This window comes from Oncorhynchus clarkii, chromosome 29, assembly GCF_045791955.1.
Source record: "Oncorhynchus clarkii lewisi isolate Uvic-CL-2024 chromosome 29, UVic_Ocla_1.0, whole genome shotgun sequence".
NCBI lineage: Eukaryota > Metazoa > Chordata > Actinopteri > Salmoniformes > Salmonidae > Oncorhynchus > Oncorhynchus clarkii.
The window spans coordinates 36226241-36346981 of NC_092175.1; the positions used below are offsets into that span (position 1 = coordinate 36226241).

A 120741-nucleotide genomic window follows, 5' to 3' on the forward strand; every position below is an offset into this window, starting at 1 on the left:
ATGTTCGGTAGATGGTTAGGTACATGTTCAGTAGATGTTCAATAGATGTTCAGTAGATGTTCAGTAAATGCTCAGTAGATGTTCAATACTGTTTCTGTTATGACATCTTTATCATAAGGAAACTATGGCAACTATGGGTGCTAAGGGAGGTGTTCTTCTGATTTGACTTAATGTAAACAGTTATGTGGAATAATAACATTTCACAACTGTGGCTCAGTTGGTAGTTGCTCTGGATCAGAGCATCTGCTAAATGACTGTAATGTTGTTCCTACATGGAGTAGGAGAACAGTAGAATAGGGATGAGCCCATTAACCTCTCCTCCTCACAATATCTCTCCTCTCCTCCTCATGATATCTCTCCTCCTCATGATATCTCTTCTCCTCTCCTCCTCACAATATCTATCCTCCTCACGATATCTCTCCTCCTCGTGATGTCTCTCCTCCTCTCTAAATGTAGCCTCTTTCCTCCTCTTCCTCTCTTGTCTAACCTCCTCTTCTTCTCTCTATTCCTCTCCCCCCACTCCTTGTTTCTCCTACACTGTACATTCATAAAATCAATTTTGCACATGATTATGCTCAGCCACAGAATGGGATGGAGGTGCTATTTTTAGTCGGCCAAGGGAGGAGAGGGAGAGCAGGGAAGCAAGAGAGAAAAGGGGGTGGGGACAAGTCATTATTTTCGTGATGTAGCTGTAGCTGGGGAGAGATTGGAGATCACCAGTTGGTTGGAGGCAGCTTGTCTAGAGGCAGCTTGGTTGGAGATCACCAGTTGGTTGGAGGCAGCTTGGCTAGAGGCAGCTTGGTTGGAGATCACCAATTGGTTGGAGGAAGCTTGTCTAGAGGCAGCTTGGTTGGAGATCACCAGTTGGTTGGAGGCAGCTTGGCTAGAGGCAGCTTGGTTGGAGATCACCAGTTGGGTGGAGGCAGCTTGGCTAGAGGCGGAGAGAGGAGTGAGAGCAGGCAACGGAGACAAACAAACGACACCACCTGAAAGACAGATAAGACACAGGTAAGAAGCTCTGCTATATTCTACATAGAACAGGCAAAGCCAGCCCCCTGGACTAATAGCTATACAAATCGATGGTACGTGCATCGAGGAAATTAAATGGTTATATCAGAGCATGCATGGCCAAGCAATAACTACACTGGCATGTTCTGTTGAAATAGACACACTGATGCTCTATGGATTTTTGTTATATATATATACACGTTTAAAATGTAATTAATTCAAGTATGTGGGATCTGTAAAGCAGATGTACGTCATTGGAGATGAGGTTATGTAATAGTGATTTGGTTTGTTATGCACTCAGTCCCCTGCCTAATGTAGGTTAGTAACACTGGCTGGCTGTTCATTTTCCAGTCTGTCTTCTTGACCACTGTTCCTGAGACATAATGAGTTGTCTCCTAATGAGACAACATTAGGAGGATAGGGAGGGAGTGGCATAATGGGTCCTAAAATGGAGAGCTGTGTCATGTTGCCCTGAAGAAAAGGAAAGGTGGTAGTGTCAGCCCACCCAGAGTTCATTTTTGAATTTTTGTTCTTACGTATTTATTTGTGTGTGGGAATATATTTTTGTTGTTAGGTGGGTGGACTATGTGTTCGTTTGTATGTGTGTGCCCAACTTTGCTCTCCTATTGCATTGTAATACGAGCACACCCTGAGATGTGGTGAGGGGAGAGGTTACCATGGAGACAGGCTCAGCACATCTTCCTGTAAACGATTGCACATACGCACTTTCAAAACGCATGTTACACTTTGCCTGTATTTTAATTTTGCCTCTATTCAATTAACTAGATGATAATTGATCATTCATGCCATAATTATCATGGCATGGCTTACATTTGACCAAATCCAAGCTTTACAAAAACAAAATATATCAAACATTCCGAGGCTCTTCCCAGAGACTGATCTGACCAGCCTCTCTCTCCCTCCTGTTCCCAGGCATGCGTCCCCGCTCCAGACTCCTGGCTAAGAGGGGCCTACCCACTATCAGGGAGGGATATGAGGAGCTGGTCCAGGACATGAACCAGGCCAACAGCCTCCACCTCCCTCCCCATGGCCAGGTCCACTCCTCTCTGTCTACCCAGGACTACTTCCTGTCCATCTGTCAGCTCGCCTGCCCAACCTTCCCCCTGGCCCAACCTGACTGTGACATCCTCACTGTAGGCTCGATGGCCTCTCTGAGGCCCTGCCTGAGGCTGCACAGACTGAGGGACCCTGTGCCACTCTGTCAGCCTCTGATTTCCAACGTCAGCCACCACACACAGTTAGAGCAGGAGGAGAGTCAAAGTGAGTGTAGTGGCCCAGAGAGAGTGGTGAATGTCAGCTCAGGTCAGACCTCCAGTAGGGTTCTCCCCAGTGTCTCTGACCCCCTAGAGTTCATCTACGGTCCTGGGGAGGCACTCCTCTTAGCTGCCTGTCGCGCCCCTGACTCACAGGGCTGTAAGGGTGAGGGGAGAGAGAGTGTGACCCAGCTTCGACCACAACCCCCGCTACGCGCCGACAGTTTCCCACGCATGTGTTCCGTGCCTCTGACACAGCACAAAGGCAGCTGCCCTGAGCTCTGCCTGATGGACCCCTCTGACCAAGAGAAGCAAAACCCTGACCCTGCTCCACCACAGACATCTTCATCAGACCAGCAGAAACCTGATGCCTCCAGCCCACTCTCCTGGAGGTTCCAGAACGACTCAGATAGGGCCCCTGCTGGTGGGAGGGGGAAGTGCACTCGCTACATGGACAAACACACAATGGTGTCACACTGGATCGCTGACTGTCGCTCGGCCTGGAGAGAAGCCAGAGTCAGGGTGTGCATGCTTCCTGCCATTGCAGAGATGTAGACACATAGATCAGGTACAACCCTGTTAAGCCCTGCTGAGTATTGTACATAATGGATCCTTGATGTACTATATGTCCCACTTGATTGGTATGTTTGGACAATGCAGGCCCATATTGCAACATCTTCTCCTCAATGACTTTTCAGGCCTGACCTTTTTGTTTTACAGTTTGTAATTTAAGACATATTGTAAACTAGCGTATGCCTCACAAAATATCACAGTCGGTGGAAAGTTGATCATGCCTATAGAAGACATCAGGCTTCTTACAGTAGTTGAACGAGACAGGATTTTGGAAGACTAGTATTTGGGTGAATAAAGATATGTGGAAAAGATGCTGAATTTTCTATGATTATGTACAAAGGCCTATCATTAAAAAACATGACGGATCCTAATCTTTCCGGTGTAGCGAGTGACTGATTCCATAACTATCGCACTCCGTTCTTTGCTAATGATAACTCTGGTCAAATCCAGTTGGCAGCTAAAACAGGAAAACCATTCTACTTTGAGAGTTTCATAACAAGTGAAATGGTACAGTGTTAGAAACGGAACTGAAGAAAATGTGATCCTATAGCTAGTTCAGGCTCCCTATAGCAGAGTATTTCAACTCAGATTATTCCCAGTGGTTCTGAAAATGCTTCTTGTGATTTCCTCTTCCCTGTATGATATATGAGTTATGTAATGACGATGTAGGTGTGTGCAAAACTGAGCAGTCTAATTTCAATCTTCCACTTACTAAAGCCATGATGAAATAGTACAGATATTTTCAATCATATCATGTAATTCCCACTGAGTGAAACAGCATGTGAGATTGTTGTATTTGACTTTTTGATTGTGTGTTCTAATGGTCCTCCATGTTGTACAATGTCTGTCAAAATATATCAATTGAAAGACAACAATATTATCATTGACTTGTAAATGGTTGAGAGTTCAATCATGCACCCGAGTGGTGCAGCTGTCTAAGGCACTGTATTGCAGTGCTAGAGGTGTCACTACAGACCTGGGTTTGTTTCCAGGCTATGTCACAACCGGCCCGTGATCGGGAGTCCCATAGGGAGGAGCACAATTGGCCCAGCATTGTTCGGGTTAGGGGAGGGTTTGGCCGGGGGTGGTAGGCCGTCATTGTAAATAAGAATTTGTTCTTAACTGACTTGTCTGGTTAAAAAACATATTTTATCATTTATAGTACGGCTTTTGTACCTCTTTCCATTGTTGACCAGTAATCTAATAAATTATGTGTTTCACCCTGCCTGTGATTGTCAGTCAATATGCTCCAAAACAGACCTTTGCACTTCTCTTAAATAATTCTCAATCTTTCCTTAAAATAAGTTGAGGGGGTGACCTAAAGTTTACAATGTTAATTAAGAACATGAAAACAAATGGCAAGGACAAAGTGATTGGCACCAAGGAGCTAATACCTGATTAAACAGTCTTTGGCGAAGATTAACTTCTACTGCCAATTTGGCCCACTCTTCAGCTGCAAACTGTTACATTTCTTCAGTGTTGAGTGGGGTCATCCACTAACTGCTGTTTTCAGATCTTGCCATAGGTTTATGATTCAGATCTGGACTCATCGCTGGCCACTCCAGTGTTTATTCTCGAACCATTCCTGGGTGCTTTCAGATGTGTGTCTGGGTTGTTGTCCTGCTGGAAGACACACACGAACTTCAACACAGACCCATTTGTTGGTCTCCAAAACATCTTGATAATCTGCTGATTTCATAATGTCTTGCACACATTTAAGGCCCCCAGTACCAGAAGCAGCAAAGCAACCCCACATCATTATCGAACCTCCCCCATGTTTGATTGTAGGGAGGGTGTTATTTTCTATGAATGCTTATAGTGCTTCTAGCATTATACTGCAAGATAAACAATATGGGTGGCAGTTCAGTCCAGTATCTTCAGTGAGATTTATAGCATGGTAAATAACAGATTAGAAATTCCTAGAATTAACCAGGGATGTTATTTATATATAAAAAGAAAGGGAATTAGATTACAATGTATATAAAACGTAGTTTCAAGACCTCTATGTGCAAGCCTTGTTATGGACATTGCTATCTGAATATCAACGGTATCCGTCCAATGGTAGATTTGTGCAAACAAGTCACACAGTGCCCCCAGTGACAGGAGTCAGGACATAACAATCAAATCAAATGAAATAAAATGGTATTGCATTTGTCACATGCGTCGAATACAACAGACTTCGATTTTACCGTCCACTTGGGTTGTTATATTCTCGCGAGACTACACAAAACCACGTACCATCACTGTGCGGAATTTCCTTTATTCTTCACATAGGAAACTGGATATCATGGCCGAGATGTGTCTTTGGTGTTCTGTAACCTTTCCCATTGACATTGTAAGGTTACGACTGTCTTCAACTTTAACGTGTCTGTTGTAAGCGGTGTAGGGCCTTTTTATCTGGTAAGTTTAAACTAAATTGTACGTATTAGATCGTGTTTTTCATTCTATCGTCACCATTGTTGCGGTTACCCAAGCATCATGATCGCTCGCTAGCAACTGACAATTCTCAATTACTCTCTAGCTTGCTATGGCTGGTCATCTGCTTCGTATAATGCAATTGAAAGTTTATTGTTGTAGTTAGGCATTATATTTTATTTGACCAACAAACAGTTTTGATCGCTCAGATCTGCTATTCTACTCGATGTGTCAAGTATCACTGTCTAACGTTCCACCGTCTGACACGTAACGTAAAATCGATAAGAAATTATTAGATGATCCGATTAATGTAATTGTGTGCCATATTCACGGATATTAACTAGTGTTTACAAGGGGAAACGTAGTCATTTGCACAACTGAATGCTTTCATCCGAAATGTGTCTTCCGCATTTAACCCAACCCCTCTGAACCAGAGAGGCTGCATTGATCGACGCCCAGGGAGCAATTGTTGTGGGGATTAAATGCCTTGCTCAAGGGCAGAACTTCAGAACCTTGCCTGCTCGGGGATTCGAGCAAGCAGCTTTTCAGTTACTGTCCCAACGCTCTAACTGCTAGACTACCAGTCACACATAACTATATAGCCGTATACTGTGCTGTTCTGACGATGTAGGCTATGATCTGCTCTAGTTTAGAGCTGTTGTTTTGAACATGGCCTCAGCCACAGACCACCTGTCTAACATGTCCTCTTCTCATTGCTGTATTTGGTTCCTTTCCAGCTTTCAAGGTCTGTACTCCTCCTCCTGTCCCACAATGCTTTATCAGCAGGCCTTAATGTCTGAGAGTGAGCCTGATAAACCCAGCCTATTGTAGCGGTCATTAATTCCATTCAGCACTACACACATGGTTAGCATGGGCCTATATATCAGGGATGGTGGGGGGCCCCAAAAAAATCAGTACGTACACCCATACACACACACAACCGTATTAGGGCCCGGGGCCCTAAGCAAAATTTAGTTGCCCCCCCCCCACCTTGCGAGAAAAACATTTTAACAGACCTGCAATTCTACACATTTTTTGCCATGAGTTGTAGAGAAAAGATTGCAGATTTAAAGCAAGTTTGCTGCAATTCTACACATGTTGCCATCTGGTAGTGAGAAGATTTTGCAATTTCATGCAATTCTATTCATTTTGCCATTGGGCAGAGAGAAAAATGGGACATTTTACAGCTAATATCTTGCAATTCTACACATTTTGCAATTGGGGGGGTTGATCAGTGGGCCTAGAGGAGGTCGGATCACCAGTTGCCCATCTCAGCTCTATAGCATTGAACTAGCCTACATTTCAGGTTGTGTTCTGTAGTGAAGACTTCGACCTCCGTGGCACATTTGTCCAGACTGCTTTCTCAAATAGCATGCGAGAATAGAACACTAAAACAGAACACAACACCATATCATCTGCCAAGTAGTGAAACATTGACTCTCCCCAGCGGCGCAATGCTGTCAATAAACAAGCTGTTACCCTTGTTTTGACTAAGGCTGTCAATAAACAAGCTGTTACCCTTGTTTTGACTAAGGCTGTCAATAAACAAGCTGTTACCCTTGTTTTGACTAAGGCTGTCAATAAACAAGCTGTTACCCTTGTTTTGACTAAGGCTGTCAATAAACAAGCTGTTACCCTTGTTTTGACTAAGGCTGTCAATAAACAAGCTGTTACCCTTGTTTTGACTAAGGCTGTCAATAAACAAGCTGTTACCCTTGTTTTGACTAAGGCTGTCAATAAACAAGCTGTTACCCTTGTTTTGACTAAGGCTGTCAATAAACAAGCTGTTACCCTTGTTTTGACTAAGGCTGTCAATAAACAAGCTGTTACCCTTGTTTTGACTAAGGCTGTCAATAAACAAGCTGTTACCCTTGTTTTGACTAAGGTTGCTTGCTGTCATTGGCCACTGACTCAAGCATGCACCTGGAAGTTTTCCCATGATTATCTGATATTGTTTCTTTGCAATGAGCATGTACACTGTACTTTTAATTACAAATAAAATATTGTTTAAAAAAAAGTTTTTCTGGGTTGTTGAAATTTGATATTCTCTGCCTCCCCTTAAGGTCCAGTCCAATCTTTTGTCAGGTTGGATTCATCTGAACACTACCTCATTGTCAACAATAAGAGTCGGCCTTCTGAAACAATGTCTAGATCAGGCGATATACCAGGTAGGGCTGGGGGGCATTACAGTGTTGTGTACTTGTTTTTAAATGGTGATGTTATATGTAAACATATGCTTCCAACACATATAGCTCATCATTTCGTGTATTTTGAGACCATTTTGAGTGATTTTTATAGTTTTAATCCTTCAACATTCCCCCCTCAGCCCTGGAGTCTGGGACCTCAGAGGGGCAACTGGGAGGCCTGTCCCTACCTGTTGGCATGACCCGCCGTGCCATGAGCTATGATGACAACATGGAGGCGCCCATGTCGCCGCCTCCCTCTGATATCAACATCAACAACCTGTGGGCGAAGAGGCCCGTCGTCCCACCCAGGAGGTTCCGTCATCAGGCTGAGGTAGATGCCACACTTCCACTTCTCTCCAGCCTCACAGTTCAGATGGTGCTGTGTCTGTCCGTCAGTGGAGGCTGCTGAGCAGGTTGATGACTCATAATGGGTGGAACAAAGCAAATGGAATGGCATCAAACACATGGAAACCATTCGTTTTCTGTATTTGCTACCATTCCACTGATTCCGCTCCAGCCATTACCGTGAGCCCGTTCTCCCCAATTAAGGTGCCACCAAACTCCTGTGCCGTCAGTATTCATAAAGCGTCTCGGGGTAGGAGTGTTGATCTAGAATCAGGTCCCCTGTCTATGTAAACGTATTCATTAGATCTAAAAGGTAAAACTGATACTACATCAGCCCTCGTACTCTGACACACTGATGTGTGTATGTGATGCCATTCTACTAGGCAATGTACAGATCCTGTTGTATTGCTACATTACTATAGTTAATATGTACTGTATATACAGTGCATTCGGCAAGTATTCAGACCCCTTGACTTTTTCCACATTTTGTTATGTTACAGCCTTATTCTGAAATGAATTAAATCGTCCCCCCCCCCCTCAAACTACACCCAAAACCCCGTAATGATAAAGCAAAAACAGGTTTTTAGATATGTTTGCAAATGTATAAAATAAAACTGATAACATTTACATAAGTATTCAGATCCTTTACTCAGTACTTTGTTGAAGCACATTTGGCAGCGATTACAGCCTCAAGTCGTCTTGGGTATTACGCTAAAATCTTGGCACACCTTTATTCGGGGAGTTTCTCTGCAGATCCTCTCAAGCTCCTTTAGGTTAGATGGGGACCGTCGCTGCAAAGCTGTTTTCATGTCTCTCCAGGGATGTTCGATCGTGTTCAAGTCTGGGCTCTGGCTGAGCCACTCAAGGACATTCAGAGTCTTTTCCCAAAGCCACTCATGCATTGTCTTGGCTGTGTGCTTAGGGTTGTTGTCCTGTTTGAAGTTGGACCTTCACCCCAGTCTGACGTCCTGAGAGCTCTGGAGATGGTTTTAATCAAGGATCTCTGTACTTTTCTACGATTTCCCTCGATCCTGACTAGTCTCCCAGTCCCTGCTGAAGAACAACCCCACAGCATGATGCTGCCACCACCATGCTCACTGTAGGGATGGTGCCAGGTTTCCTCCAGATGTGACGCTTGGCATTCAGGGCCAAGGAGTTCAATCTTGGTTTCATCAGACCGGAGAATCTTGTTTCTCATGGTCTGAGAGTCCTTTAGGTGCCTTTTGGCAAACTCCAAGCGGGCTGTCATGTGCCTTTTTACTGAGGAGTGGCTTCCATCTGGCCACTCTATGCTCTCACATGCAGTGTCAACTGTGGGACCTTATATAAACAACTGTGTGCCTTGTCTAAATCATGTCCAATCAATTGAATTCACCACAAGTGGACTCAAATCAAGTTGTAGAAACATCACAAGGATGATCAATGGAAACAGGATGCACCTGAGCTCAATTTCGAGTCTCATAGCAAAGGGTCTGAATACTTATGTAAATAAGGTATTTCTGTTTTATTTTTAATACATTTCAAAAATGTCTAAACCTGTGTGCACTTTGTCATTATGGGGTATTGTGTGTAGATGAGGAGAAAATATTAGGAAGGTGTTCATTTTTTATTTTTTTTACTCTGTGTCTGTGACCCCAGGTGACCTATTCATGCAAATGCTCCTCTAATCTGATCCATTGGTGTGTTTTTTTCTTTTCTTTTCTTCTCATTTTTAAAGGAGGATGAATCTGGAATGACCCTAACCCACGCTGCGCCTTTTGACCCTGGCCACAGGCCAAATATGCCTGTCGTGGTGAAGGCCAAAGCATCCTCCGTCATCATCAACTCTCTCATGACCAGTAAGACTTTACCATGATCGTGAACGAGGGTTACTGTATTGGTAGTGTATTAACCTCAGCATGACCTATTCCAATCCTGCTGCTCGTTAATGGAACACTGATTAGCTTTTATTTGGATTGTAATCAAGCTCGTATTGGATAACGTTAGGCTGTCTTGTCTCCTCAGCGGAGAAACACGTCCTCCTTTAATACAGTATGTTGTCTGTTTTTTCCAGAGCAAACCCAGAACAGCATGTACAGGTTTGAGCAGCAGGCCGGGCTGAGAGACACTGGGTACACCCCCCATAAGGGCCTCACTGCTGAGGAGACCCGCCACCACCACCGCATGCCTGAGTCATTCCAAGTGGGTCTTTATTTTATTGCTTAGCGGGGCACAACTTTATTTTCCGGGAGTCAGATAATTATTAACAGAAATATACATCCATATTTTTATTAGATGTATTTTCCTTCATGATAGGTTTGATAAAGCATCAACAAAGTGAAATCAGTGAATCCTCAAAATCTCAGTTAGCAATCTATGTCAAGGAGGAGTGATTCATAAGGTTTTTACTGTTAATAATATTCTTCACACCATGTTATTTTTTCCTTGATGTATTTCCTGTAGAAAATGAACATTCAAACTGTGGATATGGGAGCGGGACATAAGGGAGGACATGAGGACAAGCAAACATCATCTGCTCAGTCCACCCCGAATAGCACTCCTCAGAGCTCACCTAAACAGAACCGCAGGTAAGTGCAACCATGTCCTCGTTACCATTTATTCATGGAAATATGCTGTACTTGACCCATGCTGTACTTGACCCAGGACACCAAATAAACTCAGCGAAAAACGAAACGTCACTTTTTCAGGACCCTGTCTTTCAAAGATAATTTGTAAAAATCCAAATAACTTGACAGATCTTCATTGTAAAGGGTTTAAACATAGTTTCTCATGCTTGTTCAATGAACCATAAACAATTAATGAACATGCACCTGTGGAACGGTCATTAAGACACTAACAGCATGCAGACGGTAGGCAATTAAGGTCACAGTTATGAAAACATAGGACGCTAAAGAGGCCTTTCCACTGACTCTAAAAACACAAAAAGAAAGATGCCCAGGGTCCCTGTGTTAATGTGCCTTAGGCATGCTGCTAGGAGGCATGAGGACTGCAGATGTGGCCAGGGCAATAAATTGCAATGTCCGTACTGTGAGATGCCTAAGACAGTGCTACAGGGAGACAGGACGGACAGCTGATCATCCTCGCAGTGGCAGACCATGTGTAACAACACCTGCACAGGATCGGTACACCCGAACATCACACCTGTGGGACAGGTACAGGATGGCAACAACAACTACCCGAGTTACACCAGGAACGCACAATCCCTCCATCAGTGCTCAGACTGTCCGCAATAGGCTGAGAGAGGCTGGACTGAGGGCTTGTAGGCCTGTTGTAATGCAGGTCCTCACCAGACATCACCGGCAACAACGTCGCCTATGGGCACAAACCCACCATCGCTGGACCAGACAGAACTGGCAAAAAGTTCTCTTCACTGACAGTTGCGGTTTTGTCTCACCAGGGGTGGTGGTCGGAGTCACATTTATCGTCGAAGGAATGAGCGTTACACTTAGGCCTGTACTCTAAAGTGGGATCGTTTTGGAGGTGAAGGGTCCGTCATGGTCTGGGGCGGTGTGTCACAGCATCATCGGACTAAGCTTGTTGTCATTGCAGGCAATCTCAACGCTGTGTGTTACAGGGAAGACATCCTCCTCCCTCATGTGGTACCCTTCCTACAGGCTCATCCTGAAATGACCCTCCAGCATGACAATTCCACCAGCCATACTGCTTGTTCTGTACGTGATTTCCTGCAAGACAGGAATGTCAGTGTTCTGCCATGGCCAGCGACGAGCCCGGATCTCAATCCCATTGAGCACCTCTGGGACCTTTTGGATTGGAGGGTGAGGGCTAAGGCCATTCCCCCAGAAATGTCCAGGAACTTGCAGGTGCCTTGGTGGAAGAGTGGGGTAACAACTCACAGCAAGAACTGGCAAATCTGGTGCAGTTCATGAGGAGGAGATGCACAGCAGTACTTAATGCAGCTGGTGGCCACACCAGATACTGACTGTTACTTTTGATTTTGACCCCCCCCCCCTTGTTCAGTTTGTCTGTTGAATCTTATGTTCATACACATATTTACACATGTTAAGTTTGCTGAAAATAAACACGGTTCACAGTGAGAGGATGTTTCTTTTTTTGCTGAGTTTACATTACCCACCTTATCTAAATGAGCATGAGTATGAAGCCTATTCAGCGGCCACTAAAGTGGTTGACCATCTGGTAATTCTCTGTGTTCCTGGCAGGGGCTGGTTGTCCAGCCAGAGCTCGACAGCATCTGTCAGTAGCTCAGACCTCAGTACCAGCTCTAACACCAGTGTGGACATGGGTGCCGGTGAGGGGGGAGGAGCAGTCGAACGCTGGGGTATCTTTGGACCACGTCCGGTTGTTCAGAAATCCACTACCGACCCAGGTACTGACCACACCATTAATGGGATTTGGGGAGGATGATATTTGACATGTTTTCATTTAGCTTCCTCTGAACTGTAATCCTGTTGGTAGATTGGCTCAATGTTCTTTGATGTGAATTACACATTAATAAGATTGTTTTTACATGGTCGTGTACTAAATCGGTACACTTGATTTTCATTGTGTATCAGACATCCTTATTTATGGTGAATTTGTGCATTTAACAAATTATTACTTTTTGAGATGTTCATAGTCTAGGCTGAGTTTGTCATGTTGTCATTGTTCTCCTGTGTAAGATCAGTCCTGTGTATTCTCTCCAGGGGGTTTTGCTCTCCAGTCGTACCGCGGGGCCCAGAAGCCCACCCCCATGGAGGTGATGAAGGCTCAGGCCACTCGGCTGGCTCATGACCCTGCTGTTAACCAACAGGCCCCTCCCAAGATGGAGATCCCCACCACGGAGAGCAGTAGACTGTCGGCACGGCCACACAAGCTCAAACCTCGAGACATAAATATCCTCACGCCCTCAGGTTTCTGAGACATACCATGTTGTCACTACTCCTTCATTTTGTAGCTGGTCTACCATCTAGTCCAAGGCTCTCCAACTCTGCTCCTGGAGAGCTACCGTCCTGTAGGTTTTCACTCCAACCTGATTCAGCTTAACAACCAGCTAATTATTGGAATCAGGACAGTGGCGCGCCTGGAACAGGGTTGGAGAGCCCTCTGGTCTAGACTATTCTCTCCCCACTTCTATTATTTAACACCCTTGTTTTGCCTCAGCCTTTTGCCTTGTAATAGAACCGTGTATATTTACTTTGTATGTATGGTCCGACTGTGAAGATGTTCTGATGCATGGTGTTGCAAAGTGTAACTCTCACTGTTTTGACAAAGACTGTAAAAGTCCAAATGTGTTCATGGTTTGGTCATTCAGTTGGCTTGTGAATCTCATTCAGAAGTACACTATCACGAGCTTTTCATTGTCTGTAGATTTCTGTACGATGTAATGATTCACATTTGTCATGTCTTCAAGAACATTATGGTGATTATTGTTCACCCTCAAGGAAGTGTTTTTTTTTTCTGTGTATCCGCATTCCTGCTGTCAAGTCGACCATTTTGAAGTTGAAACACTGTCAGTAAAACCCTGCAACAGAATGTTAATAACGTTGCATATTAATCAGAGAACTGTTACTATTTGACTGACCCTATTCAGGTATTTTCACTTTTTTTATATATAGAAAAAGATCCATATATATATATACCTCACCTGTGGTCTTTGTTGTAAATATCTGATTAAATAACAATGCTAACAACAGTAAAAAAAGTATGGTTCCATCTTCCAGAATTTGACTGAACCATCAACCTTCCAGAAACAGTGGAAAGATGGTCAGCACTGCAGAGGTCAAAGAACCTGCCGGTGAAGGATGGATTTTAATTGGGATTTGGAAATGTATCTTTTGGTCAATTTCATAACCGTTTATAGGTCAAGATTAGTTACTGATTGACAGGAATAGAAACCTGCAGCTGTTGCACTGTGATGGTCATGTCTTCAGCAGATACTAGCTATCACCAGTAGGTGGAATCCCACTCTTTGTGACACCATCTGCACTGTGGCTGGACAACTCACAGGCTGCAGTGCTCAGATTTAATTTAACCCTGTACAGTATTGCTATGTCAGCCTATATCTGTGCCCCTGACTGATATACTGCCCTGTGAGATTCCCTCGTGTTTACTAATTGTTAATGAAGCCGGTGAATATCAATAGCTCAGTTGTTCATGTAAAACAAATAGGCACAAACAGCCAGTCAGCTGATATTCCCTCTATGCTTTAACATACTGGGTTTCCTCAGCCCCCCATGGCTTCATTCAAAGCCACCCTTCTTATTGCCACAGGCACAACCCATGCCTTCCAGTAATCATTCCCCTGCCCCCACCAAAATCTCTCCCAGAGTGACTGCATAGCATGTCATTTCCTACACCTACGCGGTGAGCCCTATGGGATGTCTGGTGTTGATCTGGAGACAGCGGCCCACCCTCGCCTCGGCCTGCTGCCCAGCCAGTGACTGAGCATTCTGCTCTCTGACTTGCTGTTTGTTATGGAGCAAAAACTCTGTGGGCCACACCAATATATCTGGGGGAGAAGGCGATCATAGTAAAATCTACACAAAGGAACTCTCGCCCTCAATCTTGATGCAACAAGTTCATTTTTTCTATTGGCTGTCACTTGGATTCAAAGGCTTTTATGACGCAGTGGCTCTTACCTTTATCGTCAAGAATCTCTTCTAGATCACCCACACAAAGTTAAGCAATAGTTGGAATTGTCAGTTTTGATGGGTACGTCAGCTCACCATGACATCACCATGGGAACGTTCATGGGAAGGCTTTCCCTTTCATAATAAAAATATATGTTCTTTAGCAGCTTTGATCCAAAGTGACTTACAGTCATGTTTCATTCCTATATTTATTGTCAGTGATGAAATTACTTTATCAACTACATTATAAATACACACAAGTCAACACACTCACACAACACACTCACCAACACATTCACCAACACGCTCACACAACACACTCACCAACACACTCACCAACACGCTCACACAACACACTCACCAACACGCGCACACAACACACTCACCAACACGCTCACACAACACACTCACCAACACGCTCACACAACACACTCACCAACACATTCACCAACACACGCACACAACACACTCACCAACACATTCACCAACACGCTCACACAACACATTCACCAACACACTCACACAACACATGCACACAACACACCAACACGCTCACACAACACACGCACACAACACACTCACACAACACACTCACCAATACATTCACCAACACACGCACACAACACACTCAACAACAGATTGACACATCCAGATGAACACATGTACAGGATCTACTCACAGACACAGCATCCATTCGTCTAGCTGGCCACACCATCCCACACAGACGTGTCCACAAGAGGCAGAGGTGCTCGCTCTTCTGCATGACTACTGATGACGGGGTTGTCCCCTGGTCTACACTGGACTAGGGTGGGGAGTGTAAAATCAGACAATGACAATGCTATATCCTCCTGGACTACATTAAAATGTTATTGAACACACTGACGACTATGCATTACCATGAAACTCATGAAACATTTAAAACGATTAGAATAATGTCTGCCATAGGGAATATAGCCATTAAAAACAAATGGTCCATCTTTGAAAGTAAATGAGTAAGAAACAAAATATACATATTGCATTATTGTTGTGCTTTGATGTCTTAAAATCTGACACTCCCATCATCCCGTCATTTGTCTAATATCACATATATTCTCTTGAGGAGTACTTTACCTTGATGAGAATAAACTCTTTGGTGAAATTATGACACTCCAGGTCCGGCTATTAGAAAAAGTATCCTGTATCATGTGTGTGTGGTTTGGTTTTACTATTCTTGTGGGGACCAGAAGTCCTCACAAGGATAATAAAACAAGGAAAATGTCGTTCTGGGTTAGATTTAGTTTCAGGGTTAGTGTTAGGGGCTAAGATTAAAGTTAGGTTAGGGGTTATGGAAAATAGGATTTTGAATGAGAATACATTTTTCAGTCCCCACAAGGATAGTAAAACCAATGTGTGTGTGTGTACTTGTTTTCCTACCTTATCAGGACCCCAATGTCCTCACATTTCAACCGAATGTAGTGAAAATGTAGGAAAACAATAGCTTTTTTGAAGTCAGGACTTTTTTCAGGTCCTGAATTTGTTCAAATGCTATTTTAAGCTTAAGTTTTGGGGGTTAGGTTAAGGGTTAGGTATTTAGGGAAAATAGGAATGTTAATGGTCAAACATGTTTACACTCCAGATAGTCCATAAATATGTCCAATTTGATGTTTTGGTGCCTATAGGGCAATGCAGACCTTATTACTGATAAATGAGTTTGTTTCCTATGATCATGTTTTGTATTTCTGTTTTGTATTTGATGTGTATATTTTTGTAATTGCAAGGCTCATCTGTAAAAGAGAGCTTGGTCTCAGCATGACTCCCTGTCAAAATAAAGGTTAAAGTGCCAATATGTCATTTGTTCGTCGACCCAAATTCACATAGAATTAATTGTTTGTTATAGATCTATCATTCTACTTGAAAGCAAGTCTAAGAAACGGTAGATATGTTCTATGTGTACTATTTATGTGCTTCCAGTTATTACATTTTTGTGTCTATTACTTTTGGTTTTGTAAACCAGCTTCAAACAGCTGAAAATACAATATTTTTGTTTATGGAAAATATATTTCACAGCGGATTAGAGGGTACAATGATCCCCCCCAAAACAAATTGTCAAGGAAACAGGGGGCGGGGTACTGGGTTCCTACACGCCTTCACTTTAAAAGTTGTAGCCCGACATCTCTGAATATCTTCCACAACATCCCAGATACTTTTCACTTGAAAGACTACGATATTCTGTTGGACCATGTGTGGTAAGGCAAATATGTACAATTTCGTGACTATTATGATTATTAGCTAGATAACTTCGTAGCAAATAGCAGTAACTAGCACAGCTGGCTAGCTCGCGGATGGGATACAGTTTATGTCAAATTGACGTCTAAAGTAATTTTTTGTTGTTGTATTTTAGCTAACGCTAACTTTTTTCCTAACCTTAACCTGTTTCTTATAACCTTCTACGTTAATTATCCTAACCTCCTGCGTAAGTTCTCCTAACCTGCTATGAAAAGTCCATTGTTTTTAATGATCAATTCTGCCGTAAGAGAGTATCAGCTCGACGTTCTCCTCGGGAGAGACCGTGGTCACATTAACAGTTACTTCAACGACCTCCTAATGTATATAATACATCTTTAAAATTGTACTGCCATTAAAATGCATTATTCATTGGTATTTGTGTACGTTTCTGCACGCATTTGCATTACTGACCTATGTAGTTTTGTGTCATACTAAACTTGACTAACATTACTAACCTTTACATTACTAACCTCAACATTACTAAAACAATAATTCGATAATTCACTAATGTTTGACTATTGAAAGTTAGAACAGTTTGTCATCCCGTATGTAAAACTCGACAGACCACATCTGGACTGCTCTGTTAAACACAGAGCTTTGCATATGGCTGTTAGACCTGGGTCTCTGACAGGAGCTAATTTTCACGGATGAAACAGCTGCTGTCAAACTGCGACAGGCGTTGGAAATACAGTGAGCTCCAAAGGTATTGGAACACTGACACATTTTCGTGTTGTTTTGGCTCTGTACTCCAGTACTTTGGATTTGAAATGATACAATGACGATGAGGTTAAAGTGCAGACTGTCAGCATTAATATGAGGGTATAATCATCCATGTCGGGTGAATCGTTTAGAAATTACAGCACTTTTTGTATATAGTCCTCCCATTTTAAGAGACCAAAAGTTTTGGGACAAATTCACTCACACTGTATGTGTATTAAAGTAGCCAAAAGATTAGTATTTGGTCACATATTCCTAGCACATAATGATAACATCAAGCTTGACACCCTTCAAACTTGTTGGATGCATTTGTTGTTTGTTTTGGTTGTGTTTTCAGGTTATTTTGTGCCCAATGGTAAGTAATGTGGATGCTACCATGATTACAGAAAGTCCTGAATGAATGGTGAATAATGATGAGTGAGAAAGTTAGATGCACAAATATCATACACCCACGACATGCTAACCTCTCACCATTACAATAACAGTTGAGGTTAGCATCTTTGTGGGGGGGGATTATATTTGTGTTTCTAACTTTCTCACTCATCATTATTCACAATTTATTCAGGATTATTCATAATCATGGTAGCATCCACATTGATTTAGAAGTGTTTACAAACATTTTATTCTTATTCACAATAAAAGTGACTACAAATGACACAATACATTATTTACCATTCATTTCTATTAGGCAACAAATTCATCTGAAACAACCAAAACCTGATATGGATGAAAATACCCTCAAATTAAAGCTGACAGTCTGCACTTTAGTCGTTGTATCGTTTCAAATCATCCAAAGTGCTGGAGTACAGAGCCAAAACAACACAAAATGTGTCACTGTCCCAATATTTTTGGAGCTCACTGTAGATCCAGCCCACTGACTCTTCATACCAACCCATTCAATGTAGCAAAGATGCAACCCCATGTATAATATAATGGTTTGAGTCTAAGACATGTAATGTGGGATACTGGCTTTTGTGAATCATGTTAGTTTGTTATTTCTTGAATACAACACTTTTGTTCTTGTTGAAAAATAAAGCAACTTGTACCTTTTATTTCTTGCAGGGATTTTTGCCTATCTGAACTACAGAGTGCCACGGACAAGGAAGGAGATCTTTGACACACTGGTGAAGGGACTGCAGAGACTTGAGTACAGGGGATATGACTCTGCAGGTAATTTAAAAAAAAACAATGTTGTGGTCTTAGGTCTTATTTGATCACAATCATAGACGAGAGACAGTCTCCTTGAGGCCAAGGAAGATATCTTGTCTCCACATAGCCTCTTGATAAAGTCCAACAGGACACTATGGTTCAGGGTTGTAAATAATCTCAGTTAACCCAGAACTAAATTCTTGTGTAATTTGATGAGATGCTCATGTTTACATAGTCTGTCCACCAGTGTTGAGTTCGAGACCACCTAAAGCGAAATTCTGACAAGAGAGACAAAGTTTGAAAAATATCTTCTATGAAAGTATAGGACATTAATGTTACTAATGAAGTAGGAAGCCCAGGTTTCAATAGGCAATACGTTATGAATGGGTCATGAGGGAGTGTGGATATTTGGCCTGTCGAAGTGGTTTTAGGAGCTGAATGAATGGGAGCTGATAATCATTATAATTTTTTTGCTCAGCTGGTCTCGGGAAGAAATTATGAGTTCTCATTGTTCGAGACAAGAGTCAAGATCGAGTAAAAATGTATCTGACACAGAGTCAAGACAGAGTAAAAATGTATCTGACACAGAGTCAAGACAGGGTAAAAATGTATCTGACACAGAGTCAAGACAGAGTAAAAATGTATCTGACACAGAGTCAAGACAGAGTAAAAATGTATCTGACACAGAGACAAGACAGAGTAAAAATGTATCTGACAGAGACAAGGCTGAGACACTCACTATGTGGTCTATATTACAACACTGCCATCCACAAGAGATTATGGTTGTAATAGATTCATGTTTTTTCTGCGTTTGGCTTTCAGGTGTCGGAGTGGATGGCCCTAGGAAAAATGACAATGGTGACAACGTCAACATTTGCCTGATCAAGAAGAGGGGGAAGGTCAAGGCTCTGGATGAGGAGCTCTACAGTAGGCTGAACTCTCTACTCTCCTACATTAAGCTGAACTCTCTACTCTCCCTCGCTACTCTCCTACATTCAGCTGAACTCTACTCTCCCCCGCTACTCTCCTACATTCAGCTGAACTCTACTCTCCCTCGCTACTCTCCTACATTAAGCTGAACTCTACTCTCCCTCGCTACTCTCCTACATTAAGCTGAACTCTCTACTCTCCCTCGCTACTCTCCTACATTAAGCTGAACTCTACTCTCCTACATTTTGCTGAACTCTCTACTCTCCCTTGCTACTCTCCAACATTTAGCTGAACTCGCTACTCTATTCTCCCTCGCTACTCTCCTGCATTAAGCTGAACTCTCTACTCTCCCTCGTTACTCTCCTACATTAAGCTGAACTCTACTCTCTCGCTACACATCTACATTAAGCTGAACTCTCTACTCTCCCTCGCTACTCTCCTACATTAAGCTGAACTCTACTCTCTCGCTACTCTACTACATTAAGCTGAACTCTACTCTCTCGCTACACATCTACATTAAGCTGAACTCTCTACTCTCCCTCGCTACTCTCCTACGTTAAGCTGAACTCTCTACTCTCCCTCGCTACTCTCCTGCATTAAGCTGAACTCTCTACTCTCCCTCGCTCCTCTCCTGCATTAAGCTGAACTCTCTACTCTCCCTCGCTACTCTCCTGCATTAAGCTGAACTCTCTACTCTCCCTCGCTACTCTCCTACATTAAGCTGAACTCTCTACTCTCCCTCGCTACTCTCCTGCATTAAGCTGAACTCTCTACTCTCCCTCGCTACTCTCCTACGTTAAGCTGAACTCTCTACTCTCCCTCTCTTGCTCCATACCACTCTACTTGAGTCAACTCCACGATCTTCTCCTATACTAGTTTCTACTAGTTCACAGTCTAGTACTACGTATTAGCCTATGCTTAGTATGTTTCTCACTGCTTCGTGCTTTAACATGTTGATGTTTTAGTCTGATCGTTGATTGTGTGTGTGATCAGAGAACGACTCCATTGACCTGGACACTGAGCTGGACACACACTTTGGCATTGCTCACACCCGCTGGGCGACACATGGAGAGCCCAACGCTGTCAACTGCCATCCACACCGCTCCGACAAGAACAACGGTAAGAACACACTCGTACTGTAGGATCACACAGTAGATGGTAAGAATTGCTGAAGCAATGTTAGTACAGTATTAAGCGGTTTGTAAACACACTATAATGCAGCCATTCACTCAACACAAGAGAACGGGGGTACAATATAATGTGTCCCCATTGGCTTTACATTGCAGCCCCTAAAAGAGCATCTTAGTCATCTGGTTTACCATATAGAGGTCGTTAACTTACCCCTGTTGTTGCCTTCATTTAATGGGCCCTGCTTTCCTTAAGGAAGAGAAACACCGGAAAGCAGATGAAAACTTTAAAGAGAAAGGGGTCAGGGGTCATTTTTGCTAGATAATGAGATGGCTTAACTCCATGCTGTCTGATGTATTGCCTGGTGTCCTAGCCTGCCTGAGCTTTCTCCCGAGGCCTATGCAGATGTGCTTGAGTTCACCTTAGAGAGTAGCTCCATCATGATAGTAATTCATAAAGAAACCAGGATGTTCTCCTATGTCAGGGACCATCAACTAGATTCAGCCGCGGACTGATCTTTTTAAATTCTTTATTTGTGTTTTTTTTTATTGAGTGGATGGTCGGGTGGCCAGAACATAATCATTTGTAGACCGTATATTGACCGCAATAAGCTGAAACAGATATAATATTTGAATAAAACATAATAATTTGAATCCTTGCTTACATTTGTATAGGATAACATGTCTCTCTATAATGGGTGAGAATACTTAGATTTCCAAAATTACAAGGAGCTGATTTCCTGGTCCAATATTGGGAAATAATAATAATATATTGGCTCAGAAAACTATTGGCCAAATAAAACCACCCGTGGGCCACCAGTTGTGGAACCCTGGCCTAGGACGTAAAACAAGAGAGACTGTGACCTTAAATACAAGCACGTGTGTGCTTCTGCATGTACATTTCTTGCTCTTTGAGGTTTTAGCCTGGGTATCTGGAAAGCACTTTGTGACAAGTGCTGACGTAAAAAGCTTTATGAAATAAAATGGATTGATTTGTTTGGAAGACTTAATTAGAGCAGAGTAGATATTTACTTACAATAATTACACTGTAGCTATTAACCCATGTTTGACACAAGATAATGTTATGCTGTCACAGAGGAATAGGTATTCTGTGAATGCCAAATATTTGACATGTGATCTCTGTTCTTCACCTTAGAATTTGTTGTGATCCACAATGGAATCATCACTAACTACAAGGAGCTCAGGAAATACCTGGTAAGTTGTGAGAACACACAAGGCATTCCAATCCGGACATTTATTTACACACCTTGAACACATCATTGCTACTAGACCTTTGTGCACGGGTATACAGGTCTGTACAGACATCATAAACCAGAAGAAGTGTAGTTTTACAAGTGTAAAGACCACACAGACACGCCCTTAGGCCGTTGGTCAGTAGGCCCAATAGAAATCATATATGTGGGATTTGTTTGTAGACATTAGCAAATGTTATTGAATGAAAGGACATTACAGTATTATATTTCTGTAGCGTGGATGTATAAAGGTGTTGACGCAGAAATGGAATCGATAGAACTGGCCTCCCCATTCAAGTCAATGGTGGCATAATGGGTGGACTGGCAGCCATTGCGAGTGTACCCATTAGTTTACCAGTGAAATTACCAGGGTCAGAGTTACCAAGCCCTTTCTATGGATTCTATTTCTGTTGTTGTTGATGGGTCAGACCGTAGATTCCTGTACAGATTGTCAGTTGTTTGTTATCTACTTCACTTGCTTTGGCAATGTTAACATATGTTTCCCATGCTAATAAATCCACTTGAATTGTCCTGACTTTGCCCTTCATGGTTGCGGTATGTCAGGGTCTGCGGTGCTGTTTCATTAGCCAGACTGAGCTAATAACTGAGACTGACAGTTAGGCTACATCTCTTATTTTTGTTGAGAGAAACATTGTCTGTTTTGAAGGTTGTTGTGTCTGTAACTAACAGCAGTGTTTTTTTGTATACTGCCGTCAGAAATCCAAGGGGTACAAGTTTGAGTCGGAGACGGACACCGAGGTCATCCCCAAGCTGATTAAATATGTCTATGACAACAGCGAGAACGATTATGTGTCCTTCTCCACCCTGGTGGAGCGCGTCATCCAGCAGCTGGTAAGCGTCATGGAGGGGTGTGGATTCTTCTGGGAAAATCTCTGTATATGACCACACACAATTAACAGTCCTGTCTGCATGTGGTAGGGTAGTTGATTATGTTGTGACAAACAAACAATTCATTTAGGACATGTCAGCTGGGGTTTTGTGTTGCAATGTCGTCGCCCCCCCCCCCCCCTTGTCTGGCCTGTTTACTGTTTCCCTTTAACCACATCACATAATCAACAGCAGTTGTCCGTATGTAGCAGCTAACCTAATGCCCTCCGCAACCTGAAAGGAAAAGGTTTTTAGGGTCTAAAAGTCCTGCTGTGTTCTGTGTGCTGGGATCTGGTTGAGTCTGGTTTTAGAAGTGGCTCTGAAAGATGACCTAATATCCTGTATATCAGCCCACCCCACCCAACTACCCCAGAAGAAAACGAAGACCTCACTCTGTAGCTTCAATAAAAGAAGGGGAAAGTTGAACAACGAGATTAGTTCTTGGCATAATTGAAAACAGACTGAATCATAAGCTGTGTGTGTGTGTGTGTGTGTGTGTGTGTGTGTGTGTGTGTGTGTGTGTGTGTGTGTGTGTGTGTGTGTGTGTGTTTATTTGTTTTATATTTCTCCTCCCCTCTCAGTTTGGCCAATGAGAGAGCTCAGGGCTAGGGAGCAGAGTAGTGCTTCCACAGAGGGGCCTCTTATTCCTTCTACAGCCTGAGTGTGTGGAGCTTAGTTTCTCTGCCTCCCAGCGTACTCCATCTATCTCACAGCATACCCCATCTCCTCACCTTACTGGGCCCCTGGGCTGGGGTTTAGGCAGGGGATAGAGGGAGGAGGGAGCAGAGTGGCTGGGCTGGGGTTTAGGCAGGGGATAGAGGGAGGAGGGAGCAGAGTGGCTGGGCTGGGGTTTAGGCAGGGATAAAGGGTTCAGCTGATTTGCCATAGTTTCCTATCTTTTTGTCTTCTATCGCTTTCCTTTGACTGATGTCTATTGGGTTTAGCCTGTCTAGGGACTGATGTCGGACATGAGTGCAGGCTATGAAGTTTAAACATTATAGTGCATCTGACTGTTGTTGATGACTCATTGTGTCAATATCATCCTGTCCTAAATGAGATCATATTGGATGTGAATTCACTGAGGTCTACAGGATGTCATTTCTGACACCGCTAACTTGCTGTACTCCTTTTGTCTCTTCTCTCCAAGGAAGGGGCTTTTGCTCTGGTTTTCAAAAGCATCCACTTCCCGGGGGAAGCTGTAGCCACCAGGTCAGTATGATCCCTCTGACATTTCTCTACTCGACCCCATCACTTCTACCTCACACGTTCGCCCGGCCTACCAGAACACTTTACCTTCCATTATAGATTGACCCCCTTTCTGACCTCTAACCCTGTCGCTGATCTCAAGTGTTGCATAATATCCTGTAGAACTCTCACGAAGCACAAGGTTCCATGGAAGCCCATGAATCAGGGAATCTGATCCTGTTTCAAAGAGTTGTGTTACCACATGCCCACTATGATGCAATGTTCTGGTTTAGGTGAAACGATAAAGTCAGGTATGAACAAGGCATGATGTTTGTGTAAGAAACCTATACAAGTTTTGTCATCCCTTTTTATCAGCATAATGTTAACTGTATACCTGTAAAAGTGGCACATTATGCACAGTAAGCAACACTGTTCACTGTGTGTCTGTATGTGTGCAAACTAGTGGTTGTGTGTGTTTTGTGTCAGTTAAGATTTCTCCTCCACTCTCAGTTTTCAAATGAGAGAGCTCAATGGGCTAAGGACCAGAGTGGAGCTTCTCCAGAGAGGGCTCTTATCCACTGAGTGTAGTTTACTGTCTCTTGTCAGAGTTGCTTTCCAGGGGAAAGAATGGTTGCAATTAAGTCATTATACAAGTGTTTGTAGTTCCTCACCTCCTCCATTAAACAATGCCCTCCTTCATGGTATTGTTGCTTGATATTGGCCGCCTTTCCTTCCAGTTCTCTGCTGCCAATGACTGGAATGAACTGCAAAAATCACTGAAGCTGCTCTTATATCTCCCTCTCTAACTTTAAGCATCATCATTTCTGCAGACCCACGCCACTGGTCTAACCATAAAGATTTCAGGGTATTATAATGAACAAAACCAGTGATTGTACAAGACCAAGTTGAGTGATGTGTGTGGGATGCTGTTGGCCTGTCTTTATAGCTGAGTGAACGGATGTGGTCTACTCTGTGGGAGAAAGTGGAGGGTGTGTTATGACTGCCTTTGTCTATTCTAAGAGAGCGTGTCTCAGACAGCGGTTTGATTTGGCCCAAAAAATGTAGGTCTAGTTCATACCAGTTTCTCACATTGGCTCACTCTCTCATTCCAGCCTCAGCCTCTCTCTCATTCCAGCCTCAGCTTCTAATGGCCTCTGTCACTGTCATCATCTCTCACTCTCTCATTCCAGCCTCTAACGTTCTCTGTCACTGTCTTCCTCTCTCACTCTCTCATTCCAGCCTCAGCCACAAACGGATCTCTGTCACTGTCTTCCTCTCTCACTCTCTCATTCCAGCCTCAGCCACAAACGGATCTCTGTCACTGTCATCCTCTCTCATTCTGTCTCATGCCAGCCTCAGCCTCTCTAATGGACTCTGTCACTATCATCCTCTCTCACTCTCTCATTCCAGCCTCAGCCACAAACGGATCTCTGTCACTGTCATCCTCTCTCATTCTGTCTCATGCCAGCCTCAGCCTCTCTAATGGACTCTGTCACTATCATCCTCTCTCACTCTCTCATTCCAGCCTCAGCCTCTAATGTCCTCTGTTACTGTCATCCTGCCTTAGGAGAGGAAGTCCTCTGCTGATAGGCGTGAGGAGCAAGTATGAGCTGTCAATGGAACAGATTCCTATTCAGTACAACAGTACTGGTGAGTCCCTCTCTCTGGGTGCCTCTGGACACTAGGCCAGCTGTTGGCAGACAACTCTTGATGGCGCCAACTGAAACTTTTAGTCCTGGTGTTTTTAAGTATTCTCCTTTATAATTTGTAATACCCCTGTTGTGTACTGTAGCTGTAATGAGCAGGTTGGGATTTGTGACCGAAGTTGCTTGTGCAATCTCGTCTGTATAGGTAAAGTGCTGTTTGTCATCAAGCAGAGCACTTAGCTTGACATTTTTATGAATTTATATCAACTTTAGCTCTCAACTTTCTTGTGCTCGGAACCATGATTTTGATAAATCTGTTTTCATTTAGCTGAAAATAAACATGACTAATTTGAAATGAAGTGAAAAGGGAAACTTACCAAAGACAAAATGTTAAGAGCACCCTTTCACCTTTTGGGTGAGCCTAAATAATATCTGTCTGTAATGTTTAGTGTCAATTACATTTCAAACGGTTTAGTAATTAGTTATGTTATATGCTGTTATACAACTGAAGTTCCTTCTGGAAAAATCCATTCTGTTCTATTATGTTCCGTCTGTGTGACCCCGTCTACTTTTCAGGTCACTTTATAGAAGGCATCCAGCAGAGGAACTTCAGGAACAGAGTGGACAGCACCGTAGCCTTGCACTCAGTCAGTGACAGGAAGGCAGTGGAGTTCTTCTTTGCTTCTGATGCCAGGTGAGAGCCACGAGAACATGAATCTCCCCTCAACTGGATAACTAACCCCAGATGTAATTAATGTAGCTCTTCCAGTTCAATACTGATTGTGTTCTACACTCCTATCTACTGGCCGTCAACTGTCATTACATGTACTTATTCATGTACTGTATATTACTGCCATGTTCCTTACACACTCTTATGGGGGGGAAAAAAACATATCTCTGTCCTTCCTGCTTCACCCCTAGTGCTATCATTGAACACACCAACAAGGTGATCTACCTGCGGGATGATGACATAGCAGCGGTGGCCCAGGGCAAGCTGTCCCTGCACCGTATGAGCCGCTGTGCCGGGGAGGACCCTAACCGGGCCATCCAGACCCTACAGATGGAGCTGCAGCAGATCATGAAAGGTCAGGGGTCATCACAACACACAGTCACACACTGATAACGAGAGCCCTGTATTTAGAGAGTTGGAACTTTGAGGTTTCTGATGCATTGACATGATACTACAACATTCTATGGCAGCCATTTTAGTGGTCCGTTAACATGACATGGGGAATAGTTAAACTATGTTATGGATTGTCTAGAATTAGAACAAAATTAGACATTCTGAGAGTTAGCGCCACCCCTCTAAATACATGGCTCTGCTAATAACCAATCAGTGTAAAGTAGATACGGCCAGGGTTATGCAGAGGTGTTGGGACAGTTAGAATTATTAAGCACTTATTAGCTATGTGCAGTTTTCAGAAATGAGTGAGAGCCTGATGCAGTCTTCTTTCACTTGGAGTCTGTCTGTATTCCTGGGTGATCTGTTCTTGGGGTTGGTATTGATGCATAACATGGATGTTTATATTTACATATTCTTATTCATCCCTTTACATTTGTGTGTATTTGTGTGTATTTGTGTGTGTGTGTGTATAAGCTAGTTATTGTGAATTTGTTAGATTTTACTGCATAGTCAGAACTAGAAGCACAAGCATTTCGCTACACTTGCATTGGCATCTGCTAACCATGTGTATGTGACCAATAGAATTTGATTTGATTTGGATGTTGACTCACAGGGAACTTCAAAGCCTTCATGCAGAAGGAGATTTTTGAGCAGCCAGAGTCTGTCTTCAACACCATGAGAGGAAGGATCTGTTTTGAAACCAACACAGGTATGGCATAGTCTGAAATCCACTCAATGTACTCCGTGTGATGCTAAACATGACGACGAGTAGCAAGGAGTAGAATGTTAACTCAAACAGACTGGTACCCAGGCTAGGTATGGCACACACAGTACCCCAAACAGATAACTTTAGAAATAGATCCGTAGCTGAAGATCAGAAATGCGTCTTGTTTTGTGTCAGAGATGTGCTTTTGATCACCAGTGGTCCTGGGGGGGCTGAAAGACCATCTGAAGGAGATCAGGCGCTGCAGACGCCTCATCCTGATTGGCTGTGGGACCAGTTTCCATGCTGGAGTGGCGGTGAGTGCTAGACGGTTTATGGACATTTTGCTGTAGACTGAGTAGGAGATTCACTAATTGACACTTGTGTGGGTGTAACGAGAAAGATCCTGTATGGGTCCTGGTCCTGTATTGCTCAGTCGGAGTGGGACACTAATTCGGATGCATATAAGAAATCCCGCTATGACCTTCGACGAGTCATCAAATAGGCAAAGCGTCAATACAGGACTAAGATCAAATCTAATTTCTTGCAATAATGTGTTATCATTTACATACTGTGTCACATTTATTTTGTCTAAGTATGCCTCTTTCAGACAACAACAAAAAACTTTGACTTGACATAATTATTCTCCTTTTTGGCAGTTCTTACTTTCACTACTAGAGGGGGATTGGACAATTTCTTGGGGATCTGCACTCCCAAAGTTGTTGACTGTTTTTGTGCTTGCCAGTTAGCTAGCAGTTCTCAGCTGTTAGCAGCCAATGGCTAGCAATTCTCAGCTGTTAGCAGCCAATGGCTAGCAGTTCTCAGCTGTTAGCAGCCAATGGCTAGCAGTTTGTTACTGGCGATTTAAAAACGGATGATTGCCGTCATTTCTTCAAGTCATTATTGAATGTACCAAATCAAGCCGTTGCCCGACTATTAAAAGGGACAGGCGGCTATTTGAGACTCAGCGTTTTCATTGAAGTTTTACGGTGTGCGGCTGCTCGGCCATGGAAACCCATTTCATGACGCTCCAGACGAACAGTTCCAATGTTGACGTTGCTTCCAGAGTCAGTTTGTACAAACATTGGCAGAGTCAATTTTATACATTGGTCAGCGATGGGTGTGGCTGAAATAGCTGAATCTACTCATTTTGAAGGAGTGTCCACATACACTATATATACTCAAAAGTATTTACCTGGTACCCGTGTATATAGCCAACTTATCATTCATTACTCATTGTGTATTTATTCCTTGTGTTACTATTTTTCTCTCTGAATTGTTTGGAATGTCCCGTATGTAAGCATTTCACTGTTAGTCTACACCTGTTGTTTTATGAAGCATGTGACATAAAATGTGTATTTTATTTGGTAGAGCATGGCGCTTGCAACGTCAGGATTGTGTCTTCGATTCCCGAGACCACCCACACATAAAAAATGTACGCACACTTCACTGTGGGTCGTTTTGGATAAAAGCATCTGCTAAATGGCTTATATTAAGAAAAAGGACTCAAATAGTCCAGACTCCAGGCTGAACAGTCGGTTGTTCATAGATGAAAAATAGAGTGATTGATGATACCCTTCCTTGATGCCTCTAGACCAGACAGATTCTGGAGGAGTTGACTGAACTGCCTGTGATGGTGGAACTGGCCTCTGATTTCCTGGACCGCATCACTCCTGTCTTTAGAGATGACGTCTGCTTTTTCATCAGCCAGTCTGGTACGTGAGACTGCACATTATCTGGTCAGATATGGTGATCGATTGTGCTTTGTTTCACAAGACGCTATGACTCCACCTCCTTCCAGGTGAGACAGCAGACACCCTGATGACGCTGCGTTACTGTCAGGGCCGCGGAGCTCTGACGGTGGGCATCACCAACACAGTGGGCAGCTCCATCTCCAGGGAGACAGACTGTGGCGTTCACATCAACGCTGGCCCTGAAATCGGCGTGGCCAGCACCAAGGTACACTACCACCACCACCACCACACTGCCGTCTGTTCACAGGGAAGCCTCAGTTAATGTGAGCTCAGTGGTGTTGTACTGAGCACGGCGACTATATTGATGTCAGGATTCACATGTGTACCTAGGTTGAGATTTGGAGGAGATGGTGTACTGTGTTTATGCAAGTGCCTCATATACAAGTGTTTGTGCATGACTGCTCACAGTGCCCCCTACTTTCTCCAGGCGTACACCAGCCAGTTTGTGGCCCTCACCATGTTTGGTTTGATGATGAGTGAGGACAGAATCTCCCTGCAGAAGAGGAGACTGGAGATCATCAACGGATTGAGGATGCTGCCAGGTCAGCCTGACTCTCTGTGCCTCTCGTTACGCCCCCCCCCCCCCCCCCCCTTATAACCTCCACCCTCTCATAGCCCCTGTCAACTACTTATCTATAACCTCTAGCCACCCCTGTCATTTTACACTCCTTATCTGTCTACCTCCAATGCATTCCCTCACTGTGACCTCCTTGTGAGCTAATGCAGAATATGTCTGGTGTTCCTCTCCTCAGGGTTGATTAAGGAGGTTCTGACTCTGGACGACCAGATCAAAAACATTGCAAGCGAGCTGTACCAGCAGAGGTCCCTGCTGGTTATGGGCCGTGGATACAACTACGCCACTTGTATGGAGGGGGCACTGGTGAGCACTGAAACTACTCTTCATGCAGGGCTCTCCAACCCTGTTCCTGGAGAGCTACCCTTCTTTAGGTTTTTGCTCCAACCCTGTTCCTGGAGAGATACCCTCCTGTAGGTTTTAACTCTAACCCTGTTCCTGAAGAGAAACCCTCCTGTAGGTTTTAACTCCAACCCTGTTCCTGGAGAGATGCCCTCCTATGTGGTCTAGTGGATCTTTGTGGTGGGCTGGGTGCCTGCAGGCTGACTTGGTCGTCAGTTGAACTATGTTTCCTCCGACACATTGGTGCAGCAGGCTTCCGGGTTAAGCGAGCAGGTGTTAAGAAGCGCGGTTTGGCGGGTAATGTTTTGGAGGACACACGACTCAACCTTCGACTCTCCCGAGCACGTTGGGGAGTTGCAGCGATGAGACGAGATCGAAAAAGGGGGTAAAAAAAAGAACCACAAAAAAAATAGAGAACGGTAAGCTCTCCAAGAACAGGGTTGGAGTTTAAACCAACAGGAGGGTAGCTCTCCAAGAACAGGGTTGGAGTTTAAACCAACAGGAGGGTAGCTCTCCAAGAACAGGGTTGGAGTTAAAACCAACAGGAGGGTAGCTCTCCAAGAACAGGGTTGGAGTTTAAACCAACAGGAGGGTAGCTCTCCAAGAACAGGGTTGGAGTTAAAACCAACAGGAGGGTAGCTCTCCAGGAACAGAGTTGGAGAGCCTCGGGGTAGAGAGCTCCCGAGTGGTGCAGTGGTCTAAGGCACTGCATCCAGGCTGTATCACAACCGGCTGTGATTAGGAGTCCCATAGGGCGGTGCACAATTGGCCCAGCGTTGTCCGGGTTTGGCTGGTATAGGCCGTTGTTGTAAATAAGAATGTGCTCTTAACTGACTTGCCTAGTTAAATACAAAAATGTCAAATAACTCTGAGGAGGACTAGATGGCTTATTGACTTTCATTTGATTATTTTCCTGTTACAGAAAATCAAAGAGATCACGTACATGCACTCAGAGGGCATCCTGGCTGGGGAGCTGAAGCACGGTCCCCTGGCTCTCATCGACAAACACATGCCTGTCATTATGATCATCATGAAAGACGCCTGCTACACCAAGTGTCACAACGCTCTGCAGCAGGTCACAGCACGCCAGGTGAGACACACACACACACACACACACAGAGGAAGGGGGACTCTCTCCCTCTCTCTGACTTTGACATTCAGTAGCTTTTGTACACCCTGGTATTCAAAAATAATTCACCTGAGGGAATATCACAATGGACAGAATAGTTTAATGATTATATCATTATTGATCCTGTTTTCCCCCTTCCTGTCAGGGGCGGCCCATTATCCTGTGTTGCCAGGACGACCCTGAGATCACTAAGAATGCTTACAAGACCATTGAGTTGCCACAGACAGTGGACTGCCTTCAGGGCGTCCTCAGTGTCATTCCTCTCCAGCTCATGTCCTTCCACTTGGCTGTGCTCCGAGGATACGATGTAAGTCACCAGGCCCCAATGGTCCTCTGTTACAGCCGACAGCAGTCATAATATGTGTTGTGTCTGAGGGTGTTTTTAAAAAGCTGTGTGCGTGCTCTGTGTGCGTGCTCTGTGTGCGTGCTCTGTGTGCGTGCTCTGTGTCTGTGCTCTGTCTGCGTGCTCTGTGTCTGCGTGCTCTGTGTCTGCGTGCTCTGTGTGCATGCTCTGTCTGTGTCTGTGTGCGTGCTCTGTCTGCATGCTCTGTGTGTGTGCTCTGTGTCTGTGTGCGTGCTCTGTCTGCGTGCTCTGTGTCTGTGTGCGAGACCTTAACACTAATGTTGATTTTCTTTCCATCTTCTCAGGTGGACTGCCCCAGGAACCTAGCCAAGTCTGTGACAGTGGAGTAACTACTAGTTTCAAACCAGTCAAAATACCATAATGCAGTCAGGCGTGTCTTTCTCTGTACTTTGTGTACTGTGTGTGTTGGCAGGTACTGAATGTGTCATTTTAACTGGGTATTTATCAGGGTTTGGGTCAATTTGAATTGAAGGCAGTCCATTCAGGAATTAAACTGAAATTCCAATTAAATTATTGAGAAAATGTATTTTCAATGACTTCAATCAACTTAAAAGGAAAACCTATTTAAAAATGTTGGGATTTTCAATTAAAATCCTGAATTTACTGACTTCAATTTGAATTGACCCCAACCCTGGTATTTATGGTAGACGTTAAACTCTGAAGAGTTGTCATGACTCAAGTGGTGTGCTGGAGTTCTATCAGTGAGTTAAATTCAATGACGTTTACTCAATAAGTGCCTTGTGAATGTTTTAATTTTAATTTTATTTTTTTATATATACATAAGGAAGGGACATATATATTCTATTCTGTTTACTGCTCGGCACTGAAGCAAAGGAACAATGTCATAGCCTATTGTTTACATTTAGTCTCAAAATGTTTACGGTTGTGCAATACGTAGACTGACAAGGACTAAAGTGTCTTGGTGTTTGTTTGTAATAGCTCGCACATCATTTAATTTGCATGATGCCTACTATACCTTTTTAAACAGTGAAGGAACAGTTAAATCTTACCGTTACAGAAGGTAGAGAGATAATATGACAATTATGTATTCCAACTCTCTATTCCTCTGTATTTGTTTGAGCCAAAGAGAAAACAAGCAAAGGACTGTTGGCTATATGGACAATTTCTCGTTTGATGTCCTCTTTACAACGGGAAAATATATGAGTACTTTGAGGCTGTTACTGTATAACGCCCTTATCATATGCAAATGATTTTAGACCAAACGCGTGTACATGTACATTGCGATATATGTTTAAAATTGTAGATATTTATTGTATTTTATATCTGATTATTAGTCCTATGTGTCTAATTTTGAATAGGCCAGATTCTGTCCCCTAATCTTTGACTATGTATATTACTTGTTTTTTCTTTTTTTAATACAATTATTTTTTACCCTTTTATGTTTGTGTGTGTGGTTTCCAGATCACATAGTGCTAGCTGAATGAAGACCAATATTCTCTTGATTTGATTTAAGCTATATAAATAGAGTACCAGTCAAAAGTTTGGGGACACCTATTCATTCCCAGAGTTTCTCTAATTTGAACTATTTTCTACATTGTAGAATAATAGTGAAGACATCAAAACTATAAAGTAACACATATGGAATCATGTGTTAACTCCGTGTTAAACAAATCAAAATATATTTTAGATTCTTCAAAGTAGCCACCCTTTGCCTTGATGACAGCTTTGCACACTCTTGGCATTCTCTCAACCAGCTTCACCTGGAATGCTTTTCCAACAGTCTTGAAGGAGTTCCCACATATGCTAAGCACTTGTTGGCTGCTTTTCCTTCACTCTGCGGTCCAACTCATCCCAAACCATATCAATTGGTTTGAGGTTGGGTGATTGTGGAGGTCAGGTCATCTGATGTAGCACTCCATCACTCTCTTTCTTGGTCAAATAGCCCTTACACAGCCTGGAGGTGTTCTAGTCATTGTCCTGTTGAAAAACAAATGATAGTCCCACTAAGCGTAAACCAGATGAGATGGCGTATCGCTGCAGAATACTGTGGTTGCCATGCTGGTTAAGTGTGCCTTGAATTCTAAATAAATCACTGACAGTGTCACCAGCAAAGCACCCCACACCATCACACCTCCTTCTCCATGCTTCACGGTGGGAACCACACAAGCTGAGATCATCCGTTCACCTACTCTGCGTCTTGCAAAGACATGGTGGTTGTAACCAAAAATCTCAAATTTGGACTCAACAGACCAAAGGACAGATGTTCACCGGTCTAATGTCCATTGCTTGTGTTTATTGGCCCAAGCAAGTCTCTTAGTAATGTCCTTTAGTAGCAATTCGACCATGAAGGCCTGATTTACGCAGTCTCCTCTGAACAGTTGTTGAGATGTGTCTGTTACTTGAACTCTGTGAAGTATTTATTTGGGCTGCAAACTTAGGTGTCAATGTGTTTTATTTTAAAATCTTTAGTGTGCAACTTGAAGTGTTTACAGGAATGATGGATGTTAACCCTGGATTGCAAATGCTATATATTGGCCACCGAGAGGATTTGAAGCCACCTGTTGGCCATAATGACACCCCCCAGTAGGAGCAGTCCACCATAGGAATGAATGGAATTCTACAGTATTTCAATTAATTGTTTTAAGGACAAAATTACATGTATTGAGGTATTTTTGTTGTAGTGAGGACAGTAACATTAGTAATCTTCAGAAATGATATATTAAGGAAAACGTTAATCTTTTAATTTTGTATGTTTAGCTCTCATAATATAATTTAAAAGTATGCATTAGTGTCTGTAATAGAACAAAGGTGGCAAAAATGAATGTAGACATTAATATATGCATTTCTAGAGCTTCCAAAATATTTTTTACAACGGCGAGTGAGTGCCAAGATGGACACGCGGTGAATATTTATGCATTTTTATTTAACCTTTATTTAACTAGGCAAGTCAAGTATATATAACTCATTGGTTCGCAATCGCAGACAGCATCATATATTTTGGCACTGTTGTTTGTGTGAGTTTGTGAACTGTCTGTCGGGATGTGTAGTTACAATATAACAAACTACTGTAGCTACATTGTATCAATTAACGGTGCCAACTATTACTGCTACGCGATTACGTCATGCACGCACGCTCGTGGCCGCTCGTGGTACTGTGAGGAATTGTCCCAGCAGCACCCCTTCGCCTGCCTCCGCCCCACCAGTCATGCTACGGACAGGACCGCAACATTTTCAGCCAAACTACAAGGAAACATAAACACAAAGTCTCCAATTTCACTGAACATACCAAGTGGAACGATTCTTCTTCTAGACACATCTGGTGCCGCGACATTTCATTTGGTTAGCGGGTGTACGCATGGGAGTGATCCGGCAAAAGAAAAGGCAGGAGGTAAATCAGGCTATCGTTTTCATCCAGATTGTTCTTCGGTGCACTGTCTGCTGTGACTGGTACATTTACTGTCACTAAAGCTTTGCTATCGATCAAATAAATTACAGTACAAATACAAAATGATAATACTGATAGCATTGAATATGTGAATAAGATACGAAACATGTTCGTCTAACTCTTTAATAGTGTACATCTGAATAGGTTTGGCCTTTGTAGCTGGCAACCTGGGTTGAACGTGTCATGATGTCGGTATAGCACGCATACTGAGTCATTCATGCAGTCTGTGCGATGCATCCAGGTAGCCTATTGAGGACGGAACGCAAATTCAATGTACATTGACTGTGTGCCTGAGGTATAGAATGTTTGGCAACACTCACATATTTTGTTCCATGGTAATTATTAGTAGGGAGTAGAATACTTTGTTTAAAAAAACAAACATGCAGCCTACAATTTCAGGTAGAACCATAGTTATAGGCCACAGTTGGCTAAATCGTAGCTACGGAGTTATTACATAGGTTATTATTATTACATAGTTATTACATAGGTTATTATTGGTCTGGTGTAAAGTCATATGTGCTCAAATGTTTTGTAGCTAATTAGCAAAATATACAAATTGAAAAAATGTGTATCATGTAAATGTAAATGCGAGAAATGAAAACATTTTGACAGTCAGCCTCAAATAATATTTGGTTATTTGGCCTACTGAAAAGCCTGACTATGTCCCAGCTAGGCCCACAGTTGTTTAACTCACCCATGTCATCTTGCACAACACAAATGCCCTATAATCAGTTCTGACCACTAGATCATATTATTTAAATGACATGTTGGCAACTGTGGGGTCATATCTAACCCGTGGGATGAACCAGTGGTTTACAGTTGGCAGCTGCCCATTGCGCCATTGCTGAGGGACCATGAGGCTTTTCTAGGTCACCATCTATCTACTAACTAGCCACAAGACTCTCGACATACCAGTGTATCTGTCTGCCCTTACCAACGTGTGTGTGAGAGAGAGTGTGTGCATGCGTTTGAGTGTCTAACATAGGGTTGACTGCAATATTTTTTCCTGATTGTACGCGTCTCAGGTCTGCATGCTGTTAGTTGCTGCCGATCTGAGCTCTACCTGACAAGGATCAGGTGAAACACAGCCTTGTCCTCCAGGCATTTAATTGTGAACGTTCCAAGGGGAGATGAATCATGCTATTTTTCTCAGCTTTATAACTTTGAGTTCAGGATTTGTATGTAGATGTGGTGTTGTATGCCACTCAAGCACTACATCTGCTGCTCCGGGTAGAGTTCTGCTGCAGCCCACTAAGAGGGTACTGCTCACTCTGAGTCAGATTCAGCATGCCCTCCACTCTGTCCATGTTATGGCTGACCGGCTCTGGGAACCATGGAATAAAGGGAGAAAGCAGGACAGAGTCATATCGCCCAAGGTTCCTCTATGTCATCCAGCATCACGCAGATTACTGTTATGGCCTAGAGAGATTGTGTGGGCGTTGGAACAGCGTTGTGTTTGCTGTGTGTGTGTGTGTGTGTGTGTGTGTGTGTGTGTGTGTGTGTGTGTGTGTGTTTGCCAGCTAACAACGTCCACTTTGTCCCATAACTACATCATTAATTTTGTTTATTACATGCTATCATGCAACTATAATGAAATAATGGTTCCACATGAATTGGTCTGTTATTTGTGAATCTTTCCTAAGGTATAGTTATTTCCCTCTCTACTCTAGAACTAGTTGTAATAGCAGTAGTGCTATAACATGCTCTAAGAACATAATCTGATATGATATTATCATAATATTCAAATTCCTCTGTTCTCTCTCCTCAGGTTGTATCCTATTCGTTAGTGGCAGCACCGGAGGAGGAGCCATGAGTGAAGGGGAGGGGCTCTTCCACAGCGTGCAGGTGGGTGACTCCACCTTCACTGTGCTGACCCGCTATCAGCAGCTCCGCGCTATCGGGTCTGGTGCCCAGGGCATTGTCTGGTGAGTGGGCATGGCACTGCCACACTGTTATTTAAACTCCTCACAATCATCCTGCTGTTGCGTTGACTGTGAACATGATGAGTCATTCCTTCAATAGACGATGGAATACTTTGTTCCACAGTAATCAAGGTGTGGTGTCCTATTTTCATGGAAAACAGTGATAAATCAGATGGCGTCTCCATTCCTCCCACTCCTCTGTGTGTCTGTCTATGTAGCTCGGCCCTGGACAGTGTCCTTGGGGTCCCTGTGGCGGTGAAGAAACTGAGCCGGCCCTTCCAGAACCAGACCCACGCCAAGCGGGCCTATAGGGAGCTGGTGCTGCTCAAGTGCGTCAATCACAAAAATGTACGTCACTGTGGACATGCTCAGCTGTCCACGTATGTGGGTCTTTTAGACATCATCATTATGGCAAATTCCTTTGTGTGTGACATCATCGGCTAACTATACTGTATGTGTGTATGAAATTATTGATTTAGTCTTATATCACCAAATGAGTGTCATATTTCTGTCTCCTGATATATTGTCTCTTCTCCTCCAGATTATTAGGCTCCTGAATGTCTTCACACCACAGAATTCACTGGAGGAGTTCCAGGATCTGTAAGTTGGCTGCAGGCTCATATTTTTTGCTTATCCTTCTATGGTAAGCATTATTCTCCTCATCTCTGCTGCAGGGCTGCACTGCCTCCTTCCTATGAGGGGTCTGTTGCTTGAGAGAGAGAGGATGCTATGTAATCACAAGCTTAGTAGTGACCTTCAAAGCGCATACACATTTTAACACATTATTATACATAAAAAAAGATCTACATGACCGTATTGCAGGAGACAGAGGAAATAACTGAGAAATAACCTCAATGACCGTATTGCAGGAGACAGAGGAAATAACTGAGAAATAACCTCAGAGTAATAGATAGAGGGATACCTTAAAATGAAAGTTTAAATAGTTTTCAGGAATAAAATAGATCATATTACGACTTTCATTATGTATATGTTAATAAACTCTAGATTTCAGTGTGCGGGGCTACATAATAGAGGAGTCGTGGTTGGCTGGACCAGATGTAAGTACTGGGATTTCATGAGTGGTTGTCCCATGAAGTTAGATAGAGGACTCTAGATGGATATAAGCAGGTTTAGCATGGACATTGATGGGGAGTAGGGCTGACCCCATTTAGTCGACTGGTCGATTTATTTGGTCGATAGGCTGTATGTCGACCAATATCTTTTTTTGTTGAGCACACGAGAAACCTGTCTGATTTGCTCCTGTCTCAGTGTTCTAATCCAGGGATGCAACGGTCCAAGAATAAGGGGAGTGTGGCTCAGATGCACAAGGCACATCTCTCTCCAGCCATTTTGTGTGTATTTGTTGTTTCATTATGAGCATTATTTGCTGTGTCTATCAATTCCCCATTACATATATCACCAGTAGTGGCCTACATTTACTGTTAATTCCCATCATTTCTAATCTGCAATGTTTATTTGGTTATGGTAATTTCTGTTAGGCTAATGCATTCAACATGTTAAATTCAGCAGAAAAAGAAACGTCCCTTTTTCAGGACCCTGTCTTTCAAAGATAAATCGTAAAAATCCAAATAACTTCACAGATCTTCATTGTAAAGGGTTTAAACACTGTTTCCCATGCTTGTTCAATGAACCATAAACAATTAATGAACATGCACCTGTGGAACGGTCATTAAGACACTAACAGCTTATAGACGGTAGGCAAATAAGGTCCCAGTTATGAAAACATAGGACACTAAAGAGGCCTTTCTACTGACTCTGAAAAACACCAAAAGAAAGATGCCCAGAGTCCCTGCTCATCGCTTGAACGTGCCTTAGGCATGCTGCAAGTAGGCATGAGGACTGCAGATGTGGCCAGGGCAATAAATTGCAATGTCCGTACTGTGAGACGCCTAAGACAGCGCTACAGGGAGACAGGATGGACAGCTGATCGTCCTCGCAGTGGCAGACCACGTGTAACAACACCTGCACAGGATCGGTACATCCGAACATCACACCTGCGGGACAGGTACAGGATGGCAACAACAACTGCCAACATTCCTCCATCAGTGTCAGACTGTCCGCAATAGGCTGAGAGAGGCTGGACTGAGGGCTTGTAGGCCTGTTGTAAGGCAGGTCCTCACACCAGACATCACCGGCAACAACTTCACCTATGGGCACAAACCCACCGTCGCTGGACCAGACAAGTCTGGCAAAAAGCGCTCTTCACTAATGAGTCGCTGTTTTGTCTCACCAGGGGTGATGGTCGGATTCGCGTTTATTGCCGAAGGAATGAGCGTTACACCGAGTCCTGTACTCTGGAGCGGGATCGATTTGGGGGTGGACGGTCCGTCATGGTCTGGGGCGGTGTGTCACAGCATCATCAGACTGAGCTTGTTGTCATTGCAGGCAATCTCAATGCTGTGCATTACAGGGAAGACATCCTCCTCCCTCATGTGGTACCCTTCCTGGAGGCTCATCCTGGCATGACCCTCCATCATGACAATGCCACCAGCCATCGTTCTGTGCATGATTTCCTGCAAGACAGGAATGTCAGTGTTCTGCCATGGCCAGCGAAGAGCCCGGATCTCAATCCCATTGAGCACGTCTGGGACCTGTTGGATTGGAGGGTGAGGGCTAAGGACATTCCCCCCTAGAAATGTCCAGGAACTTGCAGGTGCCTTGGTGGAAGGGTGGGGTAACAACTTACAGCAATAACTGGCAAATCTGGTGCAGTTCATGAGGAGGAGATGCACTGCAGTACTTAATGCAGCTGGTGGCCACACCAGATACTGACTGTTACTTCTGATTTTGACCCCCCCTTTGTTCAGGGACACATTATTCCATTTCTGTTAGTCACATGTCTGTGGAACTTGTTCAGTTTATGTCTCAGTTGCTGAATCTTGTTATGTTCATACAAATATTTACACATGTTAAGTTTGCTGAAAAGAAATGCAGTTGACAGTGAGAGGACATTTCTTTTTTTGCTGAGTTTATTATTACAGTCATTTACCGTTCTCGTTGCAAAGCTCACAACCTATAATGCGCTTGTGAGAAACACATTTTTGTTAATTACATCCCATTTAGGAGTTCTGTAAATGTATCCATTGTCTTTTGTTTGAAACGCTCCTGTCAATGTTGAGTAAGACACGCACCTGATTATGCATATGGAAGTAGGCCTAGACTACCTGGCCTGATTGGTCTGATTAGTATAATTCCAGCTTTCTCCAATTCGATAACCACTCGGCATGAAAGGGAAAAATGTAATGCTCTTATCCAGTGGAAACGTCATAAAAAACTTGTGTACTTCTTATTCCTTGCACAAATAGCCTACAGCTGTGTCTGGCCTGAGCTCACTGGTTCGAGCTGACCAAGTTGATAGTTGATACATTGTTGTAAGTTTGTTGCAAACAGGCCATGCGTAGCCAATGTGATTTGTATTTTTATCAGGATATTTTCTACCTGCAGGCTTCAATGTTTTATTTGTTGGTTTTTTTGTAGGCAATTTTTTTTACATGGTTGGCTATGGCAATAAAAATTACTTTTAGATTTGTATAATTTTAATTTAGATTGAAATAGAATGTAGATTAACCACAGACAATGATTTTGAGATACAAAGACTATTAAAAATTAAATGAAACTGTTCCACAAAAATGTGCATATGAAAATCATAACTGGCACGCGGATCGGTAGAAATGGTAAGATAAATTGGCTCTCCAAATGGAAAAAGTTGCCGACCGCTGGTGTAGCCTGTTACTGGCAACTTCAGGAGCATAACGGCAGAATCTGCGAAGGCCAGCAGCTGCAGGAGGAGGCCCGGGAACAGGTTTATTTTACATTTTTAGACTATCTTGATCTCTGGCTCCCTCTTGAGTCATTTGTGTATCTTAATTATTTAATCAAGCAGCGTGCTTGAAGCAAGTTCAGTAGATATACATAGGGTTGCACATTTTGGGGAATATTCAGAGGTGGAAACTGGGAATTAACCAAAATATATGGGAATTAACAGAAATATATGCAAATTAATATTGATACCATTTAAATGTAGATGTTTGTTGCATTGGATATATTTATCATATCATATGGAGACGGAAACATAAACCTTTTACCTGATCATACGTAGACATAATTGCCAATGCTTCCAATATAAATTTTTAAAATGATTTAGTTACGAATTTAACTTTAATTAAATGAGTTGACCCTTCACATGGGATGATTTCACTGAACAACAAATGAAAGGGAATATTGAATGACCACCAATGATCCATTGCATCTCCCAAAAACATTATCAACATACATCTGTAAAATGATAGTCTAGAAACTCAAGCTTTTGTTGTCTTCCTCTCAGGCTCCCATGTCTTCTCCCTGGACCTCCTCAATGTCCACACCACTTGAACATCAGACTCTGAGGCCTCATCTTCACTGTCACTTTCCAACCTTGTTGAGGATGGCTCGTTGTCAGGCTCAAAAAGCCTCAAATTTGCCCGGATGGCCACACATTTTTTAACCCTGTTGCATGTTTTGGTGTGTGTTCCCAAACAAGGACCAGTTGCGCTCTGAGGTGGCTGAGGTTGGTGGGATTTGGAGGGAAACAGGGGGAAGAGCCTCAGATCCACAAAGTCCCTTCCACCAGGTGGCTGATAATATATGTTCGCACAACTGCCATATTGCATCTCCATCCCAAAGCTCTTGCTTGGAAGTGTACTTCGCCATACTGCCAGGAACCTTGCCCTCATCCAGGCCAAGGTGGCGAGACACGGTAGTGATGACACCATAGGCCTTGTTGATCTCTGCTCCAGACAGGATGCTCTTGCCAACATACTTGGGGTCCAACATGTACGCTGTGGCATGTATGGGCTTCAGGCAGAAGTCTTCACGCTTTTCGAGGTATTTCTGAAATGCAGTTGCCTTTGCTTTGAGCAACAGTGAAGTGGGCAGGGCAGTACAGATATATTCTCTTACATCTGCAAGCAGAGTCTGAACATCAGACAGGATGGCATTGTCTCCCTCAATCTGTGCAATGGCTACTGCTATGGGTTTCAGGCTGCTTACCACTCTCTCCCAAAATACATTGATGGGGCTATCCATATCGGCAGACTGTGATATGGCCATTTATTGGAGAGACTCCTTCCCCTCCATGAGACTGTCGAACATGATGACAACACCACCCCATTGGGTGTTGCTGGGCAGCTTCAATGTGGTACTCTTATTCTGTTCACTTTGCTTGGTGAGGTAGATTTCTGCAATAACTTGATGACCCTTCACATATCTAACCATTTCCGTGGCTCTCTTGTAGCATTTATCCATTGATTTCAGTGCCATGATGTCCTTGAGGAGCAGATTCAATGCATGAGCAGCACAGCCAATGGGTGTGATGTGAGGGTAGGTCTCTTCCACTTTAGACCAAGCAGCCTTCATGTTCGCAGCATTGTCTGCCACCAGTGCTAATACATTCTGTGGTCCAAGTTCATTGATAACTGCCTTCAGCTCATTTGCAATGTAGAGACCAGTGTGTCTGTTGTCCCTTGTCTGTGCTCTTGTAGAATACTGGTTGAGGAGTGGATATTGATGTAGTTAATTATTCCTTGCCCACGAACATTCAACCACCCATCAGAGATGATTGCAATACAGTCTGCTTTCTCTATGATTTGCTTGACCTTCACTTGAAACCTGTTGAACTCTGCATCCAGCAAATTAATAGATAAAGCATGTCTGGTTGGAGGGGTGTATGTTGGGCAAAGAACATTCAGAGATCTCTTCCAATACACATTGCCTGTGAGCATCAGAGGTGAACCAGTTGCATACATAGCTCAAGCAAGACATTCATCAGCATTTCTCTGACTACGTTCCTCCATTGAATCCAAAAAACTTCTGATTCCAGGAGGACCATGAGCTGTTGCTATCGATAAGGTGTCTGATTCATAATTTTCACCTCGAATAGAAGTAGACAGACTTTTATCAGAGGTTGCATGTTGTGAGTGCTTATGCACTTGGCCAGATGATTCTGCATTTTTGTTGCATTCTTCACATATGGTTTGGCACAGTATTTGTAAATGTACACAGCTTTTCCTTCTACATTAGCTGCAGTGTAATGTCTCCACACATCAGATAGTGCCCGTGGCTATCTAAAATAGTAATAAAAAAATATATAGAATTCAATTCCATGTACAGATAAATATTTAAGCAGTTAGATTAAACAACTCCTTTGTAAGATAAATGTTTTAAAATGAAACATGTATGGGAAACAGGTGAATTAACACTCCTCAGTTAGCAGGCTCAAGCAAGCTAAAACCCACATGGTAGCAAAAACTAACTAGCAGAAATTGTTAACAAGTTAGAATTGATTTAATCACACTTTGCTGTAGGCTACTATTTACTAGTTAACAAAAAATAATGTATGTCATATAAAATAAATTCACCCCACCCAGTATTGTAATCAAAACTTACCAGAAAGCATATAGTCCTTGGCCCAGACAGTGTAGTAGTGTGGGCTCAAAAGCATCTCATTAGTGTGCAAGATCTTGAGAATCAGCTGCACATGTGATGGAAGAATGCACTGTGCATGCAGAAGGTTTCAATTCCATTGAATGGGGGTAGTTTAACCAAAATATGCCACAAGACCGAAAATTGCCTTATGTGTATCCCACAAAAAAAGGTTCACTGTTATAAGCTAACTTTTTTAAACAAATTTAAGCAAAATTCCCCATATTCCAAGGCTTAACTTCCCTTGGAAAATTTCCGGAAAGTTACCGACCATTTGCAACCCTGCATATAGAGAAGTTTATTTTATTAAAACACATATGGTGTTTCTATATATGGACAAATGCACGTTTTACAATTTCGTTTAAATGATTGGTCGGGGAAAAAAGATGATTCTCGGTCGACCATTAGGCACAGCCCTAATGGGGTGGTCTATCTAACTCTATGGGTGGTCCCCTCTGTCTGTTTGCCAGCTACCTGGTGATGGAGCTGATGGATGCCAGTCTGTGCCAGGTCATCCACATGGATCTGGACCATGAGAGAATGTCCTACCTGCTCTACCAGATCCTCTGTGGCATCAGACACCTGCACTCCGCTGGTATCATCCACAGGGTCAGTCATTGGCTGGTCATAAATGGTTGTGAATATGTGTTGTATGCAGATAATAACATAAGCCATGTAGACGACATCTACTGTACTTGCCTAATCATCATCGCTATCATCACTACCATTATCCCCACCATCATAACCATTATCTACCATTATCCCCACCATCATAACCATTATCATCATAACCATTATCATCACCACCATCGTAACCAGCATCATCACCACCACCATCATAAGCATCATCATCATCACCACCACCATCATAACCATCACCACCATCGTCATCACTACCATCATAATCACCATCATCACCACCACCATTATAACACCATCACCACCATCATAACCATCATCACCACCACCATCATAACCATTATCATCATCACCACTACCATCTTAACCATCATCATCACCATCATTCACCACCATCATAACCATCATCACCACCACCATCATAACCATCATCATCATCATCACCGCCATCATCATAACCATCATCATCACCACCATTATAACCATCATAACCATCACCACCATAATTATCACCACCACCATCATCATCATAACCATCATTCACCACCATCATGACCATCATCACCACCATACTAACCATCATCACTACCATCATCACCACCATCATTATCACCATCATCATCATAACCATCATGACCATCATCACTACTATCATCACCACTATCATCACCCACCATCATAACCATCATCATCACCATCATAACCATCATCACCACCATCATAACCATCAGCATCCTAACCATCATCACTACCATCATCACCACCATCATTATCACCATCATCATCATAACCATCATTCACCACCATCATGACCATCATCACTACTATCATCACCACTATCATCACCCACCATCATAACCATCATCATCACCATCAACACAACCGTCACCACCACCATCATAACCATCACAACCAACACCACTGTCATCACCACCACCACCATCATCACCATCATAACATCACCATCATAACCATCATCATCATGACCATCATAACCATCATCTTCACCACCACCATCATAACCATCATCACCACCATCATAACCATCAGCATCCTAACCATCATCACTACCATCATCACCACCATCATTATCACCATCATCATCATAACCATCATTCACCACCATCATGACCATTATCACTACCATCATCACCACCACTATCATCACCACTATCATCACCACCATCATAACCATCATCATCACCATCAACACAACCGTCACCACCACCATCATAACCATCACAATCAACACCACTGTCATCACCACCACCACCATCATAACATCACCATTATAACCATCACCATCATGACCATCACCATCATAACCATCATCATCATGACCATCATAACCATCATCTTCACCACCACCATCATAATCATCATCACCACCATAACCTTCACCATCATCATAACATCACCACCATCATCATCACCACCATCGTCATCACTACCATCATAACCACCATCATCACCTCCACAATCATAACCATCACCATCAACACCACCGTTATCACCACTATCATCACCACCATCATAACATCATCATCGCCATTGTGACCAACATCATCACCACCATCATCATCACCATCCTTACCTTCACCATCAACACCACCGTCATCACCACCACCTCCATCATAACCATCACCACCACCATCATAACCATCACCATCGTAACCATCACCATCATAACCACCACCATCATCACCACCAACATCATCACCACTACCATAATATCCATCATCATCATCTCCATCATCACCATCACAACCATCACCATCATCATCATAACCATCACTACCATCATAATCACCATCATCACCTCCACCATCATAACCACCATCATAACCATCATCACCACCACCATTATAACATCACCACCATCATCACCACCACCATCATAACCATCATCACCACCACCATTATAACATCACCATCATCAGCAGAACTACCACCATAACCATCACCATCATCACCACCATCATCAGCAGAACTACCATCATAACCATCACCATCATCATAACCATCATTATCACCACCATTGTAACCATCATCATCATCGTCATCACTACCACCATCATAACCATCATCACCACCACCATTATAACATCACCACCACCATCATAACCATCATCACCACCACCATTATAATATCACCATCATCAGCAGAACTACCACCATAACCATCACCATCATCACCACCATTGTAACCATCATCATCATCACCACCACCATTGTAACCATCATCATCATCACCTCCATTGTAACCATCATCATCACCACCACCATTGTAACCATCATCATCACCACCACCATTGTAACCATCATCATCATCATCACCACCATTGTAACCATCATCATCATCACCACCATTGTAACCATCATCATCATCACCACCATTGTAACCATCATCATCACCACCAGCATCATCATCACCACCACCATCATAATTATCATTAGCATCATAACCATTATCATCCCCACCGCCATCATAACATCATCATCATGACCATCATCACCACCACCATCATAACCATCATCATCATGACCATCATCATCACCACCATCATCATAACCATCATCATCGTGACCATCATCACCACCATCATCATCATCACCACAAGCATCATAACCATCATCATCACCATCATCATCACCATCAATTTATTAACTTTGTTTGTATCTCCTCTAGGACCTGAAGCCCAGTAACATAGTGGTGAAGTCTGACTGTACTCTGAAGATCCTGGACTTTGGGCTGGCCAGAACAGCCTGTACTAACTTCATGATGACCCCTTACGTTGTTACCCGATACTACAGAGCACCAGAGGTCATCCTGGGCATGAAGTATAAAGAGAATGGTAAGAAATGCTCAAGGATATTACCTTATATTCTTAATTCCCACCAACAGAATAAAACACTATTAGTTACTTGATTATAAATGTCTATCTTGCACTGTTGACCATCTATGGCTGTTCTCCTTTTACCAGCAGCAAGGGTTCACATATGACTGGTTATGGTGCTGTGTGAGATGAATGTGTGTGATGTGTGTGTAACCTCTATGTTTGTTTTCCTCAAAGTGGACATCTGGTCAGTGGGATGCATCATGGGAGAGATGGTGAAGGGCAGCGTTATATTCCAGGGCACGGATCGTATCCTTACCCAGTTGATCTATGACTCACTATATGCTGTCTTTACATCTATAATATTACCATTGTGTCTGTGTGTTTAAACTCTATTTGGTTCACTTTTAGAGACATTGTATAATGTGTTTGCCAGGTTGACTTCTGCATGGCAAGGTCAGGCATGTCAGGACGTTCTTTCCCACATTCAATTGAAACAACAACATCAGCTAGCTACTTCCTTAGCATACAGGCATTTCATTCACATTGATGAATTGATGGTCCGTACTAACTCGAAAAGTCTGGATCCTAATTGCTAAAGCCTCTTGCTACTGCTGTGTATGGTGCAATAATCAATATCCCATTTCCTATGTTCCTGAACCTCCCCCTGAGGTATAACTAGGTGTTTTGCATTAGTTTGTATATGTGTCCTGAACCAGCTCCGTATCAGACATTGACCAGTGGAACAAGGTGATTGAGGTTCTGGGCACGCCCCCCATGGAGTTTATGAACCGTTTGATGGAGACTGTGAGGAACTATGTGATGAACAAGCCCCAGTACCCAGGGGTCAGCTTCTCTCAACTCTTCCCTGACTGGGCCTTCCCGGCAGAGACAGAGCAGGATCAACTCAAGAGTAAGACTTATACCACCTACAGATGTCTACACACATTCTCTCTCTCTCTCACTCTCTCTCTCGTTCGCTCTCTCGCTCTCGCTCTCTCTCACACTCTCCCTCTCTCTCACACTCTCGCTCTCTCTCACACTCTCTCACACTCTCCCTCTCTCTCTCGCTCTCTCACACTCTCCTTCTCTCTCTCGCTCTCTCACACTCTCCCTCTCTTTCTCGCTCTCTCACACTCTCTCACACTCTCGCTCTCTCTCACACTCTCTCGCTCTCTCTCACACTCTCTCTCTCTCTCTCTCTTTTTATTGTTTAGCACCTTCCTATCTGATATGCTTCTGACTGAAATATGTTGACAGACATTGGCATATTTTCTGCCTTGTTATCGCTGCAGCTAGTCAAGCACGGGACCTGCTTTCCAAGATGCTGGTGATTGACCCAGAGAGCCGTATTTCCGTGGAGGATGCCCTGGATCACCCCTACATCCACATGTGGTACGACCCAGGAGAGGCTGATGCAGTGAGTCTGGCTGTAATATAATAATAAGATCACCCCTACATCCACATGTGGTACGACCCAGGAGAGGATGATGCAGTGAGTCTGGCTGTAATATAATAATAAGATAAGCCATTTAACTAATTATCAGGCAGTCATTCATTTGTTATGGGTGGTTCCGGGAATCAAACCCACTATCCCTGCTTGGCAAGAGCCTTGCTTTACCAACTGAGCTACAGCTAGGAAGGTGAAAGGTGTTCATCAATGAAAAGTTTAAATATTGAGAGAGTGAGAGACTATCCTAGCAACGTCATCTGAATAACTGTAATACACTAGCAACATGATCTGAAGAACTGTAATACCCTAGCAACGTGATCTGAAGAACTGTAATACCCTAGCAACGTGATCTGAAGAACTGTAATACCCTAGCAACGTGATCTGAAGAACTGTAATACCCTAGCAACGTGATCTGAAGAACTGTAATACCCTAGCAACGTGATCTGAAGAACTGTAATACCCTAGCAACGTGATCTGAAGAACTGTAATACCCTAGCAACGTGATCTGAAGAACTGTAATATCCTATGTTTCCCCGAGTAGTGGCTGAACAAGGACATATTAATTATAAATCTAGCTGTTTTTCTATACATCTGCAGGACAGAAAGCTCAAGGGAGGTGGTGTGTGTATCTTTGTTAACAACAGCTGGTGTGCCATATCTAATATTGAGGAAGTCTCAAGATTCTGCTTGCCTGAGTTAGAATACCTAATGATAAGCTGTAGAACATACTATTTACCAAGAGAGTTTTCATCTACAGTTGAAATCGGAAGTTTACATACACCTTAGCCAAGTACATTTCAACTCAGATTTTCACAATTCCTGACATTTAATCCTAGTAAAATTCCCCGTCTTAGGTCAGTTAGGAAAACCACTTTATTTTAAGAATGTGAAATGTCAGAATAATAGTAGAGAATGATTTATGTCAGATTTGATTTCTTTCATCACATTCCCAGTGTGTAAAAAGTTTACACACACACAATTAGTATTTGGTAGTATTGCCTTTAAAAATTGTTTAACTTTGGTCAAACGTTTCGGGTAGCGTTCCACAAGCTTCCCACAATAAGTTGGGTGAATTTTGGCCCATTCCTCCTGACAGAGCTGGTGTAACTGAGTCAGGTTTGTAGTAAGGCCTCCTTGCTCGCACACGCTTTTTCAGTTCTGCCCACAAATTTTCTATGGGATTGAGGTCAGGGCTTTGTGATGGCCCCTCCAATACCTTGACTTTGTTGTCATTAAGCCATTTTGCCACAACTTTGGAAGTATGCTTGGGGTCATTGTCCATTTGGAAGACCCATTTGTGACCAAGCTTTAACTTCCTGACTGATGTCTTGACATGTTGCTTCAATATATCCACATCATTTCCTTCCCTCATGATGCCATCAATTTTGTGAAGTGCACCAGCCCCTCCTGCAGCAAAGCACCCCAGCACATGATGCTGCCACCCCCGTGCTTCACTGTTGGGATGGTGTTCTTCGGCTTGCAAGTCTCCCCGTTTTTCCTCCAAACATAACGATGGTTATTATGGCCAAACAGTTCTATTTTTGTTTCATCAGACCAGAGGACATTTCTCCAAAAAGTACGATCTTTATCCCCATGTGCAGTTGCAAACCGTAGTCTGTCTTTTTTATGGCGGGTTTTGGAGCAATGGCTTCTTCCTTGCTGAGCAGTTTATCAGGTTATGTTGATATAGGACTTGTTTTACTGTGGATATAGATACTTTTGTCCCTGTTTCCTCCAGCATCTTCACAAGGTCCTTTGCTGTTATTCTGGGATTGATTTGCACTTTTCGCACCAAAGTACATTCATTTCTAGGAGACAGAACGCACCTCCTTCCTGAGCGGTATGACGGCTGCGTGGTCCCATGGTGTTTATACTTGCGTACTATTGTTTGTACAGATGAACGTGGTACCTTCAGGCATTTGGAAATTGCCAAGGATGAACCAGACTTGTGGAGGTCTACAATTTTTTCTGAGGTCTTGGCTGATTTCTTTTGATTTTCCCATGATGTCAAGCAAAGAGTCACTGAGTTTGAACGTAGGCCTTGAAATACATCCACAGGTACACCTCCAATTGACTCAAATTCTGTAAATTAGCCTACCAGCAGCTTCTAAAGCCATGACATCATTTTCTGGAATTTTCCAAGCTGTTCAAAGTCACAGTCAACATAGTGTATGTGATCTTCTTACCCACTGGGATTGTGATGCAGTGAATTATAAGTGAAATAATCTGTCTGTAAACAATTGTTAGAAAAATTACTTGTGTCATGCACAAACCAGATGTCCTAACCGACTTGCCAAAACTGTAGTTTGTTAACAAGAAATTTGTGGAGTGGTTGAAAAACAAGTTTTAATGACTCCAACCTAAGTGTATGTAAACTTCCGACTTCAGCTGTATATTTTTCCTGGCTGTCTATTTACGACCACAAACCGATGCTGGCAGTAAGACCGCACTCAACAAGCTGTATAGAGCCATAAGCAAACAATAAAAGGCTCACCCAGAGGCGGCACTCCTAGTGTCCTCTTTAATGCTGTGCAATTAGAGGCAAAAAAACCTCTAGATGACCTCCATAAATGAAGCGGATGCTAAGCTACAGGAGTGTTTCGCTACAACAGACTGGTGAAGGTTCCGGGATTCATCTAATGGCATCGACGACATTGTGTCCGTACGTACATGTCCCAACCAGAAGCCATGGATTACAGGCGACATCCTGACTGAGCTAAAGGCTAGAGCTGCCACTTTCAAGGAGCAGGACACTAATCTGGACGCTTATAAGAAATCCCGCTATGCCCTCCAACAAACCATCAAACAAGTAAAGCGTCAGTACAGGACCAAGATCGAATCCTACTACCACGGCTCTGATGCCCATCGGATAGGGCATGGCTTGCAAACTATCACAGATTACAAAGGGAAACCCAGTCGCTGTCCAGTGACGAGCTAAATACCTTATATGCTTGCTACGAGGCTAGCAACACTAAACCATGCATGAGAGCACCAGCTGACTTTGTGATCAGCTGACTTTTGTGATCTCCGTAGCCGATGTGAGGCAGTGTGGTGTCAGGACAACAACTCCTCCCTCAATGTCAGCAAGACAAAAGAGCTGATTGTGGACTACAGGGAATGGATGGACGAGCAGTGGAGCAGGTCGAGAGCTTCAAGTTTCTCGGTGTCCACATAACTAAGGATATTATCATGGTCCACTCACACCAACATAGTCATGGGCACGACAATGCCTCTTCCCCTTCAGGAGGCTGAAAAGATTCGGCATGGGCCCTCCGATCCTCAAAATGTTATACAGCTGTACCATTGAGAGAATCTATGACTGCATCATAGCTTGGTATGGCAACAGCTTGACATCCGACCACAAGGCGCAACAGAGGGTAGTGCATAGAGTTACCTGCCATCTAAGACTTCTATACCAGGCGGTGTCAGAGGAAGGCCATAAAAATGGTAAAAGACTCCAGCCACCCAAGTCATAGACTGTTCCCTCTGCTACCACACAGCAAGTGGTGCCAATTGACCAAGTCGGGAATCAACAGGACCCTAAACAGCTTTTACCCCCAAGCCATAAGACTGATAAATAGTTAGTCCGGGTAGCTATTAGTTAACTATTTAACTATCTGTATTGACCCACTTTGCACTAACACTTTTGACTCATCACATACGCTGCTGTTACTCTTTATTATCTATCCTGTTGCCTAGTCTCTTTAGCCCTACCTATATGTACATATCTACCTAAATTACCTTGTACCCCTGCACATGAACTCTGTACTGGTACCCCGTGTATAAGTTATCGTTACTCATTGTGTATTTATTCCTTGTGTTATTATTTGATATTTTTCTATTATTTTACAAATGAAAAAGTTCTCTGCTTTGTTGGGAAGCATTTCACTGTTAGTCTACACCTGTTGTTTATGAAGCATGTGACAAGTACGATTTGATTTTCTATTCCTCTGTTTGTGTCAAATCCTTGTAACATTCATTTGGGCTCACACGGTCCAACTGTCTATAACTGTCTGTGTATGCTGTGATTATGTCTGTAGCCACCACCACAGATATCTGATAAACAGCTGGAGGAGCGAGAACACAGCATTGAACAGTGGAAAGGTATGGCAACTGTTTTGTTTGTATTTTACCTTACTGTCCCTTCCCCCACAGCTATTATAGAGCATCTGCTACCTCTATGTACAAGGATGGTTTATGTGTTTATGTTTTGGCAGCCCATAGCCTGCCTTCCATCAGCCCATAGCCTGCCTTCCTTCAGCCCATAGCCTGCCTTCCTTCAGCCCATAGTCTGCCTTCATTCAGCGCATAGTCTGCCTTCCTTCAGCCCATAGCCTGCCTTCCTTCAGCCCATAGCCAGCCTTCCTTCAGCCCATAGCCTGCCTTCCATCAGCCCATAGCCTGCCTTCCTTCAGCCCATAGCCTGCCTTCAGTCAGCCCATAGTCTGCCTTCCTTCAGCCCATATCCTGCCTTCAGTCAGCCCATAGTCTGCCTTCCTTCAGCCCATAGCCTGCCTTCCTTCAGCCCATAGCCTGCCTTCAGTCAGCCCATAGCCTGCCTTCAGTCAGCCATAGCTTGCCTTCTGTCAGCCCATAGCCTGCCTTCAGTCAGCCCGTAGCCTTTCGTCAGCCCATAGCCTGCCTTCCGTCAGCCCATAGCCTTCCGTCAGTCCATAGCCTGCCTTCCGTCAGTCCATAGCCTGCCTTCAGTCAGCCCATAGCCTTCCTTCCGTCAGCCCATAGCCTGCCTTCCTTCAGCCCATAGCCTGCCTTCAGTCAGCCCATAGTCTGCCTTCCGTCAGCCCATAGCCTGCCTTCCGTCAGCCCATAGCCTTCCATCAGTCCATAGCCTGCCTTCAGTCAGCCCATAGCCTTCCTTCCATCAGCCCATAGCCTTCCTTCCATCAGCCCATAGCCTTCCTTCCGTCAGCCCATAGCCTTCCGTCAGCCCATAGCCTGCCTTCCGTCTGCCCATAGCCTTCCATCAGTCCATAGCCTGCCTTCTGTCAGCCCATAGCCTGCCTTCAGTCAGCCCATAGCCTTCCTTCCGTCAGCCCATAGCCTGCCTTCAGTCAGCCCATAGCCTTCCGTCAGCCCATAGGCTTCCGTCAGCCCATAGCCTGCCTTCCGTCAGCCCATAGCCTTCCGTGAGTCCATAGCCTGCCTTCCATCAGCCCATAGCCTTCCATCAGTCCATAGCCTGCCTTCTGTCAGCCCATAGCCTTCAGTCAGCCAATAGCCTGCCTTCCATCAGCCCATAGCCTTCCGTCAGCCCATAGCCTGCCTTCCGTCAGCACATAGCCTTCTGTCAGTCCATAGCCTGCCTTCAGTCAGCCCGGAGCCTGTCTTCCTTCAGCCCATAGCCTTCCGTCAGCCCATAGTCTGCCTTCCGTCAGCCCATAGTCTGCCTTCCTTCAGGCCATAGCCTTCCTTCAGTCAGCCCATAGCCTTCCTTCCGTCAGCCCATAGCCTGCCTTTCTTAAGCCCATAGCCTTCCTTCAGTCAGCCCATAGCCTTCCTTCCGTCAGCCCATAGCCTTCCTTCAGCCCATAGCCTTCCTTCAGTCAGCCCATAGCCTTCCTTCCGTCAGCCCATAGCCTTCCTTCCGTCAGCCCATAGCCTTCCTTCCTTCAGCCCATAACCTGCCTTCCTTCAGCCCATAGCCTTCCGTCAGCCCATAGTCTGCCTTCCGTCAGCCCATAGCCTGCCTTCCTTCAGGCCATAGCCTTCCTTCAGTCAGCCCATAGCCTTCCTTCCGTCAGCCCATAGCCTGCCTTCCTTCAGCCCATAGCCTTCCTTCCGTCAGCCCATAGCCTTCCTTCCTTCAGCCCATAACCTGCCTTCCTTCAGCCCATAGCCTGCCTTCCATCAGCCCATAGCCTGCCTTCCTTCAGCCCATAGCCTGCCTTCAGTCAGCCCATAGTCTGCCTTCCTTCAGCCCATAGCCTGCCTTCAGTCAGCCCATAGCCTGCCTTCCATCAGCCCATAGCCTGCCTTCCTTCAGCCCATAGTCTGCCTTCCTTCAGCCCATAGTCTGCCTTCCTTCAGCCCATAGCCTGCCTTCCTTCAGCCCATAGCCTGCCTTCCTTCAGCCCATAGCCTGCCTTCCTTCAGCCCATAGCCTGCCTTCAGTCAGCCCATAGCCTGCCTTCAGTCAGCCCATAGCTTGCCTTCTGTCAGCCCATAGCCTGCCTTCACTCAGCACGTAGCCTTCTGTCAGTCAGCCCATAGCCTTCCTTCCGTCAGCCCATAGCCTTCCTTCCGTCAGCCCATAGCCTGCCTTCCTTCAGCTCATAGCCTGCCTTCCGTCAGCCCATAGCCTTCCATCAGTCCATAGCCTGCCTTCAGTCAGCCCATAGCCTTCCTTCCATCAGCCCATAGCCTTCCTTCAGTCAGCCCATAGCCTTCCGTCAGCCCATAGCCTGCCTTCCGTCAGCCCATAGCCTTCCATCAGTCCATAGCCTGCCTTCCGTCAGCCCATAGCCTGCCTTCAGTCAGCCCATAGCCTTCCTTCCGTCAGCCCATAGCCTGCCTTCAGTCAGCCCATAGCCTTCCGTCAGCCCATAGGCTTCCGTCAGCCCATAGCCTGCCTTCCGTCAGCCCATAGCCTTCCGTCATTCCATAGCCTGCCTTCCATCAGCCCATAGCCTTCCGTCAGCCCATAGCCTGCCTTCCGTCAGCACATAGCCTTCTGTCAGTCCATAGCCTGCCTTCAGTCAGCCCGGAGCCTGTCTTCCTTCAGCCCATAGCCTTCCGTCAGCCCATAGTCTGCCTTCCGTCAGCCCATAGCCTGCCTTCCTTCAGGCCATAGCCTTCCTTCAGTCAGCCCATAGCCTTCCTTCCGTCAGCCCATAGCCTGCCTTCCTTAAGCCCATAGCCTTCCTTCAGTCAGCCCATAGCCTTCCTTCCGTCAGCCCATAGCCTTCCTTCAGCCCATAGCCTTCCTTCAGTCAGCCCATAGCCTTCCTTCCGTCAGCCCATAGCCTTCCTTCCGTCAGCCCATAGCCTTCCTTCCTTCAGCCCATAACCTGCCTTCCTTCAGCCCATAGCCTTCCGTCAGCCCATAGTCTGCCTTCCGTCAGCCCATAGCCTGCCTTCCTTCAGGCCATAGCCTTCCTTCAGTCAGCCCATAGCCTTCCTTCCGTCAGCCCATAGCCTGCCTTCCTTCAGCCCATAGCCTTCCTTCCGTCAGCCCATAGCCTTCCTTCCTTCAGCCCATAACCTGCCTTCCTTCAGCCCATAGCCTGCCTTCCATCAGCCCATAGCCTGCCTTCCTTCAGCCCATAGCCTGCCTTCAGTCAGCCCATAGTCTGCCTTCCTTCAGCCCATAGCCTGCCTTCAGTCAGCCCATAGCCTGCCTTCCATCAGCCCATAGCCTGCCTTCCTTCAGCCCATAGTCTGCCTTCCTTCAGCCCATAGTCTGCCTTCCTTCAGCCCATAGCCTGCCTTCCTTCAGCCCATAGCCTGCCTTCCTTCAGCCCATAGCCTGCCTTCCTTCAGCCCATAGCCTGCCTTCAGTCAGCCCATAGCCTGCCTTCAGTCAGCCCATAGCTTGCCTTCTGTCAGCCCATAGCCTGCCTTCACTCAGCACGTAGCCTTCTGTCAGTCAGCCCATAGCCTTCCTTCCGTCAGCCCATAGCCTTCCTTCCGTCAGCCCATAGCCTGCCTTCCTTCAGCTCATAGCCTGCCTTCCGTCAGCCCATAGCCTTCCATCAGTCCATAGCCTGCCTTCAGTCAGCCCATAGCCTTCCTTCCATCAGCCCATAGCCTTCCTTCAGTCAGCCCATAGCCTTCCGTCAGCCCATAGCCTGCCTTCCGTCAGCCCATAGCCTTCCATCAGTCCATAGCCTGCCTTCCGTCAGCCCATAGCCTGCCTTCAGTCAGCCCATAGCCTTCCTTCCGTCAGCCCATAGCCTGCCTTCAGTCAGCCCATAGCCTTCCGTCAGCCCATAGGCTTCCGTCAGCCCATAGCCTGCCTTCCGTCAGCCCATAGCCTTCCGTCATTCCATAGCCTGCCTTCCATCAGCCCATAGCCTTCCATCAGCCCATAGCCTGCCTTCTTTCAGCCCATAGCCTGCCTTCCGTCAGCCCATAGCCTTCCATCAGTCCATAGCCTGCCTTCAGTCAGCCCATAGCCTTCCTTCCATCAGCCCATAGCCTTCCTTCAGTCAGCCCATAGCCTTCCATCAGTCCATAGCCTGCCATCCGTCAGCCCATAGCCTGCCTTCAGTCAGCCCATAGCCTTCCTTCCGTCAGCCCATAGCCTGCCTTCCGTCAGCCCATAGCCTTCCGTCAGTCCATAGCCTGCCTTCAGTCAGCCCGGAGCCTGTCTTCCTTCAGCCCATAGCCTTCCGTCAGCCCATAGTCTGCCTTCCGTCAGCCCATAACCTGCCTTCCTTCAGCCCTTCGCCTTCCTTCAGTCAGCCCATAGCCTTCCTTCAGCCCATATCCTTCCTTCCGTCAGCCCATAGCCTTCCTTCCTTCAGCCCATAACCTGCCTTCCTTCAGTCCATAGCCTGCCTTCCTTCAGCCCATAGCCTTCCTTCAGTCAGCCCATAGCCTGCCTTCCTTCAGCCAATAGTCTGCCTTCAGTCAGCCCATAGCCTGCCTTCCTTCAGCCCATAGCCTTCCTTCAGTCAGTCCATAGCCTGCCTTCCTTCAGCCCATAGTCTGCCTTCAGTCAGCCCATAGCCTGCCTTCCTTCAGCCCATAGCCTTCCTTCAGCCCATAGCCTTCCTTCAGTCAGTCCATAGCCTGCCTTCCATCAGCCCATAGCCTTCCTTCCGTCAGCCCATAGCCTGCCTTCCTTCAGCCCATAGTCTTCCTTCAGTCAGCCCATAGCCTGCCTTCAGTCAGCCCGTAGTCTTCCTTCAGTCAGCCCATAGTCTGCCTTCCGTCAGCCCATAGCCTGCCTTCCTTCAGCCCATAGCCTTCCTTCAGTCAGCCCATAACCTGCCTTCCTTCAGCCCATAGCCTGCCTTCCTTCAGCCCATAGCCTGCCTTCCGTCAGCCCATAGCCTTCTGTCAGTCCATAGCCTGCCTTCCGTCAGTCCATAGCCTGCCTTCAGTCAGCCCATAGCCTTCCTTCTGTCAGTCCATAGCCTGCCTTCAGTCAGCCCATAGCCTTCCTTCCGTCAGTCCATAGCCTGCCTTCCGTCAGTCCATAGCCTGCCTTCAGTCAGCCCATAGCCTTCCTTCCGTCAGTCCATAGCCTGCCTTCCGTCAGTCCATAGCCTGCCTTCAGTCAGCCCATAGCCTTCCTTCTGTCAGTCCATAGCCTGCCTTCAGTCAGCCCATAGCCTTCCTTCCGTCAGTCCATAGCCTGCCTTGCGTCAGTCCATAGCCTGCCTTCAGTCAGCCCATAGCCTTCCTTCTGTCAGTCCATAGCCTGCCTTCCGTCAGCCCATAGCCTGCCTTCCATCAGTCCATAGCCTTCCGTCAGCCCATAGCCTGCCTTCCGTCAGCCCATAGCCTTCCTTCCGTCAGCCCATAGCCTGCCTTCCTTCAGCCCATAGCCTTCCTTCAGTCAGCCCATAGCCTTCCTTCAGTCAGCCCATAGCCTTCCTTCAGTCAGCCCATAGCCTTCCTTCCGTCAGCCCATAGCCTGCCTTCCGTTAGCCCATAGCCTTCCTTCCGTCAGCCCATAGCCTGCCTTCAGTCGGCTCATAACCTGCCTTCAGTCAGCCCATAGCCTTCCTTCCGTCAGCCCATAGCCTTCCATCAGTCCATAGCCTGCCTTCCGTCAGCCCATAGCCTGCCTTCAGTCAGCCCATAGCCTTCCTTCCGTCAGCCCATAGACTGCCTTCAGTCAGCCCATAGCCTTCCGTCAGCCCATAGCCTTCCGTCAGTCCATAGCCTGCCTTCCATCAGTCCATAGCCTGCCTGCCTTCCATCAGCCCATAGCCTTCCGTCAGCCCATAGCCTTCCGTCAGCCCATAGCCTTCCGTCAGTCCATAGCCTGCCTTCAGTCAGCCCATAGCCTGCCTTCAGTCAGCCCATAGCCTGTCTTCCTTCAGCCCATAGCCTGCCTTCAGTCAGCCCATAGCCTGTCTTCCTTCTGCCCATAGCCTTCCGTCAGCCCATAGTCTGCCTTCCTTCAGCCCATAGCCTGCCTTCAGTCAGCCCATAGCCTGTCTTCCTTCAGCCCATAGCCTTCCGTCAGCCCATAGTCTGCCTTCAGTCAGCCCATAGCCTTCCTTCAGTCAGCCCATAGCCTGCCTTCCTTCAGCCAATAGTCTGCCTTCAGTCAGCCCATAGCCTGCCTTCCTTCAGCCCATAGCCTTCCTTCAGTCAGTCCATAGCCTGCCTTCCTTCAGCCCATAGTCTGCCTTCAGTCAGCCCATAGCCTGCCTTCCTTCAGCCCATAGCCTGCCTTCAGTCAGCCCATAGTCTTCCTTCAGTCAGCCCATAGTCTGCCTTCCGTCAGCCCATAGCCTGCCTTCCTTCAGCCCATAGCCTTCCTTCAGTCAGCCCAAAGCCTGCCTTCCTTCAGCCCATAGCCTGCCTTCCTTCAGCCCATAGCCTGCCTTCCTTCAGCCCATAGCCTGCCTTCCTTCAGCCCATAGCCTGCCTTCAGTCAGCCCATAGTCTGCCTTCCTTCAGCCCATAGCCTGCCTTCCTTCAGCCCATAGCCTGCCTTCTTTCAGCCCATAGCCTGCCTTCAGTCAGCCCATAGCCTGCCTTCAGTCAGCCAATAGCTTGCCTTCTGTCAGCCCATAGCCTGCCTTCCGTCAGCCCATAGCCTTCCGTCAGTCCATAGCCTGCCTTCCGTCAGTCCATAGCCTGCCTTCAGTCAGCCCATAGCCTTCCTTCTGTCAGTCCATAGCCTGCCTTCAGTCAGCCCATAGCCTTCCTTCCGTCAGTCCATAGCCTGCCTTCCGTCAGTCCATAGCCTTCCTTCTGTCAGTCCATAGCCTTCCGTCAGCCCATAGCCTGCCTTCCATCAGTCCATAGCCTTCCGTCAGCCCATAGCCTGCCTTCCATCAGTCCATAGCCTTCCGTCAGCCCATAGACTGCCTTCCGTCAGCCCATAGCCTTCCTTCCGTCAGCCCATAGCCTGCCTTCCTTCAGCCCATAGCCTTCCTTCAGTCAGCCCATAGCCTTCCTTCCGTCAGCCCATAGCCTTCCTTCCGTCAGCCCATAGCCTTCCTTCCGTCAGCCCATAGCCTCCCTTCAGTCAGCCCATAGCCTTCCTTCCGTCAGCCCATAGCCTTCCATCAGTCCATAGCCTGCCTTCCGTCAGCCCATAGCCTGCCTTCAGTCAGCCCATAGCCTTCCTTCCGTCAGCCCATAGCCTGCCTTCAGTCAGCCCATAGCCTTCCGTCAGCCCATAGCCTTCCGTCAGTCCATAGCCTGCCTTCCATCAGTCCATAGCCTGCCTGCCTTCCATCAGCCCATAGCCTTCCGTCAGCCCATAGCCTTCCGTCAGTCCATAGCCTGCCTTCAGTCAGCCCATAGCCTGCCTTCAGTCAGCCCATAGCCTGTCTTCCTTCAGCCCATAGCCTGCCTTCAGTCAGCCCATAGCCTGTCTTCCTTCAGCCCATAGCCTTCCGTCAGCCCATAGTCTGCCTTCCTTCAGCCCATAGCCTGCCTTCAGTCAGCCCATAGCCTGTCTTCCTTCAGCCCATAACCTTCCGTCAGCCCATAGTCTGCCTTCAGTCAGCCCATAGCCTGCCTTCCGTCAGCCCATAGCCTGCCTTCCTTCAGCCCATAGCCTTCCTTCAGTCAGCCCATAGCCTGCCTTCCTTCAGCCAATAGTCTGCCTTCAGTCAGCCCATAGCCTGCCTTCCTTCAGCCCATAGCCTTCCTTCAGTCAGTCCATAGCCTGCCTTCCTTCAGCCCATAGTCTGCCTTCAGTCAGCCCATAGCCTGCCTTCCTTCAGCCCATAGCCTTCCTTCAGCCCATAGCCTTCCTTCAGTCAGCCCATAGCCTGCCTTCCATCAGCCCATAGCCTTCCTTCCGTCAGCCCATAGCCTTCCTTCCGTCAGCCCATAGCCTTCCTTCATTCAGCCCATAACCTGCCTTCCTTCAGCCCATAGCCTGCCTTCCATCAGCCCATAGCCTGCCTTCCTTCAGCCCATAGCCTGCCTTCAGTCAGCCCATAGTCTGCCTTCCTTCAGCCCATAGCCTGCCTTCAGTCAGCCCATAGCCTGCCTTCCATCAGCCCATAGCCTGCCTTCCTTCAGCCCATAGTCTGCCTTCCTTCAGCCCATAGTCTGCCTTCCTTCAGCCCATAGCCTGCCTTCCTTCAGCCCATAGCCTGCCTTCCTTCAGCCCATAGCCTGCCTTCCTTCAGCCCATAGCCTGCCTTCAGTCAGCCCATAGCCTGCCTTCAGTCAGCCCATAGCTTGCCTTCTGTCAGCCCATAGCCTGCCTTCACTCAGCACGTAGCCTTCCGTCAGCCCATAGCTTGCCTTCCGTCAGCCCATAGCCTGCCTTCCGTCAGTCAGCCCATAGCCTTCCTTCCGTCAGCCCCTAGCCTTCCTTCTGTCAGCCCATAGCCTGCCTTCCTTCAGCTCATAGCCTGCCTTCCGTCAGCCCATAGCCTTCCATCAGTCCATAGCCTGCCTTCAGTCAGCCCATAGCCTTCCTTCCATCAGCCCATAGTCTTCCTTCAGTCAGCTCATAGCCTTCCGTCAGCCCATAGCCTGCCTTCCGTCAGCCCATAGCCTTCCATCAGTCCATAGCCTGCCTTCCGTCAGCCCATAGCCTGCCTTCAGTCAGCCCATAGCCTTCCGTCAGCCCATAGGCTTCCGTCAGTCTATAGCCTGCCTTCCATCAGCCCATAGCCTTCCATCAGCCCATAGCCTGCCTTCTTTCAGCCCATAGCCTGCCTTCCGTCAGCCCATAGCCTTCCATCAGTCCATAGCCTGCCTTCAGTCAGCCCATAGCCTTCCTTCCATCAGCCCATAGCCTTCCTTCAGTCAGCCCATAGCCTTCCATCAGTCCATAGCCTGCCTTCCGTCAGCCCATAGCCTGCCTTCAGTCAGCCCATAGCCTTCCTTCCGTCAGCCCATAGCCTGCCTTCAGTCAGCCTATAGCCTTCCGTCAGCCCATAGGCTTCCGTCAGCCCATAGCCTTCCGTCAGTCCATAGCCTGCCTTCCATCAGCTCATAGCCTTCCATCAGTCCATAGCCTGCCTTCCGTCAGCCCATAGCCTTCCGTCAGCCCATAGCCTTCCTTCAGCCCATAGCCTGCCTTCAGTCAGCCCGGAGCCTGTCTTCCTTCAGCCCATAGCCTTCCGTCAGCCCATAGTCTGCCTTCCGTCAGCCCATAACCTGCCTTCCTTCAGTCCATAGCCTGCCTTCCTTCAGCCCATAGCCTTCCTTCAGTCAGTCCATAGCCTGCCTTCCTTCAGCCCATAGTCTGCCTTCAGTCAGCCCATAGCCTGCCTTCCTTCAGCCCATAGCCTTCCTTCAGCCCATAGCCTTCCTTCAGTCAGTCCATAGCCTGCCTTCCATCAGCCCATAGCCTTCCTTCCGTCAGCCCATAGCCTGCCTTCCTTCAGCCCATAGTCTGCCTTCAGTCAGCCCATAGCCTGCCTTCAGTCAGCACATAGTCTTCCTTCAGTCAGCCCATAGTCTGCCTTCCGTCAGCCCATAGCCTGCCTTCCTTCAGCCCATAGCCTTCCTTCAGTCAGCCCATAACCTGCCTTCCTTCAGCCCATAGCCTGCCTTCCTTCAGCCCATAGCCTGCCTTCCGTCAGCCCATAGCCTTCCGTCAGTCCATAGCCTGCCTTCCGTCAGTCCATAGCCTGCCTTCAGTCAGCCCATAGCCTTCCTTCTGTCAGTCCATAGCCTGCCTTCAGTCAGCCCATAGCCTTCCTTCCGTCAGTCCATAGCCTGCCTTCCGTCAGTCCATAGCCTGCCTTCAGTCAGCCCATAGCCTTCCTTCCGTCAGTCCATAGCCTGCCTTCCGTCAGTCCATAGCCTGCCTTCAGTCAGCCCATAGCCTTCCTTCTGTCAGTCCATAGCCTGCCTTCAGTCAGCCCATAGCCTTCCTTCCGTCAGTCCATAGCCTGCCTTGCGTCAGTCCATAGCCTGCCTTCAATCAGCCCATAGCCTTCCTTCAGTCAGCCCATAGCCTTCCTTCAGTCAGCCCATAGCCTTCCTTCTGTCAGTCCATAGCCTTCCGTCAGCCCATAGCCTTCCGTCAGCCCATAGCCTGCCTTCCATCAGTCCATAGCCTTCCGTCAGCCCATAGCCTTCCTTCCGTCAGCCCATAGCCTTCCTTCCGTCAGCCCATAGCCTGCCTTCCTTCAGCCCATAGCCTTCCATCAGTCAGCCCATAGCCTTCCTTCCGTCAGCCCATAGCCTTCCTTCCGTCAGCCCATAGCCTTCCTTCCGTCAGCCCATAGCCTGCCTTCCGTTAGCCCATAGCCTTCCTTCCGTCAGCCCATAGCCTGCCTTCAGTCGGCTCATAACCTGCCTTCAGTCAGCCCATAGCCTTCCTTCCGTCAGCCCATAGCCTTCCATCAGTCCATAGCCTGCCTTCCGTCAGCCCATAGCCTGCCTTCAGTCAGCCCATAGCCTTCCTTCCGTCAGCCCATAGACTGCCTTCAGTCAGCCCATAGCCTTCTGTCAGCCCATAGCCTTCCGTCAGTCCATAGCCTGCCTTCCATCAGTCCATAGCCTGCCTGCCTTCCATCAGCCCATAGCCTTCCGTCAGCCCATAGCCTTCCTTCAGTCAGCCCATAGCCTTCCTTCAGTCAGCCCATAGCCTTCCTTCCGTCAGCCCATAGCCTGCCTTCCGTTAGCCCATAGCCTTCCTTCCGTCAGCCCATAGCCTGCCTTCAGTCGGCTCGTAACCTGCCTTCAGTCAGCCCATAGCCTTCCTTCCGTCAGCCCATAGCCTTCCATCAGTCCATAGCCTGCCTTCCGTCAGTCCATAGCCTGCCTTCAGTCAGCCCATAGCCTTCCTTCCGTCAGCCCATAGCCATCCGTCAGTCCATAGCCTGCCTTCCATCAGTCCATAGCCTGCCCGCCTTCCATCAGCCCATAGCCTTCCGTCAGCCCATAGCCTTCCGTCAGCCCATAGCCTTCCGTCAGTCCATAGCCTGCCTTCAGTCAGCCCATAGCCTGCCTTCAGTCAGCCCATAGCCTGTCTTCCTTCAGCCCATAGCCTGCCTTCAGTCAGCCCATAGCCTGTCTTCCTTCTGCCCATAGCCTTCCGTCAGCCCATAGTCTGCCTTCCATCAGCCCATAGCCTGCCTTCAGTCAGCCCATAGCCTGTCTTCCTTCAGCCCATAGCCTTCCGTCAGCCCATAGTCTGCCTTCAGTCAGCCCATAGCCTGCCTTCCGTCAGGCCATAGCCTGCCTTCAGTCAGCCCATAGCCTTCCTTCAGTCAGCCCATAGCCTTCCTTCTGTCAGTCCATAGCCTTCCGTCAGCCCATAGCCTGCCTTCCATCAGTCCATAGCCTTCCGTCAGCCCATAGACTGCCTTCCGTCAGCCCATAGCCTTCCTTCCGTCAGCCCATAGCCTGCCTTCCTTCAGCCCATAGCCTTCCTTCAGTCAGCCCATAGCCTTCCTTCCGTCAGCCCATAGCCTTCCTTCCGTCAGCCCATAGACTTCCTTCCGTCAGCCCATAGCCTCCCTTCAGTCAGCCCATAGCCTTCCTTCCGTCAGCCCATAGCCTGTCTTCCTTCAGCCCATAGCCTGCCTTCAGTCAGCCCATAGCCTGTCTTCCTTCTGCCCATAGCCTTCCGTCAGCCCATAGTCTGCCTTCCTTCAGCCCATAGCCTGCCTTCAGTCAGCCCATAGCCTGTCTTCCTTCAGCCCATAGCCTTCCGTCAGCCCATAGTCTGCCTTCAGTCAGCCCATAGCCTGCCTTCCGTCAGCCCATAGCCTGCCTTCCTTCAGCCCATAGCCTTCCTTCAGTCAGCCCATAGCCTGCCTTCCTTCAGCCAATAGTCTGCCTTCAGTCAGCCCATAGCCTGCCTTCCTTCAGCCCATAGCCTTCCGTCAGCCCATAGCCTTCCGTCAGTCCATAGCCTGCCTTCAGTCAGCCCATAGCCTGCCTTCAGTCAGCCCATAGCCTGTCTTCCTTCAGCCCATAGCCTGCCTTCAGTCAGCCCATAGCCTGTCTTCCTTCTGCCCATAGCCTTCCGTCAGCCCATAGTCTGCCTTCCTTCAGCCCATAGCCTGCCTTCAGTCAGCCCATAGCCTGTCTTCCTTCAGCCCATAGCCTTCCGTCAGCCCATAGTCTGCCTTCAGTCAGCCCATAGCCTGCCTTCCGTCAGCCCATAGCCTGCCTTCCTTCAGCCCATAGCCTTCCTTCAGTCAGCCCATAGCCTGCCTTCCTTCAGCCAATAGTCTGCCTTCAGTCAGCCCATAGCCTGCCTTCCTTCAGCCCATAGCCTTCCTTCAGTCAGTCCATAGCCTGCCTTCCTTCAGCCCATAGTCTGCCTCCAGTCAGCCCATAGCCTGCCTTCCTTCAGCCCATAGCCTGCCTTCAGTCAGCCCATAGTCTTCCTTCAGTCAGCCCATTTTCTGCCTTCCGTCAGCCCATAGCCTGCCTTCCTTCAGCCCATAGCCTTCCTTCAGTCAGCCCAAAGCCTGCCTTCCTTCAGCCCATAGCCTGCCTTCCTTCAGCCCATAGCCTGCCTTCCTTCAGCCCATAGCCTGCCTTCAGTCAGCCCATAGTCTGCCTTCCTTCAGCCCATAGCCTGCCTTCCTTCAGCCTATAGCCTGCCTTCCTTCAGCCCATAGCCTGCCTTCAGTCAGCCCATAGCCTGCCTTCAGTCAGCCAATAGCTTGCCTTCTGTCAGCCCATAGCCTGCCTTCCGTCAGCCCATAGCCTTCCGTCAGTCCATAGCCTGCCTTCCGTCAGTCCATAGCCTGCCTTCAGTCAGCCCATAGCCTTCCTTCCGTCAGTCCATAGCCTGCCTTCCGTCAGTCCATAGCCTGCCTTCAGTCAGCCCATAGCCTTCCTTCCGTCAGTCCATAGCCTGCCTTCAGTCAGCCCATAGCCTTCCTTCAGTCAGCCCATAGCCTTCCTTCTGTCAGTCCATAGCCTTCCGTCAGCCCATAGCCTGCCTTCCATCAGTCCATAGCCTTCTGTCAGCCCATAGACTGCCTTCCGTCAGCCCATAGCCTTCCTTCCGTCAGCCCATAGCCTGCCTTCCTTCAGCCCATAGCCTTCCTTCAGTCAGCCCATAGCCTTCCTTCCGTCAGCCCATAGCCTTCCTTCCGTCAGCCCATAGCCTTCCTTCCGTCAGCCCATAGCCTCCCTTCAGTCAGCCCATAGCCTTCCTTCCGTCAGCCCATAGCCTGCCTTCCGTTAGCCCATAGCCTTCCTTCCGTCAGCCCATAGCCTGCCTTCAGTCGGCTCATAGCCTGCCGTCAGTCAGCCCATAGCCTTCCTTCCGTCAGCCCATAGCCTTCCATCAGTCCATAGCCTGCCTTCCGTCAGCCCATAGCCTGCCTTCAGTCAGCCCATAGCCTTCCTTCCGTCAGCCAATAGCCTGCCTTCAGTCAGCCCATAGCCTTCCGTCAGCCCATAGCCTTCCGTCAGTCCATAGCCTGCCTTCCATCAGTCCATAGCCTGCCTGCCTTCCATCAGCCCATAGCCTTCCGTCAGCCCATAGCCTTCCGTCAGTCCATAGCCTGCATTCAGTCAGCCCATAGCCTGCCTTCAGTCAGCCCATAGCCTGTCTTCCTTCAGCCCATAGCCTTCCGTCAGCCCATAGTCTGCCTTCCTTCAGCCCATAGCCTGCCTTCAGTCAGCCCATAGCCTGTCTTCCTTCAGCCCATAGCCTTCCGTCAGCCCATAGTCTGCCTTCAGTCAGCCCATAGCCTGCCTTCCGTCAGCCCATAGCCTGCCTTCCTTCAGCCCATAGCCTTCCTTCAGTCAGCCCATAGCCTGCCTTCCTTCAGCCAATAGTCTGCCTTCAGTCAGCCCATAGCCTGCCTTCCTTCAGCCCATAGCCTTCCTTCAGTCAGTCCATAGCCTGCCTTCCTTCAGCCCATAGTCTGCCTTCAGTCAGCCCATAGCCTGCCTTCCTTCAGCCCATAGCCTTCCTTCAGCCCATAGCCTTCCTTCAGTCAGCCCATAGCCTGCCTTCCATCAGCCGATAGCCTTCCTTCCGTCAGCCCATAGCCTGCCTTCCTTCAGCCCATAGTCTGCCTTCAGTCAGCCCATAGCCTGCCTTCAGTCAGCCCATAGTCTTCCTTCAGTCAGCCCATAGTCTGCCTTCCGTCAGCCCATAGCCTGCCTTCCTTCAGCCCATAGCCTTCCTTCAGTCAGCCCATAGCCTTCCTTCCGTCAGCCCATAGCCTGCCTTCCTTCAGCCCATAGCCTTCCTTCTGTCAGCCCATAGCCTTCTTTCCGTCAGCCCATAGCCTGCCTTCCTTCAGCCCATAGTCTGCCTTCCTTCAGCCCATAGTTTGCCTTCAGTCAGCCCATAGCCTGCCTTCCTTCAGCCCATAGCCTTCCTTCAGTCAGCCCATAGCCTTCCATCCGTCAGCCCATAGCCTTCCTTCCTTCAGCCCATAGCCTGCCTTCCTTCAGTCCATAGCCTGCCTTCCTTCAGCCCATAGCCTGCCTTCCTTCAGCCCATAGCCTTCCTTCTGTCAGTCCATAGCCTGCCTTCAGTCAGCCCATAGCCTTCCTTCCGTCAGTCCATAGCCTGCCTTCCGTCAGTCCATAGCCTGCCTTCAGTCAGCCCATAGCCTTCCTTCCGTCAGTCCATAGCCTGCCTTCAGTCAGCCCATAGCCTTCCTTCAGTCAGCCCATAGCCTTCCTTCTGTCAGTCCATAGCCTTCCGTCAGCCCATAGTCTGCCTTCCATCAGTCCATAGCCTTCCGTCAGCCCATAGACTGCCTTCCTTCAGCCCATAGCCTTCCTTCAGTCAGCCCATAGCCTTCCTTCCGTCAGCCCATAGCCTTCCTTCCGTCAGCCCATAGCCTCCCTTCAGTCAGCCCATAGCCTTCCTTCAGTCAGCCCATAGCCTTCCTTCCGTCAGCCCATAGCCTGCCTTCCGTTAGCCCATAGCCTTCCTTCCGTCAGCCCATAGCCTGCCTTCAGTCGGCTCATAGCCTGCCTTCAGTCAGCCCATAGCCTTCCTTCCGTCAGCCCATAGCCTTCCATCAGTCCATAGCCTGCCTTCCGTCAGCCCATAGCCTGCCTTCAGTCAGCCCATAGCCTTCCTTCCGTCAGCCCATAGCCTGCCTTCAGTCAGCCCATAGCCTTCCGTCAGCCCATAGCCTTCCGTCAGTCCATAGCCTGCCTTCCATCAGTCCATAGCCTGCCTGCCTTCCATCAGCCCATAGCCTTCCGTCAGCCCATAGCCTTCCGTCAGTCCATAGCCTGCCTTCAGTCAGCCCATAGCCTGCCTTCAGTCAGCCCATAGCCTGTCTTCCTTCAGCCCATAGCCTGCCTTCAGTCAGCCCATAGCCTGTCTTCCTTCAGCCCATAGCCTTCCGTCAGTCCATAGTCTGCCTTCCTTCAGCCCATAGCCTGCCTTCAGTCAGCCCATAGCCTGTCTTCCTTCAGCCCATAGCCTTCCGTCAGCCCATAGTCTGCCTTCAGTCAGCCCATAGCCTGCCTTCCGTCAGCCCATAGCCTGCCTTCCTTCAGCCCATAGCCTTCCTTCAGTCAGCCCATAGCCTGCATTCCTTCAGCCAATAGTCTGCCTTCAGTCAGCCCATAGCCTGCCTTCCTTCAGCCCATAGCCTTCCTTCAGTCAGTCCATAGCCTGCCTTCCTTCAGCCCATAGTCTGCCTTCAGTCAGCCCATAGCCTGCCTTCCTTCAGCCCATAGCCTTCCTTCAGCCCATAGCCTTCCTTCAGTCAGCCCATAGCCTGCCTTCCATCAGCCCATAGCCTTCCTTCCGTCAGCCCATAGCCTGCCTTCCTTCAGCCCATAGTCTGCCTTCAGTCAGCCCATAGCCTGCCTTCAGTCAGCCCATAGTCTTCCTTCAGTCAGCCCATAGTCTGCCTTCCGTCAGCCCATAGCCTGCCTTCCTTCAGCCCATAGCCTTCCTTCAGTCAGCCCATAGCCTTCCTTCCGTCAGCCCATAGCCTGCCTTCCTTCAGCCCATAGTTTGCCTTCAGTCAGCCCATAGCCTGCCTTCCTTCAGCCCATAGCCTTCCTTCAGTCAGCCCATAGCCTTCCTTCCGTCAGCCCATAGCCTTCCTTCCTTCAGCCCATAGCCTGCCTTCCTTCAGTCCATAGCCTGCCTTCCTTCAGCCCATAGCCTGCCTTCCTTCAGCCCATAGCCTTCCTTCAGTCAGCCCATAGCCTGCCTTCCTTCAGCCCATAGTCTGCCTTCAGTCAGCCCATAGCCTGCCTTCCTTCAGCCCATAGCCTTCCTTCAGTCAGTCCATAGCCTGCCTTCCTTCAGCCCATAGTCTGCCTTCAATCAGCCCACAGCCTGCCTTCCTTCAGCCCATAGCCTGCCTTCCTTCAGCCCATAGCCTGCCTTCAGCCCATAGCCTTCCTTCCGTCAGCCCATAGCCTTCCTTCAGCCCATAGCCTTCCTTCAGCCCATAGCCTTCCTTCAGTCAGCCCATAGCCTGCCTTCCATCAGCCCATAGCCTTCCTTCCGTCAGCCCATAGCCTGCCTTCAGTCAGCCCATAGTCTTCCTTCAGTCAGCCCATAGCCTGCCTTCCTTCAACCCATAGTCTGCCTTCAGTCAGCCCATAGTCTGCCTTCAGTCAGCCCATAGCCTACCTTCAGTCAGCCCATAGCCTGCCTTCCTTCAGCCCATAGTTTGCCTTCATTCAGCCCATAGCCTGCCTTCAGTCAGACCATAGTTTGCCTTCAGTCAGCCCATAGCCTTCCTTCAGTCAGCCCATAGTTTGCCTTCAGTCAGCCCATAGCCTTCCTTCAGTCAGTCCATAGTTTGCCTTCAGTCAGCTCATAGCCTTCCTTCAGTCAGCCCATAGTTTGCCTTCAGTCAGACCATAGCCTTCCTTCAGTCAGCCCATAGCCTGCCTTCAGTCAGACCATAGCCTACCTTCCATCACTGTGAGTCAAGGACACCTTTCCTTTCATATATTCCAGAGCTGATCTATGACGAGTTGATGGACTGGGAGGAGAGGAACCAGAATGGAGTAATGAAGGAGGACTGTTCAGGTGAATGACCATGGATACTGTGTGCTTCTGACACGTTTTTAAAGTATATCTCCCTGTTGCTGAGGGGCTTTAGAAATGACATTTACAGGATACCTTCCCCAATGTTCACTGTTGGTGAGATCATCTTGGTCCTTATAATCCTTACTCACTTTCTCTAAGCCCAAAAATGAAGACAAATGTTTTTGTTCTCAAGAGAAGGTCAGGGTGTGAGTCACACTGTCATATGTTTTGATGATGTCATACTGTGTATCACTTCATGGGCCCTTATCTCTCTCTCTTTCTCTCACTCTCTTTCTCTCTGTCTTTCTCTCTCACTGTCTTTCTCTCTCTCTCACTGTATTTTTCTCTCTCACTGTCTTTCTCACTGTCTTTCTCTCTCTCACTGTCTTTTCCTCTCTCTCACTCTCTCTCTCTCTCTCTCTCTCTCTCTCTCTCTCTCTCTCGCTGTAGATGAAGTGGTGAACCACAGTGCTACAGCTTCCCAGTCGTCCTCTACGAGTGACTTCTCCTCAATGTCCACTGAGCAGACCTTGGCCTCTGACACCGACAGCAGCTGTGTTGACACCCTCACAGGGGCGCTAGAGGAGTGACAGTGAGCCTCTTTTCACCCTGGCATCTCTGTTTTTTTTTTTCAATCATCACTAACTATCCATCTTCTTAGGTAGCACTTTTCACATTACTTTATACTGTCTATTTCTACTTTGGGTCCCGCTGGATGGTAAATCATTCAACCGCTTTTCTTTTTTTAAACTGAAAATGATTCCGTTTGAAATTGAACTCTCTGTCACTCTTTCCCTATCTCTGTTGTAAATAGTCCATTCATACTGTACCATGGTTCAAATAAGTCATGCACCTCTAGACTTGTTGTCCAAGCCAAGAGCACACGCTGTTCAATGTGTAGTTTGACCATCTAAGGTTTCAGTATAAAGTACTGTATATGCATTAAACTAGGGCTAGGCTATAATGTCTTATGACTGTTTTGTCATCGGAAATATCTAATGATGAACAAAAAACATTGCTGCATGTTACTACAAATGAATACTTGACTACACATAGAAACAGCTGTGATGCAAGATCTTCATGTATTTCCATCCAGAGGACATTAGCCTCCTCTGTGTGAAGAAACAGTACTTGGCTCTGGTCTGGGTCTTTCCTAATGAGGGTAAAGAGTGATACATTTTATGCATGTTATGTGTGTTCATGTACATAAGTATCTATCTATACTGTATACTGTGTGTTTAAATGTATTGATTGTTGTGATGCTGAGACTGGATTTTACAGCTGATCCAAATATGCTGAGGCATACAAACTGTACAAAATACATCCATTTATTTTGGAACAAACTATTGTTAAAATGCAATGGGAAACATGTCAGAAATGTGTTGATGTTTGAAAGATGTATTATAATGAAACTGAAGGGGAAAAAGGGGAACGGTGAATACATTGCACTTTCTAGACAATTTCAACTTAAAGTCATTCCAAGAAAAATATTGATTAAAAGAGGGATACAATCATGCATTCAGTTCTTTTTCAGATTTCTTTCTAAAAATTGTATAACTATCCAAACTCCCCCTAAACACAAGCGACGCGCAAGTGTGTCATCTTCCCATCAGTCTTGAGTCTGCATTTTCTTTCCTTTTCTGTGCAATCTCTGTCCTCCAGATACCCTCTCATTCTCAATCCTTCAATGGGCAATGTTGAATCTAGCCTCTAATGCTTTACTGTGTGTTGATTGACTTCATAGCGATACGTGTGTTTGTGGAACCTCTAGAACCTCAGTGTGGTGACAGGAGAAATGTTCCAGGGTTAATCAAAGACAGGTCTCATCACTGATATGTAGCTTTCTTTCATTGTGTTCTTTTCCACCCCCTGGTGTCCAGAGCAGTCTCAATGCTGGACCATTAACTGACAGGTTGTTTGATACGGTGCGTCATGTAAGGTTGAGAGTACAGTGGACATTCTCCTTGGGACATGAAAATCAACACTGGCGAGACCCACATTGACTTAGGAATCGTGATAATTCTGGACCTTGATGTCCTGAGAAAGAGCCTTGTGATACCTGACCGACAGATCCATGCTAATGTCTTTGCCTCAGTCCTGCTGGGGACAAACTGGACTGGAGCTGTGTTCATGGTGGCAGTCTGCTGGGAACAAACTGGACTGGAGCTGTGTTCATGGTGGCAGTCTGCTGGGAACAAACTGGACTGGAGCTGTGTTCATGGTGGCAGTCTGCTGGGAACAAACTGGACTGGAGCTGTGTTCATGGTGGCAGTCTGCTGGGAACAAACTGGACTGGAGCTGTGTTCATGGTGGCAGTCTGCTGGGAACAAACTGGACTGGAGCTGTGATCATGGTGGCAGTCTGCTGGGAACAAACTGGACTGGAGCTGTGTTCATGGTGGCAGTCTGCTGGGAACAAACTGGACTGGAGCTGTGTTCATGGTGGCAGTCTGCTGGGAACAAACTGGACTGGAGCTGTGTTCATGGTGGCAGTCTGCTGGGAACAAACTGGACTGGAGCTGTGATCATGGTGGCAGTCTGCTGGGAACAAACTGGACTGGAGCTGTGATCATGGTGGCAGTCTGCTGGGAACAAACTGGACTGGAGCTGTGTTCATGGTGGCAGTCTGCTGGGAACAAACTGGACTGGAGCTGTGATCATGGTGGCAGTCTGCTGGGAACAAACTGGACTGGAGCTGTGATCATGGTGGCAGTCTGCTGGGAACAAACTGGACTGGAGCTGTGATCATGGTGGCAGTCTGCTGGGAACAAACTGGACTGGAGCTGTGATCATGGTGGCAGTCTGCTGGGAACAAACTGGACTGGAGCTGTGTTCATGGTGGCAGTCTGCTGGGAACAAACTGGACTGGAGCTGTGATCATGGTGGCAGTCTGCTGGGAACAAACTGGACTGGAGCTGTGATCATGGTGGCAGTCTGCTGGGAACAAACTGGACTGGAGCTGTGTTCATGGTGGCAGTCTGCTGGGAACAAACTGGACTGGAGCTGTGATCATGGTGGCAGTCTGCTGGGAACAAACTGGACTGGAGCTGTGATCATGGTGGCAGTCTGCTGGGAACAAACTGGACTGGAGCTGTGTTCATGGTGGCAGTCTGCTGGGAACAAACTGGACTGGAGCTGTGTTCATGGTGGCAGTCTGCTGGGAACAAACTGGACTGGAGCTGTGTTCATGGTGGCAGTCTGCTGGGAACAAACTGGACTGGAGCTGTGATCATGGTGGCCCTGAGAAAGATAAAGTGCATTCAGAAAGTATTCACACCCCTTCACTTTTTCCACATTTTGTTATGTTGCAGCCTCTAAAATGAGATGAAATTGTTAGTCTTATTCTAAAATGGATTAAATACATTTTTTTCTCATCAATCTACACACAATATCCCATAATAACAAAGCGAAAACAGTTTATTTTTTAAATGAAATAAATAAATATATCTGAGAAAGATTTCTAGATCAACTCCATGGAGCACACAACACCGCCCCACAACCTCCCAAAGGCTTTTTTCTCTGGGTTATTGTTTTTCACTGAGTGAATCTAATGTGTGAGGGACATTGAGTGGGGTTGTGTGTCTCTGGTTTGTGCAGTTTAGTAATATACAAGGCTGAAAATCTGAACATGAGTCTGACGATCTTGCTCCTGTAAGCTATTAATAAGATATGGGGTAGGTCGACTCTTAAATCATCATTGTAAGGTCCCAATCAGTGATGTAGTGGTAAGAGAAAGATGTGGGTAAACTCTGATCGCCGGGACGCCGTGAAAAAAGTCACGCTCTCAAAATAAAAGGTGGGTAAACTGTGTTTACTTGTGTTTACAGTCCACTGGTCCCAATCATATTGACCAAACCCTGTGTTTACAGTCCACTGGTCCCAATCATACTGACCAAACCCTGTGTTTACAGTCCACTGGTCCCAATCATACTGACCAAACCCTGTGTTTACAGTCCACTGGTCCCAATCATACTGACCAAACCCTGTGTTTACAGTCCACTGGTCCCAATCATACTGACCAAACCCTGTGTTTACAGTCCACAGGTCCCAATCATACTGACCAAACCCTGTGTTTACAGTCCACTGGTCCCAATCATATTGACCAAACCCTGTGTTTACAGTCCACTGGTCCCAATCATATTGACCAAACCCTGTGTTTACAGTCCACTGGTCCCAATCATATTGACCAAACCCTGTGTTTACAGTCCACTGGTCCCAATCATACTGACCAAACCCTGTGTTTACAGTCCACTGGTCCCAATCATACTGACCAAACCCTGTGTTTACAGTCCACTGGTCCCAATCATACTGACCAAACCCTGTGTTTACAGTCCACTGGTCCCAATCATACTGACCAAACCCTGTGTTTACAGTCCACTGGTCCCAATCATACTGACCAAACCCTGTGTTTACAGTCCACTGGTCCCAATCATACTGACCAAACCCTGTGTTTACAGTCCACTGGTCCCAATCATACTGACCAAACCCTGTGTTTACAGTCCACTGGTCCCAATCATACTGACCAAACCCTGTGTTTACAGTCCACTGGTCCCAATCATACAGACCAAACCCTGTGTTTACAGTCCACTGGTCCCAATCATACAGACCAAACCCTGTGTTTACAGTCCACTGGTCCCAATCATATTGACCAAACCCTGTGTTTACAGTCCACTGGTCCCAATCATATTGACCAAACCCTGTGTTTACAGTCCACAGGTCCCAATCATATTGACCAAACCCTGTGTTTACAGTCCACTGGTCCCAATCATATTGACCAAACCCTGTGTTTACAGTCCACAGGTCCCAATCATACTGACCAAACCCTGTGTTTACAGTCCACAGGTCCCAATCATACTGACCAAACCCTGTGTTTACAGTCCACTGGTCCCAATCATACTGACCAAACCCTGTGTTTACAGTCCACTGGTCCCAATCATACTGACCAAACCCTGTGTTTACAGTCCACTGGTCCCAATCATACAGACCAAACCCTGTGTTTACAGTCCACTGGTCCCAATCATACAGACCAAACCCTGTGTTTACAGTCCACTGGTCCCAATCATATTGACCAAACCCTGTGTTTACAGTCCACTGGTCCCAATCATATTGACCAAACCCTGTGTTTACAGTCCACAGGTCCCAATCATATTGACCAAACCCTGTGTTTACAGTCCACTGGTCCCAATCATATTGACCAAACCCTGTGTTTACAGTCCACAGGTCCCAATCATACTGACCAAACCCTGTGTTTACAGTCCACAGGTCCCAATCATATTGACCAAACCCTGTGTTTACAGTCCACTGGTCCCAATCATATTGACCAAACCCTGTGTTTACAGTCCACTGGTCCCAATCATACTGACCAAACCCTGTGTTTACAGTCCACTGGTCCCAATCATATTGACCAAACCCTGTGCTTACAGTCCACTGGTCCCAATCATACTGACCAAACCCTGTGTTTACAGTCCACTGGTCCAAATCATACTGACCAAACCCTGTGTTTACAGTCCACTGGTCCCAATCATACTGACCAAACCCTGTGTTTACAGTCCACTGGTCCCAATCATACTGACCAAACCCTGTGTTTACAGTCCACTGGTCCCAATCATACTGACCAAACCCTGTGTTTACAGTTCACTGGTCCCAATCATACTGACCAAACCCTGTGTTTACAGTTCACTGGTCCCAATCATACTGACCAAACCCTGTGTTTACAGTCCACAGGTCCCAATCATACTGACCAAACCCTACTGGTCTATGCTATCTTATGTCTTTATCTCTATCACTCATTTTGTTATCAAACAATCAATACAGACACTTTGCCTGGTTTGCTGTTTAATGCAATCAAACTTGTTGAATACACATTTCTTCAAGACATAGATACATAGTGAAGTCTATAAACTGGAGGTAGAATCTGTTAGATTGGCCTGTCCCTACTGCTTGTGTGTTCTCTGCTGTGCAATGCCATGTATGGGCGCCCACTGGTGGTCTTATTCAGAGATGCATCACTGATGACTCCTTAAAAGTGCTACACATAAGATTTTTTCCTCAAATTTTTGCATCTTAATTTTAAAAAATGTCAAAAATATATCTGCCGGTAATAGTGAAATGATAGTGTGTCGCAATATTACTGAACCGCCGGTGTTGTGATTGGCTGGTGTATTCGCCTGTTGATTCCTTTTCTGCCACAGCAGCATCTGTGGTCAAACTAGGAAAGCTGTTCTGACTTTGTGGCTGGGATATCTAGTGGAAATCACTAATTTCTTGGTTTAGAAAATTCTACACGGTTCGCTCAATTTCAGTTTATGTGAAAAAAACAATCACTGAATAGTGACCAAAACCGCTGTTTGATGCTGGTGGACCAAAACCAAAAGTATCTTTTGTTTTGGTCCACCAGTTTCAAACAGCTGTAAAAAATTATATTGTTTGTTATTGAAAAGATATTTCACAGCAATTAAGATGGTATATTGATTCCCTACACTATGCAGTGCTTGTTTTCTCACATAAACTGAAATTGAGCAAACTGTGTAGAATTATAGCAACCAGAAAATGACAGAGCAATTTCCACTAGATAACATAGCTACAAAGTCAGAATAGCTTTCCCAGTTTGAAAACAGATGCAGCCAATCACAACACTGGCGGGTCATGAAACACCATCATTCCACTATTAGTACCAGATATATTATGGCATTTTTTTCTGAAATTACAATGCAAATAGAAATCCTGTGTTGCACCTTTAATATGTTCCATTATATTCATCCTGTCTGAAAAATATGCAAAAACTCAAGAGATGATTATCACTTGACATCAAAGGAGGACAAAAATTTATTCTGCTCAATAAAATGTTATTGCTATAGACAGGATCTATTGCTTAAGTCTTTGGTTATTTTATGTCATACAAGTGTGTGTGTTTGCGTGCTTGCATGCGTGTTTCAGTGTGTGTGTGTGCGCACGTTCCTCTGCAAAATGATTTAGTAAAAGTATGTTTTATTATTCAGGATGTTAATATTGCACTATACATATTGGTTTCGTGGAAAAGCTACAGAGTATTTTCAGGTGGTGTACTGTTAAAAGCTGTGACTCACCCTGCCCTGTCACAACAAAGTGGAATAGTGTTCAGATGGGTCCCAAATTATAATCCTTCATATTTATAGCAGTGTGAAATACCTGCATCTGTAATATGAGTCTGTTCTTAGACACCCTCATAGACAAACTCAGAACATGACCTCAATACTTGGAAGCACTAAATCAAATCCTATTTAAGATCAGCTTTCACACCATGTCTAAATGGCTGTGGGTTCTTGTCAGAGACTGGGAATAGTACATATTCTCTGTGTTTCAACACCTTGTTTGGGCCTCACATTCAAATCTGAACATTGAAGCCAGTTATAATGCCCCCCCCCCCCCCCCCCAAAAAAAAATTTTTTATTCCCTTCTATGCAGGAACATATTTAGACCTGGGGCACCAGGTGGGTGTAATGAATTATTGGGTAGAACTGAAAACCAGCAGTACTCCGGATCTCGTAGGGTCAGATTCTATGAGACTGTTATGAAACTTTCCAGATCTCTTTCAAAACTTTTCCTGTGTGGCTCAGGACAGACTGGCTGGGTCTAGGCCTGTCTATTATATCAACGGCCAGGCCAGCTGTCAGCCATCCATTAAGTCTCCAAGTTTTGATTCTGTATATTATAGGGCTCATTTCAGTCATAGACACATTTAGTGAGCTCAGTAGCTTATGTTTCTTGTCTGTCTCCATCGTCTCCAGTCCACCTCATTCTAGTCTGGTCTGGTCTGGTGTCCAAAATGTCCAAAATGTCTAAGGCATCGGAGCAGAGCTGCCCATCTCAGCAGGTTCCATCTCAAAACCATCCTCAAACATGTACAACTCATTATGAGACAAATCCAATATGGATTAATCATGGCAACAGACAGTTCTCTCTATATTCTATTCAGATGGATGGTGTTTTCTCCTGATACTGCTCTTGTAGTGCTCTGATAAAGGCATCTTTCTCTAATCTGACTAGCTCTGTAAGATATGCTTGCTCTTCCTGGCCTCAGCGCTCAGCTCTCCAGGGGTGCTAACCCTAACCTTCGCTCTTCCGGGCCTCAGCGCTCAGCTCTCCGAAGGTATCAAAGAACTGCTCCATCTCCCTCTGCAGAGTGGTGTTGCGGCGGTCGGCATCGGCCCTGGCACGCTCCACGTTGCGGATCTTGATCTCGGCCACACTGTACCAGCGGCGCTGCTGCTCCAGGCTGCTCCGCAGTCCCACCACCTCCCCCTGGAGGGCCTCGTTACGCATCTCCAACCTGGGAGAGACAGGACAGAGGACAAGGAGTCACACACAGAGGTTTCACTCTGCTGGTACTACAGGACTGTGGTGTAACATGTAACATGTAGGACTAATATGTTATTGGCACATGTTGAAGATTCTATATAGACTGTACACTGAGTGTACTAAACATTAGGATCACCTTCCTATTTTTTTTATTTTACCTTTATTTAACCAGGCAAGTCAGTTAAGAACAAATTCTTATTTGTATTGGCCTAGGAACAGTGGGTTAACTGCCTGTTCAGGGGCAGAACGACAGATTTGTACCTTGTCAGCTCGGGGGTTTGAACTCGCAACCTTCCGGTTACTAGTCCAACACTCTAACCACTAGGCTACCCTAGTTGCACCACCTTTTACCATCAGAACAGCCTCAATTCATCAGAGCATGGACTCTATAAGGTGTCAAAAGCGTTCCACAGGGATGCTGGCCCATGGTGACTCCAATGCTTCCCACAGTTGTGTCAAGTTGGCTGGATGTCTTTTGGATGGGGATGGACCGTTCTTGATAAACACAGGAAACTGTTGCTTGAAAACCCAGCAGTGTTGCCGCTCTTGACACACACAAACCGGGGCACATACTACCATACCCTGTTCAAAGGCATCTTAATCTTTTATCTTCCCCATTCACCCTCTCCTCCTCTCCCTCCCTCCTCTTTTATCTTGCCCATTCACCCTCTCCTCCTCTCCCTCCCTCCTCTTTTATCTTGCCCATTCACCCTCTCCTCCTCTCCCTCCCTCCTCTTTTATCTTGCCCATTCACCCTCTCCTCCTCTCCCTCCCTCCTCTTTTATCTTGCCCATTCACCCTCTGAATTGCACACATACACAATCAATGTCTTTATTGTCTTGAGGCTTAGAGATCCTTCTTTAACCTGTCTCCTCCCCTTCATCTACACTGATTTGAAGTGGATTTAACAAGTGACATTAATAAGGGATCATAGCATTCACCTGGTGTCATGGAAAGAGCAGGTGTTCTTAATGTTTTGTACAGGTGTTCTTAATGTAGCATGTATATAGACTGTTGACAAGGACTGCTGTTGCATTTCCATGGTTTATTCACAGTTCTATTACCTCTGGATCTTGGCCTCGAACTCAGCCCTCTGCCTGGCCATCTGTTGTCTGAGGCCAGTCAAGAGCCAGTGCATGGCCTGGGAGGCCGGGGGGACGCGGAGGTCCGGAGGAGCAGAGGGCAGGAAGACCTCCGAGCTGCCCGTGCTCAGGGGGGCATCAGTGAGGGCAGAGGAGGAGGCTGGGGAGTTAGGAGGGAGGTCCTCGTCTCCTGGGTCAGTCCTGAAGGAGGGGAACCTAGTGGACCCCCGTCCTGGGCTGGTTCTGACCCCACCACACCCATTGTCTTCCAGGGACAGAATCTCACAGGAAGACCAGGAGCTTCTGGTGTCTACCATGCTGGCCGTGCCCACCTCCACTGGGCCAGCAGGGCGGCCCCCACCACCATCCGCAGCCACCTCCTCCATGCGTTCTAGTGTGTCCAGGTTGTCATAGACAGACAGAGTACTGTTCTGAGCCTCACTGCTACCACTGGTGCCAGTAGTCCCCTGTTCTGCAGCCCAACTGGGATCCTCTGGGCCCCTCCAGCCAATGGGCAGTATGCTGCTGGGTTCTGGGGCAGCCTGTAGCGTCACTGTGGAGGCAGATTCTGTGAGTTGGGAGGCAGGGTGGGGGCTGTCTGCGGTCTCAGTGGGCTGGGACTCTGACTGGGATAGAGTGTGTCTGTGGTACAGAGGCCCAGAAGCAAGACTTACTGGAGAGAACACCTCAGCTGGCTGCTGCTGGTGGTCTGTGATGGACAGCCGTGTGGCTAAGCTGGTTTCATCTGGGTTTTGGGCCGACCCTCTCCTCTTATGGATCAGAGGCAGAGAGAGCTGGCGGCAGCAAGGTGAAGGATGGTGAGCTAGCTGTTGTTGGGGGAGGTGCTCGGCTGTTATGCCCAGACTGTAATCATGTGACTGGGTCTGGGCAGTTGGCTGGATGTGTGCCCCCTCGAATTGGTCTCCTTTCCATCTCTGACATGGGTAAGAGTCAGGGCGTGAAGAGCCAGGGGCCTCTATGTCTCCCCCCTCCCTGGAGAAAAGGCACAGGTGCTCCCTGATCAGCTCGGACATAAGCTGCTGCACCACGGCTGCCCCTGGGTAGGGGGGGGGGGGGGGGGGGGCAGACAGACAGACACACAGACACACACACACACACACACTGAGTAACAGCTGGACACATACAGTACAAACAGCATCACATGGCACATAGCATGTTACACAACAATGTGTTGATATAAACACTGTCACAAGGACACATGGGCAGACAGACAGACACTATCTTTATCTGCCTATATCTGTTTCAGTCTGTCTTCACTGGCTCTGTATCTGTTGGCTAGTTCTGTCTAGCTCTGATCCATGTCTCTTTCTCTGAATAACACTCTCACCAGTGGAGGCTGGTGTGAGGAGCTACAGGAGGACGGGCTCATTGTACTGGCTGGAATGGAATTAATGGAATGCTATCAAATATATGCAAATCACGTTTGACTCCATTCCTTAATTTCAATTCCAGCCATTACAATGAGCCCATCCTCCTATAGCTCCTCCCACCAGACTCCACTGACTCTCACTCACCTCCAATGATACTCTCTGGATCTTCAGCTTTGGGTCGTAGGATGTTTGGGCCAAAAACAGTAGCCAGGTTCTGGGTGCTCATCTTGTTGCTGCTAGAATAGGACTGGACTTCATTCAAAAACCTGTATTGGCAGTGATTTATCTGTATGAGACTTGGGCAGAGTCGATTTTGTCACATCTGCTACATAACATACAGAAATGTGTCATGGTTGAACAGATGAGGCTGTATGGCGTATGTTGTGACTGGGCCACAGGCCAATTCTATTGGGTCGTTCCACCTCAAAAAGTCCAAGAAAGAGGATTTTGACATCCACTATCTCAAATTGTTCTGAAATTGTTTCTGTTGTTAGAAAAATATATGATTAGCATTTTTGCACCATTATTTTTCTGGGATACAAATCATTTGATCTCTGAGAAATTAAACTAATTGATTTCACCCAAATTTGTCATTTTAATTTATAGGATTCATATAATATTAAAAACATATAGTAACTGACATCTGATTTAGATCAACCTTTTTTTTAACAATCAGTTAGACATGAGGATGGTCAAAAGCCATGCTTCATGTGCAAAACATCCTGAAATAGCTAAAAATGGATTGTGTAACTCAATGTTACTTGGATATTAAACGTGAAAATGCTAGTATAGGTACCATTGACTTGCATTGGATTTCTGCCACAAATTTGAAACAGTTAGCATTTGAAACAGTGGCCAGGTAAATAAAACCAAAGCATAGATTGCTGTCGTACCTGGTCCATAAACTGCTTACAGGGTAAGGAAACCATTTGGCAATATGGGTGAACTATTTATCCCTTTAGCATTGAGGGGGGGAATTCTTTAAAAAAAAATAATAATAATAATAATAGCAGCAACAGCACCATCTAGTGGACATAACCTGGTCATATTGGGATGTAGGATGGGACATAAACCTAACAACTTCAATAACTCTCAACAGGGGGGGAAACATCACTAAATTCACTGAGAATTTGTTACATAGGATGAAGAAACTCCAAGCCGCAGCTCCATACTACTAGTCAGACATAGAGAACTGATACCGTATACATTATGTACGAATAGGATTCTGGGTGGATAGGATTCTGGGTGGCTTTTGACAATCTATTTGGATTCCACGTATCTATTTCCAATCTATTTGGATTCCCAATCGGATGTTGGGTACTATATTTATTGAACATTACTGACTTCTATAACTTAAAATGCAATCAATTAGCTTAATTCCTCAGATAATTATATTTCATCAAAATTATGTTGCAGGAATTCTAATCTAATCTGTTTTTAACTACAGAAATGATTTCAGAACCATCTGAGATGGTGGTGGTCATGGCTTGTTGAAATGACATAAAACGAACCTATAGTGCAGGAATCATCAACTAGATTCAACTGCAGGCCGATTCTTCTTGAGCTAGATGGCCAGGGGGACGGAACATAATGAAAAATAATTTGTAGAATTGACCGCGAGAAACAAAAACAGTTATAATATTTGACTCAAATAGAATAATTTCAAACCTTGCTTATGTTTGTATACGATCACATACAGTGCCTTCGGAAAGTATTCAGACTCCTTGACCTTTTCCAATTTTTTTGGCATTACAGCCTTATTTTATAATTGATTAAATTGTGTTTGTTTCTCATCAATCAACACACAAGACCCCATAATGATTAAGCAAAAACTGTTGTTGTTTTTAAAAATGTTTTCTAATTTATTAAAAATAAAAGTGTTTCTGCACAGCTATTTTCAGGTTTCTCCAAAGATGTTCAATGGGATTCAAGCCCGGGCTCTGGCAGGGCCTCTCAAGGACATTCAGAGACTTATCCTGAAGCCACTCCTGCGTTGTCTTGGCTTTGTGCTTAGGGTCGTTGTCTTGTTGAAAGGTGAACCTTCGCCCCAGTTTGAGGTCCTGAGAGTTCTGGAGCAGGTTTTCATCAAGGATCTCTCTGTACTTGGCTCCGTTCATCTTTGCCTCATTCCTGACTAGTCTCCCAGTCCCTGCCGCTGAAAACCCACACCACGCTTCACCGTAGGTATGGTGCTAGGTTTTCTCCAGACGTGTCACTTGGTATTCAGCCCAAAGAGTTGAATCTTGGTTTCATCAGACCAGAGAATCTTGTTTCTCATGGTCTGAGAGTCCTTAAGGTGCCTTTTGGCAAACTCCAAGCAGGCTATCATGTGCCTTTTACTGAGGAGTGGCTTCTGTCTGGCCACTCTATCATAAATGCCTAATTGGTAGAGTGCTGCAGAGCTGCAGAGATGGTTGTCCTTCTGGAAGGTTCTCCCATCTCCCCGGAGGAACTCTGGAGCTCTGTCAGAGTGACCATTGGGTTCTTGGTCAACTCCCTGACCAAGACCCTTCTCCCCCGATTGCTCAGTTTGGCCAGGCAGCCAGTTCTAGGAAGAGTCTTGGGGGTTTCAAACTTCATCCATTTAAGAATGATGGAGGCCACTGTGTTCTTGGGGACCTTCAATGCTGCAGAAATATTTTGGTACCCTTCCCCAGATCTGTGCCTAGACAGAATCCTGTCTCGGAGCTCTACGGACAATTCCTTGAACCTCACGGCTTGGTTTTTGCAATGACATCCAATCTCAACTGTGGGACATTATATAGACAGGACTTTTCAAATTATGTCCAATCAATTGAATTTTCTACAGGTGGACTCCAATCAAGTTGTAGAAACAGCTCAAGGGTGATCAATGGAAACAGGATGCACCTGAGGTCAATATCAAGTGTCATAGGAAAGGGTCTGAATACTTACATAGATAAGGTATGCGTTTTTATACTGTTTTCGCTTTGTCATTGTGGGGTATTGTGTGCATTTGTTTAATACATTTTAGAATAAGGCTGTAACGTAATAAAATGTGGGAAAATCAAAGAGGTCTGAATACTTTGTGAAGGCTCGGTATATCTCTATTATACTTTGGAAATGGGAATACTTTGGAACAGATTCCCAACACTAAAATCACTTGGATGTCCAACAATAAACAAACAAATAAAAATAAATACAGTACAATATTTTTTTATATTGCTCAGAAAAGTTGAGGTGCCAAATAAAATCCCCCGCGGCCCGCCAGTTGGGGAACCCTGCTGTAGTGACTCAATCAATTTCCATTCATTGCTTTGGAAATGCATTGTATGTTGTATGCAGATTTGACGTTATCTTGATTTGTGATAATTGTTGTAAATTACAGGTAAACGGTAGACTTACTGGCAGATGTAGTTGAGCAGGTTGAAGTTAGCCACTGGAAGTTGATGAAGAAGATGCCGTAGTTCTGTCAAACTCTTGGAGATACAGGCAAAGATATTGTTGTAGGTAGTGCGCTACGCTGCTCCTATCACAATATTAACCATTGGTGGAGTTTATCAATTAGATTTCTCCCTTGGACTTTTAGATCAGCGGTTGTGTTCTGTCTTCATCTGTTTATCCGATGCATCTCAGCATGGCCTGCATGTTGCGGCTGGGTGGACACTTACCTGCTTCCTCTCAAAGGAGATCTTCTTGCCACACACCAGGAAGTCCTGGTATCTGGAGAAGGGCACCAGTGGCTCTGGCAGCTCCCGCAGATACAGCTTCAGGAGCGACGCCACGGTGTGCACGTCTGTACTGCTAGGATGACAAACACACACGCACATACACACACACACTTAAAATACAGCACATCACTACCAGTGTATGTGGGTGAGCAACTACATATAGTGAGACATCCAGACATACCTGGTGCATAGGTATAACTTCATGAACTTGATCTGTTTGCTTGGGAACTGCAGTGTTTGCAATCAAATAGAACCTGTTTGTGTTGACTGGAGAGCTCTTACCTGTCAAAGGAGGGCTTCTCCCCAGCGTCGAAGGCATCCTGTAACTCTTTAACCAGCGTGGCCTGGCCTGGCTGGCGGAACAATCCTACCTCCAGAAGACCCCGCTCCCGGATGAAGTCCACACACTGCTCCACCACCAGCGGTGCCATGTGCACCCCGTAACGCCGCTCATACAGAACCGTCTCCTCCAGCCGCTGGCCAAACACGCCTGAGAGAGACAGAGAGGAGAGAGAGAGAGACAGAGAGGAGAGAGAGACAGACAGAGAGGAGAGAGAGAGAGACAGAGAGGAGAGAGAGACAGACAGAGAGGAGAGAGAGACAGACAGAGAGGAGAGAGAGAGAGACAGGATTTAAGATCCCCCATGCTAATTTAATAAACAGCTGATTATAGAGTACGAATTTGATGGTTCAGGGATTTTCTTTCCTTTCCTCAGACAAGAGAACTCAAACCCTCTATACCCCGAAACCACCTGTCTACACAGCCTGCCTCACACTGCAGCTCTGTGTGGGTCTCTGTGTGGGTCTGTGTGTTGGTGCCTGTGTGTGGGTCTCTGTGTGGGTCTCTGTGTGGTCTGAGAAACTCACGCCTCCTGAAGCTCAGAACCCGCTTGATCTTCCTGTAGGCAGAGTGGGACAGGTAGCTGCTGGTCCTGTACACTGTCGCCTTGTTCTCCGGCATCTTCGCTTTTCTCTTCACATTTGTTCTTTCTCCGTCCAGATCTCTCTCTCTCTCTCACCGTCCAGATATCTCTCTCTCTGTCCAGATCTCTCTCTCTCTCTCACTGTCCAGATCTCTCTCTCTCTTTTCCCCCACCCAGATATTTCTCTCTCTCACCATCCAAATCTCTCTCTCTTTCCAGATCTCTCCCTCCTTTTCCCCTCTTTTCCTCCACTCTTTTCTTTCTGGCCAGTCGGGCTGTTTGATGGGGGATTATGAGAGGACCCAGATGGCTTGTGACAGCTCGGCGCTGTGGAGACCAGTGCGTGTCCTCGCCCACTTTTATCTACCTCTTTTTGTTTTGTAAACTCTCTCCTGGCTGGTACTCCGTGTTATGTCTATTCTCTACCTCCCTCCTCCTCCTCTCCCTCTCTTTAGGTAAACAGATAAGGCTCCTTGATCTGATGACTCAAGAAATGAGGGGGCAGACTTTCCTTGTCAATGCTCAACAGTGGTCCCTGAGCTCAACTATGTGACCTAATCAGATAAATGAGCATTCCAAAGGAAAGAATTTCATTCTACAAGAAGAGGCATTGTAAAGTGCCGGACACATCAAAAACTCACAATCACTGAGGCATAGAATGAAGCAAACATCCCAATCAATTGAACAGCCACAGGAATATGAGCAATGTCAAAAAGTAATATGGAATGTTGAACTTTGTAAAGTAAAATCTCCTCTTCATTTTTGGTGGTTAATGTCTCCTCATCAGAGTCTTAAGTAAATTTATTTGACAGGAGATTTGAGAGTCCAGTAATACTACGTGTTCTACTGATAACACAGGTCCCTTCTTTCACCACTGAACATTGGAATGTCAGAAAAGTTCCTCCGCACGTTGTTGCTGAATCCAGATAAAGAGTGCACTTGTGGCTCGGCTCCTCTCATGTTCACCTCAGCCTTGGTTCCAAGGGCTCAAGTCCTTTTTTAGGCTGCTAAACTTAACTCAATCTGGTTAGCATTGAAAAATCCAGAGGAACTTCTTTCAGGCTGGATTGTGTTGACAAAAGAATCCACTGCCATCTCTCCTAGAAGGTGTTATTATAGTAGTGTATTATTCCCTCCATTCCCTCTCAGAGGAGAAGGAAGTCAGTGTTCCTGCGTTATCCAGCAGTAATGGTGTTTAGCACTATTTAGTTTGTCCAGAGGAGTAAACTGTGGCCTTGCTGCACGTGCCTCTCCCTCCTTGTCCTATCCATTCCTCCACATGCTTCAGGAATGTGTTTTCACTCAGCCAGTGCCATACCTCCCTCCCTTTCCAATACACTCCCAGTCTCCCCTTGAGCCACTCTCTTTTTCCCCAATTAGATTATGTTGGTTCCCTCAGGGCGTACTCTTCAGTGTTCCTTCAATGACCCCCACTGTCCCACCAAGTACAATATTCACAGTGTTTTGTCTTTCGCATTCGCTCGTAGCTGAAAGCACGAACCCCTGCTTTTAACCAGGGCAAGGTGACCGGAAACATGACCAAATGCAGACAGTGTAGCTATTCCCACCGCAAGGTAATCAAACAAGCTAAGCGTCAGTATAGAGACAAAGTAGAGTCGCAATTCAAACAGACACAAGAGGTATGTGTCACACCCTGACCATAGTTTGCTTTGTATGTTTCTATGTTTTGGTTGGTCAGGGTGTGATCTGAGTGGGCATTCTATGTTGGATGTCTTGTTTGTCTATTTCTATGTCTGGCCTGATATGGTTCTCAATCAGAGGCAGGTGTTAGTCATTGTCTCTGATTGGGAACCATATTTAGGTAGCCTGGGTTTCACTGTGTGTTTGTGGGTGATTGTTCCTGTCTCTGTGTTTTGCACCAGATAGGGCTGTTTTTGGTTTTCCACGTTTATTGTTTTTGTAGTGTTCGTGTTTATCTTTTGTTATTAAACATGAATCAAAGAAACCACGCTGCATTTTGGTCCGCCTCTACTTCACCACTAGAAAACCGTTACAGTATGTGGCAGGGTCTACAGTCAATCACGGACTACAAAAAGAAAACCAGCCCCGTCACGGACCAGGATGTCTTGCTCCCAGGCAGACTAAACAACTTCTTTGCCCGCTTTGAGGACAATACAATGCCACTGACACGGTTTGCTACCAAAACCTGTGGACTCTCCTTCACTGCAGCCGACGTGAGTAAAACATTTAAACATGTTAACCCTCGCAAGGCTGCAGGCCCAGATGCATCCCCAGCCGCGTCCTGAGAGCATGCGCAGACCAGCTGGCTGGTGTGTTTACGGACATATTCAATCAATCTTTATCCCAGTCTGCTGTTCCCACATGCTTCAAGAGGGCCACCATTGTTCATGTTCCCAAGAAAGCTAAAGTAACTGAGCTAAACGACTAACACCCCGTAGCACTCACTTCCGTCATCATGACGTGCTTTGAGAGACTAGTCAAGGACCATATCACCTCCACCCTACCTGACACCATAGACCCACTCCAATTTGCTTACCGCCCCAATAGGTCCACAGATGACGCAATCGCAACCACACTGCACACTGCCCTAACCCATCTGGACAAGAGGAATACCTATGTGAGAATGCTGTTCATCGACTACAGCTCAGCATTTAACACAATAGTACCCTCCAAACTCGTCATCAAGCTCGAGACCATGGGTCTCGACCCCGGCCTGTGCAATTGGGCACTGGAGTTCCTGACGGGCCGCCCCCAGGTGGTGAGGGTAGGTAACAACCTCTCCGCCCCGCTGATCCTCAACACTGGGGCCCCACAAGGGTGCGTTCTGAGCCCTCTCTACTCCCTGTTCAAACACGACTGCATGGCCATGCACGTAGTGGAAAGGGTAGTAAGTTTTAAGTTCCTCGGCATACACATCACGGACAAACTGAATTGGTCCACCCACACAGACAGCGTGATGAAGAAATTTGGCTTATCACCTAAAGCACTTTTACAGATGCACAATCGAGAGCATCCTGTCGGGCTGTATCACCGCATGGTATGGCAACTGCTCCGCCCACAACCATAAGGCTCTCCAGAGGGTAGTGAGGTCTGCACAACGCATCACCGGGGGCAAACTACCTGCCCTCCAGGACACCTACACCACCTGATGTTACAGGAAGGCGATAAAGATCATCAAGGACAACAACCACCCGAGCCACTGCCTGTTCACCCCGCAATCATCCAGAAGGTGATGTCAGTACAGGTGCATCAAAGCAGGGACCGAGAGACTGAAAAACAGCTTCTATCTCAAGGCCATCAGACTGTTAAACAGCCACCACTAACATTGAGTGGCTGCTGCCAACATACTGACTCAACGCCAAAAACTTTAATATTGGAAAAATTGATGTAATTTTTTTTTATATACCCTACATTACTCATCTCATATGTATATACTGTACTCGATACCATCTACTGCATCTTGCCTATGCCATTCTGTACCATCACTCATTCGTATGTCTTTATGTACATATTCTTCATCCCTTTACACTTGTGTGGTAGTAAGGTAGTTGTTGTGAAATTGTTAGGTTAGATTACTCGTTGGTTATTACTGCATTGTCGGAACTAGAAGCACAAACATTTCACTACACTCGCATTAACATCTGCTAACCATGTGTGTGACAAACTTTGATTTGATTTGACCCTTTCTCTTTATTTAGCAGGACAGCCCACTCCTCAGCCCCCACTCTAGCCCCCACTCTAGCCCCCTCTCTAGCCCCCTCTCTAGCCCCCTCTCTAGCCCCCTCCCAGTCCCCTCCCCAGTCCACTCCTCAGCCCCCACTCTAGCCCCCTCCTCAGCCCCCACTCTAGCCCCCTCCTCAGCCCCCTCCCCAGCCCCCTCCCCAGCCCCCTCAGCCCACCTCCCAGTCCCCTCTTCAGCCCCCTCCTCAGCCCACCTCCCACTCCTCAGCCCCCTCCTCAGCCCCCTCCTCAGCCCACTCCCCAGTCCCCTCCTCAGTCCACTCCCCAGCCCCCTCTTCAGCCCACTTCCCAGCCCCCTCTTCAGCCCACTCCCCAGCCTCCGTAACAAACTATTCCCCACCATACACACAGGAGCATCGGTGGGAATCATCCCTCTGTTGCTCCTATCTCTCTACACCTGAGAATCATTAACAGGGGAGAACAGTGTCAGAGATTGACAAAAAAATTGATGGGTTAGCATGATTTCTGTCCTCCCACTCCCCTGTGTCCCCCCCACTCCCCTCTGTCCCCCACTCCCCTCTGTCCTCCCTCTGTCCTCCCACTCCCCACTGTCCTCCCACTCCCCTCTGTCCCCCCACTCCCCTCTGTCCCCCCACTCCCCTCTGTCCCCCCACTCCCCTCTGTCCCCCCACTCTCCTCTGTCCCCCCCACTCCCCTCTGTCCCCCCACTCCCCTCTGTCCCCCCACTCCCCTCTGTCCCCCCACTCCCCTCTGTCCCCCCACTCCCCTCTGTCCTCCCACTCTCCTCTGTCCCCCCACTCTCCTCTGTCCCCCCACTCCCCTCTGTCCCCCCACTCCCCTCTGTCCTCCCACTCCCCTCTGTCCTCCCACTCCCCTCTGTCCTCCCACTCCCTTCTGTCGTAGCATACCACTTTGCCTGCAGGCTGCCAGCCCTCTCAAAATAACTTTCCACTGATCCCCTTATGAACTGCCCCTCTCCTCTTGCAGTCCAAGCCTCTGTCGGGCGACACTGGCCCCTGATGAGCCTCATGCAGCCCCAGTTGAGTCTGGCTTTTTGCTCTCTTGTTGGACATTAGAAATAAGTTAATTTGGTGGTTGTGTGGCCTCAGTGAGCCTCTAATCTCTGAAGATCTCTCTCCTGGACGACGTCTCCTGGATGACTTTTCCTGGACGACGTGTGTGTCACAGAGAGGCAGTAGGCTCAGGGATGGAGCGACTAACTGCTCCTGGGCGGTGCGAGGAATTAATTGTGAATGTTCATCTCTCTTGTGAAATTTGTTGCTGGGCATTGATCAGGCTCAGGGGTCAGATTGACATGGTAGGCACACAACACAAGTAGCCTTAAAGGACATTTAAGAGCTTAAGGTCTTTACAGGCAGTAAAGTGTATTTTGACCCAGTGAATTCCCTCCATGGTGGCCTGATGCTCAAATATTACAGGATTACTATGTCATTATTCCTCAGGTCTGGATAACAATCAATATTTCTCCACACAAGGAAATTCCGCACTAGGCCTGCAAGTCACATGGGCTAGTTCAGCTTAACCTGTGGTGTGTGTGTGTGTGTGTGTGCGCGTACTCCTGTGCTCTATTTGCAGACCTCTAGGTGGAGCCCCCTATGTTTTGTCCCTGGGCCTTGAGACTGATGGAGCTTGAAGGGGAGCTGGCCCTTCTCTGGGTAACTATGGTGTGAAGCCCAGGCAGGCACCCAGCTAAGGCAGACACACAGCTGTGCCCACCAGGGGGGAAGAGGAGCTAAGGCTGACGAATGCGCACACACACAGGGCTGACTGGAAAAGTCAGACACTGGTCAGTTCAGGAAGTCTGTTGAACTAAAATGTATTAAACAATGTAACGTGATCAAATTATACGGTAGAGAGTGCATTGATTGTTTGAATCTTGCTGGAGAGCACGTGTTGTATTTCTGGCAAATCAAACCTGAGTTTTCAAATCCAGCTGGATTTGTAAACAGTCGCCTTGGTCGACCGTTTCCAGTGAGAGACAGTGAGAGTGTCTGAATTTGAGTGTTGTAGGCTGATGAGTGTGTAACAGTGTAGCAGTAGTGTTATAGTGAAGTTACCTGTAAAGGGTATCCAGACACCCTTGTTGAGGGTCTTGAGCCACTCCTCTCCCTGACCACAGCTGTTGGAGAGGAAGAAGTATGAGCCAGGGCTGACCAGTACATCTCTGTTCCCACCTGTGGTGGAGGGAGGGAGCGAGGGAGGGAGGGAGGGAGCGAGGGAGGGAGGGAGCGAGGGAGGGAGGGAGCGAGGGAGGGAGGGATGGAGGGAGCGAGGGATGGAGGGAGCGAGGGATCGAGGGAGGGAGGGAGGGAGCGAGGGATGGATGGATGGAAGGAGGGAGAGAGTCACAGACAGACAGATAGCAAAGACGTGACGCACCAGGGTTATGAGTGTGTTTAGTTTGAGTAGACTGTGACTGCAGGCCACTGATGACCTCTACTTCAAATCAAATGTTATTGGTCACATACACATATTTAGCAGATGCTATTGCAGGCGTAGAGATAATACTTAATATTTCTCTGAGACGAGGAACAGCAGACAAGTTGCATTTATTGTTACAGTCCAGGGCCACAATTACCCTACAGATAGATCAATATTCCTGTCATTACAGATGACGCGTTGGGTCGCCTCCCAAATGGTACCCTATTCCCTATCTAGTGCACTACTTTTGACCAGGGATAGGGCTCTGTAGTGCACTACTTTTGACCAGGGATATAGGGCTCTGTAGTGCACTATAAAGGGCTCTGGTCAACTGTAGTGCACTATAAAGGGCTCTGGTCAACCATAGTGCACTATAAAGGGAATATAAGGCTCTGGTCAACCGTAGTGCACTATTTATGGCTCTGGTCAACCATAGTGCACAATATAGGGCTCTGGTCAACCATAGTGCACTATATAGGGCTCTGGTCAACAGTAGTGTACTATATAGGGCTCTGGTCAACAGTAGTGCACTATATAGGGCTCTGGTCAACAGTAGTGCACTATATAGGGCTCTGGTCAACAGTAGTGCACTATATAGGGAATTGGGTACAGTAAAAATGATGTCCACTCTTTTCTGACTGGGATTGATTGGACGTTTAGTCTTCTCTGATTGCCATGTATTTTAAGCATGGTTTAGATATGCCCCAACCAACCCCATCTCCATGTACTGCAGGACTCTGGATTAGAAACCCCTGAAGTAAACTAAGTCATCAAAACTACCTGACCAGTTTGATCAGTGTATTTTCTCTAGTAATCAACACAGACACCGATTGGCCCCTTTACACTGTGAATACGAGATAGGACAAGTAGTGTAACGGGGCTACTTTTACACACTGTACATAGATGTAGAGGTCAATGAATACATGCAGACAATAAAATCTTAAACTACATCACATTAACGCTTGTGCTAATGAATTGACTGCTGATAGTGCAGATCAGGAGCATTTCATCTCTCCTTCACTCATACAGAGAGAGGGACAGACTGTGTGTGCATAAAGTGGTATACGCAGTGTGAGTGTCTGTCCTCTCTGCCCGTCTCCACAGGCCCAGAGACTGACATCCTCTCATATAGTCATACCACAGCGCCAGTCAAACATGACTAATCCCCAAAGGCCAATACAGATAACACTGTTTTACATTCCATGTGTTTCACAATCTCACACGTCTCCACCTCTCTCCGCCTCTTTCTGAAATCTTTAGTGTAGGTGCTGGGAAAAGCTGTGTAGGATCCCTATGTACACAAAGGAAGGGGGCTTTCTTGGAAATAGCAAGTGGGGGTGTTGTAGTAATGTTTAATGATCTTTATCTGCCAGCCACAGAATAATGTTTTTCAGGTACCACGTGTGATTTATGCTTGCCGACTGTGAGCTGTTGGGATTTATTCCAGTCAATTAAAGGGGCAATTTTTCTATAATGGTGCAGGACATGTGATTCTGGCTCCTCACGGTCACTGTGTCCTTTCAGGTGGACAATGGCCTGGCAGAATCAGATGGCTATTCTTTATCTTTCAGCACTTCTCGGAGTCAACAAGGGAAGAAAAGCTCAATGATTTTCATAATTTAATTAATATGCTTGCTGCCTTTTTTAAATGCATTTTTCTCCAGAGATATTAATCACGTTATGGGGTTCTGGAAACAATTAAACTGTGCTCTCAAATCTGCTCACATTCTTTCTGGAAAAGAGTTTGGTGATTCATTTCAGGGATGCCACTTTTCTTTTTGATGTGGTATAGTTGAACCCGCTCATTGAACCCGCTCATTGAACCCGCTCATTGAACCCGCTCATTGAACCCGCTCATGCACTACTGAGAATGAATCAGACCAGGAATCAGCTACTTGGGAAAAACGTAAATACTTTACTGAATAATTGAGAATGTAACGATACAGAAAACTTTAATTAAACCACAAACACTTGCACTTGAAACTCACACGGGGTAAACACACAGGAAACTGAAATAAAGAACTAACAAAGGGAAACAGAAAACACACCTCTCTTAAAGGGGAAACAATAATGAAATAATAAGACACCTGAGTACAATAAAAGTCTCTAGGGCGGTCTCTACTGCCAGGAGGAATCATGACAGTACCCCCCCTCCCCCCTCTACGATCAGTTCCAGCTGCGGAGCCATGACAACCAACCAGTTGTTTGAAGTCTCTAACAAGACCCAGATTCAGGAAGTCCCAGGCAGGCACACAAGCCAGCTCCTCGGACCGTAGCCCTCCCAGTCCACCAGATACTGCAGGGTCCCTCTGACCCAAAGAACCTCCAGACACCGGACCGCGTAGGCCGGGCGGCCATCCACAAGTCAAGGGGGCGGAGGAGCAGGTTTGGAGGGAGAGAAGGGACTGGCCCTTACCAGCTTGAGATGGGAGACATGAAAGGAGAGACAGACCCTCATGGACCTGGGAAGTTGAAGACAATAGGTGACCGGGTTGATGCAACTCAGGATCTTGGATGGTCCTATTTACCTTTATTTAACTAGGCAAGTCAGTTAAGAACAATATCTTATTTTCAAAGATGGCCTAGGAACGGTGGGTTAGCTGCCTTGTGGGCAGAACGACAAATTTTTACCTTGTCAGCCCGGGGATTTGATCTTGCAACCTTTCGGTTACTAGTCCAACGCTCTAACCACGAGGCTACCTGCCGCCCTATGTAGCGAAGAGCGAGCTTCCACGAGTCCACCTTTAAGGGAAGATCGTGGGTAGACAGCCACACCCGTTGACCCGGTCAGAGGAGCTGAAGAGGTTTTCAGTGTCGGTTTGCCTGATGTTGGTGTCAGGCAGAGGATCGGAGGAAGGAGGATCACACTTTTGATCCAGGTGCGGCAACATGGTTGAATAAACGCCTCAGCCAAGACAAGGAACTTGTTCCAGTTGCTGGCCTGAGTGGACACGAAGCAGGGGAGAAACTTCTCCAGCTCCTGGTTAGCCCTCTCAGTTTGACCATTCGACTGTGGGTGGTCCACAGAGGAGAGGCTCACCGATGCCCCCAACAGGGAACAGAAGGCCTTCCAATACCGTGTGATGAGCTGGGGCCCATGATCTGAGACAATGTCCTGGGGAAGTCTGTGTAGTTGAAAGACATGGGTAATCATGAGATCAGCAGTCTCGTTTGCTGAAGGCAACTTGGGTGAGGCGATTAGTTGGCTGCCTTGGAGAACCATTCGACGACCTCCAGGATAGTGGTAAGCTCTTGGGATGGAGGTAACCCTGTGATAAAGTCTACAGACAGATGAGACCAGGGCTGGCTGGGGATGGGAAGAGGTTGGAGCAACCTGGCCGGTCGCTGACGTGAAGACTTGCTTTGGGCAGAGATGGAACAGGCTGCAACAAAGGATCTCACATCCTCAATCATGTTGATTGCAGAACGTAAAGTCTGTTAGTGGGTCTCCCGCCGGGGTCAGGTTCTCGGGTCTGGGCTTGTCGGGCCGTGGTCTCTATACTCCATATCACAGGGCCACAATGCCTGAGCTGGGTATGATGGGCTTGGGATCCCTTTCCTTGTTAGAGACATTGTGTTGGCGGGACAGGGCGTCTGCCTTCTGATTCTTGGATCCAGAGCGATAGGCTAGTGTGAAATCGAACCTGTTAAAAAACAGAGCCCACCTAGCCTGGCAAGCGTTCAATCTCTTGGCTTCTTGAATGGAGACCAAGTTCTTAAGGTCCGTCCAGATCACGAAAGGATGTGGTGCCCCCTCCAACCAGTGTCTCCACCCCTCAAGGGCCCACTTGACTGCCAAGAGCTCCCGGTTGCCTACATCGTAGTTGCGCTTGGAGAGAATGGAGCATGAGTGCAGTTTCTTGTCCTCCTCATTCTGCTGTGAAAGGACCGCCCCTGCTCCTGTGTCCGAGGTATCCACCTCCATGACAAAGGGACGAGTCGGATCAGGATGAATGAGGATGGGTCCAGAGGTGAAACATCCCTTGAGCTCTAGGAATGCCCTGTCAGCCTCAGGGTCCAGCAAAAACGGGTCTGGGACTTGTGGGTTAGGACTGTGAGAGGCGCTGCCATCGCACCAAAGTTGCGTATATACCTCTGTAAAAATGTGCAAATCCGGAACCTCTGGACCTGCCTGAGTGAGGTGGGACGGGGCCAGACGGCGACCTCCTCAATCTTTACGGGGTCAATTTTGAGGCCTGGGGTAGAGATAATGTGACCCAGGGAGGAAACTTGTGATACGTGGAACTCACACTTCTCTAGCTTGACATATAGTTCACAATGCAGGAGGCGTCTCCGGACTTGTTGGACGTGCAGTATGGGTTTTGGAAGGGTCTTGGAGGAGATCAAGATGTCGTTGAGGTAAACAAAGACAAAACAATTCAACATATCTCTCAGGGTGTGATTGACCAATGCTTGAAAGACTGCCGGTGAGTTTGATAATCCGAAGGGCATGACTAAATACTCACAGTGGCCACTTGGGGTGTTAAATGAAGTCTCCCCTCATCTCCCTCCCTGATTCTCACTAGATTGTAAGCGTTACAGAGGTCGAGAGGTCCAGTTTGGTGAAGTATTGGGCGCCTTGGACCAACTTCAATGCGGAGGACATCATGGGTAGGGGGTAGCGAATCTTGATTGAAATCTGGTTCAGCCCTCTGTAATCGATGCAGGGATGCAGGCTTCCATCCTTTTTATCCACGAAGAAGAAGCCTGCATCAGCAGGGAATGTAGAGGGGCGAATGAAACCTGCCTCCAGCGACTGCTGGGTGCAATTGTCCATTACTGCTGCTCCATGGGTCAAGAGGGAGTATAGCCGACCCCAGGGAAGTATGGCACCTTATAGGAATTCTATTGTAAGGACGATGAGGGGGAAGGGTGGCGGCCTGCCTCTTACTGAAAGACTCCCGGAGGTCGAAGTATTCTGGAGGGAGAGTGGAAAAGTCTTGGTCTTCAAGGGATGCAGGAGGAAATGGAAAGGGCTCTTGGTGGGGATCTTAGACATTTAGTCTGGCAGTCCTTACCCCAGTCTAGTAGGTGTCCCATAGACCAGGAAACTGGGATAAAGGAGTTCTCAGGAGCATTGATCAAGAGAAACCTAAGAGTCTCAGAGTGGTTCACCCAAACCTGCAGTAGAATGGGCTTGGCCTGATATTCCACCTGACCGGAGCCAATGGGGCATCCATTGAGGGCTTGAATCTGCAGAGGGATGGGACATTTCACCCGGGGAATTTGTAGCATCAATTAAATTATCTGCGGACCCGGAGTCCATAAAGGCTTGAATCTGGTACTGGCGGTTGTCCAGTGGAGGGTTGAATAATTGAGAATGTTAATTGAGAATGTTAACGATACAGAATACTTAAAACCAAAAACAACAAACACTAGCACTCAAAACTCACACGGGGGAAACACACAGGAAACTGAAATTAAGAACTAACAAAGTGAAACAGAAAACACACCTCTCTTACAGTGGAAACAATCAGGAAATAATAAGACACACCTGAGTACAATAAAAGTCTCTAGGGCGGTCTCTGCCGCTGACTGTGCTGCAGGTAGCCTAGCAGTTAAGAGACCTTGGGCCAGTAACCGAAAGGTTGTTGGTTTGAATCCCTGAGCCGACTAGGTGAAAAATCTGTCGATGTCATCTTGAGCAACGCACTTAATCTAATTGCTCTGGATAAGAGTGTCTGCTAAATGATGTAAATCCATTCCTCAGCCTACTCTGTGAAAACAGATCTGAGCAGATCTACATGTGATCTGGGTGCACAGTATGTGATCTCTATCGGGCACAACATCATTTAAATCTATTCAGGAAACTTCAGTGATATAATTCCAATACTATTTAGTGTAATGCAACACAGTATGGGCTAGAACAAGCCTTTTTCTAACAGAAGTTACTCTCTAGCCCAGCCATACTCAACTGACGGACCACAGTCCGGATCCGGACCCAGAGTTAATACAGACCATGGGTCCCGACTTTTAAAAAAAAACTAATAATTGAGGAACTCAGTCAGGTTTTCAACTTACTTCTGTTGAGAGTTGTAATAGTAGAATGCACAAGGTTCATTTTCCCCCAAAAATAGCAGTTTTCCCTTTGCTATGTCATTCAATGAGTGACCTTATAGAGCTATTTATAACCAGAAATGTCCAGTTGATCTACTACTAGCCCAGGTCAGATAGCTAGTTAGCCTAACTTAACTGTCTATCTAAATACTGTAGTTATCATGGTGAGATTACGTGCCTAAAAAAGGGTCCTCAAACCCCAAGGAGCCCCAATTGATTTAGTTGATTCACTCAGGTATCATATGAACACACATAAGACACGGCAAAATGTGTACAATTGCAGGAAATTAGGTTTAAAACTACAAATCTTTCTCTTCTCCAACAAGAGGGGTGTGAACAGTTTGAACATTTTAGGGTTGCATGGGGTGCGAATTGTAGTTTTTTTTGATAATGCCGATATACGACAATATCCCTCAGGACCTTTGCCACCAGATTGTAGTTGAGTAACTCTGCTGCAGCCTGGTTGCTCCACATTCCCCTAGAATGATGCTCAATCCTCTAGTCCTTTGTCAGACGACTGTCTATCTCATTCTCTGTGTCTCATCTCGTCATCCCCTACCCACTCTCAGCTCATTATTTTGAGTACCAACACTCTCCCCTTCCTCCCTCTCCCCTATCTGTTGCTGCTGTAAATCAGTGGTCTGGTTAATACAGCTTCGATGTCTTTCTCTCCTGCCTCCTGCCCCTCCTTCCCCTCGTTCCCCTCTCCCCGCTGAACCCCAATGAACATGAACTGATGTCACTCAAGGGCTGCAAGACACTACATCACTATATCACTCTCTGGTTCCCCCGGGACCCCCATGTTATCTGCCTGTGAGTGTGAGATAGGGCTCGGTACATCAAGACTCCGACTGGGATTTAATTCATTAACCCCCTCTGTGTTGCCCTCCTCTTACCGTCAGCAATCCATAGGGATATAGTCAAATTAGAACTGTTTAAGCACGGCCTGTACACGCTGAAACATCTGTCATACACATGAACAGAACTGTGATGATTTGGCCACACTAAGGACATCAGTGCAAGCATTTCATTTTCAACAAGTAGAAGCAGTAGGTGAAAGATTCTTCATCACTTACACGTTTGCCTTGAGTTTAGCTTCAGTGATGCACAGAATAGAAAAAGCTATATGAATGGTACACTGATGGATTTCAAATGGTTGGAGAATAACCCTACATTTGGCTTTTTCACCATGGTCACAGGGAAGCATGCTTACTTTCTGCTGAATATCAGGAAACAGTCACATAGTAGAGCCGTCCAAGCCAGGTTAAAGTGAACCAGATCTGTCTCATGATGATGAGTAGTCTGACAGGATGAGTATGTGAGGCGAGGGTTGACACCTCACTCACCTTTCTGAGCGGCACTGTCGTACTTCCAAGACTTGAAGCAGGTGAGTCCCATACTGAAGGTCTGTCCAGCTCTAGTAATCACCTATCCTAGCCAATAACCCAGTCCTCTAAGCACATGTAATAATCCAATTGATTTTGCATGTAACACACACTGACAGCACTCCCTACCGACCCAACATCCATCAGGGAAGGCTCCCTAGCACTGCCATGGCCTGGATCCCCGCACATACCTCTTTCTCTTTCTCACTCTCTCCCCCCCGCCCCCCTCTCTCTCCCTCCCTCCCTCTCTCTCTGTCTGACTGTCTCTTTCTACCGCTTTCCTTCTGTGTCCCTCCTCATCCACCTCATCGATTAACCAAACAGCCCCATCCTTTAAGCTGCGCTGCAGGGCCGGTTCCAGGCATAAGCGGTCACTTAGGGCCCCCCCCCCCCCCCCCAGAATACGCAAGGTGCAATTTCGAAATGTGGTTGTGCATCAGCAGTTCTTCTCTTGTTATGTCAGTCACTGATAGTCACTCAATTAGCCATGTCAGCTACCAATTTTTAGATTGGTAAGTTAGTCTAGTCACTAGCCAGCTATCTAAACTTGTAGTAATCATTGCTGAACACTAACAAGGCACGCAGGGCACGTGCCCAGGGGCCCTGAGCTCCAGGGGGCCTCTGTTATGCACTCTCACTCAGATGTCATTAACATGGCATAAGTCATGGCAAAATGGGTAGAATTTGTTTATCTCTGCTCCATGGCAAAATTTGTAGAATTGCATGAAATTTGTTATAAAATTGCCACATTTTATCTCTGCCCTAGAGCAAATGTGTAAAATTGCAGAAGACGTGCCTGAAACTTCTACTGCAGTGGGCCAAATCAGGGTCACAGAGAGTGTTTCTGGGTAGTCCTAAACAAACATCACACACATGGTTATGGGCTTTAAAAAAAGAAGACACCTTTACCATGTCAGATATAAAGTTGAAATGTATTAAATATTGAGTTTGCATCCCAATATTACAGTTTATATACAGAAGACTGAGATATTGTCACGACTCCTACCGAAGGTGGCTCCTCTTCCTGTTCGGGCGGTGCTCGGCGGTCGTCGTCACCGGTCTACTAGCTGCCACCGATCCCTTTTCCCTTTTCTGTTGGTTTTGTCTTATTAGTTACACCTGTTTCGTGTTTACGTTTAGTTGGGTTATTTAAGCTGTTCGGCCCGCCTGCTCTTTGTGCGGGCTTATTTTTCCCACTGTGTTTGTGTGTGGTAGTGTATTGGTAGTGTGTTTCCTTTTGGGGTTTTCCCTCTGGACTTGTTAGGTCCTGGTTTTGTGTATCATGTTTGTGGCGCGCACGATTTTCCCCGTGCCTAAATAAAGCACTACTCAGTACTTTCTGCCTCCTGCGCCTGACTCCGCACACACTACGCTTAAGTGCGTCACAGATATAACAAAAGTGCTTGACATAAAAACAATGGATTTTCAGCGTTTATTTTATAAATTATTTTATGTTTATTGATTATGAAATTATGAAAAATATGACTAGCAGTCCACCCATGAGGCCAGTAGGTCATTTGACTGCAGGAAAACGATACAACAGCACAAATCTCTCCACCCCATGACAAAATTTGTAGAATTGAAAAAAAAGTATCTCTGCCCCCATGGCAAAATGAGTAGAATTGCACAAAATTAGCTGTAAAACTTCCAAAAAAGTATCTCTGCCCCATGGCAAAATGAGTAGAATTGCACGAAATGTATTGTAAAATCTAAAATGTTTTTCTCTGTCCATTGACAAAATGTGTAGATTTGCTACATGCTTTAAAACTGTAACATTCTCTCTCTGTCCCAAGGAAAAATGTTTTGAAATGCAAGAAATGAACTTTGAAAGTCAAACATTTCTCTCCACCGTCAAGAGGGAGGGACACTAAAATGTTTTGCCCGCGAGGTAGGGGGGGAGGGGCCCAACCAAATCTCGCTTAGGGCCCCTAAAAGGCTAGAGCCGGCCTTGCTGTGCCGTGTTGGGTTGGCGGGGACCTACAGCGGAGGGTGGGGTGGGGTTGGGTTGGGCGGGGCCCTCTGCAGCACACCAACCTACACTGGCCGCACACGCAGAGGCAAAGCATGGCCTCAGCATTCCTCAACCAACTGTAATTATTTCAGTGCCGTGTCACAGGCGGAGGCAATTTCCCTAATGCACAGCCCACCCCACTACACCCCACTCCCCCAGCTCTCAACGTGCGCCGCCCTCACCCACACACAATGACTCAAGGGTTTATCAAGACGCAAGCGGGTGCCCGGCACGTTCAACTTTTGAACCGTTGTCCATTACGCTAAGAGGAGCCTCTCTCTCTCCTCCTCTCTCTCCTCCTCTCTCTCTCCCATTCTCTCTCTCTTCCTCTCTCTCCGTCTCTCTCTCTCCACCTCTCTCTCCTCCTCTCCCCTCCATCCCTTTGGCTCTCTCCCATAGCATCTTGGATTTATGATCCTAGCCTGACAGATGCTCAGGAATATATTGATCCTGACAGAGAACCACTTAATTTGGCTGGAAGAGTCCTCCTCCTCACCAGACTTTACTGATGCCAGCAGACTTGATGCCTGAATCTGTGTGGCTTGGCTAGAGTGGAATTATGTGGCCAGGTGCCAGTCTATGAATGACACAATGATAGGGGTACCATGAGACCATTACACACACATCTGCCTAGCTACTGCTTTAAAGTTGTTGTCCATCGTCTTACTCCTACTATGGGAGATAGTAGTGGTCCTCTGTAGTCAGTTGGTAGCTCATGGGGCTTCTAACGCCAGGGTAGTGGGTTCGATTTCCACGAACACCCATATGTAGAATGTATGCACGTATGTCGCTTCGGGTAAAAGTGTCTGCTAAATTACATATTATCATTATAGATAGAAGACGAGGAGAACGCAACTCAATTATCTTTTTGATGTTTGCTTCTCTTGTTAGGATTTGAATTCAGAAAGTGAATTTTGTTTGAACCTTTAGTTAACTAGGCAAGTCAGTTAATTAAGAACAAATTCTTATTTTCAATGACGGCCTAGGAACAGTGGGTTAACTGCCTTGTTCAGAACAACAGATTTTTACCTTGGGGATTTGATCTTGCAACCTTCACAGTCACTAGTCCAACGCTCTAACCACTAGGCGACCTGCCACCCCAGTCTTAACTGTACTGCTGGCATATAGACTTCTGCTATTGGCCATGTTGGCTACTGTGTGACAAAAAAATGATCAAGTCCCCTAGTGTGACCACAAGAGGGAGAGTTGCAATTACGACTGAGAGAATTCAGTTACCTTTGTGTCAATACACGGGACTCATCCTCTTTATGCGAGAGGGGTCAGCGGATGCTCTTCAGAAGATTAAAGCAGTCACTCCTCCCATCCCATTCCACCCGACCCCACTCCACCACTTCTCGTTTTCACCCCATATTCTACTTTACTGACATGTAACTGTTGGTTTAAGAGGTGCTGCTCGTGGTTTCTTTGGGGTCAAGAGGTCAGTCTCACCAAGTGATGAAGTGTAGGCTGTGGTCAAACTGAAATTGACCTCGCATTGAAATGCATTAAGCAATTTGCTCCAATAGTTCAGCTATATTTCCTGATGTTAGATTTTGAATCATATTTAGGGTATTCCAAATGAACCAAAACAAAACTGCACAACATTGACAAACAGAATTGTCTTTGTGCACAAATTTGCTTACATCCCTGTTAGTGAGAATTGCTCCTTTTCCAAGATAATCCATCCACCTGACAAGTGTGGCATATCAAGAAGCTGATTAAACAGCATGGTCATTACACAGCTGCACCTTGTGCTGGGGACAATAAAAGGCCACTCTTAAATGTGCAGTTTTGTCACACAACAAAACACCACAGATGTCTCAAGTTTTGAGGGAGCGTGCAATTGAAATGTTGACTGCTGGAATGTTCACCAGAGTTGTTGCCAGAATATTTAATCTTAATTTGTCTACCATAAGCCACCTCCAATGTTGTTTTAGAGAATTTAGCAGTACGTCCAACCGGCCTCACAACCACAGTGTAACCACACCACCCCAGGACCTTCACATCCAGCTTCTGTCTGAAAAAAGTATTTATGTCTGAAAAAAGCCCTTTTGTGGGGAAAAACTCATTCTGATTGGCTGGGCCTGGCTCCCAAGTGTGTGGGCCTTTTGAATTTATTTAAATTGACTGATTTCTTTATATGAACTTCATACCAAAGGTGTTCGAGGAGGTTGAGGTCAGGACTCTGTGCAGGCCAGTCAAGTTCTTCCACACCAATCTCAACAAACCATTTCTGTATGGACCTCGCTTTGTGCACAGGGGCATTGACATGCTGAAACAGGAAAGGGCCTTCCCCAAACTATTGCCACAAATTTGGAAGCACAGAATCATCTAGAATGTAATTGTATACTGTAGCAGTAAGATTTCCCTTCACTGGAAATAAGGGGCCTAGCCCAAACCATGAAAAACAGCCCCACACCATTATTCCTCCTCCACCAAACTTTACAGTTAACACTATGTATTCGGGCAGTTAACGTTCTCCTGGCATCCGCCAAACCCAGATTTGTCTGTCGGACTGCCAGATGATGAAGCGTGATTCATCACTCCAGAGAATGCATTTCCACTGCTCCAGAGTGCAATAGTGCAAGCTTTACACCACTCCAGCCGATGCTTGGCATTGCGCATGGCGATCTTAGGCTTCTGTGTGGCTGCTCGGCCATGGAAACCCATTTCATGAAGCTCCCGGTGAATAGTTCTTGTGCTGCATTGCTTCCAGAGGCAGTTTGGAACAGTGAGTGTTGCAACCGAGGACAGATTATTTTTATGCGCTATGTGCTTCAGCACTCGGCGGTCCAGTTCTGTGAGCTTGTTTAGCCCACCACTAGGCTGCTGAGCTGTTTTTGCTCCTAGATGTTTTCACTTCACAATAACAGCACTTACAGTTGACCAGGACAGCTCTAACAGGGCAGACATTTGATGAACTTGGGATGGGATCCTAGGACAGTGCCAAGTTGAAAACTACTGAGCTCTTCAGTAAGGTCATTCTACTGCCAATGTTTGTCTATGGAGATTGCATGGCGTTTTGCTCAATTTTATATACCTGTCAGCAACAGGTGTAGCTGAAATAGCCGAATCCACTCATTTGAAGGAGTGTCCACATACTTTTGGCCATGTATAGTATATTTCAAGCATTCAAATCTACATCTCTGTTTACACTTGAACCGGCTCTGTTGAAAAGCAGACCTCTGAGCAGAGCTGTAACCGTTTTTATCAAATAGAGGGCTGAGGTGATGGTCAAAAACATGAAACCCTGCCAGCACATTTACTTCCCCATGTCCATAAACTGTCTTTGGCATCAGCCGAGTCAGGTCAGGTCAATATGTTTGTGTGTCAAGACTAAATGACTATCTGGAAATAGTGAGTTTTCTCATTTTTCAAGATTAGAATTTGATTAGAAAACGTTAATGTTCATTAAATTACACAGCATGGAAACTTTTTTTTAAGCAAGGTCTCTTACTTGACAATGAACAGGACCTTGTAGTTTTCCAGGTTGTGTGTGTTTAATTGTAGTCTGCCTCCTCGGCCACAGCTGTCACCTTGACTCTAAGAGGCTGGAGTGCAGGGAGCAGAGTGCTGGCGAGCCCAGTGTGGAGCAAGAGAGTCAGAGATGGTACCAAGGGGGAGCTGTGCAAGGAGCGGAGGAACAGAGACTTGCACCACTACAGCAAATCCTCCACACACAGTGGCCGGAGCCACCAGAGCAGTTGCATACCACACCACTCCCACAGCCAGGGGGTGCTCTGGCTTGATATGATTACTCTCCTCACTCCCTCTCTAACTCTGTCTGTGGATTTGTTTGATAGTATAGTAGAACAGTAATCATGTACGATTGAACATTTCGTTATTGGGGTTATTTGAACTTGCATAGTTATTTGGAACTGGTCTAGTTAGCCAAAACAGTGCTATGCTTATTATTATTGTTATTATTAGGATTATTTGTATTATTATTATTTATTTTATTTTATTATGAGTATATATATATATATATATATATTTATTATCATTGTTATTTATTATTATTATTTTATTATTATTATATACTTTTTTTTAAACAATCAGTGAAAGATAAGATTGAGTTATTAATTTCAGCACAAATATTAGATGCTGTGCTCCATAAAACTCAGCCATTTAAATTGTGGATGCTGTCCTACTTCACTTCTAATTTCTTGAAAGAACTTCTGTGTTGCCATGTTTTTCTTCTGTAACATTATGGTTACGGCAGGTAGCCTAGTGGTTAGAACGCTGGATTACTAACTGAAAGGTTGATAGATTGACTCCCCAAGCTGACAAGATAAATAAAAATCTGTCGGTCTGCCCCTGAACAGGCAGTTAACCCACAGTTCCTAGGCCGTCATTGAAAATAACAATTTGTTCTTAACTGACTTGCCTAGTTAAATAAAGGTAAAATAAAATCAATAAATAAAAATGGTGGCACCTGTACGTTTCTCGGGGATGCATTTGAAATGGTTGCCGCTGTGGCCTGGGTTTCTGAATGGGCCGAATATTCTCCCCCTCATCAACTTCCCCCCCGCCGAATGAACGATTGGTGCATTCTGGGGTGGTTCTGTCGGGTTTATGATGTTAGTGATGCTGGTGCCCCCCAACCCTTCCAGAGGAATCACTGCAGGAAAAGATCCCGAAGTGATGAAGATGATGAGGAGGGTCACCTTATCTATCACAATAGACTCGCACTAAAAGATGTATAGAACAAAACGTTCTTTCTGTAACCCTTTTGTCTGATGTGTGTTCACTGGTGTCAATGTAGGTAGGGTATAGCTCGGGGGCATTGGAATATTTTAAGAAATATTTTTCACCTTTTGATATTTGGCAGATTTTTTCCCCTCCATCCATCTGTTAGCAGTAAGACTAGAGATAACTAGTATTATAGTAGTTTCCAAGTAATAGAAGTCTTTATTTCTTGTTCAGCCTGATGGGTTAACTGTCAATGCTTTTCTATCTCTCTCTCTTTCTCTCTAACGTCTGCTATTGTAGAGATGACCAGAGAGTGGCGCTGGAGAACAGAGGAACTTCCTGGAAGATGAGAAAACGTAATTGTCAAGGACTAAAGGGACACATTTAAGCCTACAATGTTGTTATTTACATATTGTCTTAACCTCAGTCGAGCTGCTCGGAGGTGATGCACAAACTACTGGTCTTCTAATTGGTCTCATACAGTGTGTGCATGCTGGACTGGTTCGATCACCATGGCCACATCTGTATTGTGTTTGGGCTTCTGGGTCTTAGCACTTTTGACTTTCCGAAGGAAAACGGCTTCATGACCTTCATCTGGGCCAGATCAGACACGTGGCCTACCAGATCTTCAGAGCTGTATTCTGAGAGTAAAATTTTGGTGCAAAAGTCTGTTCAGAAAGAGTGTAAATGTTTCCTGTAGGCCGGAGTGGCTCATGATGACGTGTTGTGTTGATTGTACTGTATGTTGTAGTGCTACTGTTGCCTTTCTGGTCAGGTCTCCCTTGTAAAGCTATAGAGCTCCATTTTTATGGAACGGTCTGCCTACCCATGTCAGAGACGCAAACTCGGTCTCAACCTTTAAGTCTCTACTGAAGACTCATCTCTTCAGTGGGTCATATGATTGAGTGTAGTCTTTTTGACAAATTATTAATGATATATACCCATTGATTCTTGAAGAATATAACTTTTATAAATTCATCGTGCTTAGTTCAAAATACAAGCTTGTTTTATTGTTTGTTAACAATGTACAGTACCAGTCAAAAGTTTGGACACAACTACTCATTCAAGGGTTTTTCTTTATTTGTACTATTTTCTACATCATAGAATAATAGTGAAGACATCAAAACTATAAAATTACACATTTGGAATCATGTTGTATCCAAAAAAGTGTTAAACAAATTATTTTTTAGATTCTTCAAAATAGCCATCCTTTGCCTTGATGACAGCTTTGCAGACTCTTGGCATTCTCTCAACCAGCTCCACCTGGAATGCTTTTCCAATAGTCTTGAAGGAGTTCCCACATATCCTGAGCACTTGTTGGCTAATTTTCCTTCACTCTGCGGTCCAACTCATCCCAAACCATATCAATTGGGTTGAGGTCGTGTGATTGTGGAGGCCAGGTCATCTGATGCAGCAGTCCATTAGTCTTCTTCCTGGTCAAACAGCCCTTACACAGTCTGGAGGTTTTGGGTCATTGTACTGTTGAAAAACAAATGACAATCACACTAAGCGCAAACCAGATGGGATGGCGTATCGCTGCAGAATGCTGTGGTAGCCATGCTGGTTAGGTGTGGCTTGAATTCTAAATACATCACTGACAGTGTCACCAGCAAAGCACCCCCACACCAACACATCTCCTTCTCCATGCTTCACGGTGGGAACTACACATGCAGAGATCATCCGTTCACCTACTCTGCGTCTCACAAAGACACGGTGGTTGGAACCAAACATTTCAATTTTGGACTCATCAGACCAAAGGACAGATTTCCACCGGTCTAATGTCCATTGCACATGTTTCTTGGCCCAAGCAAGTCTTCTTCTTATTGGAGTCCTTCAGTAGTGGTTTCCTTTCAGGGCTATCTTCTGTATACCACCTCTACCTTGTCACAACACAACTGATTGGCTCAAATGCATTTAAGAAGAAATTCCATAAATTAACTTTTAACAAGGCACATTGTTAATTGAAATGCATTCCAGGTGACTACCTCATTGAAGGTGGTTGAGAGAATGCCAAGAGTGTGCAAAGGTGTCATCAAGGCAAAGGGTGGCTACTTAGAAGAATCTAAATATAACATAAAATAAAATATTTGTTCAACACTATTTTGGTTACTACATGATTCCATATGTGCAATTTCATAGTTTTGATGTCTTCACTATTATTCTACAATTTAGAAAATAGTAAAAATAAAGAAAAACCCTTAAATTAGTAAGTGTGTCCAAACTTTTGACTGGTACTTATAAAACAACGTTCCTGACATTCTGGTTTTTGTTTTTAATAAATTAGCAAAAATGTATAAAAACCTGTTTTGTCGCATTGTCATTATGGGGTATTGTGTTGATTGTTGAGTGAAAAAAGGCTGTAACATAACAAAATGTTGAAAAAGTCAAGGGGTCTGAGTACTTTCCAAATGCACTGTATATGACATGTACCATGCAGTTTAGAGACCACAACAGAAATATGTCACTGACTTTATTGTGTTATCCATGTTAAAATATATATTTACTGTGTTTATGTTGTTTTTTTCAGTCAGTTCAGTAGGAACTAGCACCATTTTGAGAATCAGAAATACTACAATACAATCACTGGAATACCCTCACAATTGATCTGCACATGTCAAATTAAATACTTTACAACTAGATGTTGTTTATACTAAAAAGTGTCTGTTGTCCACTTAGCAATACATTCTAGTTCTAATGTGTACCACTATGTTTATGTTGTCCCTGTAGCAATACATTCTAGTTCTAATGTGTACCACTATGTTTATGTTGTCCCTGTAGCAATACATTCTAGTTCTAATGTGTACCACTATGTTTATGTTGTCCCTGTAGCAATACATTCTAGTTCTAATGTGTACCACTATGTTTATGTTGTCCCCGTAGCAATACATGTCCTCCAAGAACTCAGACCATGATTATCTGTTGGACCTGATCCACAGTATGATGGAGTATGGCGTGTCCAGGAGGCTCACCCCGGAGGAGACAATCTGGCACCCCTTCTTCCATTTCATAAGGAAGGAGGGGAAAAAGTGACCCTGAAGATCACAGCACACACTAGCAGGGTTGGGGTCAATTCCATTTCAATTCAGAAAGTATCCCCAATTTCAAATGTTCTTCATTGAAATAGCAGTGTACTTCCCAACCCTGCCCACCACTCTACATTTCTCTACTCCAAGGGGGATTTCTATAGACTGCATCAGTCTGCTGTCTCATATTATTACATCTGCCCAATTTACAGACACATTGAGTTCACCTGCCCGTATCCTAAGCATTTATTTGACATTTTGGTCATTTAGCAGACACTCTTATCCAGAGGAACTTACAGTAGTGAGACCATACATTTTCATACTGGTCCCCCGTGGGAATGAAGCCCACAACCCTGGCATTGTAAGTGCCATGCTCTACCAACTGAGCTAAGTTGAAGACAACTTGACTCCCGTTGATCCCTGTTGATTTGTGATTACAATTATTTAACATGTTTTGTCCATTTTCAATGTGTTTCTTCACAACAAATTAACACTTTCTTTACTTCAGGTTAATCGGTTAGCTTTTAGAATATTGTCAGCCACATTGACGTTAATGGGGGAAAAACTATTGCTCATAAAAGTTGTTGTTATTTATTGATAGACATTTGTTGGTAGTTTAAAGTCAGTAGGATAAACAGTGATGGGAATGTGTTCTGTTGGTCTGCTTGTAGTACTCCTAGTCATCCAGTTGAGGGCAATACAACGCCCCATGAATAGATTCCAGTTGAGGCAATACAACGCCCCATGAATAGATTCCAGTTGAGGGCAATACAACGCCCCATGAATAGATTCCAGTTGATGGCAATACAACACCCCATGAATAAATTCCAGTTGAGGGCAACACAACGCCCCATGAATAGATTCCAGTTGATGGCAATACAACGCCCCATGAATAAATTCCAGTTGAGGGCAATACAACGCCCCATGAATAAATTCCAGTTGATGGCAATACAACGCCCCATGAATAAATTCCAGTTGAGGGCAACACAACGCCCCATGAATAGATTCCAGTTGATGGCAACACAACGCCCCATGAATAAATTCCAGTTGATGGCAACACAACGCCCCATGAATAAATTCCAGTTGAGGGCAATACAACGCCCCACGAATAGATTCCAGTTGATGGCAACACAACGCCCCATGAATAAATTCCAGTTGATGGCAACACAACGCCCCATGAATAGATTCCAGTTGAGGCAATACAACGCCCCATGAATAGATTCCAGTTGAGGCAACACAACGCCCCATGAATAAATTCCAGTTGATGGCAACACAACGCCCCATGAATAGATTCCAGTTGATGGCAACACAACGCCCCATGAATAGATTCCAGTTGATGGCAACACAACGCCCCATGAATAAATTCCAGTTGAGGCAATACAACGCCCCATGAATAAATTCCAGTTGATGGCAACACAACGCCCCATGAATAAATTCCAGTTGAGGCAATACAACGCCCCATGAATAGATTCCAGTTGATGGCAACACAACGCCCCATGAATAAATTCCAGTTGATGGCAACACAACGCCCTATGAATAAATTCCAGTTGAGGGCAATACAACGCCCCATGAATAAATTCCAGTTGATGGCAACACAACGCCCCATGAATAGATTCCAGTTGATGACAATACAACGCCCCATGAATAGATTCCAGTTGATGGAAACACAACGCCCCATGAATAAATTCCAGTTGATGGCAACACAACGCCCCATGAATAAATTCCAGTTGAGGGCAGTACAATGCCCCATGAATAAATTCCAGTTGAGGCAATACAACGCCCCATGAATAAATTCCAGTTGATGGCAACACAACGCCCCATGAATAGATTCCAGTTGATGGAAACACAACGCCCCATGAATAAATTCCAGTTGATGGCAACACAACGCCCCATGAATAAATTCCAGTTGATGGCAACACAACGCGCCATGAATAAATTCCAGTTGATGGCAACACAACGCCCCATGAATAGATTCCAGTTGATGGCAACACAACGCCCCATGAATAAATTCCAGTTGATGGCAACACAACGCCCCATGAATAGATTCCAGTTGATGGCAACACAACGCCTCATGAATAAATTCCAGTTGAGGCAATACAACGCCCCATGAATAAATTCCAGTTGAGGGCAATACAACGCCCCATGAATAGATTCCAGTTGATGGCAACACAACGCCCCATGAATAAATTCCAGTTGAGGCAATACAACGCCCCATGAATAAATTCCAGTTGAGGCAACACAACGCCCCATGAATAAATTCCAGTTGAGGCAATACAACGCCCCATGAATAGATTCCAATTGAGGGCAATACAACGCCCCATGAATAGATTCCAGTTGAGGGCAAAACAACCCCCCTTGAATACATTGCCTTCAGAAAGTATTCACACCCTTTGACTTTTTCCTCATGTTGTTGTGTTACAGCCTGAATCTATTACATTTAGATTTATCCAGAATACAAAGTGTTAAATTTGAGGCAAATCCAATAAAACACATTAGTGAGTAACACTCTCCATATTTTCAAGCACAGTGGTATCTGTATACTTGTAATTGTTAAGGACCGGGGAGTTTTCAGGATAAAAATAAACAGAATGGAGTTAAACACAGGCAAAATCCTAGAGGAAATCCTGGTTCAGTCAGTTTACCATCAGACACCAGGAGATGAATTCACCTTGCAGCATGACAACCTAAAATACAAGGCCAGATCTAGTTGCTTACTAAGAAGACGGTGAATGTTCCTGAGTGGCCGAGTTACAGTTTTGACTTAAATCTACTTGAAAATGGTTGTCAAGCAATGATCAACAAACAAATTGACAGAGCTCGAAGATTTTTTGAAAAGAATAACGAACAAATGTTGCACAATCCAGCACAGGAGGCTGCCGAAACGTAGCTGATGGAATGGCATCAACCACATGGAAAACATGTGTTTGATGTATTTGATTCCATTCCACCTATTCCACTTCAGTCATTACCACAAGCCCATTCTCCCCAATTAAGGTCCCACCAACCTCCTGTGCTGGAAAGCTCTTAGAGCAGGGTGTCAAACTCATTCCATGGAGGGCCTAGTGTCTGCGGGTTTTTGTTTTTCCTTTCAATTAAGACCTAGACAGGTGAGGGGAGTTCTTTACTAATTAGTGACCTTAATTCATCATTGAGTTACAAAGGAGGAGTGAAAACCAGCAGACACCCGGCCCTCCATGGAATTAGTTTGACACGTGTCTTTGGCTGCGTTTAGACAGGCAGCCAAATTTCGTATATTTTTTTTCAATCATTGTGGTTTTGACCAATCAACTCTGAACAAGTTCTGATGTAAAAAAAAATCTGATGTGATTGGTCAAAAGAATTGGGCTGCATGTGTAAACACAGAAATTCTCACAGCTGTAATCGCTGCCAAAGGTGCTTCTACAAAGTCTTGACTCAGGGGTGTGAATACGTATGTAAATTAGACATTTCTGTATTTCATTGTCATTACATTTGAAAAAATGTCCAAAAACATATTTTCACTTTGTCATTATGGGGTATTGTATGTAGATGCATGAGAATAAAATCTATTTAATACATTGTGAATTCAGGCTGTAACCCCCCAAAAATGTATTGATGATATTGGATGTATTGGTGATAGATTGACAGTATGGTTGAGGCGGTATGGCTGAGGAGCCCACGGTGGATCAACGCATCTGTTTTTATTTTGACAAGGGATTAACCCAGACAGAAATTGAATTATGTCTGTCAGCTATAGATGGCTTCCAGTTTTGGCTCCAATACAATCCAATTTCAAAGACATGTAAAAGTGTGGTTGAACTACTATTTTAAATTGATTGAATGTGGAATGTCAACACTGAGGTCTGTGGTTGCAGACTATCAATTAAATGTTAATCAAAGTTTACCAAACTACCAATAAAAGTTGATTTGAATCTCTTTAATAGTTGTAACAGGGATGTTGGCTTGTGAATAGCAGCAAAAACACAAACAACAATTAAGATATAGTAAAGAAAAGGGAAACTAGTAAAAACAGGTGAAGTGTTGTGGATTCTAAAATACTCCAACATTTCATAAAAGCTACAGGCTATTTAGTCATTATACCCACAAATGGTGGGCAAAATGTTGTAGAAGGACAGCTCCGCCATTCATCTCACTGACTAGACATACTGTATCATGTGCAGTTTATTTGGAATTTGTATTTCCTTATTTTGTCCTTATTTGTCTTTTCTTTCTGGGGTTTTGATGAGAAGGCCCCGGCCTGTACATTAGCACCTGGCTACAGATGTGCACTAATCAAAAGTCTTAGATCTGTGTGGAGTCTTGCGGCCTTTGGTCCACTTTGGCACTGCTGTCAATGTATCACCAATACCTACACTCTTATTTATAGAGTTTACCTCATGATCTCGACAAAAACACCTATAAATAAATCCTGATCACAACATAAGGAGGGAATAATTGTTTAATTCATATGCCCTCTCTGGCTTTCTGTAGATTTTGAAAAAGGACATGTATTTCTTGTTTGAACAACCTTTTGAATAAATAACATTGAGTGCTTAGTGCTTGAATGGACTTCAGGAAGTGATAAAGAACGATTTAAAGGGTATTTGGCATCATGTCTGTGACTGGACCAAATCGCGTGAGCGCATCCGTAGCCTACACAAGTCCTCGTGCAGCTGTTGTTGCACGCTGTTGCGTCCCTTCATGTCTCCACAGTTGCGCAGAGATTAAACATTCATTCTTGTGATGGCTCCGCTACAGTAACAAACTGGGATTACAACAATCGAAATATTTCTATTTGGAAATTTGACATACAGGAAAATAGCCTATAATTCATTAACGGAATTTTTTGCAGTTTGCACGAATAATTTTACTGCAGATGCCAGGATGGGATCCCCCGCAAAATCTGATGAAAAGACCATGGACTCAATCAACTACAACAGCCACAAATCCAATTTTTCGCATTGTTTAGGCGGGCTGCCAACCGCATTTTGCGTAATTTTGTCGGTGTGTTCTATGGCATTTTGTTTTTTAGTAAACTTCAGGACAGCTCACCTGGAGTACAGAGTGCAGACTTTGGAGATGGAGAGAATTTCCCCGATCCCTTCCGATGAGAATGGAATGGTACCTGGTCTTCAGGATATCATTGAAAAACTAGTGCACGAGGTGAGGTTGACGTTAAAGTGTAATACGATTTAATGAACCTCTTTCAGACAGTGATGCAAGATCAGATGCCATATTTTGAAAGGATTATCTCTCACGTTAGAATGAGCCTACATTAAGGTTGCATATTTCATCACAACATTGTAGCCGATCACCATTATCATGTAGGAACATGGCCTAATTAATCTAGTTTAACTACTCATTTGACACCTCAATTCAGACTGATTCGGTAATTTGGAGTCCAATTTGACATCCGTTAAAAAACGATTGTCATGTACTACCACTAAAGAACAATTAGCATGCACGATGGGTTACATTTACAGTGGGATTGACACCCTTGATAAAGATTAGCAAAACAGACTGTATAAAAAAATTATACAAATATCCTGAGCTGTATTGTATGCTCCAAAAAAATTGGGAAATATATATATATTTTATACAAAATCTGAAGAACATAGGTACTTTCCGCAGGTGCGGGAGTTGTAGGCAAACTCATAGAAAACCGCACACTGCTGCTCATGCTCCCAGGTGTCAACGTTATTAATAACAACGTTTCGACCCTTAGGTCATGGATGCCTGATGAACGAACACCTAAGGGTGGAAAGGTTGTTAAAAAAAATCACCTGGGAGCATGAGCAGCAATGTGCTGCGTTTTCCTTTCTGTTTTTCATATAGGATTTCTACTAATACAATTGCTCACTGAAATAGATTTTGTTTAACAAGTAATATATATTTTTCTCAGAAAGGTAGGGGTCAAAATGACTGACACCTCTGTTTTCAATACCTTTCAATACCTCACCTTAGGAGGATAATGGCACTGACCCACAGGGCACAGTTCAACATGTAGTTTTTATTTCCATTTGGTTGAGTTTTCAACTAACGTGAATTCAACGTGAAATCAACCAAACATTTCACCATGTTATTGGATCTAGGTAAACAGTTGGGTGAAAAAATACGAAATGTCCTTACATTGATGACTTTTCAAATCCAATTAGTTTTCCACTTTGATTCAACATCATCATATTGGTTTTGGGGGGGTTGAATTGAAGTGGAAACAATGTTGAATTCAGACAGTTTTTGACAAGTGGGGAGCCTTTTTCTAAAATGTTTTATGAGTTGGAGAACACATTGGTCTTAGACCATTCCTCCGTACAGAATCCCTCCAGATTCTTTTCATACCCTTCCTCTGCTGTAGAACTCCATTTTCATGTCATCTGACCGAAGCACCGGTTCCAATCCAAGTGCCAATGCTGTTTAGTAAACTCCAGGTATTTACATTAATCTCACGGGGCTCCCTAGTGGCGAAGCAGTCTAAGGCACTGCATCTCAGTGCTAGAAGTATCACTACAGACCCTGGTTCTATCACAACTGGCTGTGATTGGGAGTCCCGTAGGGTGTTTACATTTTTGTGATGAAATGAAAATAGAGCTCTTTGGCCACGTACACCATTGAGAGGTTTGACGTCAAAATGAGAATGCATGAGCAGAACAGAGCCCCATACTTACTGTAAAATATGTTGGTGGATCTATGATGTTATGGGGCTATTTTGCTTCCACTGGTCCTGGGGCCCTTGTTAAGGTCAACGGCATCATGAACTTGACCCATTACCTGGACATTTTAGCCCAAAAACTGGTTGTCTCTGCATGGAGATTGAAACTTGGCCTCAGGTGGAACTGCCAGCATAACAATAACTCCAAGCACACATCAAAATATACAAACAAATCATCATTTTGTAATGGCCATCTCAGTCTCTGGACTTGAAACCTATTGAAAACCTGTGAAGAGTGTAGAACATAAGTGCAGACGAAGGATATCAAGGATCTGGAAGGATTCTGTGTGGAGGAATGGTCTACGATCCCTTCCAATGGCTTCTCCAACTCATAAAACATTTTAGGAAAAAGCCCAGTGCCTTGATCCTCACAAGGTGATGCGTTGAAAGGTATTGAAAACAGCTGTGTCAATCATTTTGACACCTACCTTTAAATAAAATAAAAACAATACTACTTGTTGAACAAAATCTCTTTCTCTGAGCAATTCTATTAGTATAAAATAATCTATTTTCATTTTTATTTTTGCGTACAATATAGCTTAGTATTTTAATTATTTATTTTAAACAGTCATTTTTGCTCATCTTTATCAAGGGTGTCAATAATTTTAGGCCCCACTGTACATCTAACATCTCACATTATTCACTGTGGCTCTTGTTGTTCCCTTTCAGAGACTGACCAAAGCACTGCCCAAACTTCGCGCTGCCAGGGATGTCATTCAAGAGTGCTCCTGTCCTCCAGGTATGTCCCCTGCCCTATGAAAGGCTTCTATGCCCAGGTTTATGGAAGGAATTGAGAATATTCAATATCCTGGGCCTGTTACCTCAGTCCCATGTTCCCTCAGCCCTATGTTCTCTCAGCCCTATGTTCCCTCAGTCCCATGTTCTCTCAGCCCTATGTTCCCTCAGTCCCATGTTCCCTCAGCCCTATGTTCCCTCAGTTCCATTGTCCCTCAGCCCTATGTTCCCTCAGTTCCATTGTCCCTCAGCCCTATGTTACCTCAGTTCCATGTTCCCTCAGCCCTATGTTCCCTCAGTCCCATGTTCCCTCAGCCCTATGTTCCCTCAGTCCCATGTTCCCTCAGCCCCATGTTCCCTTAGCCCCATGTTCCCTCAGCCCTATGTTCCCTCAGTCCCATGTTCCCTTAGCCCCATGTTCCCTCAGCCCTATGTTCCCTCATGACCCACAAAACCTTCCTCTAACACCACCTGGTATAGAAGTACTGGATTGCAGGGAGTTCAGCCCCAGTGATGTACAGGGCTGTGCGCACTACCCTCTGTAGTGCCATGCGGTTGAATGCAGAGCAGTTACCATACCAAGCGGTGATGCAGCCAGTCAAGATGCTCTTAATGGTGCAGCTGTATAACTTTTAGAGCATCTGGGGGCTGAGAGAACATATGGCTGAGGGAACATGGGTCTAAGGGAACATGGGGCTGAGGTAACATGGGACTGAGGGAACATGGTCTGAGGTAACATGGGGCTGAGGTAACATGGGGCTGAGGTAACATGGGGCTGAGGGAACATGGGGCTGAGGTAACTTGAGGCTGAGGAAACATAGGGCCCTGGCAATCTATGTTTAGGGAACATAGACACAGTCCCACATAGGCTAACAATGGGGAGTTCTCCCCATAGTTATCTGTTGTACCTATGTAGTTTCCCTCCTTAAAATGAAATTCTTAAAAAACTGCCTATATACAGCCTATAAATAACAACCTATAAGAAGATTTATAGAAAATCTCAAGGACAGACAGTAACAAATGTGTACGCTGTTGCATGTATTGCAGGTGTGAACATTTATTTATATTTTTTTACCTTTATTTAACTAGGCAAGTCAGTTAAGAACAAATGTTCAATTACAGCCTAGGAACAGTGGGTTAACTGCCTGTTCAGGTGCAGAACGACAAATTTGTACCTTGCCAGCTCAGGGTTTTGAACTTGCATCCTTTACAGTTATTAGCGCAATGCTCTAACCACTAGGCTACCCTGCCCCCCTTATTTGATAATGCAATGTAACTGAATTTCGAGAATTAGAACGATATTCAAAATTCAAAAAGTTGGTCCAACTGTCTGTCTCTGGTTCTCACTGCAGCCCTATTTGTTCAGTCTCATCTCAATGTTTTGGTCTCCCTGGTAACGTACTGTATGCCATCATTCTCTCTAACAGTCCTGCCCCATTACCTACTGTATATTTGGTGAATCCTATATTTGGAGAAGCAGTGCAGTCTTGCGATCAGTGCTCACTGCTCATCATGTGTTGAGAATAGTAGAACAGTGACATTATAGGCCAACTGACACTGTGGTCAAGGCCACAAGTTGAATAATTTCATAGATTTTATACAGCAAGAAGCCCTCACATGTGGAAGTTATAAAAAGGAAAATGTGGTTTTCAGATGCACAGAGACTGTTTGACAGCCTGGGTTTACTGAGCAAGATCGGCCATAGAACATTAAGATTTATAACCCGTCTGTTGAATGACAGCGGAGAAGACAGGGTATTCTTAACCTTGTATGAAAAAGTACACACTTTTTTCTCTCATCTTTTATTTATTTTCCCGAAACGTAGTGTTTCGCTTGAAACGAGAATGACAGGTATCCTACAGAATAATCCGAAGTACAGTACGTGTCTCACCATTGCTTTGAAGCATAATGTCTGTCTCTATGTGATTTCACAGCATCATAGCTCACCTTTAAATTGTGGTGCCGCAGGTAGCCTAGTGTTTAGAGTGTTGGGCAAGTAACAAGAAGGTTGTTAGATCAAATCCCTGAGCTGACAAGATACAAATCTGTCGTTCTGCCTCTGAATACAGCAGTTAACCCACTGTTTCTAGACCATCATTGTAATCAGCATTTTTCCTTAATTAACTAACTTGGCTAGTTAAATGAAGGTTAAAAAATAATATTAATAATTCCTCCATTGTACAGCCTCTGCCACATGGGGCAAGTTTAGTTCATTGGCATTGCCAACATTCAGAGGTGGAATGGTTTCATTTCAGTGGGACCTTCCTGAAGGTAGATGACCTAAGTTCAACCCCTCATTGGGAACTGAAAGGATAATGCTTGTGCAACCTCATGACCATTGGTTTGAAGAGCATTGGCCTCCCAATTAAGAGGTTAGACCCAAATGGAAGACAGAATTCTGGACTGAGAGGCCGGAGGTCTTAGGACTCACAAAAGGATCTATTTGGCCATAGCTAGGTTGGCCTCAGGAAAACACTTAAAAGGGCAGACAAAGGATGGAGATGGCGAGAGAACATGAACTAATGACCCCCACCATGCCTGTTAATGGCCTCTTGTCTATGCTAGCTGCACATTCAAATGTCAATTGGTTCGATTTTCATTGACTGGCCGTGCTTGTGCGTTGGCTATTTGCATCTTAAGGAATTAGCACTTTGTTGTGAAGAAAGGAAGGCTCCATTGTTGGTATAACAGACAGGCTTTGTAACCCTCCATCCTGAGAAAGGGACACTGGTTAACTTGCGTCCGTTCAGATTAAAGTTTGTTCTGGTTTATGATAAACTATAGTTAAAGCTCAAAACACCGGTGGGATTGTCAAATGCTTGCCTGCCGACAGTACTTAGCACCTCTGAACAGGGTGTCGGCAGTCAATCTCTTTTGTGTTCACACAGCAAAGACCTTGGAAGTCATCAGCCACTCAGCCTTGTTAAAACACTCCAAACCAGAAGGTGGCAGTAGCTTTATTTAGCAATGCATAGCCGTGCATATTGCTTATGGTCTAGATCCCACGCTATCTGTGCTAATTTTTCTATTTTGTAGAAAGCCCTTGTTGATACTATCCAGGTGGCCACAGCTAGATAATTACCTAGCAAGATGACAAAGAAACTATTTAATTCCCTCTCTATAATCCCATACTGCCAGTGCCAGCCCATAGCCACATATTTAGCTAGCTAGCTAACGTTAACATATTTACTAGCTAGCACAACATTGCTAGCTAGCTAAGGACACTGCACTCGGCAGCTAACACAGGCAGCTCTTTCATGGAAACTAGCTAATCCATTGTGATTTAATTATAATGTCAATACTAGCTACAGTGGTTAGCTAGCTTGGGGAAAGTATTTAGTGTTGTGTGCATTGTGTCTGTGCACTTAGCTAGCTACCATCCCAAGTGTCACTGGCTCATCTGTGGATGTATGAAGAAAATGCCCTATTTAAAAAAAAAAATGGCTCAAAGTTAAGTTGTTGGCCACTGACGAACATTGCAATTCTACAAGTAGAATTGGTATGTTCGTTGCTACCAGGTCGACACACAGCATGTACCGCTTTTGTTCTAGCAAGAAAAGGAACGGCCTCCCACTGTGATAAGTACCTACAGGCAGTCTATTGGCAGTGAGATTCTCGCTGTGTTTCATGCTTTACAGTATGTAAACCCGGTTCTCTGAAGGAGATGAGGGCGACATCTCACTATGGGACAAGCCCTTGTGTAGGTCCTTTGCTGAAGCCTTTTTCATCTATCAGCTGAACCTTCTCCTTTCTTTCAGTACCACAGAGCATATTTAACTCCGGTCCACGATGCAGGTGGGCCTTTACTCTTCATCACTGAATCCTTTCACCTATGGAACTGTGGGAAAAGCTAGTCTCTGTACAAATGTTGACATTGTGCATCTCTCAAAGAGACATTGGAATATTTCAATAGACAACTTCTCGAGGGGCTTGAAGTGGAGGCCTCACATTAACTGCTGTTTTCTTTGGTGCTGGTTTGTGACGGAGTAAACAGGCAAATGGCTCTGGAACAAGACTGTCTTACTCTTAATGATATACCTTTGGGTAGATCATGTAATTTATGCATAATAAGTGTGTGTATTATCTAGCTAGCGCCTGAAGGAATTTGGTTTGATGTACTCAAACCTCAGACCACTATGTCAAATGCCACTTGTGTACTGTTAGAACTAAACAAAAAACAAAGCCTTTTTCAGTGGATGGTTTATTGCCTATAATACTTCACATATCACCTAGGCAGTACATGTACAGTATACAATGTGTTTATTACTCTATCATAATATTTATTTACAGAATACTCTATCATAATATTTATTTACAGAATACTCTATCGTAATCTTTATTTCCAGAATACTCTATCGTAATATTTATTTACAGAATACTCTATCATAATATTTATTTACAGAATACTCTATCATAATATTTATTTACAGAATACGCTATCATGATATTTATTTACAGAATACTCTATCATAATATTTATTTACAGAATACTCTATCGTAATCTTTATTTACAGAATACTCTCATAATATTTATTTACAGAATACTCTATCATAATATTTATTTACAGAATACTCTATCATGATATTTATTTACAGAGTACTCTATCGTAATCTTTATTTACAGAATACTCTATCGTAATATTTATTTACAGAATACTCTATCGTAACCTTTATTTACTGAATACTATATCGTAATCTTTATTTACAGAGTACTCTATCTTAATCTTTATTTACAGAATACTCTATCATAATATTTATTTACAGAATACTCTATCGTAACCTTTATTTACAGAATGGAAGCCAACTCAGATAAGTCCGATGCTGTAGCATGGGACTGTTTCACTGCTAAGCCTGTGGCCATAATAGACATTAAGAATTTGAGTGTGTACTGAAAAACACTTTTAGTATTGTAGGTCCATGTAATCTTTTATAAACCTATTGTTTTTCACAACTAGAGCTTGATATTACATTCTGAAGATGGAGAAGAGAGAAGGGGAGCGATGCTGAGAGAGGGGTAGAGAGAGAAAGGTGGCAGGAGGGAGAAGTGTTTAGCGTAACTGTTCTGTGACCTGTGCCTCAAGGCTTCAAGGGATGTAAAACCAGTTACCGGCACACGTCCGCTGAGCGGGTCAGAGAGCAGCGCTCAGAACAGGCGAATCAGCCCGGATAACTGTGCCTCTTAACAATGTAAAACCCATTTTATAGGACTTCCCTGTAAGCTGTAAAACTTCCTCCAGAAGCTGCTGTGAA

At 45.6% G+C, this 120741-nt stretch overlaps 6 protein-coding genes across 8 annotated transcripts in view; 5 read left to right on the forward strand and 1 right to left on the reverse strand.

Moving 5' to 3' along the window:
* Positions 1-674: 674 nt before the first annotated feature.
* Positions 675-4075, forward strand: LOC139387994 (uncharacterized). The gene is made up of 2 exons (XM_071134455.1): positions 675-1008; positions 1942-4075. The coding sequence occupies exon 2, from the start codon at positions 1944-1946 to the stop codon at positions 2835-2837; it is 894 nt and encodes a 297-aa protein (XP_070990556.1). The 5' UTR covers positions 675-1008; positions 1942-1943; the 3' UTR covers positions 2838-4075.
* A 974-nt stretch (positions 4076-5049) lies between these two features.
* Positions 5050-13460, forward strand: LOC139387995 (putative monooxygenase p33MONOX). Of its 2 annotated transcripts, none has more exons than XM_071134456.1 (8): positions 5050-5255; positions 7334-7438; positions 7597-7787; positions 9519-9639; positions 9855-9982; positions 10244-10368; positions 11980-12146; positions 12463-13460. In XM_071134456.1, exons 2-8 carry the CDS (start codon positions 7414-7416, stop codon positions 12675-12677), a joined length of 972 nt encoding a protein of 323 aa, XP_070990557.1. In that variant the 5' UTR covers positions 5050-5255; positions 7334-7413; the 3' UTR covers positions 12678-13460. The 2 variants fall into 2 exon arrangements, with proteins under 2 accessions (XP_070990557.1, XP_070990558.1); XM_071134457.1 differs by lacking the exon at positions 5050-5255 and adding an exon at positions 5722-6072.
* A 3038-nt stretch (positions 13461-16498) lies between these two features.
* On the forward strand, positions 16499-32934 carry LOC139387902 (glutamine--fructose-6-phosphate aminotransferase [isomerizing] 2-like). The gene is made up of 19 exons (XM_071134254.1): positions 16499-16613; positions 18433-18540; positions 19342-19446; positions 20443-20568; positions 21733-21791; positions 22547-22681; positions 23865-23926; positions 25470-25552; positions 26125-26242; positions 26470-26633; positions 27285-27380; positions 27594-27691; positions 28969-29089; positions 29176-29333; positions 29556-29670; positions 29881-30008; positions 30967-31134; positions 31319-31480; positions 31822-32934. Exons 1-19 carry the CDS (start codon positions 16607-16609, stop codon positions 31864-31866), a joined length of 2058 nt encoding a protein of 685 aa, XP_070990355.1. The 5' UTR covers positions 16499-16606; the 3' UTR covers positions 31867-32934.
* Positions 32935-34688: 1754 nt separating this feature from the next.
* On the forward strand, positions 34689-70869 carry LOC139387976 (mitogen-activated protein kinase 9-like). The gene is made up of 12 exons (XM_071134427.1): positions 34689-34886; positions 36712-36868; positions 37084-37213; positions 37407-37465; positions 43816-43954; positions 46674-46839; positions 47059-47130; positions 47552-47734; positions 48117-48241; positions 52315-52378; positions 69282-69353; positions 69804-70869. The coding sequence occupies exons 2-12, from the start codon at positions 36753-36755 to the stop codon at positions 69941-69943; spliced, it is 1266 nt and encodes a 421-aa protein (XP_070990528.1). The 5' UTR covers positions 34689-34886; positions 36712-36752; the 3' UTR covers positions 69944-70869.
* Positions 70870-72424: 1555 nt separating this feature from the next.
* On the reverse strand, positions 72425-85105 carry LOC139388437 (rho GTPase-activating protein 24-like). The gene is made up of 8 exons (XM_071135097.1): positions 84719-85105; positions 84134-84341; positions 83792-83924; positions 83526-83599; positions 80307-80428; positions 78754-79828; positions 77443-77660; positions 72425-72592 (listed from the first exon to the last, which is right to left on the reverse strand). Exons 1-8 carry the CDS (start codon positions 84810-84812, stop codon positions 72582-72584), a joined length of 1935 nt encoding a protein of 644 aa, XP_070991198.1. The 5' UTR covers positions 84813-85105; the 3' UTR covers positions 72425-72581.
* A 27562-nt stretch (positions 85106-112667) lies between these two features.
* LOC139387891 (collagen alpha-1(XXIII) chain-like) overlaps positions 112668-120741 on the forward strand; it is a 135747-nt gene continuing 127673 nt past the window's right edge. For both annotated transcript variants that reach the window (XM_071134225.1, XM_071134226.1), the window contains exons 1-2: positions 112668-113210; positions 115426-115495. The gene's annotated coding sequence lies outside the window, so the exon portion shown is untranslated. The remainder of the gene's footprint in view (positions 113211-115425; positions 115496-120741) is intronic.

Bases quoted from the DNA above. Each gene is read 5' to 3' on its own strand.
- LOC139387994 (XM_071134455.1), top strand. From the start codon at position 1,944: ATGCGTCCCCGCTCCAGACTCCTGGCTAAGAGGGGCCTACCCACTATC.
- LOC139387995 (XM_071134457.1), top strand. From the start codon at position 5,940: ATGGCCTCAGCCACAGACCACCTGTCTAACATGTCCTCTTCTCATTGC. The intron at 9,640-9,854 runs GTAAGACTTTAC...TGTTTTTTCCAG, and splicing joins CATCAACTCTCTCATGACCA to AGCAAACCCAGAACAGCATG. The intron at 12,147-12,462 runs GTACTGACCACA...TATTCTCTCCAG, and splicing joins GAAATCCACTACCGACCCAG to GGGGTTTTGCTCTCCAGTCG.
- LOC139387902 (XM_071134254.1), top strand. The intron at 22,682-23,864 runs GTAAGCGTCATG...CTTCTCTCCAAG, and splicing joins AGCGCGTCATCCAGCAGCTG to GAAGGGGCTTTTGCTCTGGT. The intron at 31,481-31,821 runs GTAAGTCACCAG...CCATCTTCTCAG, and splicing joins CTGTGCTCCGAGGATACGAT to GTGGACTGCCCCAGGAACCT.
- LOC139387976 (XM_071134427.1), top strand. From the start codon at position 36,753: ATGAGTGAAGGGGAGGGGCTCTTCCACAGCGTGCAGGTGGGTGACTCC. The intron at 37,466-43,815 runs GTAAGTTGGCTG...TCTGTTTGCCAG, and splicing joins CTGGAGGAGTTCCAGGATCT to CTACCTGGTGATGGAGCTGA. The intron at 47,735-48,116 runs GTAAGACTTATA...TTATCGCTGCAG, and splicing joins AGAGCAGGATCAACTCAAGA to CTAGTCAAGCACGGGACCTG.
- LOC139388437 (XM_071135097.1), bottom strand. From the start codon at position 84,812: ATGCCGGAGAACAAGGCGACAGTGTACAGGACCAGCAGCTACCTGTCC. The intron at 83,600-83,791 runs GTAAGTGTCCAC...TGTATCTCCAAG, and splicing joins TCTCCTTTGAGAGGAAGCAG to AGTTTGACAGAACTACGGCA. The intron at 77,661-78,753 runs GTAATAGAACTG...TGTCTCTCCCAG, and splicing joins TTCGAGGCCAAGATCCAGAG to GTTGGAGATGCGTAACGAGG.